The following is a 113,258-nucleotide window of genomic DNA, read 5'->3' on the forward strand; positions in this document are numbered from 1 at the left end:
TCACGACTCATACCTTCAAAGTTACCCCTCTTTAAGTTCAGAACCTTTGTTTCTGAATTAACTATGTCACTCTCCATGTTAATGAAGAATTCCACCATATTATGGTCACTCTTACCCAAGGGGCCTCTCACGACAAGATCACTAATTAACCCTTCCTCATTGCTCAAAACCCAGTCCAGAATAGCCTGCTCTCTAGTTGGTTCCTCGACATGTTGGTTCAAAAAACCATCCCGCATACATTCCAAGAAATCCTCTTCCTCAGCACCTTTACCAATTTGGTTCACCCAGTCTACATGTAGATTGAAGTCACCCATTATAACTGCTGTTCCTTTATTGCACACATTTCTAATTTCCTGTTTAATACCATCTCCGACCTCACTACTACTGTTAGGTGGCCTGTACACAACTCCCACCAGCGTCTTCTGCCCCTTAGTGTTACGCAGCTCTACCCATATCGATTCCACATCTTCCCGGCTTATGTCCTTCCTTTCTATTGCGTTAATCTCTTTTTTAACCAGCAACGCCACCCCACCTCCCCTTCCTTCATGTCTATCCCTCCTGAATATTGAATATCCCTGAACGTTGAGCTCCCATCCCTGGTCACCCTGGAGCCATGTCTCTGTGATCCCAACTATATCATAATCATTAATAACAATCTGCACTTTCAATTCATCCACCTTATTACGAATGCTCCTTGCATTGACACATAAAGCCTTCAGGCGCTCTTTTACAACTCTCTTAGCCCTTTTTAATGCTTGCCCTGGATTTGTCGGCCTGCCACTTTTACTTTTCTCCTTTGTACTTTTTGCTTCTACGCTCACTTTACACCCCTCTGTCTCTCTGCACTGGTTCCCATCCCTCTGTTGTGAACTAACCTCCTCACACCTAGCCGCTTTAATTTGATTCCCACCCACATTTATTATTTATAATAAATAAATAAAGAATAGATATCAAGAACATGAGATGAAGAGTCACTAAAAGTGAGACCATGGGTTGTGGGAACATTTCAATGATGGGGCAAGTGAAGTTGAATGAAGTTATCTCCTTTGGGTGAAGTTATCCCCTCTGGTTATGATGATTGTGGGGTAGTAACTGTCCCTGAATCTGGTGGTGTGAGTCCCGAGGTTCCTTTACCTTCTTCCTGATGGCAGCAATGACTCTTCCTATTTATGTAAACTTGAGAAAATATGGATGTCCATGCAGATTATCTTGCATCACCTGCTTTGCTAATTTAAGGTACCTCACATTTTTTATGCACACTTTGGTGTTCAGATATTACAACAGGCATAGCAATGCACATTGTGATCTCACAAGTCGGGGAAAAAGTCAGCATTTGGTATTGAAGGTTGATTAAAATCTAACTGTTCTGCTCATGTTAATTGTATCCCACTGTCACCATGGGCACATGGATGGAAGAGGTCTAACTTTTGGGGGATAAGAGTGTGAGACCTAAATATTGCACTGCACCAAGTATCAACCTGCTCATAACCTAGGTAATTGGGAGAACTGTCTTGAGAGGTAAACATAAGTAAACATTTATCAGAATCAGGCTTATTATCACTATTTTACATGATATGAGAAATTTGGTTATACCACATTTGGAGTATTGTGAGCAGATTTGGGCTCCTTATATAAGAAAAGATATGCTGGTACTGGTGGTTCATGAGGATGATCCTGTGAATAAAATGAGTAATGTATTAGCAGCGTTTGATGGCTCTCAGCCTGTATTCACTGGAGATTAGAAGAATGAGGGGAGATCTCATTGAAACCTATCAAATATTGAAAGGACTTGATAGAGTGGACATGAAAAGGATGTTTCCTGTGGTGGGGAGCATAGGACCTGAAAGCACAGCCTCAGAATATAAGGATGTCCTTTTAGAACGGTGATGAAGAGGAATTTAATCATCCACTGGGGGGTAATCTGTGGAATTCATTGCTCTCTGATGGCTGTGGATGCCAAGTCATTGGTTATATTTAAAGAGGAGCAACACACACAAAATGCTGGAGGAACTCAGCAGGCCAAGCCACATCCATGGAAAAGAGTACAATTTATTGGTCCTTTATTAGTAAGGGTAACAGGGAGAAGAGAGGAATAAATCCTCTTCCTGATACAGTGGGATCCGGACATCACCACAGGGGTTAAGAACCACGGCTGAGCGGAACCCAAAATCGAGCGCGGTCGGCGGAAGTGCGTGCCCGGATAGTGTTCGGCGCTGCACCGATATGGAGCCGCGGGGAAAGGAGGCTTCGAGAGGGAAGAAACGTGGGACAAACGAAGGTGAAGGAGCGACCCACGGGAAAGGGATGAGGGAGGGAGAGCAGGCTGGGCTCCTGCCCTTCTTCTCCCATTATAGCGCGTCCCTGCTTTCCCTGCCCCGTCTTCTTGTCCCTGCCGAACTTCCTGTTCCTCATCCACGCTCTCTGCGTGATCTCCCTCATCCTCTCTCTCATTCCCTTCCCTCTTCCTCATCCCCACCCCGGCCCCTCTCTCCTCATCGGCTCCCCCCCGGGCCCCTCTCTCCTCATCGGCTCCCCCCCGGGCCCCTCTCTCCTCATCCCCCCCCCGGCCCCTCTCTCCTCATCCCCCCCCGGCCCCTCTCTCCTCATCCCCCCCGGTCCCTCTCTCCTCATCCGCCCCCCCCGGCCCCTCTCTCCTCATCCGCCCCCCCCGGCCCCTCTCTCCTCATCCCCCCCCCGGCCCCTCTCTCCTCATCCCCCCCCCGGCCCCTCTCTCCTCATCCCCCCCCGGCCCCTCTCTCCTCATCCCCCCCCCCGGCCCCTCTCTCCTCATCCCCCCCCCGGCCCCTCTCTCCTCATCCCCCCCCCGGCCCCTCTCTCCTCATCCCCCCCCCGGCCCCTCTCTCCTCATCCCCCCCCCGGCCCCTCTCTCCTCATTCCCCCCCCCCGGCCCCTCTTCCCCTCCTCATTCCCCCCCCGGGCCCTCTCTCCTCATCCCCCCCGGGCCCTCTCTCCTCATCCCCCCCGGGCCCCTCTCTCCTCATCCCCCCCGGGCCCCTCTCTCCTCATTCCCCCCCCAGCCCCCCTCTCCTCATCCCCCCTCTCCTCATCCCCTCTCTCCTCATCCCCTCTCTCCTCATCCCCTCTCTCCTCATCCCCCCCCGGCCCCTCTCACCTCATCCCCCCCGGCCCCTCTCACCTCATCCCCCCCGGCCCCTCTCTCCCTCATCCCCCCCCCCGGCCCCTCTCTCCTCATCCCCCCCGGCCCCTCTCTCCTCATCCCCCCCCTCCTCATCCGCCCCCCCTCCTCATCCGCCCCCCCCATCCGGCCCCTCTCTCCTCATCCCCCCCCCGGCTCCCCCCCTCCTCATCCGCCCCCGCCTGGCCCCTCTCTCCTCATCCGCCCCCCCTCGACCCCTCTCTCCTCATCCGCCCCCCCCCGGGCCCCTCCCTCCTCAGTCCCCCCCCCCCGGGCCCCTCTCTCCTCATTCCCCCCCGGCCCCTCTCTCCTCATCCCCCCCCCGGCCCCCCTCTCCTCATCCCCCCCGGCCCCCCTCTCCTCATCCCCCCCCCGGCCCCTCTCTCCTCATCCCCCCCAGCCCCCCCTCCTCATCCGCCCCCCCGGCCCCTCTCTCCTCATCCGCCCCCCCCGGCCCCTCTCTCCTTATTTTCCCCCCCGGCCCCCCTCTTCTCGTCCCCTCCCCCAGTTAAAATTTATCATTTAAAATTCAGGTAACTTCTTATGACTTGTTAGCTACGCAGTTTGCAGGGAGATAAAATTTTACATTGTTAATGTGGCTCTGCTAACTTACTGCAGCCGACGAATCAGAGCTGTTGACGGTGCCAGATGGGTGGAAGGAGCCACTATTTACCAAAGAGGACAATATCCATGGGCTTCTGGAGGAAAGCAGCTTTGCAACTCTGTTTCCTAAATACAGAGAGGCCTATCTGAAGGAATGCTGGCCTTTGGTGCAGAATGCACTGAATGATCATGTGAGCTACTTTTAATCATTGTTCTAGCGTAATATTGGTTAGATTAGATTACCTTTATCTTCTGGGAGGAAACCAGAACAACAGGAGGGAACCAACATGGTCATCGGGAGAGTGCAGAAACTCCTTACAGTCAGCGCTGGAATTGAACCCCATTCGTGATTGCTGGTGGTGTAAAGCTTTATGCTGACTGCTGTGCTGTCCATTGCCAATGCTACAGCCATTTTGTCGATCGAAGGACCATATTGTGCTGTATGATTCAACTTTCTATTAGTAATTTTCTGGGGACCTAAGTGTTAAAATATTCCAAGGCATACGACAGCAATTATCAAATATATACGTAACTCCAGAGAAAAGGTCATGAAAATAAATCTGGGAATGAAAAGGTTAATGAATGAGACATATTTGTTGGGTTAGGTCCTGTACTCGCTGGAGTTTAACATAGAACATAGAATAGTACAGCACAGTACAGGCCCTTTGGCCCACAATGTTGTGCCGACCCTCAAACCCTGCCTCCCATATAAGCCCCCACCTTAGATTCCTCCATATACCTGTCTAGTAGTCCCTTAAACTTCACTAGTGTACCTGCCTCCACCACTGACTCAGGCAGTGCATCCACGCACCAACCACACTCTGAGTAAAAAATCTTCCTCTAATATCCCCCTTGAACTTCCCACCCCTTACCTTAAAGCCATGTCCTCTTGTATTGAGCAGTGGTGCCCTGGGGAAGAGGCGCTGGCTATCCACTCTATCTATTCCTCTTATTATCTTGTACACCTCTATCATGTCTCCTCTCATCCTCCTTCTCTCCAAAGAGTAAAACCTTAGCTCCCTTAATCTCTGATCATAATGCATACTTTCTAAACCAGGCAGCATCCTGGTAAATCTCCTCTGTACCCTTTCCAATGCTTCCACATCCTTCCTATAGTGAGGTTTAGAAGGATGAGTTCAAACTACATTTATTATCAATGTATGTATACATTATACAACCTTGAGGTTCATCTCCTCGCAGGCAGCCACGAAACAAAAAAGCCCAAAGAACCCATCAGAAAAGATCATTGAACACCCAATGAGCAGAGAAGGAATCTCAACATTTCAACAGGCAGGAGACAAAGCAGTACTAAAGCACATGCGTGTGTGCCCTGGCGGACTGTCTCGGGTGTTCTGAAACTGACACCAAAGAGTGTGTTTGTGAGCAAATGTGTTTGTTCTGCCATCTGATCCATTACCCCTTTCCACTCCTCTCATCTCTGCTCTGGGGTTAGGGGGCAGACAATGGGCCCTCCAGTGTGTGAGGGTTGAGGGGTTTTGGAGAGGATGGGGGCATCGGAGGTGAAGGGGTTTAGAGGGTTGTTGGAGGTACATCGAGGAGGGAATAAAGGGGTGTCAGAGGTATTGTTTTTAATCTGGAGATCATTGAATATCCCCCACCAGCTCTCTTGCTTCAAATGATACCCCCTGCACCATGATCCTCACACTCACACTGTTGGTCCTGGGATCCCTGACTGAACCCTTCATGGCCCCTAGTTGACCGAACCCCTCTCCTCTCACTCCACGACCCTCCTTCCCCAATCCAAGCACTTGCTTCATCGATGAGCACTTTTACTTCGTGTGTGTGGGAACCAGGGAAGTGGGTCGCTGGGAACAGTGGAAGCTTCAGGCAATGCCTCTGTACACAGTGGATACTGCAAAGACAGGCACACCTTGATGGGTTGCTGAAATATAATTACTGACCTGAGCCGTAATGTCTGTAGACATAATATCATATGTACTGTATGGTGAGGATGGCTTTTGTGTGTCATTGAAGGCGCATCGTGTGTCGGTGCGAGACTCACACTTGCCGTTTTGTTACTTGTGAGAGTAGTTGTAAATTAAACCGGGTGTTACACTTCAATGAAGGATGTGTGAGTGAAAGAGCACTTGTGAATCAGTGAGGGAAAACTCTTGAGTGTCATTGCATAGGAAACAGATAATGTTTCAACCCAAAATCCCCTTGGCAGAAAGAAAAGAGATTAGTTTGTGTTGCAAAGTGGTTGTGATTTTAAAACTAGCTTGTTGATTTAGAAAAGAAAGATAACAAATTTTGTGATCTGAAGCTTTAATTTAGTTTCTATTTCCACAGAAGCTGCCCGTCCTGCCATTTTAATTCAGATTTTTATTAAACATCTCCTGATTGAGAATTTTTAAATACAGGTTGACCACCTATTTTCCGGTACACTTGGTTCCTGAGCCTTGCCGGATTAACTTTTTTGCCAGTTTGAAAGAGGTCATGCAATAAAGATGGCAAAAATGGAGTATGGAAGCTTAAAAAGGATTATTAATTAACCAAAAATTAAATGTATATTTATTAATTACTGTGCTTACAAAGAATGTTACTTTTAATTTTATCCAGACGAAGTTGTTTCATGTTTTGATCGCCCTGTAATTTTTCTTGCATCAAATTAAAATGCATTAGCTCTTGTTCTGTCACAAAGGTACATTTCTCTAACTCTTTGATTAAATCACCTAACTCAATTAACTTGTCAATAGTGAATCTTCCAGTTTCATCCATTTCTTCATCATTGCTGCCATCTTCATCACTTGCAGTATTAACATGGTCTGTACTTTCTGATTCTGCAAGGTGATGTTCAACAGGTGCTTCATCTTCGACAATTATCCACTCATGTAGATTTTCTTCATTGAGAATACTTGCTATGTCGTTGAAAGTAGGTCATGAACACCTACTTTCTCCTTTGGTACACAAAATCCTGTAAAATCAACATCAAGCTTTTCTTCAGGCACATTATCAAACATCAAGGCAGGCCACAACTTATGCCGGCCATTCTTTCGTATTGAAGGTTCTATCCTCTCCCACCCTCAAGCAGTGAACCCAAGTATGTCGTTCATGTTAAATTCTTTTATAAGTGTCTGTACAGAATTGCTAGCATTCACCCCATCTAATAGATGTTTCATGAAAAGTGAACGATACTTGGCCTTGTAATTTCATCCGAATTAAAAGAGTCCATCAGTTTTCGGAAAATTGCTGGTCAACCTGTATCTGGTGTCTTTCGTGCATTGTTTTATATTTTTGGAATTAGTAGTTGCATGTAAGGAGTTTGTACATTCTCCTCGTGACCGCTAAGAGCTCTGGTTTCCTTCTGCGTCCCCACAGGTTTGGGTTAGTGAATTGTAGGCGTGCTATGTTAGTACCAGAAACATGGTGACATTTACGGGCTTTCCCCATGAACTGTGTTGAATGTTGATGCAAAACAATGTATTTCTCTGTTATGTTTTAATGTACATGTGACAAATAAAGCCTATCTTTAGGAGCATATGTATGGGTTGGTAGGTTAATTGGTGCAATGGGTGGAATTAGGTGACGTGGGCTCATTGGGACTGAAGTTACCCTGCTGTATCTCTAAATAAAAATAAATATCATTTGTCTTTAATTAAGCACATTAAAGCAACGTTAGATTTGATCGAAGGCAGCATGACAGTCTGCAGCACAAGGAAGACGTTTGATCCGTATGCTATCATCAAGGCCAGAGACCTTATAAAACTTTTGGCAAGAAGTGTTCCATTTGAGCAAGTGAGTAGCAAAATATCTAAAGAAATTGGCAGAGATATGATGGGTTTCTGTTTTAATAAAAGTGGGGTTTAATTCAACCAAGTGTGAGGTGCTGTGCTTTGGGAAATGACATGAAGAGGCACAGTACACTTGATGGCAGTTCCCTAATGTACAGTGGGATCTTGGGGTCCAACTCCATCCCTCCCTGAAAGTGGCTCCATAGGTTGACAGAGTGGTAAAGAAGATGTATGGCATGCCCTTGTCTGCATAGATTTTCAAAGAATGTTCTCTTGCCCTACCCCATAACCCTCACGGTTGGTGATTTGCAGCTGAAATTGTTGAGGTAGACTTTTAAACTTGTAAAATGAACCCAGTTTGGCTAGTTTAAAACTCCCAAGGAGGGTTAACCTTGTGCAAGTTGTTCAGACCTTTCTAAATTGTGACCCCTGTTATTCCTTGTAGGCAGTTCGCATCTTTCAGGATGATATGGCATGTGACATAATTAAGATAGGCTCACTAGTTAGGAACCGTGAGCGACTAGTGAAAAGGAGAATGAGGCTCATTGGACCAAAGGGATCAACAATTAAGGTAAAGTGGTGCTTGTTCTTTTGTTGTTAAAGAATGCAATTACGTTTATTGAAATAAAAATCTTTCTTTGATTACTACTTGAGATGCTGCTGCAAGCAAGATGCTGCCTGTCCTTTAAGTATACCCAATGACTGTGCATACGTGACAGTAAACTTGACCTGAACCAATATGTGTGTTTGAAACTAATCTCCCAACTTTAAATTAGCAATTGAATTTGTAGCAGTCAGATATACCCATGAACATGAGACTTTCTGCTGATGCTGAAAACCTTGAGCAAAATACACAAAATGCTGGAGGAAGACAGCAAATCCGTCTGTGGAGGGGAATGAACAGCTTTTTTCAACCCTGAGCTTTGGAGCCTCCATAGCAGGTGGTGTTGCAACTGGTCCAAATGCCCTCCATCGTACATCTATAGAAACTGGCATACCAAATCTCAAAACTCCTAATGAGTATAGCCGGTGGTGTCCTGTATTTGTGACTGTATCAATATGTTGGGCCCAGGTTAGATCCTATTAGATTTTGCTGCCCAGGGACTTGAAGCTGCTCACCTTTTCCACTGCTGATTCATCAATGAAGACCTCAATGAGTAATTATTTCTCAGAGAAGTCCCACAACTGCATCTTGACAGCAGAATAAGGAATTTTAACTTGGGTAATATTGTCAGACCTGCAGTGAGTCAGGATTGCATGTCTGTGTCAAGTGTATATTTTCAATGAGATTCTTTGTGTTTTATCTTCAATTTACAGGCCTTGGAGTTGTTGACAAACTGCTATATTTTGGTACAAGGGAATACAGTGGCTGCACTGGGGCCATACTCTGGGCTTAAAGAGGTATGTAAGTATACTATGTTGTGGTGTTCATGTAGGAATTATAAATTCCCTCTGTGTTTTGGCTAAGGCTTGGCTAGTGATCCTGAGGCCTGGATGAATGATCCAAAGCCACAAGTTGAGATTCTGTCAAGGTCTGTTATGAGGAGACGGGCTGGGGCCGTTTTCTGCGATTAAAGGAAGCTGAGGAATAATCTTATGGAGGTTAATAAAATTATGAAGTACATGGTAGGGCTACCAGGTAGGGAGCCATAAAATGAGGGCAGAGGTGTAAGGGGAAAGATTTAAGGGGCAAAGTTTTCACAAGTTGTTGCCGAAATCTGGACTCTGAAAACTAGCACTCGTTCCTCAAAGACACTTTATGTGGTTAGATCCTAAGCCATAGGAGCAGAACTGGACCATTTGGTCCATCAAGTGTGCTCTGTCATTCTATCATGGCTGATTTATTAACCCGCTCAACTGCATTCTGCCTTCTCCCCATAACCTTTGACACCCTTACTTATCAAGAACCTATCACGCTGACCTTTAAATATACCCAATGACTTGGCCTCCAAAGCTGTCAGTGGCAATGAATTCCACAGGGCACAAGGGGGACAGCCTGGCTGCTATCATCAAACTGTTCTGAGACTGAACAACAAAGTTTTTGTACAGCAATTGACCACTTGGATACAGATATTGACCAGTTGGTAGCCTAATGTTTGTTCAAATTCCTTACTTGCATAATCAATCACATTGGTAATACAGATATTATTAGCCAATAGAAACTAGGAGATAACAGCCAATGATATCTAGAGTTAGTACAGTTTCAAAAGGCAATGCCTCAAAAAGGTGGCACCCATCATAAAGACCCCTGTTAGCCAGGGGAAACCCTCTTCTCATTGCTACATTGAGGAGGCGGTACAGGGGACCGAATGAACAATGAACCCCTGAACACCAACTCAGTTTTTTTCTTCTTTTTTTGGCTCACTTTTTACATTAGTTATTTAATTTATTTTATATATTTCTTATTGTAGATTATAGTTTTTATTATGTGTTGCAGTGTACTGGTATCACAAAACAACAAATTTCACAAAATATGCCAGTGACTCTGTATTTTGTGATTTTCCAATAGTGTGTGCCTTGCATCCTTCCTTATCTTGTCTCCATATGCCAAGTGGCTCTGGTCCTCTGCATTTTTTTCACTGACCTTTCTTGCCTGGGCTGACGGCATGTTATCTGTAAACTGTCCTTGCCTGGACATTACCTTAACCTTACCTCAGCTTCTACTTTGCCATAGCCTCCACAGGGAGGCGGATATATACAACAAGCTGCCAAAGGAAGTGTTAGAGCTGGGAACAATTACAACATTTCAGACAATTGGACAGGTAAATGGATAGGAAAGGCTTGGAGGGATATAGTCCAAATACAGACAAATGTGAACATCTCAGTAAGGCACCCTGGACAGTATGGGTAAGTTGAACCAAAGGGCCTTTTTCCATGCTGTATATCACCAGATACTTCTAAGAATTTTGATCACAAGAGCTAAAAGTGGTTTTGTAAAAGACAAAGGTACAAGAAGTGCAATATTGACGTTAAGGATACTATCAGAACGAGCTATTCAAGTGCAAGAAGATTTGTTTGTTTTATCGACTACACAAAAACATTTGATAAAGTGAAGCACAATAAGTTGTTTGAAATATTACAGAAAACTCTAGATCTAGATTCGAAAGACCTCCGCCTAATCAGAAATCTGTACTGGGAATAAATTGCCGCTGTAAGAATAGACGGAGAAGTGAGTCAGTTTACAAAAATCAAGAGAGGCGTTAGACAAGGGTGTGTTTTCTCCCCTGATTTATTTAATGTGTACAGTGAAACAATATTACAAAAAATAAGAGACATCTTGGGAATCAAAGTTGGCAGTGAAGACATCAATAATTTCAGGTATGCAGATGACACTGTTAATTGCAAGTACGGAGGAAGAACTGCAAAACTTAATTGATATAATTGTTGAAGAAAATGCCAAAATGGGTCTATCTATCAATTGCAAAAAGACACAATGTATGGTGATATCCAAAAGGGAGGAGAATCCTATCTGCAGGCTGAGAATAAATGGGGAAGACATAAAACAAGTACAGAACTTTTGCTACTTAGGAAGCTGGGTGAGATCAAATGGCAGGTGCGACTTGGACATCAAAAGAAGAATAGGGATGGCAAAAGACACCTTTACAAGAATGAAGAGTATACTGACCAATACTAAACTAGGCATGACAACCCGCCTCAGAGTACTGAAATGTTACGTTTATCCAGTTATGTTATATGGCTCAGAATGTTGGACAATATCTAGTAACATGAGGAAACGAACTGAAGCAGCAGAGATGTGGTTTTTGAGGAGGATGTAAAGAATATCATGGACGAAATGAATATCTAACGAGGATGTCATGAACACAGCAAACACAAAAAGAGAAATAATGTATGAGATCATGAAAAGGCAATGTAACTTCATTGGACATGTGATGAGGAAAGAGGAGTTAGAATGCGTGGTAATTATGGGAACGATTGAAGGGAAGAAAGCAAGAGGAAGACAAAGACAAATGATGATGGAGACAACAGCCAGAGAACTGGAAATGAATACCAATGAACTGATCCACTTGACCCGAAACAGGAGAGTGTGGGTCATGGCAGTCAAAGCTCAAACTGGGCATGGCACCTGATTATGATGATGATATCACCAGATGGATAGGCAGTTCCTTGTGCACTTTGCATGTTAGTTTTAAAAAGCGAGCAGAGCCTGTTGGGACTTGTCTGTGGAGTGGGAGATTGCTTGGGTTAATAGTAACCAGGGTTCATTAACAAGACCAATAAAAAGAAGCAAGGTTTAAGCAGAAGGCTCATTGTTAGAGTGGTCAGACTTTGTTGGAAACAGGTTCAATCTAGAACTTAAGTTTGAGAAGTTAGTGGCTTAACAAGTGCAGACAAGGTGGTAGTTCAGACAGTGGAATGGCCCCCCTGTGAGATGTGGGATTTCAGGGTACCTAAAGGTCTCCCTGATGACTACTGCAGTAAGTGCTGACAGGGTTAAGGAACTGAAGCTGGAACTCAGGACCGTCCGGGAGGCTGAAAATTTCATAGATGAGTCTCTTACTGAGATGGTCACACCTGGAGCGCAGGCTTCAGATAATAGATGAATGACCGCCAGGAGAGATGAGGTGAGTAAGCAGAGATTGCAGGGTTCCCCTGTGGCCATTCCCCTCAGCAATAAGTATACCCCCTTGAATACTGCTAGGGGGCAGATGACATATCAGAGCACAGCACTAGCAGCCAGAACAGTGGCGCTGTGGCTGGCTACGAGGCTCAGCAAGAAAGGGTAAAGTCAGGTAGAACGGTAATGATAGTAGACTCGTTAGTTTCGGGGGAAACGGGCAGTGGATTCTGTGGCTACAAAAGAGAAGCTAGGATGCTGTGTTGCTTCCCAGGTGCGAAGGTCCAGGATGGCTCTGAGCAGCTGCAGAAGATTCTCAAGAGGGAAGGTGAGATGCCAGTGGTCGTGGTATACATTGGCACCAATGACATACTGTAGGTAGAAAGGGGGAAGAGCTCCTGCATAGTGGGTATAGGGAGTTAGGGAAGATGCACAAGAGCAAGAACTCTAAGGTGGTAAATTCTGGATTACTCCCAGTACCATGAGCTCATCAGGCAGGAATAGGATGATAGTACAAATGAATGAGTGCCTGAGGGAGTGGAGCAGGGAGCAGGGTTTCAGATTTCTGGATCATTGAGATCTCTTCTGGGGAAGGTATGACCTCTTCAAAAAGAATGGGTTTCACCAGACCCCAGGGGGGATCAATATCCTTGTGGGCAGGCTTGCAAGAGCTGTTGGGGAGGGTATAAACTAAATTGGCAGGAGGATGGGAACCAGATTTATAGGGCTGAGGTGGGGCAAATGATGTACAAGTAGATGCAGTGTGTAGTGAGACTGAGGAAGGACAGGCAGGTGATGGGGTAAAATTTCAGTCATTGGGATGAGGTGAAGTGTACATGTTGGCAAAACCGAAGACTGATGAATACAGGACTGAAGTTGTTAAATTTGAATGTACACAGAATAAAGGGACATCCGCTTAGAACAGAGATGAGAAGGAATCTCTTCAGCCAGAGGGTAGTGAATCTGTGGAATTCACTGCCATGGATGGCTGTAGAGGCCAAGTCATTGAGCATATTTAAAGCAGAGGTTGATTGATTCTCGGTTAGTCCGGGTGTCAAAGGTTATGGGGAAAAGGTAGGAGAATGATAAATCAGTTGAGAGGGGTAATTAATGAACCATGATGAAAAGGCAGAGCAGACTCAAAGAGCCGAGTGGCCTAATTCTGCTCCTCCGTCTTATGGTCTCCTATGGAAAATTAAAGCTTAGTTAATTAAATTTTTAAATGTTTTAACAATGGGAAAATTTCATCTAGTTTGCTACTGTTCAATGGGGAAGGAAACTGTCATTCTTGTGCTATATGCTTAACATGTGGCTCCATAAGCAATGTGAAACCCTCCACAATGGTTCTGCAGTTCAGGGGTGTTGAGAGATGGGGAATTAAAGCTGATCTGTCCAGCTATAATCAACTCCTATGAATGGCTAAAATTAATCGGAGCCAATAACTTTTCATTTTGCTATCCTACATTTGTAACATTAACTTTTTTAAGTTCAGTTCAGTGCTTATGAATAAGTGAGACAATTTAAGAAATTACAGATTTTGTTTATGTCATACAAAACAGAGCTAATTGACATTTAGAATCAGGACATAAACAAGAGAAAATCTGCAAGTGCTGGAAATCAAAGCAACACACAGAATGCTGGAGAAACTCAGCAGGTCAGGCAGCATCCATGGAAAGAGTACGGTTGAAGTTTCGGGCCAAGACCCTGCTGAAATCTCGGCCCGAAATGTCAACTACTTTTTTTCCACAGATGCTGAGTTCCTCCAGCATTTTGTGTGTGTTGTTTAGAATCAGTATCTGATTTATTGTTATTTATTATCAGTGAGACATGACATGAAATTTGTAGTTTGCAGCACATGTACAGTGTAAAGACATTAAAATATGGAAATTTCATAAATAGTGTCATGGAGGCATAGAGCACTACAGCACAAAAACAGGAACAGTCTATAGTCCATGTAGAAGTGTTATTCTGCCTAGTCCCATAGACCCAAACAATGGACCGTAGCCCTCCATACCCCTCCCATCTATTTACACATCCAAACTTAAATGTAATCAAACCAACATCTATCCCACCGGCAGCTTGTTCCACACTCACACCACCATCTGAATGAAAAGGACCTCCCTCACACTCCCCTTAAATGTTTTACACTTCACGTTCAGCCTATGATCTCAAGTGTTCACGGATTGTTCAGAAATCTGATGGCTGAGGGGCAGAAGCTGTTGCTAACAATTCATAAATCCACTAACTGCCCTAATTTTCTTTAGATGCTAAGCACAGGCTAAATCTGGGGATAATTTTATTTTAATCTTTGTACAATTCATGTCAGTTTTTTACTGCATTTTTCTGGTGGGTTTGTGGGTCATGCAACCATCTCCAGTGTCTTGCATCTCTGTGTGTGACAGCTGGCAAATGATATAAATAATGAAACAGTGATGGCAAGGTATTTTAAATGTTTAAATGCAAACTGTCTAAATGCTTAAATATTCACTGCTATTATAGAAATTTAATTCTAATTCTGTTGCTAACATCCACTAAAATTACCACATAACATTTTCATCACACATATTCACAGTGGGAGAGAAAGTTGTATCATGGTTTTTAAAGAGAAAGAATAAGAAATCTCTCTTGCAGACCAGAACAGGAGCGCCCCCCCCTGTTGCCTTGATAAAGGAAAGGCCATAAGTGTGCACAGCTTGTTTAGCAGACTGGTAGAATCTTGAACAATCCATCAGACCTGTGCTCCCTTGAGTAGCAAGGCTTTCAACAAGATCCTGTGAGGCAGGCTGGTCAAAAAATAACTTTAAAAGGTGCATGGAATTCAGAGGGTGTGGCAGATTGGATCCCCAAAAGGATCTGTGGTAGGAAATGAAAGCATGGTAGTTAGGAACGTTTAAGACATTCTTAGATAGGTACGTGGATGAAAGAAAAATAGACAGCCATGTGAGAGGGAAGGGTTTTACACTCAGTGGCTACCTGTACACCTCGTTAATCCAGATATCTAATCAGCTAATCATGTGGCAGCAACTCAATGCATAAAAGCATGCAGACATAGTCAAGAGGTTCTGTTGTTGCTCAGACCAAACATCAGAATGGGGAAGTAATGTGATCTGAATGACTTTGACCATAGAATGATTGTCGGTGTCGGGTGGTGTGGTTTGAGTATCCCAGAAACTGCTGATCTAGGATTTTCACGCACAACAGTTTCTAGAGTTTACAGAGAATGGTGCCCAAAACAAAAACCATCCAGTGAATAGCAGCTCTGTGGGTGAAAATGCCTTATTAATGAGAAAGGTCAGAGGAGAATGGCCAGACTAGTTCAAGCTGACAGGAAGGTGACAGTAACTCAAATAACCACGCCTTACAACAGTGGTGTGCAGAAAAGCATCTCTGAATGCACAACACGTTGAACCTTGAAGCAGATGGGCTACAGCAGAAGAAGATCACGAACATACAGTCAGTGTCCACTGAGTGTATCTTCTTGTAGTTGGAAGATTTTTTTTCAAAACAGTGGTGTTCCACAGCGCTTGACATTCAGTCCTTTTTTATGTGTAGTAATGTAGACATAAATTTCGGGGGCATGATAAAATAGGTATGTGGCAAATTGCTTTTAATCCAAATAAATATGAGGTGTTTGGATTCATGAGGTGATAAGTTTTCAGTTTAAAAAAAACCCTGACCCACTATGCTATCCAAAACAAAATTCAACAAGTCTGCTTTCAGTGGCACCAGGGGACTTGTCAAAATGTTTGCAGTCTACCATCTCTCTCTAAGGAATTGACCTTGCAGTTTTACCTACATGTTGCTGGAGCCTGTACTATACAGTTGTCATGGAATGTTATTATTTATTCTATTTTGTTTAGAGATACAGCAGAGTAACAGGCCCTTCCATCTCAACAAGCCCGCACCGCCCAATTACACCCATGTGACCATTGAACTGACTAACCCATACTCCTTTGGAACGTGGGAAGAAACCCCCACGGTCACAGGGAGAATGTACAAATACCTAATGAACAGCGGTGAGAAATGAACCTGGGTTGCTGGCGCTGAAAAACATTGAGCTAGGTGCTACACAACATGCCACCCCAATGTCTGTGAAATAGCCAGGTTGTGGAGTCAGTTCCAAACAGAACCATTGCTGCAGCTCATCAATAAACTTGACCATGCAGTGCTTACCCACATTAGTGAGAACAATAGTCCATATAACCTTTGTAGTCATAGTAATATTTGTTGTCTTAATTTTTTCAGGCCAGAAAAGTAGTAATTGATACCATGAAGAATATTCATCCAATCTACAATATCAAGGTATGGTTTATTGCAATAAATTGGTAAGTTGGTTATTACTGTCATATGTACTGAGGTACAGTGAAAAACATGTCTTTACAGATCACTTTATTAGAGCAGTGCATTGAGATAGTACGTGCTAAAACAATAACAATGCAGAATAGAGTGTTACAGTTACAGAGAAAGTGCAAGCAGACAAGGTGCAGGGTTATAATAAGTAGTTTGCGAAGTCAAAAGTCCATCTTATTGTATAAGGGGACCATTCAATTGTCTAATAACAGCAGTACAGAAGCTTTTAGGCTTCTGTCTCTTCTGCCTGGTGATAGGGAAAAGGACAAAATGTCTGGAGTAGGCTAGGTGCTTTACTGAGGTAGCAAGAAGTGTAGACAGAGTCCATGGAGGGGTGGCTGATCTCTGTGATGAGCTGCATTTTCTTGCAATCATGGGCAGAGCATTTGTCATACCAACCCATGGTCAAAGTAGACATGCCAAATTATTTTAGCATCCTGATAATTTAGAGATGTTAATGAGTATTTTTGGCCACAATTGGACTAGGATAGTTTGTTAGTGATGTTCGCTCCTTGGAACCTGAAGCTCTCACCGTTTTGACCTCAAAACTGTTAATGTAGACAGGAACATGTGCACCACCCCTCCCCCCTTCCTGATGTCAATGACCAGTTCTTTCGTTTTGCTGATGTTGTCATGACACCATGCCAGTGAGACAAAAAGTAAACTTGAGAATGTGTCAGCCTGACAGACTGAAGGAAATGTCATCTGGGACTGAGATGAGAAATATCTTCATTTGTAGTTATTGTTAGTCTCTGTAATATTCTTTCCTATGGAATGTTGCTTACTCAGTCAATGAGAAGCAGAACTGTAGCAACAAGCAAACTGCTGGAGGAGCTTAGCGGCTCAGGCAGCATCTGTTGAGGAGAATGGACAGTCGGCATTTTGGGTCTTGACCCTTCTTCTGGAGGTTGACTCTCCAGCTGAGTTGCTCCATTTTGTGTATGTTGCTTAACATTTTCAGCACCTGCAGAATCTCATGTTTATGATCATTAACTCTCCCCTCATTCCCATCAACTCCCCCAAGATTCTGCCATTCACTTACACATTAGTGACATATTACAGTTTACACAGAGCGGCCAATTAAACTACCAACCTGTATGTTATTGGATGGGGAACGAGACTTAAGTACCCAGAGAAAACTCAAATGGTCATGCGGAGAACCTGCAAACTCCACACAGGCAGTGCCGTATATCTCGATTGAAACCAGGTCTGTGTCACTGCAGGGCTGTGCTACACCCTAGTGCTACAAACTCTGAGAAGCAAACTGCACCGTCCATTTATTATATCTGCCCACAGTAATCTTTTGTTGCACTACATTGAAGAGGCAAGCTACAGCAACCTTCTTCAACCAACCTCTGAAGAAATAAGTGACTCGAGTCTTCATCGGAAACTTACCTAGGCAACTTGAGGACCTGACTTATAGGGAAAGGTTGAATAGGTTAGGACTTTATTCCCTAGAACAAAGGAGAAACATAGAAACATAGAAAATAGGTGCAGGACTAGGCCATTTGGCCCTTCGAGCCTACACCGCCATTTGTTATGATCATGGCTGATCATCCAACTCAGAATCCCGCCCCAGCCTTCCCTCCATACCCCCTGACCCCCGTAGCCACAAGGGCCATATCTAACTCCTTCTTAAATATAGCCAATGAACTGGCCTCAACTGTTTCCCGTGGCAGAGAATTCCACAGATTCACCACTCTCTGTGTGAAGCTTTTCCCTAATCTCGGTCCTAAAAGGCTTCCCCTCTATCCTCAAACTGTGGCCCCTCGTTTTGGACTTCCCCAACATCAGGAACAATCTTCCTGCATCTAGCCTGTCCAATCCCTTTAGGATCTTATACGTTTCAATCAGATCCCCCCTCAATCTTCTAAATTCCAACGAGTACAAGCCCAGTTCATCCAGTCTTTCTTCAAATGAAAGTCCTGCCATCCCAGGAATCAATCTGGTGAACCCTCTTTGTACTCCCTCTATGGCAAGGATGTCTTTCCTCAGATTAGGGGACCAAAACTGCACACAATACTCCAGGTGTGGTCTCACCAAGGCCTTGTACAACTGCAGCAGTACCTCTCTGCTCCTGTACTCGAATCCTCTCGCTATAAATGCCAGCATACCATTCGCCTTTTTCACCGCCTGCTGTACCTGCATGCCCACTTTCAATGACTGGTGTATAATGACACCCAGGTCTCGTTGCACCTCCCCTTTTCCTAATCGGCCACCATTCAGATAATAATCTGTTTTCCTATTTTTGCCACCAAAGTGGATAACTTCACATTTATCCACATTAAATTGCATCTGCCATGAATTTGCCCACTCACCCAACCTATCCAAGTCACCCTGCATCCTCTTAGCATCCTCCTCACAGCTAACACTGCCACCCAGCTTCGTGTCATCCGCAAACTTGGAGATGCTGCATTTAATTCCCTCATCCAAGTCATTAATATATATTGTAAACAACTGGGGTCCCAGCACTGAGCCTTGCGGTACCCCACTAGTCACCGCCTGCCATTCTGAAAAGGTCCCGTTTATTCCCACTCTTTGCTTCCTGTCTGCTAACCAATTCTCCACCCACACCAATACCTTACCCCCAATACCGTGTAAATGAGGGGAGATTTGATAGAGGGATAATCTTGACGGGTATAAATGGGTAAATGCATACAGACTTTTTCCACTGAGGTAGGGTGAGACTATAACTAGAGGAATCAGAATCCTAACTGATTGAATCAGGTTGAATATCACTGGCATATGTCATGAAATTTGCTATTTTGCAGTAGCAGGCTATTGCAGTGCACAATAAAAAAAAGCTATAAATTACAATAGGTGTCTGTACATATATGTATGTATAAACACATGCATAGAATAAATTAAGTAGTAGTACAAAAAGAGAAAAAATAATAGTGAGGTAGTGTTCGTGGGTTCAATGGCCATTAAGAAATTTGATTGGGGAGCTCTTCCTGAAACATTGAGTGTGTGTCTTCAGGCTCCCTGCCTCTTTGATGGTAGCAACGAGAAGCGGGCATGTGCTGTCTGATGGAAGATGGTCCTTAATACTGGATGCCGCCTTTTTGAGGCTTCGCCTTTTGAAGGTGTCCTTGATGCTGGGGAGGCTAGAGCCCATGATGGAGCTGGCTGAGCTTACAACTTTTTGTAGATTTTTCCCATCCTGTACAATGGCAACACCATACCAGATAGCGATGCAACCAGTCAGAATGCTCTTCACGTTACTTCTGTAGAAATTTGCAAGAATCTTTGATGACATACCAAGTCTGCTCAAATGCCTAATGAAATTTAGTCACTGTTGTGCCTTCTTTGTAATTGCACCAATATGTTTTGCCCAGGATAGATCTTTGGAGGTATTGACATTCAGGAACTTTAACATGTTCTTCCTTTCCGCTACTGATCCCTCGATGATGACTGGTCTGTGTTCTCTCAACTTCCCCTTCCCGAAGTCCTTGAGTGCAAAGTGGTGGTTGTTACACCACTCAACCAGCTGATTTATTATGCCTCTGTATGCCTTCTCGTCACCATCGAAATTCTGCCAATGACGTTGTGTCACCGACAATTTTTTTTTTGGCATTTGACCTATGCCTAGTCATACAGTCATGGCTGTAGAGAGAGTACAGCAGTGGGTTAAGTACGCATCATTAAGGTGCGCCTATGTTGATTGTCAGTGAGGAGATGTTATTTCCGATCTGCACTGACTGTAATCTCCCTGTGAAGAAGTCAAGGATCTAGTTGCTGAGGGAGGTACAGAAGCATAGTCTTTGGAGGTTATTGATTAAAACTGAAGGTATGATTGTGCTGAACACTGAGCTGAAATCAATAAAAACAGCTTGATGTAGGTATTGTTATTGTCTAGTTGATTCAGGGCCAACTGGAGAACCAGTGAGTTTGCATCCACTGTAGAACCTAATGTGGCGATAGGCAGTTTGCAGCTTGTCCAGGTCCTTGCTTAGACACAAGTTAATTCTAGCCATGGACAACCTCTCAAAGTACTTCATCACAGTAGATGTGAGTGCAATTAGGAGACAGTTGATAGGCAGCTCACCTTGCTCTTCTTGTGCAGTAGTATGATTGTTACACTTTTGAAGCAGGTGGGAAACTCCGACTTCAGCAGTGAGAGGTTGAAGATGCCTTTGAATACTCTGCCAGTTGGTTGGCACAGGTTTTCAGTGTCTTACCGGGTACCTCAGGGACTGAGGCCTTGTGAGGTTTCACCCTCTTGAAAGATGATCTGATGTCAACTTCTAACAGATATTACAGATCACCAGATGCTGCAGGAGTTGACACAGGTGTAGTTTTATTCTCCCTTTCAAAGTGTGTATAATAGGCATTGAGCTCACCTGGCAGTGAAGCATCACAGCCATTCATGATGTTAGGCTTCAGGGCCTAGTAGGGAAACATCAATGCCCAGGAACAGAAAAGGCAACAGAATGTGGTGGATACAGCACAGTCGATCACAGGAAAAGACCTCCCAAACATTCAGCATTTATATGAAGTGTTGCCATAAGAACAGTTATTTATTTATTGACATGGAGAGTGGAATAGGCCCTTCCAGCCCTTTGAGCACAAATCCAGTAACCCCCAATTTAATCCTAGTCTAATCACAGGACAATTCACAATGACCAATTAACCTACAAACAATATGTCTTTGGATTCTGAGAAGAAACAGGAACACCTGGAGGCAACCCACATGGTCACAGAGAGAATGTACAAACTCTTTACAGGCAGCAACAAGAATTGAACCTGGGTCGCTGGAACTATAAAGTGTTAACCACTACACTACCTTGCCACCCCAAATATGGAGTTTTGCCTTTAAAAAAGGCATCCATAATCAAAGACCCACCCCACCATCCAGGCCATACTCGCTTCTCGCTACCACCATTGGGCAGGAAGTACAGGAGCCTTGAGTTCCACACCACCAGGTTCAAGAACAGTTTGCCATCTTGTTTATATATGTTTTTTCCTATATATTGTATTTTCCTTGTAAATGACTGCAAAAAATGAATCTCAGGGTAGTATATGTATGTGCATAATAAATTTAAGGTATTCAAAAAGATTGGTAGCTCGGGATGGGGATGTTGTTGTTGAGTAGCTCGCCGAGCTGGTTTGTTAGCTTGCAAATGTTTCGTTACCCAGCTAGGCAACATCATCAGTACAACTTCAAATGAAACATTGGTGATCTACATTGTTCGTCTTGTATGTATCCTGTGATTAGTCCGTGTGTGTGTACGTGTACACCATTCCTATTAGTTACCGATTATGTAATCCACGGTTGGTTTGTTAAAATCCAATTAAGATATCATTGTTGTCTGGGCTGTGTTAGTCGACCGTTATGTAGGATTAAGAGGAGATTAACAGTCGACTTCCATTCTTAGGCTACGTTCACACTAGACCGGATAAATCCGTAACCAAAGCTTTTCTCTTCGTTTTGACCCTCCGTCCACATTGAAACGGCGTTTTCCTTGCCTGAAAATGGAGCTTTTCTAAAACGCTCTTCAGAGTGTGTAAATCTGAAAACACCAGTTGGGCGGTGTAGTGTGTACAGGTAACCGGAGCTTTTTAAAAACACTGTGATGACATGCTGGAACAGATGGTGGCGGCAGCGCGGCATTTCATTGTTTTCTTGAACGCATATAGTGTTCTTTATAGCGGTCGAGGATGTTGTTGTATTTGGTTTGGCATGACCCCCAGTCCCACGTTCTCCACTGCTTTGCTGACTTTGTAGTCGTTTGTAGCTCACAGAAGCAGCTCGACTTCATCGTCTTTCCAAACAAAGAAGTCTGGTCTGCTTTTTCCAGTGGAGGTTTTCTTTGTATTCCTCGAAGACATTGTTGAAAATTTTCTTTCGCTGTTGTTGTAGGTACTTTAGTTTTTGACCAATGGAAATAGCACAACACCACTGCAGAAACGGAAATGGTATACTGTTTCCTCTTCGTTTGTTTTCTGTGGATGTGTCCTGCGCATGTCCAGTAGGAGGAGATTTGCCCAAATACCCATTTTAATGTGGACGGAGGTATTTTCAAAAACACCTGGTGTGGATGCCTATCGTTTTTACACGAAACCGGCGTTTTCAAAATTATCTGGTCTAGTGTGGACGTAGCCTTAGATGTATTGGTTGAATGACAAGTCAACAGCGAACTTCAAACTAGTGTCTACCGAAATGCAACTCACACGGATCAAATACCCAATTTCCACAGCAACCACCCAGGCATCCACATGCAAAGTTGCGTCAGGACATTATCCAAACTGGCCACTACACATTGCAGCACAGCATTACTCAGAAGAGTGAAGAAGAACATCTCTACAAAGTTTTCAGGAACAATGAATACTCAAGGAATTTTGTTCAGCGCTGGTTGTCTAACCAACAAAATCAAAGAAGCACACAATATCCAACCAAGCTGGTCACCCTACTCTACAACAAGAACATATCAGAAATGATCAACAGATTTCTACGACCATTTGACATCACGGTAGCATACAAACCTGCAGCTACACTACACCAATGTCACGGACACCATATACAAAATTCCATGTGCCAACTGCGTCAAGCATTATATCTGGTAGGAAGCTATCAACAACGGTACATAAACACCAACTGCCTGTAAACCATCATGATCAACTTTTCCTTGTATCTATACATTGTGACAGTGAAGCACATCAATTCGACTGGACCAATGTCACTATCCTAGGCCAAGCCAAGCCCAGCCCATCAACAACAAACCTGAGAATCCTTAGAGGTTTTATTCTTCACACAGAATTCTATCAACAAGCACATCGAAATGAACTCAGTTTACATCCCACTTCAGCATCACGTCGTTAGTCCCAAGAGTCAATTCACACCTGATTACACGCGTCAATCATGAGGACGTTAATCCTACATAACGGTCAACTAACACAGCCCGGACAACAATTTATCATTTAATTGGATTTTAAGGAACCAATCGCAGATTACATACTCGGTAACCAAAAGAAGTGGCACGCACGCAGACAGACACACACACACACTCCCTCTCCCTCTCCCTCATACCCTCATACTCACACACTCACACATCACACATATAAGACGAACAATGTTTCACCAACATTTAATTTGAAGTTGCACTGATGATGTTGCCTAGCTGGATAACAAAACATTTGCAAGCTAACAAACCAGCTTGGCGAGCAACTCAAACAATAACAACACGTTGGAAGAACTCAGCAGGTTGGGCAGCATCCGTGGAAACCATGAGTCGTTTCGGGCCGGAACCCTTTGTCAGGACTGTAGAGGGGAGGGGCAGAGCCCCTATAAAGAAGGTGGGGGGAGGGTGGGAAGGAAAAGGCTGGTAGGTTCCAGGTGAAAAACCAGTAAGGGGAAAGATAAAGGGGTGGGGGAAGGGAAGCAGGGAGGTGATAGGCAGGAAAGGTGAAGAAGGAATAGGGGAAAACACAATGGGTAGTAGAGGGAGGTGGAACCATGAGGGAGGTGATAGGCAGCTGGGGGAGGGGGCAAAGTGACACAGGGATAGAGGAAGGGAGGGAGAGGGGATTACCGGAAGTTGGAGAATTCTATGTTAATACCGAGGAGCTGACGACTACCTGGACGATATATGAGGTGTTGCTCCTCCAACCTGAGTTTAGCCTCATCATGGCAGTAGAGGAGGCCATGTATGGACATATCTGAATGGGAAGCAGAGTTGAAGTGGGTGGCTACTGGGAGATCCTGTCTGTTGTGGCGGACAGAGTGGAGGTGTTCGACAAAGCGGTCCCCCACCTGCGTCAGGTTTCACCGATGTAGAGGAGGCTGCAGCGGGAGCACCGGATGCAATAGATGATTTGTGTCAACAATAACAATACATTTGCTTTGAACAGTGAATGTGAGGAGATAACAGACTTGAGGAGAATCAACTTTATTCACCATAACAGTTACACGTACTGTGAACTGTGGTTAATTGGGACATAGAGGGGCCACATATTAAGCGGCTGCCCCAATTTGATGAAGTTTCGTGGAAATGGTTAAAAAGGTTTAAAACATGGCAAACTACTGTTTAACTGAGTAACAAATTATGTCTTGAAATGAAATACAGAATAAATTAGAACACCACCAATGCTACTGCAGTTCTATAAAACAGTATTTTAGTTCCTAATAGTTATCGACGAAGGAATTCATCCAGTGTATGCTGCCGTATTCTTTTGATTGACTGTAAATGTACAAAATTAGTGCAGACACCTAGTGCAGATACTGGGCTGCCTTTATACAATGCTCTCGATGATAACATCCTCTAAATCTTAATTTTTCATTGTAACATTCAAGATGGTTGTTACCTTCAAATTCTTTGTACTACTGAATTTGTTGAAGTAGTAAAATTGTTTCATTTTTACTCCTGGTTGTTTCTGGCATCTCCAAGCCTGAATGTTGGAAACTGCAGTGAGTAAAACAGTTCTGAATTGTCTTACTCCATATTTCTCACCAGTTATCAGTGGGGAAAGAATCATTGCTTTTTGAACATCAACACATGCAACTGACTCTATTTAAAAACCATTCACTCTAAGCATGGTGTAGTGTATGATGGCCACAAGTGCATGCGATTGCCACTAGAAACTGTTCATCAGCTATCCTGTCCCAACTAAGCAACATAGTGTCCCAAATAAACAAAGGGAATCCTGACTATTTTCTTGATTAGTTGTTGTTCTTTAAGATTTGTCCGAAATAAGCGGCTGCTTTGATTAACTGATAGCCCAATTATCTGGAATACACTGTATTTGCAACTTGCTATTGTGTGTTGGCACGACATACAACAAAAAACAATATTCAACAATTATATAAAGAGTTATACAAAGATAATGGTAGAAGTTAGAGTACAGATATGAAATAAAATGTGCATAAATACCAGCATGGTATTGGGATTTGGGAAGGCTAGTTCCATTCAACGACTTACAGTCAGCCCTCCTTATCCGCAAGGGATTGGTTCCGGGACCCGTCGCGGATACCAAAAACAGGTCCCTTATTCAACCTGTCTCAATGCAGTGAATCTTGGACCCAGCGGAACCCCGGACCTTATTTAACCTAAGTGCGGTGGGCATTAGGACCCGGCGGTGGAGCTCTGAATCCGCAATGTTTCTGTTCACAAAAATAATCACGATCGTGATTTAAAATAAAGTGGAAATAATAAAGCGATCGGAAAGAGGTGAAATGCCTTCGGTCATTGGAAAAGCATTAGGCTACAGTTGGTCAACGATCGGAACAATTTTAAAGGATAAAATGAGAAAGGCCCTGCCCGATTAAAGCTATAATTGTTACTAAGCAACGCAGTGGTTTAATTATTGGGTTTGGGGTTTTTGATCCTCCACATCAACTTGGCACAGATGCAGGACGCGTTTGGGAGCACTCTGTCACTGGATCGAACTCAGGAACTTCCGTTCCCGAGCCCGGCGCTGAAACATGCATTTCTTAAGTATTTTATATGCATAGAAAGGTAAAATATATACTATATACTAAGACAAACATTTGACTAACTGACGCTAAATAATACCGGAGGTACCTGTTCCAACTTACTTAGTAAGAGAACTTGCAGTTTGTTTTCAATCCCGATCCACGATAATCTACGCAATCCTCCCGTATACTTTAAATCATCTCTAGATTACTTATAATACCTAATACAATGTAAATGCTATGTAAAATAGTTGTTATACTGCATTGTTTAGGGAATAATGACAGGAAAAAAAAGTCTGTACTTGCTCGAACAGCAAGTGCTGGAAGAGCACTTCCGGGTTTTCTCGAATCGCGGTTGGTTGAATTCGCGCATGCAGAACTCGTGGATACGGAGGGCCGACTGTATTTGTTCTATAGGTTTGTTTCTTTTTTTTTGCCTGTTTCATATGCATGATACTCAAGTGGGGTAAAACTCTGATCTTTTCAAAGACATTGATGATTAAACGGGAATTAGCAAAAGACCAAGAGCTAAGGACACAGAACTGGGAGCGCTTTCTGCCCACTTTCAAACCGAAGAACATAAACAAACGCAAAGTGCCCAAAAAGAAGAGGGTGAAGAAGGAGTACACGCCTTTCCCACCACCTCAGCCAGAAAGCAAGGTGGGTACGCTTTACTGCTAAATTGTTTATTCTGTAACCTTAAACACGGATGATAGGGTGCTTACCTACCATCTGTGCCTCACAAATGAGGTCCACGAACAAGGATACTTCGCAATTAGTCAACTCATTGTCACTCCCTGATATTTCTTGTCCGCTGAGTATAGTCCATAAGACGTAGGAGCAGAATTAGGCCATTCCATCATGGCTGATTTATTATCCCTTTCAACCCCCTTCTGTCTTTTCCCCATAATGTTTCTTGACACCCTTACAGAGCAGCAACCTATCAAACTCCATTTTAAGCACACCCAATCTCTTTGCAAAAAAAAATACCTCCAACATCCTCCAAATATGTTCCTCCAATCACCTTAAAATCACCTCATATTAGCCCTCTGGTTCTAGACTCCGGCACTACAGGAATTATTCTCGCCACGTCCACTCAATCTAGGACTTACAATATTTGATCGGTTTCAATGAGGTTCCCCCTCATTCTTCTAAACTCCATCAAATACTTCTCATATGTTAACCCTTTCATTCCTGAAATAATTTTTGTGAACCTTCTCTGGACCCTATCCAATGCCAGCATATCCTTTCTGAGGTAAGAGACTTAAAACTGCTCACAATACTCGGAAGTGCGGTCTGACCCATGCCTTTAAAAGTCTCAGCATATTGTTTATAACTGCTTGCTATTCTTACTATCTAGATTGATCAGGAACTGGCAACTGGTGAATACTTTCTAAAGGAGAAAGACAAGAGGAGAAAAAAATTACATGAAATGAAGGTCAGTCTAAAATATTGTGAATGGGGGGAGGGTAATGAAAGATGAATAATCTCTTTTCACTACTTTATTAATTTGATTATTTGTCTCAGTTTGCTGATCAAATGAATCATTGTAATTATCTACCATTTTCTATTTGTATTTCCAGGCCAAAGAAGCAGAAGCAACAGCTAGACGAATGGAAGAAAGAAATAAAGCTTTTATTCCTCCTAAAGAAAAGCCCACGGTTAAAGCAAAGAAAGGTAAAAGTTATTTGTGTTTACAAAGACAACAAGCAAAATCCTGCTGCATTAAAAAACAAATTAAGAATGGTGATTCCATTGCCATAGAGCCCTGGAGTCCTACAGCACAGGAACAGGCCCTTTGTCCTATCTATTTCATTATACACTGTATTCTGCCCAGTTCAATCAACCTGCGCCCAGACCATAGCCCTTCATACTTCTCCCTTCCATGTACTTATCAAAACTTCTCTTATATGTTGCAACTGAACCCACATCCTCCACTTCCTCTGGCATCTCGGATCGCCCTCTGAGCGAAGACATTCCCCCTCAGGTTTCCTTGAATATTTAATCTTTCACTCTTGACCTATGTCTTCTAGATCCAGTCTCAACTAACCCCAGTGGGAAAAGCTTGCTTGCATGTACCCTATCTATATTTCTCACAACTTTGTATTTTGCATTTACCCTACATACCCCTCCTCATAATTTTGAATATCTCTATCAAATCTTCCTTCATTCTCCTATGCTTCAGGGAATAAAGTCCTAACCTATTCAATCTTTCTCAATAACTCAGGTCCTTAAGTTCTGGCAACATCCTTGTGAATTTTCCCTGCACTCTTTCAATCTTATTGATATCTTCTCTGGAGGTTGGTGACCGGAATAGCACACAATACTCCAAATGTGGTGTCACCGAAGTCTTGTATAACCTCAACATAACATCCCAATTTCTATACTCAGTATTTACAAAAGCTAAAGCTTACCTTATGCATTAAGTAGATCATTTTTTAATGTTTTATTTTATTAATCTAGTGTACATCTATTATTCCAAAAATGGTACCAGGGTGAGAAACCTAATAAATCTGACTGAACCGCCTACTTTGTTTGAAGGAGTTATGCGGTCCTACGTTCTGCAATTTTCTTTACAATCACAATTGCCTCTCCCACAAAGTGATTTTTTTTTTGTCCTCTCAGTAAAATCTTACGTTTTGCATCCATTGTCCACATAGTTCCATGAAACACTTGGATAATTTTCTTAAGAATATATACAGTAGTCCTGGGATTTATCAGTCCTGCTGAAGAGTCTCGGCCCAAAACATTGACTGTACTCTTTCCAATAGATGCTGCCTGGCCTGCTGAGTTCCTCCAGCATTTTGTGTGTGTTGCTTGGATTTCCAGCATCTGCAGTTTTTCTCTTGTTTGTTGTCGGGATTTATCTGGTATTTTCTTTAAGTTTGGAAAAGTCAATAAAGTCAATAGTGTGCTGTAAACAAACATTTCCCATTCTATTTATGACATTTTTGGAAAGTACATTAATGGCCTTCATTCAGTGGACTGCCTTTGGAAATCATTAATGAATGCTTAATAATTAAAGTACTAAATTACGTGGAAAGAACACAGAATCTAGTTTTGCATTCCATGGAATTTTGTTACGGAGATATTAAGGGAAACTGAGGACAGAGTATTTTCACTGATGGCCTAAGTCCAAAAAATTGAAGCTCTGTCTTTCAGGGCTTGTGACAGATTTTGACACAGGACAAGATACTGGGTCAAAATAAGTTAAATCTGAGTGGTTAAAATATTAAGATGTATTATGGAACATGGGATTGATGATTAAATTGTAAAGTTTGTACAGGGTAGACATGTGATCTTTACTGAAATCGCTTTCTGTTTCAGCTGTTGAAACTAAAATTGACGTTAAAGTTTTTAAAGAAAAAGTGAAAGCAGCCAAGAAGAAAAAACTAGGAGCTCCAGCAACAGAGGAAGTTGCACAGAAGATGGCTCAAAAGGAGAAGAAGAAAAAGTAAAACTGGAATAATTTTCCATATCTCCTAACTTGCTTTTGACAAGATGGCTGAACTATCCATAAAGACTGCTGTCATGCTCACTAAAGCTGTATCATATTTTCCACCACGTCGGACGACGAACAACACCCAACAAACACAGAAAAGTGGAAATGAGTTCAGCATTTGAGGTTTGAGGGTGTCGCTGGTTCATGCAGTTGAACCAGTACTTGTATTCCCTAGCTGTCTTCCACCTCAGAATGTTTAACAGGTCTGGATCTTCTGTAATCCAGTCTTAACAACTGAGTACTAGGTTCTTTTACTGTCACCATCAATTGACTCCTTGATTAGAATGACTTGGGTATATTTTTAAAATGCAGGTGGGGGACGACGACCAAGTCTATTTTAAACCTTGTATAATAGTCCTAGTGGGCACAGATTGTGGGAGTATGTTTCACCATACTACAAGCGTACACTGCATTTCTGAAGTTTATGAAGACTGGCGGAAACTTGTGCAGACCACAACTAAAGTGCTATGTGAGTATTCTCGGACTAGTATTGTCTGTCAGGATAAAATTATTGTTCTCCTTTACAGTACTGGAAGTGAAGTCTTCAATGAGTTTCAAAGACAGTGAAATCTGTTTTGTGTGTAGGTGCAACTGTTTAGTTTATTTGACATAATACCATTTAGAAAAATATTTCAAAATTTGTTAAGATATTTTATATCTCATGGTTTGCGTTATATCTAAAATTAACTGATTTTGTTCCATTAAATGTTCATAATGAGCTATTCACGTGCAGTGCAATGTTAAGATATAATTCACTTCACACTTTCTGAGATTGAACTCCATCTGCCAGTTCTCAGCCAGCTCTGCATTCTATCAATATCCCACTGTAACGTGCAACAACCTTCTACACTATCCACAATATCACCGACCTTCATGTCACCTGCAAACTTACTAACCCACCGTTCCAATTCCTCATCTCAGTCATTTATAAAAGTCACAAAGAGCAGGGGTTCCCAGAATAGATTCCTGCAGAATCCACTAGTCACCAATCTCCAAACAGGATACACTCCATCTAGTGGAACCCTCTGCTTTTTGTGAGCAAGCTGATTCTGAATTAATGCAGACAAGTTTTCCAAGATCCCATGCCTCTTGACTTCCTAAATGAGCTTACCACAGGGAATCTTGTTGAATGTTGTATCAAAATCCACATACAGTACACCATATCTACCGCTCTACCTTCATCAATTTGTTTTGGCGCTTTCTGGAAGAAATCAATAGGCTTGTGAGACATGACTTGCCTCTCATAAAGCCATGCTGACTAGCCCTTATCAGACTACGCTTTTCTACATGGTCATAAATCCTGCACCTAAGAATCCTCTCCAATAGTTTGCCCACCACTGGTGCAAGTATAATTCTCAGGATTATACCTGTTACCTTTCTGGAACAAAGGAGTAACTTGCTTTTGAGAAGCATGGTTGAACTTTGAATATAGGCTGCTGTCACGCTCACTAAAGCCGTATCGTATTTTCCACCATGTCGGATAATGAAGAGCACCCAACAAACACGGAAAAGTGGAAACGAGTTCAGCAATTGAGATTTGAGGATGTGGCTGGTTCATTCAGTTGAACCAGTACTCGGTAATACTCCTGTGGCCAATAAAACAGATTAAATAACATGGGTTGGTAAAACTAAATATGATATGATGTGCATAGAAGAAAACAAAACTGAGGCTAAATATTTAACCAAGCACTGGATAGACATGCAAGGGGATCAGTGACTGCAGCTAAATTTTGTAATTTACTATGATACATAAAAAATGGCATAAACAAATGTGAAACTATTTTATTAGTAATGCTGGTACACAAGGCTAAGTTTCACAAATAGTATTCATTACTCAGTTATGGAAAATCCAATGTCTTTAAATATTGTCTGCAACCTCAAGGTCTACAATGTTGATTTCCATAGAATTGCTCTCAGACCAACATCAAACACTGTCAATTTCAAAAGGATGGTAATTAGAATAGCAAATGTATAGTAGACATGGTGTTAATTTTTTCACCATGCCCTGCTGAATTGGAATTTGGTTCTAACTTCCCAGTGTTGTGGTGTACAACAAATGGCCAATACGATTCTTTTGTTCTACACTAATGGCTAATGTTAAGTTTGATTTTTCAGAAGCTGGTTCCAAAATCCTGGTGACCATACAAGATTGAATCTTATTACTGGGTCAGGCAAGGAAAACAATGCTTAGCAAAATTTGAGTCTGTATGAATCCGTAGAAACAGAATTGCAACTTAACCTTAGCAAACTGTTGGGTTGAAACAGTGAGGCTTGCTATTAGTTCAGAGTATCAATACGTAGGACTTAGCAATAACAGTGCAGCTTTACAATTTCTGATATAGTTTATGTGCTTGGCAAGGTCCAAATGCTGCTAATCTAATTGTAAGACTTTGATACACTAATTGCAAGTCTGACATAGGGGTCAAAGAAAATGCTGGCAATTCTCAATTGATTAGGCAGTAAATGTGTTACAAGAGAGAGATCTGAGGTGATCTGAAATGATAATATTAAACCTCATAGCATGGATGCTGCTTGACATGCCGAGTATTTCAACCATTTTGTGTTTCATTTCAAAATTCAAGCATCTGTTTTTTTACTATTGAGTTATCAGTAATCAGTGTTAGTTTATTTAAAGTGAAGAATATGGTGGAAAATTAGCATTGTTTATTTTAAAGCTGAGGGTGTGGTAAGTTATCAAGAGATCCTTTGCAATTTTCCAAAGTACAGTGCATTAATGCAAAAGCAAACTACTACAGATTCTGGAATTAGCAATTTACCCAAAACCCAAAGGTGCTGAAATGCTCAGATAAAACAGCAGGTGTTGAGTTAATGCATTTATCAATTTATGGTGTTAATTTATATGTACTGGCCTGACTGTTCAATATGTAGACACATTTTAAACAAAGTTACAGAAGGCTGACTAACATCCTCCAGACAGAAATTGTATTAGATGATAAACATTACCTTCCCAAGGGGTAAGAATAGAAACTTGGTCATCTGCTAATCTGTAGTTTAATTAAAGTATACATTTAGAATCCTACTGAAATTGAATATATTTGGAGAATCTCAAAATTTAGTATGAAAATCTGTGATACTTATCCTATTTAGTCACATTAGAGTACTGTATTTCAATTCGTCTGCCAATATGATGTTTAATTTTATATTTTAGTAAGGTCTCTTATACTTTGTGATTTCAGTTGTTTACTTTTGGCAAGCTTACACTCAATTGGCAAAGTAATGTTTCCAAGTATAAATGGTTAAACAGAAATAAGACTCTCATTCACAATTATTCCTTTTAAGATAGGACCATCAAGCAATAACTAATTTTAAAATGCTGTAGATGCAGCAAATCTGAATGTCAGAGTTTTGTTTTCTGAGCTAAACTTGTTAAATATTTCCAGCAAATCACTGGTTTTGGCTATCAAGTGATCTCCTTCAAGATTAATAAAATGCTGGAGTTCAGCAAAATCTGTCACAAAGTAATCAAAAGTGCAGGCGGGATTTTCATGAATTTTCTGACTAGTATTTACTGGTTGACTGAAATCAAATTATCTTTGGCAACTTGTTTTTTGCCAGCATGAACAAAATTAGTTAAGTATCAACATATCATGTGTAGTAGTAACTAACTTTTTCTTCTGCAACTTTAACAAAAAGTCATTATTACTCTGAATAATGTTTGGGCAGATTCAGATTTAGAAAACTACCATCTTAAGTAGGTAAAATGGAAGAGATTTTTCTCGGGGTGGAGGAGAGAAAATTCTGAACAGATTGTTGATCAAATTAAGATCACCAGTTTGAATCTCTGGTTTAGCCTGTCAACCCAGGATTATTTTAATTGTTAGTTTTGCCGGTATTTGACTTATTAGATGGATATGCCTTGCAAAAAGTTGAACTGTGATGATGAAATTGTACTGAAAGCATGATGCATTTAGATACATTTTGGCTAAAAAATATTAACGAACCAAAACTTTGCACCCTCTCAACTTCAATCAAAATATCCTGAAAAGATAAACTACATTTAAATAATTATTGTAGAGTATATATTAAAATAATAGTGATAAGAAATATTAGTTGATCATAAAAGGAAATAGAGGCTGATCCAAAGTCTGGATTCCATTGAGGGTACTCTGCCAAAACAAAAAAGGGGGAAATGTTTAACTAATTTGTACAAAGTTGACAAACAAATTATAAATATAAGAAATACAAAATACATACTTTTGAGTTTATCACGGGTTGCATCAGCTAATAAAAGAAAAAACTAAATTGTAACAGTCTGCATTTAGATCAACTTTTATAATAACTTCAATGCAATAATAGTATTAGACTATTATCTAACTTACTGCATAACTTGCCACTACATGTGGTGCAAGCTGAACAAGATGTTCCTGATGTATATGGACGTCTTCCACGAAAATTTCCGCTGCGTGCAAACAAAAAGACTTGGATGGAAAGAAACTATTGTTCATAAAATTATGTATGGCAATTTTACAAGTTACAAGAAACAGCAAAGTAAGTTCAATATTAGGTGTACGTTTCAAAGTTTAGGGACATGTGAATCTATTTAAGGAAATTCAAAGAAGCCCATATCAAAATAAAAAAGATGATCCCTGTGTATAGGAGGGTTTGCATTCCCAGGAAACTGTCTCTATTGTAATTTATAATGTGAAGTCACAAAATATGCACATGCCAAGAAATGCAGGCTGAAAATAAAGTAACACCAATTTCATGAGTGTATTCCGTATGCTAGATTTTAGGTAGCAATTTGTGAATTCAGTAAGGATGAGTTTCTGTTACCCAAATGGTCATAACAGAAAGCTCACCTGTAATTAAAAACTTTAAACAATTTTAAAATTTCACTTGAAAAGCAATCAGGACACCACAAAATGATAGTTCATTCATGAAAAAAAGAAGACAACCATAAATATGTAGATGTATGATAGGTCACCTAACCTTTTAATTTTACACATACATTACCATTGAGGATGGAAATGTGGGAGAGACCAGTAAAGTATGTGACTTCCCTTTCCCAAATGCCTGATGATAGCACAGACCACTCTTCTCAAGAGATAGGGCTGTCCTCAGAAGATCCATGATCAGACCAAGTAATATGACATGTTTATTTTCACAAGTTTCTAAATAAATTTGTAACAACTGCACGGTACAATATCGACCCATTGGCCCACGATGTGCTAATCTTTTAACCCACTCCCAAGATCAGTCTAACAGTTCCCTCCCATGTACCCTCCAATTTTCTATCATCCATGTGCATACCTAAGAGTCTCTAAAATGTTCCTAATGCATGTGTCTCTACAACCACCCCGGAAGTCCATTCTACAACCCACATTAAGTATTCAGTCAGGCTCATGAGGCACAACCCTGCCCCTAACAAAGCCATTCTGACTATCCCTAATCAGACCATATATCTCCAAATCCTCATAAATCCCATCTCAAAGAAAACTCTCCAGTAGTTTGTCCACCACTGGTATAAGATTCATTGGCCTATAATTCTCAGGATTGTCCCTATTACCTCTTTTGAACAAAGGAATAAGGAGATGAGATTGTTGAGGCCTTGACCAGTATATTTGTATCCTCTTTAGGCACAGGTGAGGTCCTGGAGAACTTTTTTTGACACTGAGCAACAGAAAAAGACTCTTTCATGTCAAAGTAAAAACAGATCTCTACAAAGTGATCAAAATTAATTACAAATATAAAATGCAAAATAACTGATTGCACAAGTATTCACCCCCTTTAATATAACACACCAAATCATCACTGGTGCAGCCAATTGGTTTTAGAAGTCACACAATTAGTTAAATGGAGACCACCATGTGCAGTCAAGGTGTTTCAATTGATTGTAGTAAAAATACACCTGTAAGGTCCAAGTGCTGCTGAGTCAGTATCCTGACAAAAACTACACCTTGAAGATAAAAGAACACTCCAAGCAACTCCACGAAAAGGTTATTGAAATGCACAAGTCAGGACATGGATACAAGAACATTTCCAAGTCTCCGAATATCTCTTGGAGTCGCTAAGACAGTCATCAAGAAATGGAAAGAATATGGCACAGCTGTAAATCTGCCTACAGCAGGCCGTCCTCAAAAACTGAGTGACAGTACAAGAAGGGGACTAGTGAGGGAGGCCATCAAGAGACCTATGACAACTCTGTAGGAGTTACCATTTTCAGTGGCTGAGGTGGAAGTGACTGCGTAGACAACAACTGTTGCTGGAGTGCTTCACCAGTCACAGCTTTATGGGAGAGTGGCACTGTTGGAAAAAACCTCACATGAAATCTCGGCTACAGCTTGCCAGAAGACATGTGGGAGTCTCTGAAGTCAGCTGGAAGAAGGTTCTGTGGTCTGATCAAACCAAAATTGGGCTCTTTGACCATCAGACTAAATGTTATGTTTGGCATGATGGTGGTTGCATGGTGCTGTGAGGATGCTTCACTGCAGCAGGCCCTGGAAGGCTTGTGAAGGTAGAGGGTAAAATGGATGCAGCAAAATACAGGGCAATCCTGGGGGAAAACCTCATACGCTGCAGAACTGCGTCTTGGGAGATTTGTTTTCCAGCAAGACAATAACCCCAAGCATAAAGCCTAAGCTCCAGAGCACTGGCTTAAAACCAACAAACTTAAAGTGGCAAATTGGAGTCCGACCTCAATCCAATTGAGAATTTGTGGCTGCACTTGGATAGGGCTGTTCACTCAACAACCCCCAAGCAATCTGATAGAACTGAGCAGTTTGTAAAGAAGAATGGAGGAAAATTGCGGAATCCAGATGTGCAACCCGGACAGTCATCTATCCACACAGACCCAAGGCTGTAATTGCTGCCAAAGGTGCATCTGCTAAATTCACTTGAAGGAGGTGAGTAATTATGCAATCAATTATTTTGTGTTTAATTGTTATAAATTTAGACCAATCTGTAGGAGTTTGCTTTCACTTTGACATGAAAGAGTCTTTTCTGTTGAATAGTGTCAAAAAGCCAAATTAAATTCACTGTGATTCAATGTTGTAAAACAATAAAGCATGAAAACTTCCATATATATATATATATATATATATATACACACACACACACACACACACACGAGGAATTCTGCAGGTGCTGGAAATTCAAGCAACACACATCAAAGTTGCTGGTGAATGCAGCAGGCCAGGCTGCATCTCTAGGAAAAGGTACAGTCGACGTTTCGGGCCAAGACCCTTTGTCAGGAGGAGAGCTAGTAAGAGATTTAAAAGTGGGAGGGGGAGGGGGAGATCCAAAATGATAGGAGAAGACAGGAGAGGGAGGGATGGAGCCAAGAGCTGGACAGTTGATTGGCAAAAGGGATATGAGAGGATCATGGGACAGGAGGCCCAGGGAGAAGGAAAAGAGGGAGGTGGGGAAAAAAAAAGAGGATGGTCAAGGGGTATAGTCAGAGGGAGAAAAAGGAGAGAGAGAGGGAAAAAGAATATATAAATAAATAATGGATGGGGTACGAGGGGGAGGTGGGTAAGATGAAGCCACACTCAGGTTGGAGGAGCAACACCTTATATTCTGTCTGGGTAGCCTCCAACCTGATGGCATGAACATTGACTTTTCAAACTTCCGCTAATGCCCCATCTTCCCCTCGTACCCCATCCGTTATTTATTTATATACTCATTTTCTCTCTCTCTATCTCTATCTCTTCTCCCACCCCCCCTCCCTCTGACTATACCCCTTGCCCATCCTCTGGGTTTTTTTTCCCCCACTTCTCCCTGGGCCTCCTGTCCCATGATCCTCTCATATCCCTTTTGCCAATCACCTGTCCAGCTCTTGGCTCCATCCCTCCCCCTCCTGTCTTCTCCTATCATTTTCGATCTCCCCCTCCCACTTTCAAATCTCTTACTAGCTCTTCCTTCGGTTAGTCCTGACGAAGGGTCACGGCCCAAAACGTCGACTGTACCTCTTCCTAGAGATGCTGCCTGGCCTGCTGCATTCACCAGCAACTTTGATGTGTGGTGTGTGTGTGTGTAATATATATATACACATATATACACACACACACACATATATAGACACACACACACACACACAAACTGATGACAATAAACTTGAACTCCAATGTGCAAAAGTAGACTGGCATCAAATTGTGATCAACAATGGTAAACCTTCAAAGAAGCACACAGTAGGCATATTTCCATGTGAGAAAAGGCACCCAGAGGTAACTTGCTGGATGAGTAAAATAATAATGTGACAAATGAAACAAAGTCTTATATGAAAAATCATAATAAAGTGGGGAACAAAGCTGAATGTAGAAAGTACAGTGATGATCTTAAACACTGGTAATCCTAAAAGCAGTTATCATGAGAACAGTATAGCAGCAGACACAAAAGAAACACAAGTTGTAAACAAAATAGACAGCAGATGCTGTAATCTGGAGCAACAGAGAAGGTGCTATCGGAACTCAGTGGAGGGAAATACACAGTCAATATTTTCAGTTTAAAAAAAACCTTTCATTTGAACTGACTCCGGATGAAAAGTTGTGTTCCCTGAAGTGGTCACAAATTCTTTTTGGATTCTACTTTACATATAGAACATAGAATAGTATAGCACATTTACAGGCCCTTCGGCTCACAATGTTGTGCCAACCCTCAAACCCTGCCTCCCATATAACCCCCCACCTTAAATTCCTCCATATACCTGTCCAGTAGTGTCTTAAACTTCATGCGTGTATCTGCCTCCACCACTGACTCAGGCAGTGCTTTCCACACACCAACCACTCTCTGAGTAAAAAACCTTCCTCTAATATCCCCCTTGAACTTTCCACCCCTTACCTTAAAGCCACGTCCTCTTGTATTATGCAGTGGTGCCCTGGGGAAGAGGCGCTGGCTGTCCACTCTATCTATTCCTCTTATTATCTTGTACACCTCTATCATGTCTCCCCTCATCCTCCTCCTCTCCAGAGAGTAAAGCCCTCGCTCCCTTAATCTCTGATCATAATGCATACTCTCTAAACCAGGCAGCATCCTGGTAAATCTCCTCTGTACCCTTTACAACGCTTCCACATCCTTCCTATAGTGAGGCAACCAGAACTGGACACAGTACTCCAAGTGTGGCCTAACTTGCATTAGACTTCAACACTCAGACGACGCACCTACAAACACACCTGTCAAGAACAAACTAGTTAGAAATCCTGAACTCAACGCCCACAAAGAAAAGGTAGCTTATAGGATTGACCCCAAATGGACACTAGAGTTTTATAGAGCTGCATCATTACATTGCGACTCTTAAACTCTATCCCTCGACTTATGAAAGCTAACACTCCGTAAGCTTTCTTAACCACCCTATCTACCTGTGAGGCAACTTTCAGGGATCTGTGGACATGTACCCCCAGATCCCTCTGATCCTCCACACTACCAAGTATCCTGCCATTTACTTTGTACTCTACCTTGGAGTTTGTCCTTCCAAAGTGTACCACTTCACACTTCCCTGGGCTAAACTCCATCTGCCACTTCTCAGCCCACTTCTGCATCCGATCAATGTCCCTCTGCAATCTTCAACAATCCTCTACACTATCTACAACACGACCAACCATTGTGTTGTCTGCAATTTTGCCAACCCACCCTTCTACCCCCACATCCAGGTTGTTAATAAAAATCACGAAAAGTAGAGGTCCCAGAACAGATCCTTGTGGGACACCACTAGTCACAATCCTCCAATCTGAATGTACTCCCTCTACCACGACCCTCTGCCTTCTGCAGGCAAGCCAATTCTGAATCCACCTGGCCAAACTTCCCCGGATCCCATGCCTCCTGACTTTCTGAATAAGCCTACCGTGTGGAACCTTGTCAAATGCCTTACTAAAATCCATATAGATCACATCCACTGCACTACCCTCATCTATAGGCTTGGTCACCTCCTCAAAGAACTATCAGGCTTGTTAGACACGATCTGCCCTTCATAAAGCCAAGCTGACTGTCCCTGATCAGACCATGATTCTCTAAATGCCCATAGATCCTATCTCTAAGAATCTTTTCCAACAGCTTTCCCACCACAGATGTAAGGCTTACTTGGTCTATAATTACCTGGACTATCCCTACTACCATTTTTGAACAAGGGGACAACATTTGCCTCCCTCCAATCCTCCGGTACCATTCCCGTGGACAACGAGGACATAAAGATCCTAGCCAGAAGCTCAGCAATCTCTTCCCTTGCCTCAAGGAGTAGCCTAGTGAATATTCCGTCAGGCCCCGGGGACTTACCCGTCCTAATGTATTTTAACAACTTCAACACCTCCTCTCCCTTAATATCAACATGCTCCAGAACATCAACCTCACTCATATTGTCCTCACCGTCATCAAGTTCCCTCTCATTGGTGAATACCGAAAAGAAGTATTCATTGAGGACCTCACTCACTTCCACAGCCTCCAGGCACATCTTCCCACCTTTATCTCTAATTGGTCCTACCTTCACTCCTCTCATCCTTTTGTTCTTCACATAACTGAAGAATGCCTTGGGGTTTTCCTTTACCCTACTCGCCAAGGCCTTCTCATGCCCCCTTCTTGCTCTTCTCGGCCCCTTCTTAAGCTCCTTTCTTGCTTCCCTATATTCCTCAATAGACCCATCTGATCCTTGCTTCCTAAACCTCATGTATGCTGCCTTCTTTCACCTGAACTACCGGACTAGATTTTCCACCTCACTTGTCACCCATGGTTCCTTCACCCTACCATTCTTTATCTTCCTCACTGGTTCAAATTTATCCCTAACATCCTGCAAGACATCTCTAAACATCGACCACATGTCCATAGTACATTTCCCTGCAAAAAACATCATCCCAATTCACACCCGCAAGTTCTAGCCTTATAGCCTCATAATTTGCCCTTCCCCAATTAAAAGTTTTCCTGTCCTCTCTGATTCTATCCTTTTCCATGATAATGCTAAAGGCCAGGGAGCGATGCTCACCCACTGAGAGATCTGTGATCTGACTTGGTTCATTACCTAGTACTAGATCTAGTATGGCATTCCCCCTAGTCGGCCTGTCCATATATGTGACAGGAATCCATCCTGGACACACTTAACAAACTCTGCCCCATCTAAACCCTTGGAACTAATCAGGTGCCGATCAATATTAGGGAAGTTAAAGTCACCCATGATAACAATCCTGTTATTTCTGCACCTTTCCAAAATCTGCCTCCCAATCTGCTCCTCTGTATCTCTGCTGCTACCAGGGGGCCTATAGAATACCCCCAATAGAGTAACTGCTCCCTTCCTGTTCCTGACTTCCACCCATACTGACTCAAAAGAGGATCCTGCTACATTACCCACCCTTTCTGTAGCTGTAATAGTACCCCCGACCAGTAATGCCACCCCTCCTCCCCTCCCCCCCCATCCCTTTTAAAGCACTGAAATCCAGGAATATTGAGAATCCATTCCCGCCCTGGTGCCAGCCAAGTCTCTGTAATGGCCACTACATCATAATTCCATGTATGTATCCAAGCTCTCAGTTCATCACCTTTGTTTCCTGATGCTTCTTGCACTGAGGTACACACACTTCAGCCCTTCTACCTTACTACCTTTACACCGTTTATTCTGCTTCTCTTTCCTCAAAGCCTCTCTATATGTTGGATCTGGCTTTACTCCATGCACTTCTTTCTCTGCTCTATCGCTCCCAGTCCCATCCCCCTTGCAAATTAGTTTAAACTATGTTTGCACAATGCTCAAAAGGGTAGTAATTTGAATAATGGTAATTATTTTAAATATCTGGCTTGATTCAAAGTCACCTGTAAACTGAAACAGATTAAGAATTATTGCCTTTTCCTGTTACAATGTTATGACTGGTAAGTGTTTAATATTTTAAAAATAACTTCAATTACTCATCTGAATTATTGCTCTAGTATTTACTTAATTTTACAATTAAAAGAAAGCAATCACATTTCAAATTAAATTATTGTTTAAAAATATTTGGAAAACTTACCCTGGTCCATAGTTACACACAAATATCCTGGCTGGCCCTCTTCCTCCAAAGTGCTTAATTCCACTGGGACAGGTAGTAACAGCACAACCAATTTTGTATGTACTCTCCCAGACAACCTGAAAAATAAGATCAGTCTTTCAACATCTGTCACATTATTTATTCTGTAAATGTTTGATCTATTTATCATACATGAAGGTACTACCATTGTGTAGATTATATTGTATATGGTAAATAAAACTAAGCAAACTGCACTGCTCTGGAAAGCTCTACATGAGGTCATTTGTACCGTTGGCCATTAGGCTCTATAATGAGTCAATCTATAGCTGGGGAAGTGATGGCCCCCTCCCGTTAGACTGTTCATGGTAACTTTTTTTTTATTTTTTCTACTTCTAATATTATATCTGTGCACTTGTAATGCTACACTGACACTATAATTTCCTATGGGATCAAAAAAGTATCTATCTATCTATCTTAAGAGTAGAAAAATTATTGGTTCCATTTTTAGCTCTCATTTTGCAGTACATATTTATATATTTCTTATTATAACCGTGTTTTTATGTATTGCACTGTACTGCCATTGCTAAACAACAAAGTTCATGACTTATGTCAGTGATAATAAATCCGATTTAAATTCTAATTCTATTAAACATTTGTCAGAAACCACTACAGTTCTTTTTCCCTTATGTGGAGCTCTGCAGGATCCAACGAACCTGTCAGACCACTAAGTCACTCTGATGATGATGATGCCAACGTGACACAGTTCACTTGTGTTTGATAAAAACATTGTGAAATAAACACTACTGATTCTGTTTAAATCACAAACGTGTATCTAAAAGTGAAAATGTAAATTATAACTAAAATTTATAGCCATCAAGTAATTCTCTTTTGATAACTTTATCATTGAATATCCACAATTTCTGAAATTCAGTTGAATTCGCTAACCATTTATATTAACCTCAATACAGCCCAGCAAAAGTTTTCTACCCAATAACGATGTAAAATAAAAATCTCATGTTCAAAAAGAAAGTATAGTTAACCTGAAATATCAGTTAATCTCTCCCCACAGCTACTGTGAATGAGAATCAGGTTTAATATCACTGACATTTGTAATGAAGTTTGTTGTTCAGCGGCAGCAATACGTAATAGAAATTATAAATTACTATATATATTTTATATATATTGTATATCTTAGAGCAAAAATAGTAAGGTGTAGTTCATCGGTTAGTTTATGTCCTTTCAGAAATCTGATGGTGGAGGAGTAGGAACTGTACCTGAAAGTTCAATGTGGGACCTGCTGGATATTTCTAGCAATTTTAAAATGATTTTTCAGATAATGCTGAATGAATCACCCACTATATTCACCTAATATGTCATATGTATGCATACAAGATATTATTTCCAACTGTTATATTTGTTATACGTTTAGGTGAGACTAGCATTAGACTACTACTATTACGTCGACTCAGGCCTGGGGCCGGTGTCAGGCACGATGACGGACTCTCCACTTCTCCCTCTCCCTCATCAGTGTGTTCAGTTCATCCACATTAGCTGCGCCACTGTCTTCTAGGAGCGTGTTGACCATAGTCTTGGGAGGGCGCCCAGGGTTCATCCTCCCATGCTTGGTCTCCCATATGATGACTAGGCTGGCAGGTAGCTCGAGGTGGCGTAGACAGTGCCCCGCTAGTTGCAGTCTTCTCGCCTCGATTTTAGTGGTGAGCATCGGTTCGTCGTCATAGAGCTCGACATTCGTCATGTGCTGTTGCCAACTCACGTCAAGAGCCATCCGGAGCAATCGTGTATAACAACCATCTAGAGACTTTCGCATAGTCTTGGTGAGTGTCCACGTCTCGCATCCGTACCCGAGAATGGACTCTATGACTGCTATGAAGATCCTCTTTTTAAGCCCTCCGGTCAGGTTCGACTTCCAGATTTCCTTCATTTCGTTCATAGCCCTCACTCCAGCGGCTTCTGTATCTTTATGTCCTCCGAACTCATCATTCTTGACCCGAGGTACTTGTAGTCAAAGACTTTCTTAATGGTATCATTCTTTACGGTCTTGAGAGTACTTTCGTCGCAGTTAAACGCCATGTACTCTGTCTTTTTAGCGTTTAGGTGAAGTCCAACTTTATTGCACTCAATTTCCACTTTTGTCAGTAGCTGCTGTGCTTCCTCCTTCGGGTCAGAGAGCAGGACTATGTCATCTGCAAAATCGAGATCTGTGAGCGTAACTGGTCTGACCCTTTTGGTTCGTCCTAGTTTTATGGTAAAACCAAGCTTGTCATGATCTTTGCAACATACATCAAAGTTGCTGGTAAACGCAGCAGGCCAAGCAGCATCTATAGGAAGAGGTGCAGTCAACGTTTCAGGGCGAGACCCTTCGTCAGGACTAACTGAAGGAAGAGTGAGTAAGGGATTTGAAAGTTGGAGGGGGAGGGGGAGATCCAAAATGATAGGAGAAGACAGGAGGGGGAGGGATAGAGCCGAGAGCTGGACAGGTGATAGGCAAAAGGGGATACGAGAGGATCATGGGACAGGAGGTCCGGGAAGAAAGACAAGGGGGGGGGGTGCTTGACGCCCAGAGTGTAATCAAGGACAATTATAAAGATGTAAGGTGCCAGAGTGTCTCCTTGCAGCACTCCAGCCAGGAGCTTGAACACTGCTGTTTCTCCGTCTGATGATACAACTTTCGCCATGGTTTTGGTATAGCTGGACTCTATTGCTCTCAGTAGATGGTCTGGCACTGCTAAGTTTTCAGGATCTTCAGCATTTTACCTCGGTGAATGGAGTCAAAAGCTCTGCGAAAATCGATGTAAGCAAGCATAGCATTAGAGGTCATAGATTAAGGCTGAAAGGTGAAATGTTGAAGGGAAACTTGAGGGGATTCTTTTCCACTTAGGACGGTGAGAGTGTGGAACGAGCTGTCAGTGGAAGTGGTGGATGTGGGTTCAATCTGAACATGTAAGAGAAGTTTGTATAGGTATATGGATGGGAAGAGTATGGAAAGCTTATGGTCTAGGTGATTACTGCTCTCCAGATGCTTCTGATAGATGGATTACTTACAGCAGTTACCTCCTAGCACTAGGGGATACAACCAATGTTGTCTCTGTGAAATCCTCTAATTCTACTGGCAGGATCAGCATTCTCTCAGCCCCACCATTCAGCCAGTCAGGCAGGCTGAGACTCACACTTGTCCAACTCTGGACTCCTGTTCCTCTTGAATTCATCAATTCAATTATTTTTGCAATTCCCTCCTTGTGTTTCTGTCTCTGCTCTGAGTTCTATTACAACAGGACAGAGGTGATTCAAGACCCAAAGCGTCCTCAAAAGCAGTGGTCCCCAACCTCTGGGCCGTGGACTGGTACCAGCCCACGAAGCATGCAGGGGTGCAGGGGTGTAGTGGTAGCCGGGATGCACCCAGCACATCTTTAAGAAAAAAGCCGAAATAAACAAGCTAATTAATTAGAGGGCCTGGCACATAAATGTCGGCCCAGATCAGAGGCCCGGAGGTTGGGGACCACTGTTCAAAAGGGCAATATCACCAACAACTTGTAGGAAACCCTAGCTCATGGTTACTCCAAATGGAGAAGCATTTGGCTGACAATGAGAACCTCAAGTTTCTTTGTCTAACGTGCTGAAACCCAGTTAAAATGATATAAGGGCTATGACATTCCCCTTACTACCCACTCACCCTGTCTATGGATCCCACACTGATCTCCTCAGCCACCTTAAAATCCACAAACCTGGAATCATATCATCTTCTATCCTGAAGGCCTGCTTGATACCATCTAAGCCATACTCTCTTCCCACTGTTGCCATCTGAAAGGATATACAGGAGCCTCAGGACCCACACCACCAGGTTCAGGAATAGTTATTACTCCTCAACCATCAGGTTTTTGAACCGTTTTGTTATTTGCAGTTTGGTATCTTTTGGACATTGGTTGTTTGTCCGTCTCGAGTACAGCTTTTCATTGATTCTGTTGTGTTTCTTGTATTTACTGTGAATGCACGCAAGAAAATGAATCTCATGGCAACATATACTTTTATGTATTTGGATTAATAAATGTACTTTGAACTTTACAAAGAAAACTGGAAATGTGTGGTAACGTGTCTGTTCCAGGTGTATTTGCAATTTAATTTCTGATGCTGCTGGCTCACATGTTGTACTGTAAGGGTACCCACCTCAATCTTCCTTGCCTGTCTCCAGGGGTCAGATTTCCCAAGGCTTGAGAAATTGAACAATCAGTAGATTAAAACCATGATATAAAAATGAAGGCAAGTAACCTTTATGTAAAATAAACAAATAAACCAATACCACTTCACATCAGCAGAGTGGCACCTACATTTTTTTTACATTAAATAGCTAACGTGATTGCAGGCCACCAATGGTGAGTTATAATTGAGTCTCAGGAGTCTTGTAATACAGCTGATGCAAAAGGAACCTAAAATAATGTGGCAAAAGTAAAAATCAACAGATGCTGTATCTCTGAAATAAACACAGAATATCCCTTAAATACTCAGTTGATGAGGCAACATTTATAAAGATCTTTGCAAAGGCATCAACCTAAAATTAACTCCCTCTCCACAAATTCTGCTGAGTATTGTCTTTTTCTGTCTGTATATATTTCATGAAGTTCTCTTCATTCAGTAATTCAAAGTTAACAGTGTCTACAACAGAAATATTACCTGGGTGTAGTGCCAACAAACAGCATATTTTTTGCAGCTATTTGCTCCAAAATTATAATTCTTCAGTTCATCATTCCATGTCTCAATAGCATCTTTGGCTTGAAAAGGGCCTGTTGTAGCAAAGATGTTTTCTCCGACTGGGAAGAAGGTTGGATGTACTCCTCCAATTTTTTTCAAGCTTGGATTATGTTTAAATATGCATTTCTTGCTCCAAGATCTTGCAGATTTAGCAAGAGCATCATCCCATGACTAGAATTGTGAAAAGGAAAACAATGTTAAAATATCTCTGCACCATTTTTGTCATCTCAACTAACTTTTTAAGACAGATCTTCAAATTTTAAGAGTTTCAAAGGATACGTAGTTAGTACAATGAAGTCGATATGAAGTAAAAGCCATTATCTTATGAATGATAGAGTCAGTGCAAGGAATTAAATGACATTACTTACTCTTGCTTTCATTTTTTATGTTCCCATTGTGAAAGTATGATGTATAAAGTGGGTGCAGCTTCTATTGAACAGAACTTCAAATTGCAAAGATCAGTAATTTGGCATTCATGGGAATTTATAAAGGGTGGAGAAGTACTACTTTTATGTTGTTTTTAATTTACATTTAAGTGCAGACCACAACCTATGGCCTCACTTTCAGGAATTGTACAACTCGTTCTTTATATTATTTCTTATTTATGTATTGTTATTTTGTTTTTCTTTTTTGTATTTGCACAGTTTGGTGTCTTTTGCACTTTAGTTATTTGTCCATCTTTGTGTGTAGTTCTTCATTGATTCAATTGTGCCTGCAAAAATAAATCTTGGCACTATATGGTAATATATATGTACTTTGATAATAAATTTAGTTTCATCTTTGATTTCAAACTAAATATAGATGAAGCATGCCAAACTTAAGAATCTGGTCAGAATGGAAAGCTGCTGCTGTCTAATTTAAACTGGGAAGATAAAATACATAATAAGAGGAATTTATATTAGGTTAATTAGTTAATAATCATTATTAAAATCAACATTTATTCCATGGAAATCAGTGTTCACTCAGTATTGTGAGCTACTTCAATTCAAACAAATTAGATCTGAGCTTGAAAGGCATAATTCAAAGAGGATAAAATGTATTTTAATCTAAGGTAGCCTTGTTTGTCATATTTGCAATTTGAGTCATAAGACCATAAGATACAGGGGCAGAATTAGGGTATTTGGCCCATTGAATCTGCTCAGCCATTTCATCTTGGCTGATCCATTTCCCTCTCAGCCCAAATCTCCTGCATTCTCCTTGTATCCCTTCCTGCCCTAATCAAGAATTTATCAATCTCACTGCCTTAAATATATCCAAAGACTTGGCCTCCTTAGCCACCTGTGGCAATGAATTCCACAAATTCACCACTCTCTGGCTCATCTCCATTCTAAATGGACGCCCCTCTATTCTGAGGTGTGTTCTTTGGTCTTGGACACCCCGCACAATAGGAAACATCCCCTATGCATTCACTCTATCGGGATCTTTCCACATTCAATACTTTTCAATGAGATTCATCCCTCATTCTTCTGAATTCCAGTGAGTAGAGGCCCAGAGCTATCAAATGCTCCTCAGATGATAAGCCTTTCAATCCTGGAATCATTTCATGAACCTCCTTTGAACCCTCTCCAATGCCAGTACATCTTTTCTTAGATGAGGGGCTCAAAGCTGCTCATAATACTCCAAGTGAGACCTCATCGGTGCTTTATAAAGCCTCAAGATTACATCCTTTCATGTAATCTATTAGATTGCCGGCAACCTGGGTTTAATGTCAAAGCTCTCTATAAGGAGTTTGTATGTTTCCCCCATTACCTATGGGTTTCTTCTGAGTGCTCCAGTTCCCACCCACATTCCAAAGACAAACAGGCTAGTAGGTTAACTGATAATTAGGCAGTGCAGGCTTTGGAATGTAGGTGGGAACTGGAGCACTCAAAAGAAACCCATAGGTAATGGGGGAAACTTACAAACTCCTTACAGAGAGCTTTGACATTAAACCCAGGTTGCTGGCAATCTAATGCAGGCCGTAAGGGCCTGTTACCCTGTTGTATCTCTAAATAAAATAAAATTACTGTGTTTCTTGTTTCTCAGTTCTCATGAAGTGCCCTGTCATTCTCAACAGGTTATTGAATAATGTGATAGAATCAGGGTGGAAATGGTCCCTTCAATCCTCCATGTACTTGCTTATCTACACAAGTCCCATTTACCCTCATTTGATTTCCAGCCTCTTTGTCTTGATAATTCAAATGTTTGTTAAATGAGCAGCTGCCTTCACCACCTCATGAAGCAGCACATTACAGATTCCAACCCCTTTGTGTGTGGAAGAAAAATCTTAGGTCCCTTCGTCACCCCATACTTCTTACCTTACAATGTTCAAAGTAAATTTATTATCAAAGTACAAATATAGTATGTTACAATATACTTCTGAGAATCAGTGTCTTACAGTAGAACAAAGAAATACAACAGAATCAACGAAGAACTACACAAAGACTGTCACGCATCCAATTTGCAAAGGAAGACAAACTATGCAAATACAAGAAAACAGATAGATGGATGACAGCGAGTTGTAGAGTCCTTAAAAATTAATCTCTAGGTTGTGGAATCAGTACAGAGTTGAGGTGAGTGAATTAACCCATGCTGGTTCAGGAGCCTGATGGGTGGATAATAATAGCTGTCCCTGATTTGGCTGTGTGGGATTTAAGGCTCTCAGTCGATGGCAACAGTAACAAGAGAGATTGACCGGGATGCTGGGAGTCCCTGATGATGGATGCACCTTTCTTGTAGCAACATTCTTTGTGAGAGTGCTCATTGGTGAGGAGGGTGTTTCCTATGATGGACTGGGCTGTACCTACCACTTTCAGTAGGCTTTTTGATTCTTTGGCATTGGGTGTTTCCAGACCAGGCCTTGATTCAACTAGTTGGGATACTTGCCACTTTGCATCAATAGAAGTTTGTCAAAGGTTTAGATGACATGCAGAATCTGCACAAACTTTTCAGAAAGTAGAGGCGCTGTTGTGCCTTCTTTCAAATGTCATTTATGTGCTGGTCCCAGGTCAGATCCTCTGATATGTTAAGGAATTTAAAGTTACTGATCTTCTCCACCTCCAATCCCCTAATGAGGACTGGCTCATGGGCCCCTGATTTCTTCCTTCTGTAGTCAATAATCATCTCTTTGGTTTAGTTGATGGTGAGTGAAAGGTTGTTATGGCAGCATTCAACCAGATTTTCAATCTCCCTTCTATATGCCAATTTGTCACCACCTTTGATTTGACCAACAACTAAGCAAACTTAAATATGGCGCAGGAACTGTACTTAGCATCATTGTTATAAGTATAAAGCAAGTAGAGCAGGAGCTAAGCACACAACCTTGGTCCACCTGTGCTGATGGTGATTATGGAGATGTTGTTCAAAGTTCAAAGTCAATTTATTATTAAAGTACATATATGTCACCATATAAGACCATAAGACAAAGGAGCAGAAGTCGGCCATTCAGCCCATCAAGTCTGCTCCGCCATTTTATCATGAGCTGATCCATTCTCCCATTTAGTCCCACTCCCCTGCCTTCTCACCATAACCTTTGATGCCCTGGCTACTCAGATACCTATCAATCTCTGCCTTAAATACACCCAATAACTTGGCCTCCACTGCCGCCTGTGGCAACAAATTCCATAGATCAGGGGTCCCCAACCTTTTTTGCACTGCGGACCGTTTTAATATTGATAATATTCTTGTGGACCGGCCGACCCGGGGGCGGGGGGGGGGGTAGGGTTGCTAACGGACAATAGTAGCAGTCAAATACGTTGTGTTTACCCCGAGAAAGACTACAATGACCATGAAGCCTTGCGCAGGCAGCAGTGCGCGTGCGGGTACGTGCCGATATTTCTTCCTACAAATCGTTTTTGGCGATTCTGTGGGGGAGGTGTTAATCACAACTGGAATATAGGTGATAATTAGCTAATACGCTCAATTTCGTTTCTAAAAGGGTTTATCTAAAGAACTTAAAATTAAACACACAGCGTATATTTTCCTCGCATGAATATAGTGATAAGTCAATTATCAGAGGAGCTTGAAGTAAGTGTTGAACAAACTTCCAGTAGAAGTGGTATAGGCAGGTTTGATATTATCATTTAAAGAAAAATTGGATAGGTATATGGACAGGAAAGGAATGCAGGGTTATGGGCTGAGTGCAGGTCGGTGGGACTAGATGAGAGTAGCGTTCGGCACGGACTAGAAGGGCAGAGATGGCCTGTTTCCCTGCTGTAATTGTTATATGGTTATATAAGTAAGTCAATAGCATCATAACATTTTAAGTAATGTTTGGATATTAAACACACAGCACATATTTTCCCCATATGAACATATAAAATCATTGCAACGCACCAATATCGCTGAATCAGTGGGAGCCCTGGGCTTGTTTTCCTGCAACAAGACAGTCCTATCGAGGGGTGATGGGAGACAGCGATACTCAAAGGGGTTTCCTTATGTCCAGTCTACTCCGCAGTTTAGTTTTCGTTGCATTCATTGCAGAGATATGTTGGAAATGGAAGCAACGTTTTCAGTGCTTTCGTAGCTATCTCAGGATATTTAGCCTTGACTTTGATCCAGAATGCCCGCAGAGATGTTATGTCAAACATACTTTTTAGCCCGCCGTCACCTGCAAGCTCCAGGAGTTGATCTCCTTCCCGCGCTGACATGGATGACGCGTGGGTAATGACCTCGCATGTGTTCAAGCTCAACAGAGGGCGTGACAGGGAATGAGGAAAGGTGCAGCTGACTCTCATATTGTTCCCTCGCGGCCCGGTAGCACATGCTTTGCAGCCCAGTACTGGTCCGCGGCCCGGTGGTTGGGGACCACTGCCATAGATTCACCACCCTTTGGCTAAAAAAATTTCTTCACATCTCTGTTCTGAATGGGTGCCCTTCAATCCTTAAGTCATGCCCTCTTGTACTAGATTCCCCCATCATGGGAAACAACTTTGCCACATCCACCCTGTCCATGCCTTTCAACATTCGAAATGTTTCTAAGAGGTCTCCCCTCATTCTTCTAAACTCCAAGGAATACAGTCCAAGAGCAGACAAACGTTGCCCATATGTTAACCCTCTCATTCCCGGAATCATTCTAGTGAATCTTCTCTATACCCTCTCCAACGTCAGCACATCCTTTCTTAAATAAGGAGACCAAAACTGCCCACAGTACTCCAAGTGAGGTCTCACCAGCGCCTTATAGAGTCTCAACGTCACATCCCTGCTCCTATACTCTACTCCTCTAGAAATGAATGCCAACATTGCATTCGCCTTCTTCACCACCGACTCAACCTGGAGGTTAACCTTAAGGGTATTCTGTACGAGGACTCCCAAGTCCCGTTGCATCTCAGAACTTTGAATTCTCTCTCCATTTAAATAATAGTTTGCCCATTTATTTCTTCTGCCAAAGTGCAGAACCATACACTTTCCAACATTGTATTTCATTTGCCACTTCTTTGCCCATTCTTCCAATCTATCCAAGTCTCCCTGCAGACTTTCTGTTTCCTAAGCACTACCAGCCCCTCCACCTATCTTTGTATCATCAGCAAACCTAGCCACAAAGCCATCTATTCCATAATCCAAACCGTTGATGTACAATGTAAAATGAAGCGGCCCCAACATGGACCCCTGTGGAACACCACTGGTAACCGGCAGCCAACCAGAAGGGACCAATCAGCCAACGCTCTATCCATGTAACTTTCCCGTAATTCCATGGACTCTTATCTTGTTAAGTAGCCTCATGTGTGGCACCTTGTCAAAGGTCTTCTGAAAATCCAAATATACAACATCTCCCTTGTCTAGCCTACTTGTAATTTCCTCAAAAGATTGTAATAGGTTTGTCAGGCAGGATTTTCCTTTAAGGAATCCATGCTGAGTTCTGCCCATCTTGTCATATGCCTTCAGGTACTCTGTAACCTCATCCTTGACAATTGACTCCAACAACTTCCCAACCACTGATATCAAGCTAACAGGTCTATAATTTCCTTTTTGCTTCCTTGCCCCCTTCTTAAGTAGCAGTGTGACATTTGTAATCTTCCAGTCCTCCGGAACCATGCCAGAATCTATCGACTTTTGAAAGATCATCGCTAATGCCTCCGCAATCTCCACAGCTACTTCCCTCAGAACACAAGGGTGCATTCTATCTGGTCCGGGAGATTTATCTACCTTTAGACTATTCAGCTTCCTGAGTACTTTCTCTGTTGCAATTGTAACTGCGCACACTTCTCTTCCCTGCCACTCTTGAGTGTCCGGTATACTGCTAATGTCTTCCTCAGTGAAGACTGATGCAAAATACTCGTTCATTTCCTCCGCCATCTCCTTATCTCCCATTACAATTTCTCCAGCATCACTTTCTATCGGTGCTATATCTACTCTCACCTGTCTTTTACTCTTTACATACTTAAAAAAGCTTTTAGTATCCTCTTTGATATTATTTGCTAGTTTCCTTTCATAGTTAATCTTTTCCCTCTTAATGACCTTCTTAGTTTCCTTTTGTAAGCTTTTAAAAACTTCCCAATCCTCTGTCTTCCCACTAATTTTTACTTCCCTATATGCCCTCTCCTTTGTTTTAACTTTGGCTTTGACTTCTCTTGTCAGCCACAGAAGCATCCTTTTTCCATTCGAAATTTTCTTCTTTTTTGGAATATACCTGTCTTGCACCTTCCTCACTTCTCGCATAAACTCCAGCCACTGCTGCTCTGCCGTCCTTCCTGCCAGTGTTCCTTTCCAGTCAACTTTGACCAGTTCCTCTCTCATGCCACTATAGTTTCCTTTACTCCACTGAAATACCGACACATCAGATTTCGGCTTCTCTTTTTCAAATTTCACAGTGAACTCAATCGTGTTATGATCACTGCCTCCTAAGGGTTCCTTGACCTCAATCTCTCTAATCACCTCCGGTTCATTACATAATACCCAATCCAGTACAACCGATCCCCTAGTGGGCTCAACAACAAGCTGTTCTAAAGAGCCATCTTGCAGACACTCTACAAATTTTCTCTCTTGAGATCCAGCGCTGACCTGATTTTCCCAATCCACTCGCATGTTAAAATCCCCCACAATTATCATAACACTGTCCTTCTGACAAGCCTTTTCTATTTCCTGTTGTAATTTGTAGTCCACATCACTGTAGCTGTTTGGAGGCCTATATACAACTGCCATCAGGGTCCTTTTACCCCTGCGATTTCTTAGTTCAACCCATAAAGATTCTGCACCTTGTGATCCTATATCACCTCTTTCTAATGATTTAATATCATTTCTTACCAGTAAAGCCACGCCTCCCCTATGCCTATCTTCCTATCCTTCTGATACACCGTGTATCCTTGGACATTCAGCTCCCAGAGACATGCATCCTTTAGCCACGTCTCAGCGATGGCCACAATATCATGCCTGCCAATCTGTAGCTGTACAACAAGATCATCCACCTTATTCCTTATGCTACGTGCATTTAAGTGTAACACCTTAAGACCAGTATTTGGTACTTTTTGCTTTAATTATAATTGTAATTACACCGTAATTTTATTGCACTGCAACTCATCCCAATGGCTACAAATTTGCCCCATCACCTGCCTGTCTTTCCTGCCATCTTTACTGCTCACTACCTTAGATTTATTTCTGTTTTCCCCTTCCTCCGCTCTATCATTCCAGTTCCCATCCCCCTGCCAAATTAGTTTAAACTCTCCCTAACAGCTCTTTAAACTTTCCTGCCAGGATATTGGCCCCCTTCGGGTTCAGGTGTAACCTGTCCATTTTGAACAGGTCATATTTCCCCCAGAAGAGATCCCAATGATCCAAAAATCTGAAGCCCTGCCCCCTGCACCAGTCTCTCAACCACGCATTCATCTGCCTGATCCTACTATTCTTGCCCTCACTAGCACGTGGCACAGGTAGCAATACTGAGATTACTACCCTGGAGGTCCTGCTTCTCAGCTTCCTTCCTAACTCCCAGAAATCTCTCTTCAGGACCTCCTCCCTTGTCCTATCTATGTCATTGGTACCAACATGTACCAAGACAACTGGCTGCTCACCCTCTCCCTTCAGAATATTCTGGACCCGATCCGAGACATACCGTACCCTGGCACCTGGGAGACAACACAATACAATACAGGCAATACAATCCTGAGTTTCCTTTTCTTACAAGCACACTCAACTCCATCAACCATAAAAGAATCAGTGAAAGATTGCACCAACAGGGTGGACAACCAGTGTGCAAAAGATAATAAATGGTGCAAATAAAAAAGAAAAATAAATAAATAAATATTGAGAAACTGAGATGAAGAGTCCTTGAAAGTATCCATACAGTAGGTTGTGGGAAGAGTTCATTGATGGGGCAAGTGAAGTTCCCAATCCAAGTTGACTGGGGTCTGCAAGTGAGGAAATTGAGGATCCAGTTGCACATTAAGGTATTGAGTCCTAGGTCTTGGAGCTTATTTAGAAGTTTCAAGGAGATGATAGTGTTGATTGTTGAGCTGTAATCGATGACAAGCTTCCTGATGTATGCATCTTCGCTGTCCAAATGTTGCAGAGATGAGTGAAAAACCACTGAAACGCCTGCTATTGACCTATTGTGACAGTAGGCAAATTGGAGCAAATCCAGATTACTTCTCCAGAAGCTGATGTGCTTCATGACCAACATTTGGTAACTTCAACGAAACATCACTTCACTTGCACCGTCACTGAACTGTTCCCACAACCTACTGTATGGACTCACTTTCAAGGACTCTTCATCTCATGTTCTCAATATTTATTGCTTATTTATTATTATTATTTATTTTATTTTGCATTTCTATTTGCCCAGTTTATTGTCTTTTGCACACAAGTTGTCTGCGCTGTTGGTGCAGTCTTTCATTGATTATATTATGGTTATTGGATTTATTGAGTATGTCCACAAGAAAATGAAACTCAAGGTTTTATATGGTGACAAAAGTCTTTGGGTAGTGGGTAGTGGCTCCATATGTCATTACTACAGGGCGTGACGACCCTGCCTTACATGAGTCCCGGCTCAGCTGGCTCTGGCTGACAGCACCCGGTATGGGCCTCTATCCAGGGTTACGGACCCCACTGCCTTGTGGGTATCTTCGGGAGAAGAGAAAGCTAAGGAGTAAACCCTACACAAATCCAGAGTGGAGCCCCTAAGGAGGTTGGATGACGTATCATGTCACCTCCCGGCAGCTCCTGCAGCCAAGCTGATGCCAAATGTACTGCTTTCCTTTGGACCACATCCGCGAGGCCGAGAGGGGGATCTTGATGCCTGGGCAGCCCAGGATCTCCATATTCATCACCCAGGTCTGCACCCCAAGGGTGCATCCATTGTCTACTTAGACAGACGGAGCCATTAATTAATAGTTAAGTCATTGAGGCAAGCTACCATGTTCTTCTTGAGCACTGAAATAATACATCGATGCCCATTTGCTTTTAGACATTCTCACCACAGGAAGAACATTTTTATCGTCTCTCCTATCTATCCTCCTCATAACCTCACTCTCCTCTGCTCCAGACTAGCAAATCCCTCTTTATAACCGAAATGTTCTAATCTAGGCAATATCCTGGTGAATCTCCTCTGCAACCTCTCAGTGTAACCACATTTTTCATATAATGTGGTGACCAGAGCTACACACAATTTAGCCTAGCCAAATTTTATAAAGCTGTAACATGACACCCAATATGCCATGGCTGATGAAGTTATATCTACTTATGCTGCCACTATCAATGATCTTTGCATGTACCTCAAAATCCTTTGGATGTAACTCAACATCCCTTGGTTCATCAAAAGCCCCTAGGGTCCCACTATTCATTGTGTATGTTCTACTGTTCCAAAATGCATTATGTCACACTTGTCTGGATTAAGTTCCATCTGCAATACTTCACTCAACTGTCCAGCTGTTCAATATCATGCTGGAGTCCAAGACAATCTGCTTTGCTACCTATATATTACAAATTCAGCAGGGAACCCTAACATTCAGTTTCCTTCAATAACCAAGGGCAGTCAAGGCTAACTACCCTGAGACAAACTCAGCACACAATTGAAAGCAATCATGCAATCCATTAATTATTTATTTAATTGAGAATTGAAAAATTAAATAAGCAGACATAATAGAACTCATTCTCAGATACTGGATTATTAATTCAGGGGAACGTGTCAGTTTCCCAAAAGAAACAGGCGGTTAGCTCAGGAGCTAAAGAAAGAAAATAGAAAGTCATCATCAAAAGCAAAGGAGATGCAATATTTTGATGTTTCTGGTACATTATCTATGTTGAATCAGCGTAATACACGGAAAAAACTTGGAGTCAAAGAGAATCAGGGTGTATTGTTCAGTAGTTTTTCCCCTTGTTTAATGATTTTCCTCACCTTACCTAGGAGCAGAAAAATTACAAACACTTTGTAAGGTAAACTGGGCAAGGTGCACTGAGGAACACTTACCAACTGAAGTCGCACTAAAAAATTCTCAAGGAGCACTCTGTCCAGCATTTGTAGAGCTTCTTGCGCTTATGATCCAACAATCATTGATGGTTTTATAAAAAGACTGAATCTCTCATATATAAGGCTTTGGTCTCTGATTCGTAGTGAGATTCTAGGTAACACTAACCACTTCCAAAATTTTAGAAGATATTCCCACAAGGCAACAAAAGACATCCAGCATTGCCTTAAGTGGGGAAATATGGCCTTTAATCAACAGAAGAAATGAGATTTTCAAATACAATGGCTTTAGGCATTCATGATCGCTCTTTTATTTTAAAAAGCCAATAAGTAAACAACAAGTATAGATTCATTCAAAACCCCTTAAGAAGTATCATTAATGCTTGCAGAAGATCTTTTCCACCAAGGCTGACAAAACATCGCCAACATCCTCCCTCAAATCAGTACAGCAAGGACTGAAGCAGCCGACATCAGGTTCTTCATTTGGAAGCCAGACTCTAGAAGCAAGACTTTTCTCTGAGCTCAGGATACTTCAACGACATTCTCAACACAAAGATGAAACGATACAACATTAATGCTGACTTACAGTGGAATATAATCGCCTGCTGCAAGAATCACAGCATTTTGAAACTGCACAATGGCAATAAGGATATAGAAAATTAGGAACAGCAAAAGGAGCTTTTCAGATAGCAGATCAGTATCCAAGACCCACTAATATCATTCAGAGATATATCAAAGTCAAATTAAATTTATTATCAAAGTACATGTGTGACCCTCAGGTTCTGTTGGCTGCATAAGTCTAGGGAAGACAATCTCTGGCCCTGCCAAACCGGTGAGATTGAGATGCGAGTCCACCCCGAAACCCCCGTTTGGGTGGATGCTGTGTGATCTGTTACCCTGTTACAAATCAGTACCACAAAATAACAGACAGTACACTGCATACAATTAAACGATTAAGCTTTATAGTTCTTAATTTGACTACAGGGTTAGTGAAGAAAAAGCAAAAAAAAAGAAAAGGGCCCATTTTAATGAAACAGTCTAATGTCCACAAGTTAGAGCTCATGGTTTCCCATTTGCCGGTCCTCCTTCGGTCCCCCAGCCTTCGTCGGGACTTGGCCCCACTCCGGTGTCTTCTCTCTTCATCTCCCGCCAAACATGACCCAGATCACCCTGGTGTCAGGTACACGGCATAAAAACACCCTTCTGTCACTGGACGGCTTCACACTCCAAAACACCTGTTATCTCTAACCATAACCCAAACACTGCTTCTACAGAAAGACCATTAAATTAGCAGTGAAACCTTTCCCAGGGTTTTACGCATGTATGCCATTATATACTACCTAGATATTAATTTTCTTGCAGGCATTTACAGGAAAATGAAGAAATACAATAACATTCATGAACAATTATGCATAAAAAAGCAACCAATATGCAAAAGAAAACAGTGCAAATTAGGAGAATGGAAGGATATGAACATGGTGTAGGTAGAAGGGGTTTGGGTATTTTTGATTTGCTTTTTACCTGGATCAGCACAACATTGTGAGCCGAATGCCCTGTTCCTGTGCTGTACTGTTATATGTTCTACTGAGAATGTGAATTGTAGATTCTTAAAATTGAGTCTCTAGGTTGTAGAATCAGTTCAAGTTGAGGTGAGTTATCCACACCAGTTCAGGAGTTTGATGGTTGTAGAGTAATAAATGTTCCTGAACTTGGTGATGTGGGACGAAGGCCTCTGCACCTCCTGCCTAATGGCAATAGCGGACTTGGGTGATGTGTTTCCTTGGTGATGTATACTGCTTTCCTATGGCAACATTCCATGTTAATGCTCTCAATGGATTTGCCTGTGATGGACTGTTGACTTTTCCATTCAATACACGTCCAAGTTGCAGGTTGCAGCTATATCTGAAATTCCAGATTGGCTTCAGTAGCCATCTACTGACAAATGATAAAGTATTCCTCGGGAGTCAAGTGTCAATAATTATCAATATTTACTAATGAATAAATGAATGGGATACTGTAAATAATGGCATGAGAAAACCCAACATATGTGAGTGGAAATAAAACATTTCCTTCTCCAGGCCAAACATATTCAGGAAGTATCAATACTTGAAAGAGGTCAAGCTCCAAGTTTCAGAGCATAACCAGCATCTGGTGCCGTTACGGTGCATCTGCAAGGTAGAGGCAAATGGATGACACCTTTCATTTCACACTTCATGAATAGGATCAAATAAGTGACTGGCAGACAGACAAAAGTAAACAGCATTGAGAAGCAGAGGGATTTTGCCGTCCCAAGTTCATAGCTCCCTGAAAGTGACTACACAGTTGATAAGGTAGTTAAGAAAGCATATGGCATGTTTGCCTTTAATTGTGGAAGCAATGAGTACAAAAATGTCAGAAAATTATGTTGCATCTTTATAAAAGTTTAGTTAGGCCACATCTGGAATACTGTATTCAGTTCTGGTCACCCCATTATAGAACAATGTCGAAGCTTTGGAGAGGGTGCAGAAGTTGTATACCATGATGCTGCCTAGATTCAAAGGCATGCTATGACAAGAGGTTCAACTTGGATTCTTTTCTTTGGATCAGCAGAGGCTGAGGGGAGGTCCGATAGAGATTTATAAGATTATGAGAGGCATACATAAACAGTATCTTTTACTAAAGTTGAAAAATCTCATTCCATAGCACATGCATTTAAGGTGAGAGGGGGTAATTTCAAATAAGCTTCTATAGATGAACAGTATCCTAACTGGATGCATCACAGCCTGTATTGGAAATACCAATTATTAGGTACAGAAAATGCCACAGAGGTTACAGCACGACATTGATAGGATGCAAAACTGGGCTGAGAAGTGGCAGATAGAGTTCAACCCAGATAAGCATGAGGTGGTTCATTTTGGTAGTCAAATATGATGGCAGAATATAGTATTAATGGTAGGACTCTCGGCAGTGTAGAGGATCACAGGGATCTTGGGGTCCGAGTTCATAGGACACTCAAAGCTGCTGCACAGGTTGACTCTGTGGTTAAGAAAGCATATGGTGCATTGGCCTTCATCAATTGTGGGATTGAGTTTAGGAGCCGAGAGGTAATGTTGCAGCTATATAAGAACCTGGTCAGACCCCACTTGGAGTACTCCACTCAGCTCTGGTCGCCTCACGATAGGAAAGATGTCAAAACCATAGAAAGGACGCAGATGAGACTTACAAGGATGACACAGGAAATGTCAGGGGTTATGATCGTTTATCATAAATTCTATTGTATTTCTGTATTTTCCTGTAAATGCCTGCAAGAAAATGAATCTCAATGTAGTATTTCCAAACATACATGCACTTTGATAATAAATGTACTTTGACTTGAAGATTGACATGATTTCTTTCTGGTTGGTTGAGATAGGTTCAAATTAGACTGGAGGTGTTTGAGAACCTGAACATTGATCCAATATGGAGAAGGACAAAGAATGAAAAGGAAGGCAGTAAATCAGTAATCAAGTGTGAAGTCAAAGGAAAGAAAGACCCCGAAAAGGCAACAACAGCTTCAGCATAATTAATTTATTTTAGTATAAAGTATCTGGAGAATAACACAATACAAAAACCCAGGTTAGATCTGAAGTATTCTGGGCAGTTCTGCCATTTTTTATATAAAGTGTCCCATTGGACTGGCCAGAATAACATTTTGACTCCAGTGGTTATGGATTACACAGATGGGGTTACATTCTTGTTATTTATTACATCAGAAGACAATGTGTTAACATATGAAGATATCAACCAACTGATTGGGTAGTCAGAACATGACAGTGTGCTAAGAAGAAAAAACTAACCTTTCAGCAGCGTATTTCTACGTGGAATGAGTATTGGAAATTTGGGTGTCTTGTTCCATATCATTGTTGTATTTGTTATCACCTTGTACACAGTTTACTCTGTGAGCTTTGGACTAGAAAGGAATTTAATTGTACCACTGTGTAAATCACTCTTTGGCCAGACAGTGGTGAATCTACATAATTCATTGCCACAGGGGCAGCTGTAGAGGCCAAGCCATTGGGTATATTTAAAGCAGAGGTTGACAGATTCTTGATTAGTCAGGGTATTAAAGTATATGGGGAGAAGGCAGGAGATCAGGGCTGAGGGAAAATAGGTCACCCATGATGAAATGGCAGAGCAGACATGATGGTCCAAATGGCCTAATTCTGCTCTTATGGTCTAAAACTAGCCTGAATCCAAACCCATTACATTGAACAGCAACATGAAAGAGATGGAGGTTAGATTTGGTAAGATTTGAGTTTGTAATGAGAGCAATTTACCAGAAACTATGAAAATTTTACATAATACGATATAATGCTAAAATATATGAGAACGCAGTATATATATTATGCTGTAACTACTTTGTCACATGACGTTAAATACTATTCTACTAAATAAAGGCACGGGTTAGAGGGGCTGAACGGCCTCCCGTTCCCACTTCAGAATTGAACTTTCTGCCTCTGAATTATGACAGCAGATCAGCATGACACACTGACTCCCTCTCTCCGCAAATACTGGCCGACCTAGTGCGCATTTCCAGTATTAAGCAGTTATAATTTTGTTGTATATCCTCCTTCCCTCACTGATTTCGAAAAATGCGGCGTCGTCGGTTCCCGCGCAAACCACCGGCTCGTTCTCGATCTTTCCTTCCCCCACCTCAGCATTACCATTTTGAACATCTTGCTGGCCGTCGGGTTCACCTGCGAACGATACGTGTTGTGCTCGTTCACGCAGTCCTCGATAAAACTGGGGTCGGTGATGGACGGCAACAGGCCCCAGCACCACAGCGGCGCGCTGAGGGCGAACAGAAGCCACCGGAGGGCAGCCATGATGAGCGCACTCTCCCCGCCCGTCGCGTGCGTCGCGGCCGCGCCCGATTCGAAGCGTCGCTCAATGGCGCCGGGTGCATTACCGTTCCGGTCGTCATGATGCACGCGTAGACTGTTTCCACAGGCAGTATTTGCCATCTGTGTCGTCTTTGCACCAAGACAATCTCCCAGATGGCAGTGGAGTGTTCAGGGGGTTCATTTTCTCAATTGTTCTCCTTGCACACTAATCCTGACTACTCTCCACGTAGCATTCAAGCTGCAAGAAGTTAATGTTCATGGAATTCGTTTGCATATGAGAACAATAAACCTAGACGTTAACTTAGAGATTCACAGGATGTCCACAGTGCTTTAGACAACAGCTGAAAGTGGCTACAATTAAATTGATTCAGGGCAGCCACCTTGACAACAATTCTGTAATTCACCAATGATGCAAAGGTGGTGAAGAAATCCTTTTATATGTGGTATGGTTATTGGCACAAGTTTCAACCATACTGATACAACCCACTCAATTGCTAGGTGTTTAGTTGTGTGACATTGCCAATATTGTCTCTGCTATAGCAACAGTAATAATGGAGGATCTGTTGCAGTGGCAAGTCATAACTGTCATAGCAAAGATCTAAGTCTGCCCTAACTTTTTAAACTACAGTAAAACCACAATTTAAGCTTCCATGTATTTGTAATAACATCACTATTCTGTCAATTTCACTTGCATAGCATTACTTATTCAGGACCCTTGGAGAATGAAGAAATTATTTAGCAGAATGGTTCTTGGGATGAAAGAGTTGTGTTATTTTAATAAACTGAGAATATTTTTCTTTGAGTGGAAAATATTGACAATATTCAAATTAATCATAGCCTCCATTAAGCAGTGGCGAAGTTCATAGTTCCCTGAAAGTGGCTGCACAAGTTGTTAGGGTGATAAAGAAGGGGTATGGTGTGCTTGCCTTAGTTGAGGCACTAAGTTCATGAGTCAAGTAGTTATGTTGCAGCTTTATAAAATTCTATTTGGGCTTCATCTGGAGTTTTGCATTCAATACTGGTTTCCTCATTGTAAGAAGAATGTGGAGGCTTTGGAGAGGGTGCAGAAAAGGTTTACCAGGATGTTGCCTTCTATGAGGAAAGTACTTAATTAGTTTGGCATTACATCATGAGCTGAAGGGCCTGTTCCTGGGCTGTATTGTTTTATGTTCTGTGTTTTAATGTGAATAAAAGAGCACATCGGGAGGTAACATGTGGTAGTTTATATAACAAGCGGTCAAGTATAAGTGATTGTCAAAGCTGAATAAAATTGAGGTAACTTTATTCAAGAACGGCATGTATAAACTAACTAATTACAGACCAGTGGGTCTAACATCATGGTAAATGTGGTAAACCATGTATATAAGTTGTAACTCGGTTACCTGTCTGGACACACCCCTCTGCTGACTGCCCCTGTGGCTCCTCCCACAGAGTCCTGTATAAAGGTGTTCGCCTTGCCCCTCCCCCTCAGTCCGGGGGCAGACACTCACTGTGGAGGTCGTATTGTACAGCGAATAAAAGCCTTTCAGTATTTTACCAAACCTCAGTCTTTTGGAGTAATTGAAGGTGCTTCAGTAAATTTACTGTAAAAAGGCAAGGCAAGGTGCCACAGTAGTATAGTAGTTAGCACAATGTAATTACAGCAGCCTATCAGTGGCGTCAACAGAGCTTTATCAAGACTGATTTCTCACAGGTCAGCGGCGGTTATTTAAAAAGGGAGCTTCGAGAGCGTTTGTCCACTGTATGTGGCCTATCAGTGGCTACAACTGGAGCACCAGTTGTGAGTTAGATAGCAGGGAAAGTTTAGGCATAAAAAGGAGACACAGCCTAGTGGAGCGGTCATCGACAGAGTGGTAGGACATTGGCTCAACAGGGCTTTGGTGATAACGGGTCGAGGCAAGGTAAGTTACTTGCGAAGAATAGAAACAGGAAGTATGTCTGTGAGGCCAGTGTTCTGTACTGGGTGTCATATGTGGGAAGTCCAGGAGACTCCCAGCCACATCTGCATCAGATGCGTCAAGATGCAGCTCCTTAGGGACTGGGTTAGGGAATTGGAGATGCAGCTCAATGACCTTCCTCTGGTCAGGGAAAGTGAGGAGGTGATAGATAGGAGCTACAGGCTGGTAGTCACACTGGGGCCTCAGGAGACAAATAAGTGGGTCACAGGAGAGGGAAGGGCAAGAGTCAGATACTAGCGAGTACCTCTGTGGCTGTCCCCCTTAACAATAAGTACTCCTGTTTGAGTACTATTGGGGGGGATGACCTACCCGGGGGAAGCAACAGTGGCTGTGGCTGCACCTCTGGCACAGAGTCTGGCCCTGTGGCTCAGAAGGGTAGGGAAAGGAAGAAGGCAGCAGTAATAGGCGACTCTATAGCTAGGGGTCAAACAGGCAATTCTGTGGACTCAGGAAAGCAACGCTGATGGTAGTTTGCCTCCCAAGTGCCAGGGTCCGGGATGTTTCTGATAGCATCCATGATATCCTGAAGTGGGAAGGTGAACAGCCAGATGTCGTGATATGTATTTGTACCACAATAGGTAGGACAATGGAGGAGCTCCTGAAAATAGACTACAGGGAATTAGGAAGGAAGTTAAGAAGCAGGACCTCAAAGGTAGTAATCTCGGGATTACTGCCTGTGCCACGTGACAGTGAGTATAGGAATAGTGAGGTGCAGGATAAATGCGTGGTTGAGGGTTTGGAGCAGGGGGCAAGGATTCAGATTTCTGGATCATTGGGACCTCATTTGGGGCAGGCATGACCTGTACGAAAAGGATGGGTTACACTTAAACCCGAGGGGGACAGGGAGGTTTGCTAAGGCTATTTGAGAGAGCTTAAACTAGAATTGCTGGGGGATGGGAACTGAACTGAAGAGACAGAGGAAAGGGCGGTTGGCTCACAAATAGAGAAAGCTTGTAGACAGTGCAAGAGGGAAGATAGGCAGATGATAGAGAAGAGATGCGCTCAGACGGATGGTTTGAGATGTGCCTATTCTAATGCAAGAAGCATCATGAACAAAGTGGACGAGCTTAGAGCGTGGATCAGTACTTTTATGGCTATTACAGAGACTTGGATGGCTCAGGGGCAGGAATGGTTACTTAAGAGTGCCAGGCTTTAGATGTTTCAGAAAGGACAGGGAGGGAGGCAAAAGGGTGGGGGGTGGCACTGTTGATCAGAGATAGTGTCACAGCTGCAGAAAAGGAGGAAGTCATGGAGGGGTTGTCTACGGAGTCTCTGTGGGTGGAAGTTAGAAACAGGAAAGGGTCAATAACTCTACTGGGTGTTTTTTATAGACTACCCAATAATTAAAGGGACATCGAGGAGAAGATAGGGAGACAGATTCTGGAACGGTGTAATAATAACAAGGTTGTCGTGGTGGGAGATTTTAATTTCCCAAATATTGTTTGGCATCTCCCTAGAGCAAGGGGTTTAGATGGGGTGAAGTTTGTTAGGTGTGTTCAGAAAGGTTTCCTGACCCAAGAGAGACTGTACTTGATCCGGTATTGGGAAATGAACCTGGTCAGGTGTCAGGTCTGTCAGCGGGAGAGCATTTTGGAGATAGTGATCACAATTCTATCTCCTTTACCATAGCATTGGAGAGGGATAGGAACAGACAAGTTAGGAAAGCGTTTGATTGTAGTAAGGGGAAATATGAAGCTATTAGGCAGGAACTTGGAAGCATAAATTGGGAACAGATGTTCTCAGGGAAATGTACGGCAGAAATGTGGCAAATGCTCAGAGGATATTTGCGTGGCATTCTGCATAGGTACATTCCAATAAGACAGGGAAAGGATGGTAGAGTACAGGAACTGTGGTGTATTAAGGCTGTTGAAAATCTAGTCAAGAAGAAAAGAAATGCTTACGAAAGGTTCAAAAAACTAGGTAATAATAGAGATCAAGAAGATTATAAGGCTAGCAGGAGGGAGCTGAAGAGTGAAATTAGAAGAGCCAGGAGGGGCCATGAGATGGCCTTGGTGAGCAGGGTTAAGGAAAACCCAAAGGCATTCTACAAGTATGTGAAGAGCAAGAGGATAAGGCGTGAGAGAATAGGACCAATCAAGTGTGACAGTGTAGAAGTGTGTATGAAATCAGAGGAGATAGCAGAGGTGCTTAACGAATACTTTGCTTCAGTATTCACTACGGAAAAGGATCTTGGCGATTGTAGGGGTGACTTACAGCTGATTGAAAAGCTTCACCATATAGACATTAAGAAAGAGGATGTGCTGGAGCTTTTGGAAAGCATTAAGTTGAATAAGTCTCCGGGACCGGATGAGATGTACTGCAGGCTGCTGTGGGAGGTGAGGGAGGAGATTGCTGAGCCTCTGGCAATGATCTTTGCATCATCAATGGGGACGGGAGAGTTTCCAGAGGATTGGAGGGTTGCAAATGTTGTTCCCTTATTCAAGAAAGGGAGTAAAGATAGCCCAGGAAATTATAGACCAGTGAGTCTTACTTCTGTGGTTGGTAAGTTGATGGAAAGGATTCTGAGAGTCAGGATTTATGAACATTCCGAGAGGCATATTATGATTACAAATAGTCAGCATGGATTTGTCAAAGACAGGTCGTGCTTTACTATCCTGATTGAAGTTTTTGAGGATGTGATGAAACACATTGATGAAAGTAGAGCAGTAGATATAGTGTATATGGATTTCAGCAAGGCCTTTGATAAGGTACCCCATGCAAGGCTTATTGAGAAAGTAAGGAGGCATGGGATCCAAGGGGACCTTGCTTTGTGGATCCAGAACTGGCTTGCCTACAGAAGGCAAAGGGTGATTGTAGATGGATCACATTCTGCTTGGAGGTCGGTGGCCAGTGGTGTGCCTCAGGGAACTGTTCTGGGACCCCTTCATTTCGTGATTTATATAAATGACCTGGATGAGGAAGGGGAGGGATGAGTTAGTAAATCTGCTGATGACACAAAGGTTGGGGGTGTTGTGGATAGTGTAGAGGGCTGTTGGAGGTTACAGCAGGACATCGATAGGATGTAAAACTGGGCTGAGAAGTGGCAGATGGAGTTCAACACAGATAAGTGTGAGGTGTTCATTTTGGTAGGTCAAATATGATGGCAGAATATAGTATTAATGGTAAGACCCTGGGCATTGTGGAGGATCAGAGGGATCTTGGGGTCCAAGTCCATAGGACACTCAAAGCTGTTGCACAGGTTGACTCTGTGGTTAAGAAGGTATAAGGTACATTGGGCTTCATCAACCATGGGATCGATTACAAGAGCCGAGAGGTAATGTGATAGCTATTAGGACCCTGGTCAGACCCCATTGCTCAGTTCTGGTCACCTCACTACAGGAAGGATGTGGAAACCATAGAAAGGGTGCAGAGGAGATTTATAAGGATGTTGCCTGGATTGGGGAGCATGCCTTATGAGAATAGGTTGAGTGAACTCAGCCTTTTCTCCTTGGAGCGGTGGAGGATAAGAGGTGACTTGATAGAGGTGTATAAGCTGATGAGAGGCATTGATCATGTGGATAGTCAGAGGCTTCTTCCCTGGGCTGAAATGGCTAGCACGAGAGGGCACAGTTTTAAGGTGCTTGGAAGTAGGTACAGAGATGTCAGGGTTAAGTTTTTTTACACAGAGAGTGAATGTATGAAATGGGCTGCCGGTGACAGTGCTGGAGGCAGATACGATAGGGTCTTTTAAAAGACTCCTGGATAAGTACATGGAGCTTAGAAAAATAGATGGCTATGGGTAACCTTCGGTAATTTCTGAAGTAAGTACATGTTCAGCACAGCATGGTGGGCCGAAGGGCCTGTATTGTGCTGTAGGTTTTCTATGTTTCTAGCTCAGGGTGTCAGAGTTCAATTCTAACATCAACTGTAAGGAGTCCATACATCTACCCCATAGAATGCATGGGTTTTCTCTGGGTGCTCTGGTTTCCTCCCACAGTCCAAAGATGTAATGGTTAGTAGGTTAATTGGCCATTGTAAATTGTCCTATAATTAGGCTAGGGTTAAGTCGGGGGTTGCTGGGTGGCACAGCTTAAAGGGCCAGCAGTGCCTATTCCATGCTGTATTTTAATCACAATCAGACATGATCAGCATGACTTTGTTAGGTGGAGATGCTGCCTAACCATTAGAGAGGAGGTACAGGTGCCTGAAACACATGCTGAATCTTTTAGGAACACCTTCTTCCCTTCCATTGTCTGACTTCTGAATAGTCCACGAACACTACCTCACTATTTTGCCTTCTTTGTGCACTAATTTATTTTTTATATTTCTTATTGTAACTTACAGTAATTTTGTATTGCACTGTACTGCTGCTTCAAAACAAGTTTAACAACAGATGTCCTTGATAATAAATCTGATTCTGATTCTAAACCAGTTGAATATTTTGATACCCATCACACATGACATGTCCTCTTTTCATTGCTACCATCAAGGAGGAGGTGTATACAGCCTGAAGACAGACACTCAACTTTTCAGCAACAGCTTCTTTCCCTCCACCATCCCATTTCTAAATGTCCAGTGAACCTATGTACACTACCTCACTATTTAGTTTTCTTTTCCTTTTTTTGGCACTCTTTGTGCTACTTATTTAAATTAAATTTTATATAGATATACATATAAAATTTCTTATTGTAATTTACAGTTTTTAATTATGTATTGCTAGGTAATGCTGCAGCTTTAAGGTAAGGGGTGGGAAGTTCAAGGGGGATATTTGAGGAAGGTTTTTTTACTCAGAGAGTGGTTGGTGCATGGAATGCACTGCCTGAGTTAGTGGTGGAGGCAGATACACCAGTGAAGTTTAAAAGACTACTAGACAGGTATATGGAGGAATTTAAGGTGGGGGGTTATATGGGAGGCAGGGTTTGAGGGTCGGCACAACACTGTGGGCCAAAGGGCCTGTTCTATGTTCTATGTTCAAAACAATAAATTTCATGACATATGCCAGTGATTTTAAACCTGATTCTGAGATCAGATTAGAAGGGATATGAAATAGATCCAAAGAGATAATCTTATCAGTCAAACAAGCTTTTTGATGGCAAAGCTTGTAATGGGAAATTGGTAAGTAAAAATATGTAAGAGACATCAAGCATTGTCAGCCCACAAATAGATAATATGTGTATAATGTTTCCACAAGAATAAAGCTTATAATTTCAAGAGAAACACTCAATTTTTCTTCTAGAAAGTCCAAAATATAAGTTTATTTTAGTTAGTTTTAAATTATAAACTTTTAAACAAGGAAGAGAAGGATTATAATGAAGCACTTCTATCTGAAACAGATTAGAGAATATTGCTTTATAGCCAATGTAAAATACGTAGTTTATTAATAACTCTGGGATATAAAGAAGTAATTCCAACAATAATTGGAATTGTTGTTCAATAATAGAAATTAAAATTAAGATGAGAAAATACTTGAAATCATATATGACACCTTATATCCACGTGAAATTCTAAATGAGGGAGATTTTGCATTTCATGAAGGAAGCAATTGAAACAAAATACAGTATGTTCCAGACAGCTTCCTAAACATTAGAAACCATAGAAACACTACAGCACAGAAACAGGCCTTTTGGCCCTTCTTGGCTGTGCCGAACCATTTTCTGCCTAGTCCCACTGACCTGCACACGGACCATATCCCTCCATACACCTCCCATCCATGTATCTATCCAATTTATTCTTAAATGTTAAAAAAGAACCCACATTTACCACCTCGTCTGGCAGCTCATTCCATACTCCCACCACTCTCTGTGTGAAGAAGCCCCCCCTAATGTTCCCTTTAAACTTTTCCCCCCTCACCCTTAACCCATGTCCTCTGGTTTTTTTCTCCCCTTGCCTCAGTGGAAAAAGCCTGCTTGCATTCACTCTATCTATACCCATCATAATTTTATTTACCTCTATCAAATCTCCCCTCATTCTTCTACGCTCCAGGGAATAAAGTCCTAACCTATTCAACCTTTCTCTATAACTGAGTTTCTCAAGTCCCGGCAACATCCTTGTAAACCTTCTCTGCACTCTTTCAACCTTATTTATATCCTTCCTGTAATTTGGTGACCAAAACTGAACACAGTCCTCCAGATTCGGCCTCACCAATGCCTTATACAACCTCATCATAATATTCCAGCTCTTATACTCAATACTTTGATTAATAAAGGCCAATGTACCAAAAGCTCTCTTTATGACCCTATCTACCTGTGACGCCACTTTTAGGGAATTTTGTATCTGTATTCCCAGATCCCTCTGTTCTACTGCACTCCTCAGTGCCTTACCATTAACCCTGTATGTTCTACCTTGGTTTGTCCTTCCAACGTACAATACCTCACACTTGTCTGTATTAAACTCCATCTGCCATTTTTCAGCCCATTTTTCCAGCTGGTCCAAGTCCCTCTGCAGGCTCTGAAAACCTTCCTCACTGTCTACTACACCTCCAATCTTTGTATCATCAGCAAATTTGCTGATCCAATTTACCACATTATCATCCAGATCATTGATATAGATGACAAATAACAATGGACCCAGCACTGATCCCTGTGGCACACCACTAGTCACAGGCCTCCACTCGGAGAAGCAATTCTCTACTACCACTCTTTGGCTTCTTCCATTGAGCCAATGTCTAATCCAATTTACCACCTCTCCATGTATACCTAGCGACTGAATTTTCCTAACTAACCTCCCATGCGGGACCTTGTCAAAGGCCTTACTGAAGTCCATGCAGACAATATCCACTGCCTTCCCTTCATCCACTTTCCTGGTAACCTCCTCAAAAAACTCCAATAGATTGGTCAAACATGACCTACCACGCACAAAACATGTTGACTCTCCCTAATAAGTCCCTGTCTATCCAAATGCTTGTAGATTCTGTCTCTTAGTACTCCCTCCAATAACTTACCTACTACCGACATTAAACTTACCGGCCTATAATTTCCCGGATTACTTTTCGATCCTTTTTTAAACAACGGAACAACATGAGCCACTCTGCAATCCTCCGGCACCTCACCCGTAGACAGCGACATTTTAAATATTTCTGCCAGGGCCCCTGCAATTTCAACACTAGTCTCCTTCAAGGTCCGAGGGAACACCCTGTCAGGTCCCAGGGATTTATCCACTTTAATTTTCCTCAAGACAGCAAGCACCTCCTCCTTTTCAATCTGTACAGTTTCCATGATCTCACTACTTGTTTCTCTTAATTCCATAGACTTCATGCCAGTTTCCTTAGTAAATACAGACGCAAAAAACCTATTTAAGATCTCCCCCATTTCCTTTGGTTCCGCACATAGCCAACCACTCTGATCTTCAAGAGAACCAATTTTATCCCTTACAGTCCTTTTGCTCTTAATATACCTGTAAAAGCTCTTTGGATTATCCTTCACTTTGACTGCCAAGCCAACCTCATGTCTTCTTTTAGCCCTCCTGATTTCTTTCTTAAGTATTTTCTTGCACTTCTTATACTCCTCAAGCACCTTATTTACTCCCTGTTTCCTATACATGTCATACAACTCCCTCTTCTTCTTTATCAGAGTTGCAATATCCCTTGAGAACCAAGGTTCCTTATTCCTATTCACTTTGCCTTTAATCCTGACAGGAATATACAAACTCTGCACTCTCAAAATTTCTCCTTTGAAGGCTTCCCACCTACCGCTCACATCTTTGCCAGAGAACAACCTGTCCCAATCCACGCTTTTTAGATCCTTTCTCATTTCTTCAATTTTAGCCTTCTTCCACCCTAGGACCTCAACCCTAGGACCAGATCTATCCTTGTGCATGATGTGGTGATCACTATTAGATCGGACTTCTATGACAGAAACTATCAAGAAAGATGTGTGCCTGGCTGAATTGAACAGAAAATTTGAACTTAGCAGTTTCTATTGGGATCCCATTATGGATTTTAGTTATGGTCTTTGTTTTTCTAATACATTTGATATACTTATTTAACACAAATATAATACAATGCCTGCAGAAATTCAAAAATTGTTAATTTAAAAGTCTAATCCAATCTCACACTGCCAATTTCAAATGTAAAATTTCAAACTCATAAACAAATACTCAACAGTAATGATGAGGAGCAAACAATTTCTTACATGCATTTACTCTCTGAAAGGCTGTCTAAAAGCAAGTGATCCCCAAAGCCTGGAGAAGAGCTGGAGGGGGGGGCGAGTTCTGACCCCAAAAGGAAAGAATTCGTTCACCGTCGAATAGTTTCACCAAATAAACCTTCTGAACATAGAAGGCAAGATCTTTTTCAGTGCGTTGGCACAAAGACTTACAAAGTATCTGAAACAAAACCATTTCATTGATACGTCAATCCAAAAGGCTGGCATAGCAGGCTTCTCAGGATGCCTTGAACATACCAGCATCATATGGCATCAAATCCAGATGGCTAAGAAAGAAGGAAAGAATCTACATGTCTTGTTCCTCGACCTGGCCAACACTTATAGATCAGTTCCTCATTTCCTACTGTGGACTGCTTTTGAATTCTTTCAGGTGCCTGCATCAATAACAAATCTGGTAAAACACTACTTCCAGGATCTGCAAGTTTGTCTCACAACATCAGACTTCACCACAGCGTGGCAACCACTGGAAGTAGGCATCATGGCGGGGTGCATCATCTCCCCATTGGCCTTCACTATGGCAATGGGGCTCATTATCAGAGCCTCAAAATGGGTTGCGGGAGGAAAATGGCTAAAGTTTGGTCAACAGTACCACTGATATGAGCCTATATGGATGATATAACAATACCTACGACAACTGTCCCCTGCACCAAGGGACTTCTGGAAAAGCTTCATCAAAACATCACATGGGCGAGCATGAAGGTCAAGCCCAACAAGTGCAGAAGCATCTCCATTGTCAAAGGTCAAGTCACGGATCAAAGATTTCAGATTGACGGAACACCCGTCCCAACTGTGTCAGAAATGCCAGTGAAGAGCTTGGGCTGATGGTATGATGCTAAGCTCAAGGACACCGAGCAGTTTAAACAATTCAAAAAGGATACCATCACATACATAGCTCGCATCAACAAGACCTGGCTGCCAGGAAAACTCAAGCTGTGGTGCTTCCAGTTCGGCATACTCCCAAGACTCATATGGCCTTTAACAGTGTATGAAATACCCATCAACAAGGTAGAAAAGCTCGAAAGTGTGATCAGCACACATGTGAAACAGTGGCTTGGACTTCCACGATGCTTAAGTCCTGTTGGACTGCACGGGAACGGCAAATTAGCATTACCAATTGCAAGTCTTGTGGAAGAATTCAAATGCACCAAAGCAAGGTTGGTCATGACCCTCACTAAATCTGAAGATACTGTTATTTGAACAGCGGCCCCCCCATATGGCAACGGGGAGGAAGTGGACTCCGTCTGAAGCCGTTCAGAGTGCTAAGTCTGCTCTTCACTTCAGGGATGTGGTTGGCAAAGTCCAACTTCGGAGAGCCGGGCTCGGGTTTGGGCTCGTCCCAAAGGCTCCTCAATGGCACAAGGCAACATCAGTGCAGAAGAGATGACTCATGGTGGAGGAGGGGAGAAGACAGGAGGAGGCAGAGCGACATGCCAGGGCCGTCTCAATGGACAAGCAGGACCAATGGACTAATTGGGAGAGCCTGGAAAAGAGGAAACTTAGCTAGCATGACATCTGGGAGATGGAGGGATCTTGGCTAAGTTTTGTCATCAGAGCTACTTATGACCACCTACCCACACCCCAGAACCTGAATCAGTGGTGGGGAGAAGACCCCGCTTGCTCTCTTCGTCAAGCACCTGGATCACTAAGGCACATTTTAACAGGATGCACCACAAACCTCAGCCAGGGGCGGTATACTTGGCAGCATAACCAAGTTCTCAGACAGCTGGCATCAATCTTGGAACAGAGGCGAATCACCACAATGTTCTCCCACAAACATCGGCAAGAAATGTTCACATCACATGATTTGTACCAGCAGGCCAACCTCCAGAGCACCATATAACATGAAAAGAGGTAAGTATTCTGCAGGTTGCTCGGGATTGGTAAATGGATGTGGACTTGGAAAAAAAGCTTGTGTTTCCCCCAGACATTGCGGCTACAATACTCAAGCCAGACATGGTCCTGTGGTCCACAACAGCCAAGCTGGCATATGTTGTGGAATTGACAGTACCATGGGAAGATGGTGTCGAAGAAGCTTATGAAAGGAAAAAGACCAAGTACTCTAAACTGGAAACTGAAGCTGCCCAGAATGGCTGGAAGACCAAGATTTTCCCTGTAGAAGTGGGATGCTGGGGATTCGTGGCTACATCTACAACCAGTCTATTGAAGAAGATGGGGGTGAGGGGTCACTTCCTCCAACAAGCAATCAAGTCCTTGTCAAATGCAGCAGAAGAAAGCAGTAAGTGGATCTGGATTAAAAGGAAAGACAACAACTGGGCTGCAAGATGAAGACAGGAGGGTATGGAACTGAGGGGGTGTATCTGGGACGCCAGGTAGCACCGTTGAGCCCACTGGAGATGTCGTGGGCTTATCAACAAAACATCAAAGAAGGAGGGTGCCCACCTGTTGACCCCGATGACGTACCTACCCTCCTTGTCACCACTCCAAGCCTACTGCCAATATCAAGAGTGCCAACTTATCATGGGGATTGAAACATCAAGTCCTATTAGCTCTACTTGATTAAAAACTAACATAAAGTAAAAAACTTAATGAGAATTGAATAAGAAGGCAGATATATAAATTTTTGTCCATTGAAATCCTTCTTTAAACAAATAATTATTTGATATTACAGCACATTAGACAAAAAAGGTACAAATCTAATATTAAATAATTACAGAAATTGATGGAAATACTTACCAAGTTGGGCTATAATTGTGGGAGCAGTAGCAGGATTAATGACCCGAGTTGACCTCGCAATCTTAAATTTTGCTAGTTATTTTCTTCTCTGCCAAATGCTGCTGATATTCTGAGTATTTTAAAAATATTCTATTTGTCTTTAAAATTTCCATTACCTACACTGTTTAGGTTGTTTGGTACAAAACATAAATACATAACCTGAATACAGTTATATCCTGTACAGCATGACAGTTGACTGGCAAATTATGTTTGCTTTAACTTAGTGAACTATACAAACCATTTTATTTCTTAAAGATCGAAGTTGTCCAGAATGTAATTATGTCCTTCAGATGTTATGAGGCTTTTGGGACTATTTCAACAGGATATAAAATAGATCCAAGTGAGCAAAGCCACTGGCACCAGTAGTTTTTCTCCATTTTAATTGGCTGAAGTGAATAGAGTTCAATTTCTTTAGCGCAAGATCTCAAATGTTGAGGTGACACAATATATTAACATGCTGAAAGTGGCAGAAATTACAAATATGTTTATAATCGCTGTCAGCTACCCCTGAAGAATTAATTGTAATGCTGGATGTAGTTTATATTCTGCTATTTTTATTAGTTCCTTCAATGGTTTAAATTTTTAATACCAGAAACAAGGTGATAAAAAGAAATGGTAAAAATGGTAACTTGAATATATTAGCTTAATTCAGTAAAAAAATAACTGGAATATTTTACAAGTATAAGTTGAAAAACTTCAAATTCATCAATTATGTAAGATGTCACTGAATTATGAAGCAAAGGAAAACGAGGAAGGAAAGATCAATAAAATACATGGAAGTTGTCTGGGAAATATATTATAAGGTGTATATAATAGTAATAGACATAAGTAGCAGTAGACATTTTGACAACAAAATGGAGGCTGATCCAAAATCTGGTTTCCAATTAGGATATTCTGTAAAAATAAAAGATACATAAATTATTTGCCATAATGACTCTAACATTACTGGACATAAGATATTTTCGTTAATTAATAAAACATACGACTGATTTCTTCCCGATCTGGATCGCCTGACAATAGAAAGAAAAAAGAGCCAATTCAAAAAGCTGCTGAAATTATCAGAAAAAAAGATAAATCTATTTGACTTCTTAATTTACTGCATAATTTGACCCTGCAAGAGTCTGCCCCACAATAGGTACAAGATGCTCCTTTAATATATGGTTTTTCTCCTTTAAGATTTCCACTGAAAAAAAGTTGGAACCACAATTTTTTATGGTACATAAAATTAGATAAATTACAAGGAAACACTTTCAGTACGCTGGATGAACTCAGCAGGTCGGGCAGCATCAGTCAGAAACGATGAGTCGACGTTTCGGGCCGGAACCCTTCCTCAGGACTGAAGAATGAAAGATGGGGAAGGATTTGAAGAATGCTTGTAGCGTCAGTTGAAAGACCAGTAATTTGAAAGGCAAAGGGGTGGGGGAGGGGATGCATTGACGTCATAGCCATGAAAACAGTGGGTAGTAGAAGAAGGAGGCAGAACTATGAGGGAGCTGGGGGAGGGGGTAGAGTGAAATAGGGATAGGGGAAGGGAGGGGGAGGGAATTACCGGAAGTTGGAGAATTCTATGTTCATACCAAGGGTCTGGAGACTACCTGGATGGTATGAGGTGTTGCTCCTCCAAACTGAGTTTAGCCTCATCATGGCAGTAGAGGAGGCCATGTATGGACATATCTGAATGGGAATGGGAAGCAGAGTTGAAGTGGGTGGCTACTTGAAGTTGAAGTTGAAGTGGCTACTTCCCATCCCGTCACATGCAAAAGTGCCATTCCCTATTCCCAGTTCCTCCGTCTCTGCAGCATCTGCTCCGAGGATGAGGCTTTCCATTCCAGAACATCTCAAATGTCCTCTTTCTTTAAGAATCCTGGTTTCCCTTCTACCGTCATCAATGATGCCCTCACCCGCATCTCCTCCATTTCCCGCACTTCGGCCCTCACCACATCCTCCCGCAACCACAACAGGGACAGAGTTCCCCTTGTCCTCGCCTATCACCCCACTAGCCTCCGGATCCAACACATTATCCTCCGCAGCTTCTGCCACCTTCAACAGGACCCCACCACTAAGCACATCTTTCCCTCTCCACTTTCCGCAGGGATCGGTCCCTCCACGACTCCCTTATCCACACGTCCATCCCCACTGATCTCCCACCTGGCACTTATCCCTGTAAGCGTAAGTGCTACACCTGTCCCTACACCTTCTCTCTTGCCACCATTCAGGGCCCCAAACAGTCCTTCCAGGAGAGACAACACTTCACTTGTGTGTCTGTTGGGGTCATCTATTGCATCCGGTGCTCCCGGTGCGGCCTCCTCTACATCAGTGAAACCTGACGCAGATTGGGGGACCGCTTCGTCGAGCACCTCCATCCGCCCGCCACAACAGACAGGATCTCCCGGTAGCCACCCACTTCAACTCTGCTTCCCATTCCGATTCAGATATGTCCATACATGGCCTCCTCTACTGCCATGATGAGGCTAAACTCAGGCTGGAGGAGCAACACCTCATATACCATCCAGGTAGTCTCCAGACCCTTGGTATGAACATAGAATTCTCCAACTTCCGGTAATTCCCTCCCCTTCCCTTCCTCTATCCCTATTTCACTCTACCCCCTCCCCCAGCTCCCTCATAGTTCTGCCTCCTTCTTCTACTGCCCATTGTTTTCAGGGCTATGATGTCACTGCTTCCCCTCCCCCACCCCTTTGTCTTTCAAGTTCCTGGTCTTTCAACTGAAGCCACAAGCATTCTTCAAATCCTTCCCCATCTTTCATTCTTCAGCCCTGATGAAGGGTTCCGGCCCGAAACATCGACTCATCGTTTCTGACTGATGCTGCCCGACCTGCTGAGTTTGTCCAGCGTACTGAAAGTGTTGCTTTGATCACGGCATCTGCAGATTATTTTGTGTTTAGATAAATTACAATTTATCTGTTAAAATTATCTCATACTACTATAGTGCAAATTAACACTTAGAATAAATTTTGGAATATTTAGTTCAGAGATAAGGATTTGAGATGGAATGTTAAACACGATCTTATAATTGGCAATCTCAAGGGCTCAAATAGCTAATATTTCCTTCTTTATCCTTTTGTCTTCTCATCCAAACAAAAGTCACATGATTTTTAAGGCTTAAGAAATACTACTTTGAGAAAAACAATTTTATTTTCAACCTCTGCCCCCAAAATTAATCAAAAAGAGCTCTCTGAGACCACAACTGAAAGACACAATGCCCAACACTCACCTACATCTTGCATGCTATAAGTTGCTTGCACCTACAGAGATGAGAAAGTTAATTCTGATTCTGGACAATCACCTACCAATCTCAATAGAAATGAAGATTGGAAATGGGTTTATTGATGACAAAGCCAATACCATATTTCACAATATTCTTGTGGAAACTATTCATGTTTCCTTTCCACTCACTGGAGCCCCATTCCTGCACTTCACTTTCACTCAGAGTTTCTAGTTGCAGCTTTCCTTTTTCACCTGCTGAGGCCATGGTTTCTGTGCTCCTTCTTCACTCTTAGGGCCCAGGTTACCATGCTCCCTTTAAACTTAAACTGGTTCACTGGGTAATTTGTAACACTGAGTACCATATGAATAAAATAAATTAAAATGGAACTGCTGGAGGAAATAAGCAGTCAAACAGCATCTGTTGGGGTGAAAGAAATTGTCACCATTTCAAGTTGAACCTGTGTATCAGATGTGTTAGGGGCACTGATAGAAATAACTTATAGTGGTCCAGTAAACGTGACAATCCAGCACCACCAAAGTCCCAAAATTGCCAGATTAATGGAGTTTTGTTGCAGTTATCAATCTTGAAAAACACCCGTTATATGAATACTACTTAGATAGACCGACCAGCACAATACATTATATCCCTGGAATATTTATATGTGTTATAAACAAGGCACTTCAGGCAGTACCTTAACGTAGCGTTTAGCACAATTGTTGTACAGTACCAACGATCACCAATCGGGGTTTAATTCCCACTGATGTCTATATGGAGTTTGTACGTTCTGTCTATGATTAGGGGTGCTTCACTTTCCTCCGACATTCCAGAAATGTACAGTTACGGTTAGTGAGTTTCAGGCATGCTCTGTAGTTGCTGGAAGTGTGGCTTCCACCAGCACATGCTTGGACTGTGTTGGTCATTGCTGTAAAACAACACATTTCACTGTATGTTTTGATGTTTATAGGATGTAACCTTTACCTTTATCTTTCTCCATAAGCTAATACTACAGTGAAGCTGCAATGATACAAAATTACAACAGACCCATTAGAAAATGCAGCAACACTTTTATTCAAGTAAAAGCAGAAATAAATTCATGGAATACAGTGGATTCTGGTTAATTCAGCCATTGGTTAATCAGAGCAGCCACATATTTGGGACAACTCTTAAGGAACAAACACTAATCAGGAACACAGTCAGGATTCTCTTCCTTTATTTGGGACACTACGTCACTTAATTGGGGCAGGAAGCAGTTGTCGAACATATTCTAACTAGATCAAGCAAGTGCACTTGTGTAGCCATTAGACACAACACCATGCTTTGAGCGGAATTTTTAAATTGCTTTGGCTGCGTATGTTTGTGTTCAAAACGCAGCAATTTTTGTCACTGATGTTTCGCAAGAAATAAAGCAGTAAGACAATTCAAAAATGTCTTGTTCACTGTGCTTTCAAGCATTCAGGCTTGGAGATGCCAGAAACAGTCAGGAGTGAAAATGAAACGATGCCACTATTTCAACAAGTTAGAAACTACAGAGAATTTGAAGGTATCGACAATCATCTGGAATGTTACAATGAAAGTGAAGATTTGGAGGGTGCAATTGTCAAAAGCATTATATAAAGGTAGTCCATTATCTGCACTAGGTGTCTGCACTGATTTTGTTAATTTACAGTCAAAAGAATGCAACGCAGCTGAATTCCATCGTTACGTATTAGGAATTAATACATAGTTTCATGGTACTACAGTAGTATTGGTAGTGTTCTGATTCTGTATTTTATTTAAATACATAATTTGTTATTCAGTTTGTCTTTTTATACTTTTTAAGCTATTTCTATGAAACTTTGGCTAATTGGGGTAGCCACTTAATTAGGCCAAAATGTACTAGTCCTGATGTGTCCTGATTAACCAGAATCTACTATGCATGTTAGTTTACAATTTTCTAACACAATTTGCAGTATCCCTGCAATTAAAAGTGATTTGTAACCAAATTTCTGCGCACAAAAGATGGAATCACATACCGTACTGCAGTCTGAGAGAAGCAGGGAAGTCACCGTGGCGAAATTGACATCATAAAACTCGGCAGTACAATGCTGTCTTTTGTGTGTCATTAGCTTTCTGAGTGGAATATGGGTCGAAAGTCTAAAATTCCAGCAGCTTTATATTATGTTAAGCAGAGGTCTGAATTAAAGACAGAATCTCTTGTGACACTGGAACCAGTGCATCAATAGGCACGAAAGGAGGCCTTTGATAGTAATAGACCTATGCTGCACAGTACAAGCTCCTCAGTCCACAAATATAGATAACCTGTGGAGGGATTTATAGTCTCTATCCTAGTCACGAGTGGATTGTGTGAAATGACTCAGGTTGACCACCATCCAGTTCCTACAAATATAGCATTTGTAGCATAAGCAAATCCTTAATTTGGGGCTCACAAACTTCTTCTTGAAATTAGAGCAAAGTTAAGAACTTCTCTTTGCTCTTGATTGTGGGATATTAATTTAGATTAGTGATATATTACTGTCAACTAAAGATGCCTTGAGACCTGCTTAAAAAAAAGGCTGGAAATACTCAGCAGGTCGATTAGCATCTCCAATAGTATTTTCAGCACTTTTCCCCTTAATTTCAGATTCCTACCATCTGTAAGGAAATTCTTCAAATTAAGAGGTCAGTCATTTTCATTTTGTAATGTTATTTTTATTTGGAGTTACAAAACATAACACACCCTTCTGACCCAACTAGCCCATGACACCCAATTACACCCATGTGAGCAATTAACCTATGTCTTTGGAATATGGGAGGAAACTGGAGCACCCGGAGGAAACACGCGTGATCAAGGGAAGAACATACATACTCCTTACAGACAGCAGTGGAACTGAACCCTGGGGCTGTAATAGCATTATGCTAACTGCTATGTTTCCATGTCGCCATTGAGATGTATAGAAATTGATTCTCTCAGGGGTCAGTGGATCTCCGGAATGGTCTGTACCTGAAGGTAGTGGAGGCTAGAAAATGAGATATATTTAAAGCAGAGATAAATAAATATTTTTAAGATCAAGGGATTGAAGGTTTTGGGGAATTGGCACAGAAGACAAATGAAGCCAGCATAGATCAGCCATGATCATACTGAATTGTGGCCCAACCCCTGTTCCTACATTTTGTGTTCTTGTTTAATATTTTGGATATGGATTTGAAAAAGCCAGGTCAAGTTCAAGTTTAATTGTTATTCAGCTCTACATAAATATCCATGAATAGAGCCAAACTAAACAGCATTACTCCAAGGCCCAGGTGCCAAACACATTACCAATGGTCATACATAGCAGAAGGCACATACAGCACATATAAGATACCCAGTAAAATATGTCACACAAAAGAAAATATAGCCCAGGTTCCTGAGTCCATGTATGTTGCAGCAGTCTGCAGTTAAACACAATACAGCTTGTCTTCTGCTGAGTGAACACTGGAGGGCAGCACCAATGCCACTAGCATGGATGCCACATCACACTGCCTCTGATTTCCCTCTCTTGGATGGCTGAAAACCAGACACTGTGGCTTGAGGCCTAGTCCTCACTATGACCGAGCATGCATCTCCTCCACTGTCTCCCCCGCTGTTTCCCAATAAACTAGTGAACCAGACTTGCAGTGTTCCACATTACCAAGGTCTGACGGGTTCTTGCGATCACAAGGAAAGCAACTAAGACAATCACTCACTGTTAGACTGCATACCAATGTGTTAATCGTATTAGTCATAATCCTTTAACCAGAGGGTGGTGAATCTGTGGAATTCATTGCCATAGATGGCTATGAAGGTCAAGTCATTAGGTATATTTAAAGCAGAGGTTGGTAGGTTTTTGATTAGTAAGGTCATCAAAGAATATGGGGAAAAGGGAAGTGAATGGGTTTGAGGGGGATAATAAATCAACCCTGATAGAATGGCAGACTCGATGAGCTGAATGGCCTAAATCTGCTCCTATGTCTTACGGTCTTAGAATGGTTCAAAAGGGTTATTGTACTACAGATAAGACAAATTAGATTATGTAGTGATCCAGGAATGGAAATAAGAAAAGATTATGTAGTTGTATTCCAATTGGGATCCAACCATGATGCACAAGTTCAAAAAATTTTTTTCAAAAATCAATGGCTTGCCTAGTGTTAATATTTATTTGTTGGCAGCAAAGTAAATATTTCAAGGACAATGTCTTGATCAGCCATTGTGAAATTTGATCAGAATAAATAACTATAATCACCACAAAAAGGATGAGGACCAAATGCAGGTAAATGGTATTAGCATAGAAAGCCTTCATTGGCATTGATGAGTTGGGCCCAAGGGCCTAGTTTTGGGCATATGTGTGGCTGTCATTATTAATTTGGATATACTAATAAAAGTGGTGGATTTAAATTCCTATCTGTGACTGCAAATTTGCTGTGTTACAGTTGAATAATAGTTATAACACATTAAACTCAGAACAAAAAGGAAATTAACTCTAAAAGTTGCATGCAGAATTGTGACCAAGGTCAATAAAGGACTGGTTATTATACAACAGATAAAACAAATGACATATTCCAACAAGTTCTGTAAGTTTCTGTTTTCACTACATGTAATGTTGTATGCTACCAAGTGCTACACTATTCATGAAACATTCCAGAAACAATATTTTCCGCCAGTAATAAGTCAATTGTGCCATTGGCATACCCGATTAATTATTTAACTGCTAGGTTCTACGTAACTGTTAATATGTTTATAAAAATGAATGGTGTAAGCATGGCATTTCAAATGAAAAATACTCACCTGGGTACATAATTACAGACAAAAATTATTCTTTTTTATTTTAGAACCTTCAATATGATTTGGACAATGGTGTGCACCGCAGCCAATCTTGTAAGTATTTCCCCAAATCAGCTAAAAAAGAAGAAAAGATGACCCAATGTTCTTTAAATGAACATTAAATCTTTTCTATATAATTTTATATAGTCATCTGTCTCATGTGGATCACTAGTTGGCACATTTTCTCTTTTAAGAGACTTTAACATGCATCCCATAAAATGCTTGTAATTTTCATTTTTAACTGTCTTTGGTTCAAATTTCAAATGGTCAAAAAGGAATGTCTCAAATTCCCTCATTTCTGGAGATGGGGGTGTGCTTTAGGAAAGCAGATTCAATGCTACTCTTTATAAAGTATCTGTAGCCACTGTTTACAGTTTACGGGTAGAGAGCATGTCCTGAAGTGCTGGATAGTCATTGTAAACAAAATCCCCACTAACTCTTCCAGGTACTGTGAAAGTAATTTATTTGGTCCTTTCATCTGCATCTGCAAAAGCCAACAACTTTTTTAACAAAACCGTTCCCTGCATCACATCTTAAGATATTATTCTTGAGGTCAGAGATATACATGAAAACAAGCCCTTCAGCCAACTTGTTTGTGCTGACCAAAGTGCTTTCAGAGCTGGTCACATTTCCTGCATTTGACCCATATCCCCGTTTAAGATGATGGTGGTGAAGTCCAGCAACTACTTACTGGCGGAAAACAAAATAAAGAATACAACTAAATATTTTATTAACAACACTTTGGCTGGTAAAATTGATGGAAAATGCACACCCAAACAGTGGGGAGGCAGGCAAAGGCGAGGAAGGTCGAGGGTTGAAGCAAACAGAAACAGAGGCAAGGCTGAGTCAAACAGTTGCGAGGCAAAGTTGAGGCACATTTGAAGCAAGGCAAAGTTGGGGCAAGCGGAGGCGAGGAAGAATCCAGGCCCAGAATGTATTGAAACACCAGAGCCTGGATCCCAGAGCGAAAAGCAACGCAATGTTTGGACAATTTAAATGCCGGGCCAAACTGTAAAGGCAGGGTGTCAGGACCAAACACAAGGACTGGTCTGAGTCTCCTTGCTGCTCCAACACGTTTGCCATGCGCTCTACTGAGACTGAGGCTGTGGCCTGCTCTGGCTGCTTGGAGCACTGTGTCTATGGACTCACTTTTGCTTTGAATGCCATTTGCTTACTTTTATTGTTTGCACAGTTTGTTTTTTTCCCTCTCTGCTCATTGAGCGTTTGATCTTTTTTTTATGGGTTCTTTTGAATTTTCTTTGTTTTGTGCATAAGAACTGTACAACTCATCTCCTTCTACCTTAGGCCATGAACTTATCACTCACCCCAGCTGTGGACCACTTCTACAAAGAAGGGATCCGTATGCTCCACGACCGCTGGACTAAGTGTGTACATGTAGGAAGGGACTATGTTGAAAAATAAATGGGCTAGGTTTTCTAAAATTGACTCCTTCTACCTTAGGTCACGAACTTATCAATCATCCCTCGTACTTGAGGATGAAAAATCTTTATGTTACATCTCCGTCTAAATGTGCAATCATAGTAATTTGTAATAAATAGAACAATCAATGTAACTTAGAAATACACTCACATCAACGTGAGTTAATCAGTCTGATGGCCTGATGGAAGATGTCCCGAAGCCTGTAGGTCCTGGCTTTTATGCTGCGGTACCGTTTCCTGGATGGCAGCAGCTGGAATAGATTGTGGTTAGGGTGGAGATGGCAAATGAACTAAATGAGTATTTTGTATCAGTCTTCACTGTGGAAGACATAAACAGTGTGCCAGATGCTGAAGGGTGCTTGGGATGAAAAGTGAGTGCAGTTACTATTACAGGGGAGAAGCTGCTCAAAAAGCTGAAAGACCTGAGGGTACACAAGTCACTTGGACCAGATGAACTTCACCCTAGGTTTCTGAAAGACATAGCAGTAGATTGTGGAGGCATTAGTAATGATCCTTCAAAAATCATTGGACTCTGGCATGGTGCCAGAGGACTGCAAAACTGCAAATGTCACCACTCTTTAAAAAGGAGAAAGGAAATTATAGACCAGTTAGCCTGACCTTATGTTAAGGATGAGGTAATGGAGTACCTGGTGACACTGGACACAATAGGACCAAGTTAGCATGATTTCCTGAAGGGAAAATCTTGCTTGACAAACCTGTTGGTATTCTTTAAGGAGATTACAAGTAGGATAGATAAAGGGGATGCCGTGGATGTTGTATATTTGGATTTTCAGAAGACCTTTTGCAAGGTGCCACACATAAGGCTGTTTATCATGGTATCACAGGCAAGTTACTGGCATGATTAGAGCATTGGCTGATTGGTGGGAGGGAGCGAGTGGTAATAAAAGAATCCCTTTTGGTTGGCTGCCAGTGACTAGTAGTGTTCCACAGGGGCCAGTGTTGGGACCACTTCATTTTATGCTGTATATCAATGATTTAGATGATGGAATAGATGGTTTTGTTGCCAAGTTTGCAGATGATATGAAGATTGGTGGAGGGGCAAGTGGTGTTGAGGAAACAGAAAGTTTGCAGAAGGCCTTGGATAGATCAGGAGAATAGGCAAGAAAGTGGCAAATGAAATACAATGTTGGAAAATACATGGTCATGCACTTTGGTAGTAGAAATAAATATGCAGACCATTTCCTAAATGAGAAATAAATTCCAAAATTTGAGACACAAAGGACTTGGGAGAGCTTGTGCAGAGCACCCTAAAAGTTAACTTGCAGGTTGAGTCAGTGGTGAGGAAGGCAAATGCAATGTTAGCATTAATTTCATGAGGTCTGTAATACAAGAGCAGGGATGTAATGCTGTTGCTTCATAAGGCAGTGGTAGGGCCTCACCTTGCGTATTGTGAACAGTTTTGGGCACCTCATCTAAGAAAAGGTGCACTGGCATTGGAAAGGGTTCAGAGGAGGTTCACAAGGATGATTCCAGAAATGAAAAGGTTATCATACGAGGACGTTTGATAGCTCTGGAATTTAGAAGGATGGGGGGGGGGGGTTCCTTGAAACCTACAGCATGTTGAAAGGCTCAGAGTAAATGTGGAAAGGATGTTTGCCATGGTGGGGGAATCTAGGACAAGAGGGCACAGCCTCAGGACAAAGGGGTGTCCGTTGTGGAGTTTGTTACCACAGGCAGCTGTGGAGGTTCTTGATTGGACATGGCATCAAAGGTTACAGAGAGAAGGCCAGGAAGTGGGGCTCAGGAGGGGTATAAAGGATCAGCCATGATTGAATGGCGGAGCAGACTTGATGGGCCAAATGGCCTAATTCTGCACCTGTCTTATGGTCTTCATTTAGTTCCCTGAAAAGAAGTAGAAATGGCACTGTAAACATACAGATATAACATGAAAACTTCTGTACAAGCATTCAAAGACGTCAAGATTGGAAAATGAATTTGTTGATCAGGTATTGTGGGATAATGTCTACTGTCACTACAACCAGAATGAATAAGCCATCAAAATGTTACTACTCTATGTGCCATCTATTTCAATACTGCTCATTTAGACTGCAAATAAGAGCTTTGTTCAGCAGTTTTATATATAAAAACTGAATCGAAGCTTTGCATCATCAACAGGAACTAGAATGTCAATTAACCATTTGCCATAGCAAATGAATACAACAAAGGTAATTCATACTGAGTAAATAGCTTTCTTCAGTGGAGCCAGAAGCAGATATGCTCTTTTCAGCCTTCTCCCTAAGCATCACCTTACAGCACCTGAAAATCTATGTAAAATATTTACCACTCTAACAAGGTGTTCCCACCCTACTGGTAGGTGGGTGGTTCATTTGCTCTCACTTGTGGTGCAACTGCTTCTTAATAGTTCCACTGATATGACTTCTGATGCTGTCAGTGTGGAGATGGTTGTTCTCTGTGACTGCATGAGTTTCCCCAGGCATAACGCATGGTTACTATCACCTTCCTGTCAGCTTGAACCAATCTGGCCATTCTCCTCTGACCGCTCTCATTAGCAAGCCTTTTTCTCGCACAGAACTGCTGCTCACAGAATGTTATTTTTTGTTTGTTTTTTGCACAATTCTCTGTCTTGAGACTGTTGAAAATCCCAGGTGATCAGCAGTTTGAGATACCTTCTCATCTGGCACCAACAATAATTCCATGCTCAAAGATCACTTGGATTACATTCCTTCTCCGTTCTGATATTTGGTCTGAATAACAACTGAACCTGTTGACCATATCTGCAGTCTTTTATTCATTGAGTTACTGCCACATGATTGATTGACTGATTAGATATTTGCATTAATAAGCAAGTGTACAGGTGTACATAATGAAGTGTCACTGAGTGTAAATGCTACCGTGGCTTTCCATATCCAAATCCTATAAGTAGTGGAATTAATACTTTAGCTTTAGTAAAGTATGTTGCATGGTTTGCAATACCCATCTACATCTAAGATCTGTGTGTAAATCCACTAGTGATCTCCAAATAAGTACATTATTTGAAGTAATATTTTCCAGTTACATATATCGCAAATTATGATGTGTATACTTCCTAACCAGGTGCAATATATTCACTTATGTAACTTGCTAAGTTGGCACTGTTGTATCAAACATTTATTTCGGAACTTTTCATTGCCGTACACAAAACCTTTTTCAGAAGAAAGAATTCCAAGAACTAAAGAGTTAAGGAGCATTTTCAGAGTGAGCTTCTGAAGAGAAATTTCTTTACAAAAGTGTAGAATTTTTTACTTCAGTGGTGTGGTGTTCAGACATTAAATGTAAGTTGGATAGATTTTTAGCAAAAAATCAAAGTGGACAAGATACAGAAGTACTATGATCTTGAAAACAGTTTGGGGGCTGTACTTCTGCTTCTATTTCTTACATTCTTAAGATATTCACCTTTATCATTCAGTTTATACTTCAGCACAATTTATCCAATAGTAATTTATATTGCCTATCCCCTTGACCAGTAGAAAATGTATGACAAATATGACAAATAATATCTTGAATAGGGAGGAATACGGTGAAGAAAAAGGTAAAGATTACCTGGATGAAATTGTCACATGTTTTATACTTCAAGCATGTGTTGTTGTCATAATCAAAATTACTTCCTTCAGCATCCATTCTTTAATAGCTTCCACCACAGAAAATGTGCCTGATAGAGGTTTTCTCCAATGTTATTAAAATATGGATAGCTTTTTCCTTTGACTTTCAGATATGGATTGTTTTTAAATGCATGTCTTGCTCCATGCTCTAGCAGTTTTTTGCAAGTTCTGCATCCCAGCTCTAGATTTGTGAAAAAAAGTTACAAATACGTACTACATGTAACACAATTTCATATCAAATACTTTTTTTATTATCTTAGCATTCTCATTCTGCATCTTAACAAAAATAATACCACAATTGTCACTCTTATCTTTAATATATCTTTCAATTACATTGTTATGCAGTAGTTGAAAATTCAACCGCTTTCTGGTGAGCTGCTGCAAGATCGTAATGAGAGATGTTGCAATCACCAAAGAAGATAGTTGTCCAATTTTATCTTTTTTTAAATTATTCTATTCATTTAAGTGTAAAACCAGATCTTACATCACATGGCTAGAAACTTCTCAATACCCATCTTTATAATGTAAATGTAAAGTCTTAAACTCCTCATGTATTGTAACTGTTCCACATTCAGTAATGGGATACCAGATTTTCGAAGTATACACTTACACTTAGTAGAGTTTCAAAAGAATGCACTGCAGCTAAACTATGTAGCTCACCCCGCTCACTTCCACACTTTAAAACATAACCACTGCACTGTACCCATAATCCAGCAAGCATTTCTCCAAGGATTAATACAAAGGAACATACACAGATTAAGTGAACAAAGCTGTGGTACATGCCTTCATTGTGAGATTATTGGTCTTCATTATATCTTCATATTGTGAAGGTATTAATTTGAATAATCAAATATGAGGAACATAATTTTAAGGTGATGGGAGGAAAGTACAGGTGAGATGTCAGAGTTAAGTTTTTTTTAAAGTGGTGGGAACATGTACTGCCCTGTTAGGGTGGTGGTAGAGGCAGATATATTAGGGACCTTTTAACAGACTCTTAGGTGAGCACATGGATGATAGAGAAAGTTGGAGGACTATGTTGGAGGGAAAGGTTAGATTGACCTTAGACTAGGTTAGAAGGTTGGCACATCACGGGCTGAAGAGCTGGTACTATGTTGCAGTGTTCTATTTTCTTTATTAGCCTCACACCACCCTCACTTCAATATGGACTTTCTAAAATGTTCATTGTTGTATTTCAGGATCTGGGTGTCACTGGCAAGACTGACATTTATTTCCAATTGCTAATTGTCCTTGTGAAGTTGGTAGTGAGTCCCAGCCCTGAACTGCTGAAATTCTTCTAGAGAAGTGCTCGCAGGACACTTTTGCAATATGTCTAGATTCTGACAACGTAGGATCTGTAATCTATTTCCAAGTAGGCAGTGTTGGAGAGGAACTTGAAGGTGGTAGTGTTTCTATGTCTATTGCCATGTGCTTTTGGTGCTAGAGGTTGTGGGTTAAAGTGTGAAGGGGGAGCATTTTATAAATGGCATATGCCACAGGCACTAGATGTTGGGGATAGAGGATATGAATATTTAGGAGGTTGATGTGGTGCTAGTCAAATGGGGTGCTTTGCCCTATATGTTTTGGAGGTGCACACATCCTGACATGTGGAGAATATTCTGAATTGTGCTTGTATAGTTGGTCAGAGTTATACAGCAAGGAAACAGACCCTTCAGCTCAAACTGTCTAAGCCAACCGTAGCCTCCAGAGCCAATCCAATATACCTGTGTTTGGCCTTTATCCCTACCGGCCTTTTCTATCCATGGACCTTTCCAAATGTTCCAATTGTACCCTCATATACTAGTTGTTGGAAGTTTACCGAACAAAAAAACAGTAGGAAGCATTCTATTGCACCTCAGACTTATCCCTAGTAGTATTGCTGGAAATTCACTGATCAAATGTAGAATATTCCATCAAACAAAAAAAATTAATGTTTTACTCGGTAAGAATTTTGTCTTGGGCCTGAAGGATTAACTGTTTCAACTTCCACAAATGCTGCTTCACCTGCTGAGTTATTCCACCATTTTCTGCTTTTAATATCAGATTTCCAGTAGCTGCAGTCTTTTAGTTTCCTTCATGTCCCATAGCACGGCAGTTAGTGCAATGTTTCCCACCACTGCCTGCAGTACCTCATAGCTTTCCTCCGAGTTCCCAGATACTCCCACATTCAAAGACATATGGTTAGTGTTAGCAACTTGTCCCCTAAACATCCTCAGGCTGATGGTTGGCACAAACAATGCATTTCACTTAATGTTTCAATATACAATTTATAAATAACGTTAACCTTTAATCTAACCTAATCTTTAATATTTGGTTTCTGTATTTTAGATAGTGGAGGATCCTTGGAACATCATGAGGTCCTTCACTCTCTACAGACCATCCAGCTCCTACCCCTGCCGAATCAGAATTATTATCGCTGAGATTTGTTGTTTTGAGGGATATTTCTATACTATAAATTACAAAATTGTAGCCATGGGAAATAATGTGGCTGGGCCAGTTGCGGTCGGTCGATGGCCATTGCCATTGATATTGACGGTATGAGACGTCCACGTGACTTGATCAGCCAATGACAGTGAAGCACGGGAAACCGCTTTAACCGTCAACAGGTCAGCGCGCAAGCCAAGCAGATTTTCTCACCATTGCCGGTCCTTATAACACCACAGTTCCCAGAGGCACGACCCTTCTCTTCGGACTGCCGGCTGCCCCCCCTCTGCCCTCTCCATCCCACCCCCTTCGAACCAGAGGCGTCCGTCTCGTATCGTCACGGTGCTGAAGAAGACGGGCGTTTACCATGAAGTGCATGTTAGCGGCTCCTGGGGACACCGCCAATCTATACCGTATGTGCTCGTTCACGCATTGCTTGATGAATTTGGCGGTGGACTCAGTGTTGTCGGCGTGAGCGGGCGTGGAAAGGTGGAGCAGCCAGTGCATTCGACAGGAGTTCGACAGCTACCACCTCCATGGCGGACAGGCCTGCGATGGCCGGTCGGGTAACGACCAATGGCTGGGGAGTGGGGGGAGGGGTTGTCCACGGTGACGTAACGCAGCCGCGTCCGTTCATACCTGATACCCTGCCAGGTTACCCTTGTTACAGGTAACCGAGGTAGACAGGTACCTCGAATGTAGGGGGCTTTAATTTCAATTATAGGATCTGGTCATTGCTGGAAAGGACAGGCAGCAATGTACGTTTTTTTTTAAAATGTACAAAACAGTACATGACCTTTACATTTCGAAGTATGGAGCACTACAACACAGAAACAGACCCTTCGGTGCATCTAGTCCATGCTGAACTGTTATTCTGCCTCATATCATCCTGGACTACAGCTCCTTCCCATCCATATACTTATCCAACTTTCTCCTAAATTTTGCAATTGCATGCAATTCCACCACTTCTGATGGTAACGCATTTCACACTCGCACCACTCTGAATGAAGAAGCTCCCCCTAGATATTTCGTCCTTTACCTTTAAGTGATGGCTTCTAGTTCTAATCTCACCCAACCTCAGTGGAAAAAGCCTTCTTGCCCTATCCCTATAACTCAGGGCCACAAGCACCAGCAACATCCTTGCAAGTTTTCTCTGTACTCTTTCAAGCTTAGGTGGGTGACCAGAACTGCACACAATTCTCCAAATGTAGCCTCAACAATATCTTGTACAACTTCAACATGATAGAGTTGTGGTTAACACAATGCTTTACAGTACAGGTAACGTGGATTCAATTCCTGCTGCTTCCTGTAAGAAGTTTGCATGTCGAGAAATAACATTCTGTAAACCAGGGCCCCACAATTAGCACTAATCTGGGATCCACTTAAATAATACAATTAGAACAATCTATGAAAATAAGCCTATCAAAATTAACATCAAGCTTAAATGGAATGCACCATGAATCTGCATTACAAAGAGCAAGTCACTCGGGGAAAAACAAGGAATTCTAAATGATTAACTCTTATTAAACAATAATTAACCAATTCAGGTGCTCTAAAAACCTCAGAACCCAATGCACTCCAGTGACCCGCACAGGCCCAAAGAGCTTATTACAGTACCCCTCTCCTTATGGTCAGCACCTGATGGCCCAGGGAGAACTAAAAAAACTTGATATCCAGAGAGCTTGAGAGGTGGGATGACCAGGGGACCTCGGGAGGCAGTGAAACCTGGAAACCTTGATGACTAGAGAATCTTGAGAACCTTGAATGCTTACACCACGACACTTAGACCCAGAAAAAGTCTTGAAACTTGAGTCCTTGAAAACATGAAACTGAAAACCTAGGGAAGGATCTTGCTCATAGTGTTTTACTCTTCAGTAGTTTTTCCAGAGGCAATTAGGATACAGAAGGATGTACTCTCAATTTTCTCAATCAAACAACGTATTATAGCTCTACTCCCAAACATTATGTAGAGACCTAGATATAAATGTATGTAACTCTTTGAAAGTGGCAAGACCTATCATGAACACAGTTGGTAACACACATGGAATCCTAGATTTCACAATAAAGAGCGCAGAATATAAAAACAGAGCTTTGAACTTGTTTAAAATACCTATATCACACTGCAGTAGCCTAACCATTTCTCTTTTGAAAAGCACATTTGATTTTGTTCACATCATTTCTACTTGCACACTATTCATCTGTGCAAAAGGAAAGTTTTTACTCAATGCACCACCATCCCAAATCTTTACAATTTCTCTCCCCCCGCCACCTGTTTTGATCCATTCTCTAGACATGCACCACTTGTTAAATAGGATATTTTCTCTTTTGTTGTCCAAGTTGTCAAGATTGAGGTTATTGTAATGGGTATATAGACACAGTATATAAATCCCATGAAATTTAGCATTTTGCAGTAGCAGCAAAGTATATTACAGGCATGACAAACATACATCACATAATCTTAAATTAACATATTTTGTACCTAAATGCACAACAAAATAAACAAAACTAACAGAACAACTTTAGTGCAAGTTCCAGGGAAATTATAGTCCATGGTCGAATTGAGTTTTCACAGATCTGTTTAAGAACCTGATAGCAGTGAGAGCAGAGCTGTTGTTGAATCATAAGGTGTGGATCTTCATGCCCCTGTAACTTCCTCTGGATGGTAGCAATGAGAAGTTATCTTAATCCTTTTTGATCTTATCCATTTCATCTGATCTCCTCTCAACTTCCCTTGCTCCCAGCTAATCCATGCTAACTTATAACTGGTCCCTTTTTCCTGGAACCATTCTAGTAAATCATATTTGTGTTCCCTCTTGGATCTTTACTAAAGAGCACTTACCTTAATTGGACATAGTGACCCAGTTGTGATGCAATTATTCTTCAATACAAGTTCAACATAAGCTTTTTTTATACTCAATAGACAATAGGTGCAGGAGTAGGCCATTCAGCCCTTCGAGCCAGCACCACCATTCACTGTGATCATGGCTGATCATCCACAATCAGTATCCAGTTCCTGCCTTATCCCCATAACCTTTGATTCCGCTATCTTTAAGAGCTCTATCCATCTCTTTCTTGAAAGCATCCAGAGACTTGGCCTCCACAGCCTTCTGGGGCAGAGCATTCCCTATATCCACCACTGTCTGGGTGAAAAAGTTTTTCCTCAACTCCGTTCTAAATGGCCTACCCCTTATTCTTAAACTGTGGCCTCTGGTTCTGGACTCACCCATCAGCGGGAACACGCTTCCTGCCTGCAGCGTGTCCAATCCCTTAATAATCTTGTATGTTTCAATAAGATCCCCTCTCAGCCTTCTAAATTCCAGAGTATACAAGCCCCGTCGCTCCAATCTTTCAACATATGACAGTCCTGCCATCCCAGGAATTAACCTTGTGAACTTATGCTGCACTCCCTCAATAGCAAGAATGTCCTTCCTCAAGTTTGGAGACCAAAACTGCACACAGTACTCCAGGCATGGTCTTACCAGGGCCCTGTACAGCTGCAGAAGGACCTCTTTATTCTTGTACTCAATTCCCCTTGTTATGAAGGCCAGCATGCCATTAGCTTTCTTCATTGCCTGCTGTACTTGCATGCTTGCTTTCAGTGACTGATGTACAAGAACTCCCAGATCTTGTTGTACTTCCCCTTTTCCTAACTTGACTTCATTTAGATAATAATCTGCCTTCCTGTCCTTACCACCAAGCCTGTCACCCAGCCTGTCCAAGTCACCCTGCATTCTCATAACATCCTCCTCACATTTCACACTGCCACCCAGCTTTGTGTCATCAGCAAATTTGCTAATGTTACTTTTAATTCCCTCATCTAAATCATTAATATATATTGTAAACAGCTGCGGTCCCAGCACTGAACCCTGCGGTACCGCAATGGTCACTGCCTGCATTCCAAAAGGGACCCATTAATCGCTACTCTTTGTTTTCTGTCAGCCAGCCAATTTTCAATCCATGTCAGTACTCTGGCCCCAATGCCATGTGCCCTAATTTTGCCCACTAATCTCTTATGTGGTTCTCAGTGCTCTTAATTGTGAAGCCTAGGATCTGGTGAGCTTTAATGGCTGATTAGGTGGGGAAGGTCCATTGCAAATCCAGAGGTCAAAGCCCAGTGGCTGAAGCCTGGAGACAGGAGACCTGTCCTGGAATTGGAAGACTGTCCATATATGTGAGTGGTGGGAGGGAAGAAAGGGGCTTATTTTGCTGTTATTTGTTGTGTTCTGTTTTTCTGCCAAGCATTATGGGCATGCTATATTGACGCTAGCTTGTGTGGCAACACTTGCAAACTGTCGCCAGAACATCCTTAGTTGTATTGGTTGTGAACACGAACACGAACTGTGCATTTCACTGTAAATTCCAGTGTCCCAATCAGAGGAGATTTCTCACAGATTGGCGGTGCTTGTTTTTAAAAGGAGAGCTTCGCAGGTTAACATGTCATTCCAGCAGCCCAATCAGTGGCAGGAGCAGCACAAAGAGGAGTAAATAAAAGTACAGAGGGACAAGCGGAGCGGTCATTGTCGGGAGTGAGCCAGTGGTGAAAGTGAGAGTGTCAGGCTTTGGCTCGAAGACTTCAGCTCGGAACAGGTGTTGGCTCTGGGCAAGTTGTCCAAGTAATTTGCCCTTTTTCTTAACGTGTCCGGGTATTTTGTGTAGTTTAAATGACCTTTGAGTGTTCTTCATGCCAGATATTGGTGTTCAGGAAGACCCAGAGTCTTCCAGAGAACTACAGCTGCATGGTGCATCCAGCTAAGGCTCCCTGAAGACCGTGTTAGGGATCTGAAGCAGCAGTGGATGACCTTCCAAGAGAATGAGGAGATCATCAATCGGAGTTACAGGGAAGGTGCAGGAGGTGGGTAGCAGAGTGACTGTCAGGAGAAGGAATGGAATGGTGAATGGGCAGTTAGCGCAGAGCACCCCTGTGGTTATTCCCCTCAATAATAAGTATACGGTACCACTTTGAATATTGATGCTGTGGATGACTTTCCAGGGGAATGCAACAGAGACCAGGTTACTGGCACAGAGCATTGGTCCGTGTGCAGAAGGGAAAGAGGGAGAAGAGGGGAGTGGTAGTGATAGGCGTCTCAATAGTCAGAGGAACAGACAGGAGATTCTGTGGAGGTGAATGGGACACTCGGATGGTATGTTGCCTCCCAGGTGCCAGGGTCAGCGTGTCTTGGGTCGCATCCACAGCATTTTGTGGGGTGGGGGGAGATCAGCCAGATGTCTTGGTACATACTGATACCAATGATATAGGAAGGAAATGTAGAGGTCCTAAAGAGAGAATTTAGAGAGAGAGACAGAACACTGAGAAGGAGGACCTCCAGGGTAGTTATTTCTGGATTGCTACCTGTGCCTGCACTAGTGAGGGGAGAAACAGGATGATCTGGCAGATAAATGCGTGACTGAGAAGCTGGTGCACTGGGCAGGGCTTCAGCTTCTTGGATCATTGGAATCTCTTCAGGGGGAGGTATGACCTGTTCAAAAGGGACGGGTTGCACCTGAACCTGAAGGGGGGGCCAATATTCTCACAGGAGGGTTTGTTAGAGCTGTTGAGGAGGGTTTAAACTACTTTGGCAGGGGATGGGAACCAGAGTGAAGGGACTCAGGATAAGACGAATGGTAAAAAAGCAAAGATAGCATGCAGTCACACTGTCAGGAAGGGCAGGCAGGTGATAGGACAAAATTGCAGCCAGCAGGTGAGTATCAGGGTATTAGGGATGCTGAATCAAAAATGATGCCAAACACAGTGCCGTAAGTGTTATATTTCAATGCACGGAGTACAAGAAGTAAGTGAATGATCTTGTAGCACTTACAGATTGTCAGGCATTATGCTGTGGGCGTCACTGAATCATGGCTGAAGGATGGTTGTAGTTGGGAACTGAACGTCTGTCACGGAAAAGAATACTCAGACCCAGAGGGAGAGTGCTGTAGAAAATTCTTTATGTGTCACATGATATCATGGGGAGCTCCAGCACCTAAAAGCGGGATCCTGGAACTCCATCAAACAAGAAAACTCAGTCATATTTATACATGAATGGTACATGACAGGAGACACTTAGGTGGATTTTTTTACAGAAGTAAAGGTCACATGCCTCAGGACATTGTATGACCAGATAATTCCTTATTTGAACATTTGTCTAGCATTTTCAGAGAACAACGTCTAATATTTTAGAGAACAATGTATAATTAGTCCACTGCACCCTGCATGACAACTTCAAAGCAAAGCTTAACAATCAGTTTCTTAGTATTTAGTGGAACTCCAGCAACGCTAGCGAATAGCAAAGTAGCAAAATATATGTCCTTGAGTAGCTATACATTTTACTTAAATGTTAGTTCTCAAAAAATATATCAGGTAATCTGGCTCAACCGCAGACATATAAAAATTCTCAGAATAAGGAAGTACAGATAGCTGTCACACGGAGTATATTTGTTACAGATAAATGATTGTAAACTTCAAATTCACATTTTAAAACAAATCATTAGACCGTAAATGCCCATTACAATGTAAGGCCTTGATATTTTTTCCACAATGTCCAAAGTTACTCATTGTATCGGAGGAATAGGAAGGTAGGCAAAGGGGATAGCATGGCTTGGTGGTAAAGAATGGCATCAAATCTGTAGAAAGATGTGACATAGGATCAGAAGATGTTGAATCCTTGTGGGTAAAGTTAAGAAAGGGTAAAAGGACCCTGATGGTGGGTATATACAGACCTCCAAACAGTAGCTGGCATGTGGACTACAGATTACAATGGGAAATAGAAAAGGTGTGTCAAAAGGGCAATGTTGTGGGAGATTTCAACATGCAGGCAGATTGGGAAAATCAGTCTGCTAATAGATCTCGAGAGAGTGAATTTGGTGAATGCCTACAAGATGGCTTAGTAGAGCAGTTTATCATTGAACCTACTAGGTGAGCAACTATACCAGATAGGGTGTTATGTAATGAACTGGAAGCGATTAGGGAGCTTAAGGTAAAGGAACGCTTAGGAGGCAGTGATCGCAATATGATTGAGTTCAACTTAAAATTTGATAGGGAGAAAGTAAAGTCTGACATGGCAGTATTTCAGTGGAGTAAAGGAAATTACGGAGGCATGAGAAAGGAGTTGGCCAAAGTAAATTGGAAGGAGATGCTGGCAGGGATGACAGCAGAGCAACAATGGCTTGAGTTTCTGAGAAAAACGAGGAAGGTGCAGGATAGATGTATTCCAAAAATGAAGAAATACTCGAGTGGTAAAATAGTACAACTGTGGCCGACAAGGGAAGTCTGAGCTAATATAAAAGCAAAAGAGATGGCATACAACAAAGCAAAAATGAGCAGCGAGAGAGGATTGCGAAGCTTTTAAAAACCTACAGTAAGCAACTAAAAGAATCATTAGGAGGGAAAAGATGAAATATGAAAGCAAGCGAGCAAATAATACCTAGGTGGGTAGAAAAATATTTTTCAAGTATACATAAAAAAAAAGATGAGAATGGATATAGGACAGCTAGAAAATGAGGCTGGAGAAATAATAATGGGGTCAAGGAGATAGCAGATGAACTAAATGAGTATTTTTCATCAGTCTTCACTGTGGAAAACACTAGCGGTGTGCCAGGCATTGAAGGGTGTGAGGGATGAGAAGTGAGTGCAGTTACTATTTCAAGGGAGAAGGTGCTCAAAAAGCTGAAAGATCTAAAGGTGCACAAATCACCTGGACCAGATGAATTGCACCCTAGGGTTCTGAAAGGGATAGCAGTAGAGATTGTGAAGGTATTAGTAATGATCTTTCAAAAATTATTTACTCTAGCATGGTGCCAGAGGAATGGAAAATTGTAAACATCACTCCACTATTTAAGAAAGGAGGGAGGCAACAGAAAGGAAATTATAGACCAGTTAGCCTGACCTCAGTGGTTGGGAAGATGTTGGAGTTAATTGTTAAGGATGAACTTATGAAGTACTTGGTGACACAGGACAAGGTAGGACAACATCAGCATAGTTTCCTTAAGGGGAAATCTTGCCTGACAAACCTGTTGGAATTCTATGTGTAGATTTCAAATAGGATAAATAAAGCAGATGTAGTGGATGTTGTTGTCATAATGAGGTGGCTGGGAATGGACCCAAGTGCAAGACACAGACACTGTAGTACTAGGGACAGGACTAGGATACAGAGTGAGGGCTAGGACATGGACACGAAAACCGGGAACCCAGAACAGGAAAGCCAGGAGCCAGGGCTTGGACTCCGAGCCAGAGACTGGACAAGGACCCAGTACCTGGGTCTTACCTCTGGCTTGGACCCCAGAACTAGGCAAGGACGAGACTTGGCAGGCAGGCAGGACAAGGCTGGAGTCTTCAGGCTTGAGGCGAGGCCAGAGGCCAGAGGCCAGAGGTCTTGAAGCTTGGCTTGGGACGAGGCTCGAGGTCTTGGGGTCTTGAAGCTTGGCTAGGGGCGAGGCCGAGGCTTGGGGTCTTGAAGCTTGGTGTGGGGTGAGGCTCAAGGCTTGGGGTCTTGAAGCTTGGCGTGGGGCGAGGCTCGAGGCTTGGGGTCTTGAAACATAGAAAATAGGTGCAGGAGTAGGCCATTCGGCCCTTTGAGCCTGGACCGCCATTCAGTATGATCATGGCTGATCATCCAACTCAGAACCCTGTACTAGCCTTCCCTCCATACCCCCTGATCCCTTTAGCCACAAGGGCCACATCTAACTCCCTCTTAAATATAGCCAATGAACTAGCCTCAACTGTTTCCTGTGGCAGAGAATTCCACAGATTCACCACTCTCTGTGTGAAGAAGTTTTTCCTCATCTCGGTCCTAAAAGGCTTCCCCTTCATCCTCAAATTGTGGCCCCTCGTTCTGGACTTCCCCAACATCGGGAACATCTTCCTGCATCTAGCCTGTCCAATCACTTTAGGATTTTATACGTTTCAATAAGGTCCCCCCTCAATCTTCTAAATTCCAACAAGTATAAGCCTAGTTGATCCAGCCTTTCATCACATGAAAGTCCTGCCATCCCAGGAATCAATCTGGTGAACCTTCTTTGTACTCCCTCTATGGCAAGGATGTCTTTCCTCAGATTAGGGGACCAAAACTGCACACAGTACTCCAGGTGTGGTCTCACCAAGGCCTTGTACAACTGCAGTAATACCTCCCTGCTCCTGTACTCGAATCCTCTTGCTATAAATGCCAGCATACCATTCGCCTTTTTCACCGCCTGCTGTACCTGCATGCCCACTTTCAATGACTGGTGTATAATGACACCCAGGCCTCGTTGCACCTCCCCTTTTCCTAATCGGCCACCATTCAGATAATAATCTGTTTTTCTGTTTTTGCCAAAGTGGATAACCTCACATTTATCCACATTAAATTGCATCTGCCATGAATTTGCCCACTCACCCAACCTATCCAAGCCACCCTGCATCCTCTTAGCATCCACCTCACAGCTAACACTGCCGCCCAGCTTCGTGTCATCCACAAACTTGAAGCTTGAATCTTGCCTTGGGGCGACGCTCAAGGCTTGGGGTCTTGAAGCTTGGCTTGGGGCGAGGCTCAAGGCTTGGGGTCTTGAAGCTTGGCTTGGGGTGAGGCTTGAGACTTGGGGTCTTGAAGCTTGGCTTGGGGCGAGGCTCGAGGCTTGGGGTCTTGAAGCTTGGCTTGGGGCGAGACTCGAGGCTTGGGGTCTTGAAGCTTGGCTTGGGGCAAGGCTCGAGGCTTGGGGTCTTGAAGCTTGGCTTGGGGCGAGGCTCGAGGCTTGGGGTCTTGAAGCTTGGCTTGGGGCGAGGCTCGAGGCTTGGGGTCTTGAAGCTTGGCTTGGGGCGAGGCTCGAGGCTTGGGGTCTTGAAGCTTGGCTTGGGGCGAGGCTCGAGGCTTGGGGTCTTGAAGCTTGGCTTGGGGCGAGGCTCAAGGCTTGAGGTCTTGAAGCTTGGCTGGGGCGAGGCTCGAGGGTTGGGATCTTGAAGCTTGGCTTGGGGGGAGGCTCAAGTGTTGGGGTCTTGAAGCTCCTCCTGGGCAGGGCACGGTACACCTGGGCAGGGCACAGATCTCTACCCGACAGAGGCGAGGGACAGGAAGGGACAGAACCAATCGCAGGGTTACAGCAATGTGGCCTGGCTTACCCAATGGAGGCAAGGGACAGGACCCACCGCAGGGTAACAGCAATCTGGCCTGGCTTACCCAACAAAGGCAAGGGACAGGAAGGGAGCTAGGTTCATGGTGGCTTCAAGAGAAGACTTCAGGCGAGACGAGCTGAGAGTTACCAGCAAGACAAGGCAAGGCTTCAGGCAATGCAAGGCGAGACAAGAACTTCAGGCGAGGTGAGAGTAACCGGCAAGACAAGGCAGGGCTTCAGGTGAGGAAACAGAAGGCAGGGGAAGGGATACAAGGAGTAAGGACAAGAACAATCCAGCAGCCACACCCTGGTCTCTGGATGTATTTATGCAGCCAACCCCAACCAGAATCAGCTGCCTCAATTAGTGCTCAACAGGGACAGAAACAGGGTAGACAGGAAAACCTGGAGCAAGGGTCAATGGACCGGACGGTGAACTGTAGTGCGGACTTTACGGACCGGACCATGACAGTTGTATATTTGGATTTTCAGAAAGCCTTTGCCACACAAGCTTGCTTACCAAGATAGGAGCCCATGGTATTACAGGAAAGTTATTAGCATGGTTAGCACATTGGCTAATTGGTAGGTTTTATAATACTCAAGGTGAGGCTTTATAAGACACTGGTGAGGCCTCACCTGAGTACTGTGAACAGTTTGGGGCTTTTTATCTAAGAAAAGATGTGCTGGCATTGGACAGGGTTCAGAGGAGATTCACAAGGATGATTCCAGAAAAGAAAGGGTTATCATATGAGGAATGTTTGATGGCCCTGGGCCAATACTCACTGGAATTTAGAAGGACAATGGGGGATCTCATTGAAACCTTTGGAATCTTGAAAGGCCTAGCCAGAGTAGATGTGGAAAGAATGCTTTCCATGGTGGGGGAGTCTACAACAAGAGGGCACAGCCTCAGGATAGAGGGACGTCTATTTAAAAAAGAGAAATGGAGTAATTTCTTCAGCCAGGGGGTGGTGAATTTGTGGAATTTGTTATGCCAGACAGCTATGGAGGCCAGGTCAATGGGTGTATTTAAGGTGGAGATTGTTAAGTTCATGATTGGCCACGGCATCAAAGGGTACAGGAAGAAGGCCAGGGTGTGGGGCTGAGGAGGGGATAAAAGTATCAGCAGTGATTGAATGGCAGAGCAGACTCAATGGGCCAAATAGCCTAATCCTGCTCCTTTGTCTTTTGGTCTAAATGCATCAATGTACGTGTGATAAATAAATATGAATAACACATATTCTACTATGTCAAAATTATGATCGAAAGTAGCAAGTATTTTGGCATTAAGTTGAGGGTAAGTTAGGAAGCCATGGATAATTCCTGCCCAGCTTGTCCTAGTAGGTAGAGGGGAACTTAAAGTTTTCCTGAAGAAAGTATGGCAACTTTTTATATGTAGGGACCAGAGATTCCAGTGATGGAGGAGAAGATGTCTAAGTTAGGTGCAATCTGTAGTTGTACTGAGGCTGTGCACAGCTGGGCCTTTGGAAAAGATACTACCTACATCAGATTGTGGAGTAATTTTGGTTTGGGAATGGGGAAGCATTTCTGGCTGCAGAATACTCATGGACTTACAGTAGTAGCCATGGATATCATTAGCTCATTTGGTCAGCAATAAACTCCAAAATGTATATTGTAGGGGACAATGTGATATTCAGTTTTTTTTAATGTACCTCATATTGCAAACAGTTTTTAAAGTAGTACTAGTATAGTGTAATGTTACTTTGGATTTTGTCCTAGTACTACTGTATGACATAGATTGCTTCATTCCCTAATGAATTCCAAAAAGGGGGTTAGTACTTAAGTGTCAGTGAATTACAGTTTCTGACCCTAAAATGGAATGAATGTCTTGGATGCTGCTGGAGGAACTCTCATTTTTGGCTCTTATGTTACCATCTTATAAACTGATGAGACTTCAAGAATTTGACTCAATAACTGATCAAGCAATAATCAATCATGAATATACAATAACAAAGGTGCTAAATGTGTTCACATAACTGTTATTAACATTTGGATAACCTAGCTGATCCAGACAATTGCAATTATGAGTAATGATCACTGACCTTTGTTTTAAATAACAGAATTATTCATTCAAAGTTTAAAAATAAGTTCCAAAGGTATTAATTGCAATTAGATTACAATTTATAGAACATAAAGTTACAGGCACTTCAGCCCATAATGTTGTGCCAACCATGAAATTCTAGAAATTTGCCTACATTTTCCTAGTGCATAGCCTCCATTTTTCTAAGCTTCATGTACCTGTCAAAGAGGTTCTTAAAAGAGCCTATTGTATCCGCTTCCACCAGTGCTGTCAGCAGTACATTCCATGCACCCACCACCTGTGTGGAAAAACTTACCCCTGACATCCCTTTGGTACCTATTTCCAAGCAACTTAAAACTATGCCTCCTCATGTCAGCCATTTTAGCCCTGGGAAAAAGCCTCTGGCTACCACACAATCAATGCCTCTCAACGTCTTATACACCTCTATCAGGTCACCTCTCATCCTCTTTCGCTCCAAGGAGAAAAGGCCAAGTTCGCGCAACCTGTTCTCATAAGGTTGTTGTAAGTGAGGAAACAGATTCGGTAAGTCTCAAATGCAAAGGACTCAGGACACACACACATACAACCAAGGGAAAAATCAATACGATACCCACCAGCAGGCTGGCCAAGTGCTCAAATCCCTCTCTCTCTCTCGTCAGTGCAGCCGGGAATCCTAACCTCAGTGCCTGCACTGGCTTTTTTTGCCCCTGTTCCAAAACATTTTCCCACGCCGGTGTCCAACCAAGACCCCCAAGACCCTGTGTGCAGCGCCAATTGTTGTAAGTGAGGAAACAGATTCGGTAGGTCTCAAAGGCAAGGACTCTGGACACAGTCTTGGTAGTAAAGGATTTTATTTACAGAAGGCAAATGTGGAAAAATGGCAACAGAAGCAACACGCACACGGGCACAATTTACAGCAGTCGTGGGAAAAGTCAGATCAGCAGTAAAACACACGGACAATTAACGAACGTGGGAAAATCACGTGGGAACAAAGTACACACACACACACACACAAACATGGGAAAAGTCAATACGATACCCGCCACCCCTTGACTCTGTGCGGGCACAGCTCTATGCTATTAGGGACAACAATCAACGCTCCCAACCCTATTCAATGCACAGCTCACCATTTCACCAGCGCGGTTTCACGGTTCTCATCCTAGAGTGAAGCAGGGTGGTCCCTCGGAGACGGCAGAAAGAGAGAGCCCAGTACATGTGGCACTCTTTTAGTGCAGGAGGGCTGGAGGGTCCAGCCCAGGTAATTCACAGGGGGGCCAATGGCTCAGTGCTAGCAGAGTAAGCTGTTTACAAAGGCCAATTGCCCAAGGGCAAGTACAAGGCTAATTAGAGGGGCCAATGGTTAGGTGTGCATTGATGGACGAGGAGGGGTCAAACCTTGATTGGCAGGTGGCGTGCCTTCCGACCAGGTAGTGGGCAGTGCTGTTACGTGACAGTCACAACCCCGCCAATACAGTCCACCCCTGGAAAGCCACAACACTCGCCAAGCATTACATGTAGCACAGTGAGAAGGAAAGTAATATATCTTAATGGAAGTCTTACACTTAATTATTTATAAGGCTAACGCTATAGGTGATTATACAGAACTAAAGAAAAGCAGACATGCTTTGAATAATTTGGCAAGCAAAGCATAATATACACATAGCGATGATAATGAGAATGAGTGCAATTGACCAGTGGATGACAGTTGCCCACCAACCCCGCCGCCCCCCCCCCCGGGACCCAAACCGCCACCAGTTTCCCCATGGGGTGTCATGCTGGAGGAGCTGGTCCCTCGATTTTTGAATTTTAGCCACCGAGTCCCGAATGTGAGCAGCCAAGTGGTGTCACAATGGGGGCGTTGGGAATGGACCCAAATGCAAGACACAGACACTGAAGTACAAGGAACAGGACTTGACTAGAGTAGGGATGTGACAGGATACAGACAAGGAGCAGGGACAAGAACGCAGACTTGGGCTTGGACCCCGAGCCAGAGACTGGACAAGGACCCAGAACCTGGGTCTTGCCTTGGGCTTGGGCCCCAGAACCAGACATGGACATGACATGACTGGAGGCTGAGGTCTTGAGGCTTGAGGCTTGGAGACAGGCTTGGGGTCTTGAGGCTTGAGGCTTGAGCTTGGAGACAGGCTTGGGGTCTTGAGGCTTGAGGCTTGCAGGCCAGGGTCTTGGCTCATGAGCCTGCAGAGGCTGATAACTCGGAGACTGGAGCTCAGAGACAGACTGAGAACTGTACATCAACATAGAGCCAGGACTTATCCTTCAAAAAGCCGGGACTCATTTTTAACACATCACCAACATGAGACAGGACATTACATAGACATAGATCTGGGACTTATACTTAGACAAGCCGGGACTCAACTTCTCCACACCAAGGCAGGACAGGACCATCCGTCAGGTAACAGCAGAACAGCTGGACTTACCCAACAGAGGCAAAGACAAGACAGGACCCCCCCCCCCCCACCGCAGGGCAACAGCAGAACAGCCTGACTTACCCCACAGAGGCGAGGACAAGAGACAAACACCAATGAACAATAGACAGTTCTCTCTCTGCATCGGGGTTGCTCCAAATAGCAGTTACAGCCAGCAACTTTGGCTGGCTACGGAAACAGCCAGATCCCTACCTAACTCGGAGTGGCTGACAGCTCCTCAGCTGGCCCGGGAAATGGCCAAATCCATACCGCAAAGACAGCTCCGACTACTGACAGCAAAGCTCCATGAAGCGATGGTTTTCCAACACGGCCTAGAGATGGCAAGTGGCCACTCTAGCCTTCCACCAGCAGGTTGCTCCCAAGGAATTTTGACAAGACAAACCAGCAGCCCACACTCAACCCCAAGGCTACTTATATTCCAAGCCCCAAGATGGGAATCAGGTGCCTATGATTAACTCAAACAAAACAAGGGACAGCTAGAAGACCCGGAGTCCCGAGTCCACAGACCGGACCGTGAACCAGAATGCAGACTTCACGGATTGGACCATGACAAGTGGGTGATGTTACTCGACTCGTCAGGGATAAACGTGCAGGTCTCCTTACCAATCACTGCACAGGTACCACCATCAGCAGCGAGTAGGTAATCCAGGGCCATTCAATTCTGCAGGGCGACCATCCTGACAGTCGCCAGCTCTGCCGCTGTTCAAGTGAGGGCATCTTCGGTGTGTTGCAGTGCCACTGCCGTTTCCTTGGCCAGCGTCTCGAGCACACTGGTCATCTGGATCACCTCACGGGAACAATCGGGTCGTGCCATATCTGGGAAAGGCTATCATCCAGAACCTCTCCGCCTCCATAATGGCCCTCTTGTCCCGGTGGTCGGGTGCTCCCCCAGATCGTTCAGGGGTGGATGAAAGGCACCACATATGCTGGAAAGCAACAACCGTTCCAGCTAGCGGGGAGCCACGGATAGGCACCGTGGCCTCAAATCCGGTGGGTCCCATTCAAAACCCAGCTTAGCGGCACCATCGGCAGTGGTCACTGGAGTGCCTGGATACCAGTCTTGCTCAGAGTCGCTATGGCCAATTGAAAGGTTGGAACTGTGCTCATTTCGAAGCCTGCAGCAACATTCCCTGGGTCGGCTCACTGGCTGAGGGATAACCCTGAAGGTCGGAACTCAGGTGGAGGTCAAATTGTAGGGAGGGAAATACCAGTTCCTGAAGCACCCACCCCTTCGGGGATCGCTGGAAGAGATGTTATGTAGTAATGAGGGGAGTGGTGGGGGACTGCCATTACCCCTCCCCCAACAGATATACCAAAACCCACAGGAGCAAACAGTCTGTGTAAACAGTTCATTTCAGAGTCATCCAGCGGTACTGGAGTGTGCTGGGGTTCGCATGTAGATCCAGCAACGATGTGTTGGTGGTGCTGCGAACTCGTAAGCGACCCTGAGGAAGATGTTAGCAGCTGTCCCGAAGCCGACCATCACGGTGACCAGGAGGGATGATTGGATTAACGCCATTGTCCTGTAGGGGTTGGGGGGGCGGGTTGGTGAGGAACAGACTCATTCTCGTCGGGTTAGGTGTCGGGTATGTAGACAAGTCAGTTCTACCCAAAACTGTGACCCAATAGGTGTCACCTGGACTGCGCGACAACTTCTCCCTTCTGGGGGGGGGGGGGACCTTGTGGCCGTTGTAGGCATACTTTTCCTCTGTCCTCGGTGGGGGGGGGGGCGGGGTTCGGTGTTTTCTAAGTCGGGGGATGGGGAGTGTGCCAGATGGCGGGACAGTGGGGACACCCCCCCCCCGCTGGTGGGCAGTGTGTTTAACTGGTCAACGGCCTGCTGCAGCACGCTCAACCACCCCTGCCCTGCAGTGTGCCAGAGGGCATTAGCGTGCGTATTTTTTCTTTTAAGTAGGCCGTTCATCCTCTCAATTATCCCAATGCCTGTGGGTGATAGGGTATATGGAACAACCAAGAGATCCCCGCTTTAGCAGCCCATCTCTGAACTTTGGCCCCAGCAAAGTGCAAGCCCTGATCGGATTGTACCTCCCACGAGACTCCATAGATGGAGGAGAGGTACTGTAATCCTTTGATGGTGCTGTTCTGGTCGGTCCAGAACAGGGCACCGCCACCTGGACACCAGAGAACGTGTCCACCATCGTCAGGGCGTACTGCTTTTTACTTTGGCGTGGGAGCGGTCCAATATGCCATATGTCAATCTGCCATACGTGACCCGCTCCCGTGCCGCGACGAATGTGACCCGGTGGCCCTGTCGGCCAGCCCCGTGTTTTCCCCTGTTGGCAGATGGGGCAGTTGGCAACAGAGGTCTTACATTGATCTAGCGTGAGGGCGAGCCCAAATTGCTCTGCCCAACTGTCGGCCCCTAGATGGCCACCTTTACGGTGTGCCCATGCAGCTAGCGCACTGAGTTTCGTTTCTGGTGGGGAAGTGGTGGCGCGGCATATTTGGGCAGCCTGGTTCACAGTGACGTTATGAATTGCTTCGTCAGTGTTTCTCTGGGTATGGGCATCCACGTGATGGACTGAAATTTTTCTGTGGGAGATTGGTCTCAAATGAACCGCTGGTGTTGCTGTCCCCAGAATTTCCATGAATTTCCCAGCCCATCTCATGTCACCGGGCCAACCATACAGCCATACCATTAGCCATTGCCCAAGAGTCGGTGTAAATGTGGACTGGGTCGGTGGTATCCTGCAGGGTAAGGGCTACTGCCACCAGCTCGGCAAGTTGGCTGGAACCACCCACTCCCTGTGTGGTTAAAATTTTGCCCGTGGCAGGATGAAGTGCCACCGCCTTCCAATACTACTTCCCCCTTTTCAGCGGCTGGATCTGTCTGTGAACCAGGCATGCAATTTGAGATCAGGGTCGAGGGAGTCGAATGGTTGGTCCAGGACACAGGGGAGGGCCGGATTTCGGGTATGTCTGGGGCTGGGTCCTGGGACTGCGGGAATGATATAATCTGTTCGTGGTGGCGGCTGACCCCTTCTGGACCGGGTTCGGCCCGGTCCGCTATATACCACTTCCACTTTACTATGGAGGACCTCTGGGCAGGACCCTCTTTGTGGGTGGAATCGGGGGACTTGACCAACCGCATTATGGGCAGGTGAGGGCGAAGGACGACAGGGTGGGTGCCTGTTTGGTGTTCGGTGGCGAGGAGTGCCAGGTAACAGGCAAGCAGCTGGTGCTCGAATGGGCTGTAGCGGCGGCAGCTTCAGGTAGAGACTTGGTCCAGAAACTGAGCGGGACTCTGCGCCCTTGAGTCTTCTGCCAGAGGCTCCATTCGGTGACCGTCTCACTGGCCGAAACCTGCAATTCCAAAGGGGCTCCTGCCTGGCGGGGAGCAAGTGGCAGTGCTTGTTCCACAGTTTGCTTAGCTGTATCGAAAGAAGCCTGTTGCTCGGATCCCCATAGGAATGTGGCTTTCTATCGGGAGATTATCGGGGAGTGGTCTGAGAAGAATGGTGAGGTGAGGTATATGCTGCCGCCAGTAGCCTAGGAGGCCGACGAATCTCTGGGTGTCCGTTTTGTTTGAGGGGACGGCACAGTTTAAAATCTTGTTTTTGTCAGTCTCGGGAATGTCTCTTTGGCCCGAGTGCCATTGAATCCCGAGGAACAGGACATTCTGGCTGGGGCCCTGTACTTTTTCAATGTTAATTGCCCAGCCACCGTCCCCTGAGAGAGGAGATTAACATATCAGGTGCCTCTGAGACGGACCTTGCAGGAGGATATCATCTATATACTGGGCGAGTGGCACCTCTGGGGGAAGTTGAATTTGATGTAAATCACGGGAGATTAGGCTGTGGCAAATTGTTGGGCTGTGGACATAGCCCTGGGGTAAGCGACAGAAAGCGTATTGTCTCCCGACCATGTAAATGCAAATTGCTCCTGGCAATCTTGATGGAGGGGGATGGAGAAAAATGCGTTGGCCAAGTCCACTACGACATATTGGGCGTCCCGCAATGTCATCTACAAGGGTGACTTTGTCCGGTACTGCGGTAGCAAGGGGGAGGGGGGCTGCCTTGTTTAAGTGTCGGTAGTCCACCCTTGAACGAGCTATTCAAGTGCAAAAAGGTTTGTTTGTTTTATCGACTGCACAAAAGCATTTGATAAAGTGAAGCACAATAAGTTATTTGAAATATTACAGGAAACTCTAGATCTAGTTAGGAAAGACCTCCACCTAATCGGAAATCTGTACTGGGAACAAACTGCCCAGTTTGATGGAGAAGTGAGTCATTTTACGGAAATCAAGAGAGGCATTAGACAAGGGTGTGTTTTCTCCCTTGAATTATGTAATGTGTACTGTGACGGAGTCTGGAATTACCCCTATAAACTGTGCTTTTGAAAAGAGAGAGACAGAGTTATTTAACACCGACATCTTGTTTTTAAGAGAGAGAGGTGAAGACTGCTCACAGTATGTTTACATTTCTACAAGGATGCTGCCTGCTTGGAAATTCTTACAGACAGAGAAGGGAGAAGCTGTTTGAAAGACAATTGGTACTCAGAAGTCAGATGATAGACCTCAGACACATGGTTTTGGACACTGAATGAGCTTTGTTGTGCCCACAGGAAAGGTGGGTTTTTGGAGGATCGATCAGGCGGATCGATCAGTGGCTCTTGCAGTGTGAACAGGGCGTGACTGGTGGGGAGTTATTTGTGTGTCCAATCCTCGCCTGGGTTGATAGCTCCACCACAGAAGAATGGTCCCCTTTCGTTATGGTCACAGTCAGTGACTTCTAAAGAATTTCGGAGGACAACGGGAAGATCAACAGCATCAGCTCACCTAAGGACTCAAATCCCTCCCTCTCTCTCTCTCTCTCTCCATCCATCACTACTCAATACCATGAACTGAACTGAACTTTACTCATCATCATAAGACTGTATCTATTTACCCCCAGACATGAAGAAGCTTGGCTTTTCATGTATGTCCACACTTACTTATATATAATCATTGCTAACCTGTTTGGTTTATCTGCATTTATATTACTGTATTGCGTAGTTACTAATAAATACCATTAGTTAATAGCAATACTGGACTCCAAAATGTTTTCCATTTCTGCTGGTTCTTTAACCTGTCACGGGGTACGTGACAGTACAGTGAAACAATATTACAAAAAATAATCTTGGGAATCAAAGTTGGCGGTGAAAATATCAATAATTTCAGATATGCAGATGACACTGTTAATTGCAAGTATGGAGGAAGAACTACAAAACTTAATTGATATAATTGTTGAAGAAAGTGCAAAAATGGGTCTATCTATCAATTGCAAAAATACAGAATGTATGGCGATATCCAAAAAGAAGGAGAATCCTATCTGCAGGCTGAGAATAAAGGGGAAGACATAAAACAACTACAGAACTTTTGCTACTTAGGAAGCTGGGTGACATCAGATGGCAGGTGCGACATGGATATCAAAAGAATAGGAATGGCAAAAGACACCTTTACAAGAATGAAGAGTATACTGACCAATACTAAATTAGGCATGACAACCCGCCTCAGAGTACTGAAATGTTACGTTTATCCAGTTATGTTATATGGCTCAGAATGTTGGACAGTATCTAGTAACATGAGGAAACGAATTGTAGCAGCAGAGATGTGGTTTTTGAGGAGGATGCAAAGAATATCATGGAGGAAACGAATATCTAACGAGGATGTCATGAACAGAGCAAACACAAAAAGAGAAGTAATGTATGAGATCATGAAAAGGCTGCTAGAGTGAGTTTTTTTGGGTAGATGATTTATTTACACTTAAATGACTTTGCCCACCAGACTGCTATTTGACAAAGTATTGTGGACTGAGTCCACAACAATGGGCTTCCTAAAAAGGTGTGAATACCAGATGCTTCTGGTGCCGTAGTTTGACCTGATGCTGTAGTTTCGAAGACAGTATTATCTATACATTATAAATATTAATTGTCTTCTATGTTAGCACGTAAAATGCCAAGTAAATCCTAAAGGCTGTGGATACCAACCGAGACATGTTGACGTCGGAAGGAAAGGATGGTGTGATACTTTGTATGTAGCATCAAAAGGAAGCATTGTCTATAACTTTTTAAGTAGTGATTGCCTTTGCGTTTAGCATAGAAATATCAAGCCTACATTGGGCTAGCAGACCTTTCTACGGAAAGCATCTCCGTCCGTATGATACCTGCTGTAGCTTGTTGTGTGGAATAAAGAAGCTGCTTTGTATCTACCAGTGACTCTGTCTCTCCAGTGATTTCATCCACGCTACAACATTTGGTGTCAGAAGTGGGATACTTCGTGACCCGTCGTGTGGCCAGCGTTCCTAGCAGTCTAAGTTGGTGAGTATTTTTCTAAAATAACACTCACACTTGGATCTGTTCAGTCGGTGATGAGCGGGAACGAAGTATCATGAACGTGGAGAGCTGAACTGGTAGATATTAAAAGTAGTGTGTGCGTGTGCATGCGTGTTTATGTAAGTGAGGAATCTTTGCATGTTAACTTGGTGAGAATTGGACCACCAGTTGTGAAAGGTGGTAACCAACGGCACGGTTCGAGACGCCAGAGTAGGGGCGTGTGTACTCGTAAACAACAGGAATTCTGCAGATGCTGGAAATTCAAGCAACATACATCAAAGTTGCTGGTGAACGCAGCAGGCCAAGCAGCATCTCTAGGAAGGGGTACAGTCGACGGTTCACGCAAACAACAGGAATTCTGCAGATGCTGGAAATTTAAGCAACACAGTCTCTTACTAACTCTTCCTTCAGTTAGTCCTGACGAAGGGTCTCGGCCTGAAACGTCGACTGCACCTCTTCCTATAGATGCTGCTTGGCCTGCTGCGTTCACCAGCAACTTTGATGTATGTGGCGTGTGTACTCGTTCGGGAAGCTGCATCTTAGTGTATGTGTTTGCAAGTGTGATGCAAAGGAATATAACAGGCATCATGAGTTCGGGTACTCAAAAGTGGCAGATTCTGGAATACATACTCTGCGGTTTTAATTATGTGTTGTTTAACTGCTACCCGTCTATGATATTTTGCGTGTGTGGGGATATCTCAGGCAGAGGTTTTACCCAGAGAGATCTACCAGAATGGCACCTATTGAGGTCAGGCAACATCAGGTTGAGAACCCTGATAATCCGAGCCAGCCCTTGACCTTGATTACAACTATTCATAAGCCCTTCACCCCCGGGGAGAAACAGAGCATTTTGTCCGAGTTGCCCTTACTTAAAGTCGCCTCTGGGAATTCAGAATTCTGGCGTAAGCTCGAGGAAGTGGTTGAAATTCACCGGGTGCACCCTAAAGATATACATGTGTTAGTGAAAGCGAAGTGCCCAAGGAATATGTGGGGCAGGATGGCCCAGGGGGTGCGGGATGGTACTTGGGCAACTACCGGGAGCGCCAGTAATGAAGAAAGATATCGATCTTTTGAAGGGGAAGTGAGGCAGTGACTGGGGGGAGGCAAGAGTAGCTGGGGAACGATAATAGCAGTGATTCAAAAAGCTGAAGAGACAGCCATGGATTACGCAGAACGTAAATACCGAGTGTACGAGGAGTATTCAGGGAGGGACGAACCTGTCTTCCTAAAAATGCTGAAGGAAGGCCTGAGCTCAGCCCACCAGATTTAGGCATAACGGTAGGGTCCAACTACTCTGAGATAGTTTCATGCGCCAGTGAGATAGACCAAAGAAAAGGCAAGAGAAATCATAAAGTGGGTATAGTAGATGCAGCTGCTGTGATGTCCCAGAGAGTTTGTTTTGCTTGCCGGCAGCCAGGGCACATAGCAAAGGACTGCCAGACCAGGTATAAGACAGTGAAGGAGTTGATATGCTACAGCTGTGGCCTATCGGGACATGGCTAGAGACAGTGTCCAAAAGGGAGGGGAAAAACTCAGGGGAAGTTCACAGCAGATACCCAGTCACTCACCCCATCAGCAACCAGTCTGACTGTTGATCAGATAAAAGAGCTAGTAACAGTGCCTCTTAAGGCAGAAAAAGATGTGGCAGCGGGCTCCACTGCCAGTGCTGGTGACACACGGATGGACACAACGGTATTGTTAGGGGGATGGCACAACATGTTAGTGGACACAGGAGCATCGGTATCGATAACTGACCAACAACCTTTACCAACAACCGGACAGACCAGTTATATCAGGAGTGTAGGAGGGAAAACAGTAAAAGCAGAAAGAAGCGAGTCACAGATACTAGAAATCGGGGGAGTGCAGCTTCCAGTGTATTTCTGGGTATGTCCAAATAATGAGGGCACAATCCTTGGAATAGACATCCTAAGGGAAGCAGGAGCTGTTATAGATTCGGGAAAGGGAGAAATAATATGGACAAGTCAGGGATAGCAAACGCATACAACCAACAGAATACACAACCTGCCTAGCATAGTCGCAGCCACCCCAATCATAGGAGACTGCAGCCCAGATGGGGTCTATGGGTTACCTTGTCAGCAGTTCCCAGCAGTGTGGGTTACACACAAGCAAGATTGTGAGAAGGTAAAGATAGACCCAGTTAAAACAGAGGAGGGTCTGTAAAAACCCCCTAAGCAGGACCCCATACAAACTGACACACTGAGGATATAGCGAAGGAACAAAAATATCAGGGGATACTTAGAGAGACTGCGGCCACTCCAGAACATCAAGTTTTCCCAGTTCCTCCGAGGGCAGACATTACTGCAAATAATGGAACAAGAGGCAATTGAAATTGCAAGTGTGTAGGAGGAAACAACAGAAACCAGCTTAGTAAAATTATATGAAGAGGTCAAGGCAGAAGAGAAGGAAAAATGGAGGAGAAAAGGAGCAAAGGAGGGATCAGATGGGTGCTGGACACACGGGGAGGAAAGAGTCACGGTGGCCCCACCCTGTATTAGACAGATACTACTAAAGTTTTATCATGGGGCAATACATCAGGGAAGGCAGGGCATGATCACAACCCTCTGGCAGGATTGGTGGTGGGCGGGGATGTTGAGAAATTCTGCCACCGTTGTATCATTTGTGCCCAGCATAACCCTGGTAAGGGCAGAAAGCTACAGCTGGCAAATCAGCCTCAGCCGAGGGGACCCTGGGAAAACATCCAGATAGACTTCACAGGGCCCCTGCCAAAAAGCAGGGGGAAAAGT

General features: G+C 42.9%; 1 protein-coding gene, 1 long non-coding RNA gene and 1 pseudogene across 2 annotated transcripts; 1 reads left to right on the top strand and 2 right to left on the bottom strand.

Annotated features, from left to right (window-relative positions):
- The first annotated feature begins 2,204 nt into the window (after positions 1-2,204).
- krr1 (KRR1 small subunit processome component homolog) lies at positions 2,205-30,073 on the top strand. The gene is made up of 10 exons (XM_063058352.1): positions 2,205-2,278; positions 3,776-3,951; positions 7,382-7,516; positions 7,958-8,083; positions 8,830-8,913; positions 16,334-16,390; positions 26,340-26,510; positions 27,211-27,288; positions 27,434-27,527; positions 29,178-30,073. The coding sequence occupies exons 1-10, from the start codon at positions 2,224-2,226 to the stop codon at positions 29,306-29,308; spliced, it is 1,107 nt and encodes a 368-aa protein (XP_062914422.1). The 5' UTR covers positions 2,205-2,223; the 3' UTR covers positions 29,309-30,073.
- Positions 30,074-33,352: 3,279 nt separating this feature from the next.
- LOC134351748 (GLIPR1-like protein 1) lies at positions 33,353-61,519 on the bottom strand (annotated as a pseudogene).
- Positions 61,520-78,174: 16,655 nt separating this feature from the next.
- LOC134352385 (uncharacterized) lies at positions 78,175-102,903 on the bottom strand. The gene is made up of 4 exons (XR_010019388.1): positions 102,841-102,903; positions 87,122-87,361; positions 83,712-83,811; positions 78,175-78,227 (listed from the first exon to the last, which is right to left on the bottom strand). It is a non-coding gene; the product is annotated as an uncharacterized LOC134352385 (long non-coding RNA).
- Positions 102,904-113,258: the final 10,355 nt, after the last annotated feature.

Source organism: Mobula hypostoma, chromosome 9 (genome assembly GCF_963921235.1).
Source record: "Mobula hypostoma chromosome 9, sMobHyp1.1, whole genome shotgun sequence".
In the NCBI taxonomy this organism is placed as follows: domain Eukaryota; kingdom Metazoa; phylum Chordata; class Chondrichthyes; order Myliobatiformes; family Myliobatidae; genus Mobula; species Mobula hypostoma.

What these genes read in the sequence shown, in the direction of transcription:
- krr1 (XM_063058352.1), top strand. Translation starts at nt 2,224, where the DNA reads ATGGAGCCGCGGGGAAAGGAGGCTTCGAGAGGGAAGAAACGTGGGACA. An exon ending in CAAAGGGATCAACAATTAAG is followed by an intron (nt 8,084 to 8,829) that starts GTAAAGTGGTGC and finishes TTCAATTTACAG; the next exon opens with GCCTTGGAGTTGTTGACAAA. An exon ending in CACGGTTAAAGCAAAGAAAG is followed by an intron (nt 27,528 to 29,177) that starts GTAAAAGTTATT and finishes TTTCTGTTTCAG; the next exon opens with CTGTTGAAACTAAAATTGAC.